Raw genomic sequence first — 144,179 nt, 5'->3', positions numbered from 1 at the left:
TCAACACCAACGGCAAAGTTGAGTGTAGAAATCGTAACCCTAACGTATCACTTACTCGTCGTAAGAAACCTGCAACATGAGACGTTGCAGCCCGAAACGGGTCAGTACATTGAATGTACTGGCAATTCACACCATAGAGAAAATGATGTAAGCACATGGCTGGTGGGACTCATACGCAATCCCGTGACCACCTTCCCCATGGCAGCCTCTAGTGAGGCCAGCCGCTGGGTGGGCACTCAACTAGGAAGTCAGCCGATGGCCGTCTCGAGACCCTATAACCTCCCCTCTCACTGCCGCTCTTTGCTTTAGACGTGAAAGCCCCAATTTGCCTGTCCCTACTGGCAAGAAGGGATGAAATTTTTAACTATTCATGTGGTTGATTTGGGAACATTGGAGATCGGTCTGAAAGCATATCTCGATTCGCTATGCTTAGAGGTCCACATCATTAAACCCACACATATTCATTGTCCGCGCGTACTGTGATGAGAGTCGATCCACATGGCTAATAATCTACCAAGTACTAGATTCAGGGTTGTATAACCGGGGAACGGAGGCTATCATGGAATAGTTTTGGGTTACACTCTGGCAGAGGTTTGCGCCTTATTTCGCCGCCCCCGGCGCACAAGACTCGATCGCGCCTGCACCGAGTCGGAGCTTCTTCGCGCCTCTGCACTAACAGGATGTTTGAGAAGGACGGATTGACGAGACTGCCTCAGACGTCCTCCTTTCAGATTCTCCGACGAGCTACGTAGACCAGGCCTTACGGCATCCAGCTGCCGTGTTCTCCCAACGCGCGCGCCCTAGATCGCTGCGGGGGGTCCACCTATGCCCGCGCGCATACGGCGAACGCTCCGCCGCCTACAGACGGCCCTTCGTTGCGCCCCGTGAGGTAGTTGCCGCGGATGCTAGCCCCGCCGTTGGTCGGATCAGACCCAAGCGAGCACGACTTAGTCAACTATGCCAGAGCCCATAAGCTTGTGGCTGCACACGGAAGTTTCTAGCATGAATGATCTTATGATCCCTTTGAGCTGGGTGGCGGTCCAAAATAAAACAGGCAAGTCCTGATAGACATCAGGTGCCTCAATCCACCCAGATGTGTGTTTAAGTTGCCACCTTAGATAAACCATTAAATTATCAATCACATCTGTCATGGATATCACTCACCCAATCCACGTCTACTAGCATAGCATGGCATAATAAGCAAACGTAGAAGTAACTCCCAAAGGTTTCATAATAATACAGGTAATAGGTACTACCTCATCTACTTCCCATCCACAATTTAATTAGATCCTAATCATGCAATGTGTGAGGATTGATCTAATGCAATAAAACTGGGTTGTAGAAAAGGTATGATCAAAGTGTGAACTTGCCTGCAATGTTGATGAAGATGATTCGCACTCAAACTCTTGATAGATCTACTCGTCACACTCCGGTCAATCTATCGTAAGCAAGCAATAGTAACCACACATAAGCAATCACTCAAAAGATCAGAAAGATCGAAGAAGACAATTCGGAAAACATCAAAACCAAGCAAATAGCTCTTGCAACATAAAACTATTTCTAACAGTACCAAAATTATGTGAATTTGGCCTTATTAGAATGTTTAGGTCAAGAGCTTCGATTTGCAAAAAGAATCAACTCAAACGGAGCTACGAAACTCAAGTTATGATCAAACGAAGTTTGAATTCAAATCTGATCTAATTCAAATTTTAAACTTTTCAAAAACATGTTTAAGTTGTTTATCCGGATAGAGGGGATCATAACGAAGACGTGGGCGTTGGTTTCGTTGGATTTGGACTAACGAGTAAAAAGTTATGAGTTTGAAAATACAGGGACTAATCTGTAAATAAATCTTCACGGATAGGTCCCTGGCCGAAAAATAACCAGAAAACGAAAATACTAAATAACGAACGCTCGTTTATAAGATCAAAACAGTGGACGTTCGCTGTTTAATAAAACCTAAAAAAACAGATCTAGTCTAGGGTTTTTTTGTTTTTGTTTTTTTTTAAAACCGAACTTAACGAAAAGACGGTTTATACCGGTTCGCGGTTTTTTTTTGAAAACCGCCAAACCACCGCGAACCGGTATAAACCGACCCTGGTTCTTTTCGTTAAGTTCGGTTTTAAAAAAAAACAAAAACAAAAAAACCCTAGACTAGATCTGTTTTTTTAGGTTTTATTAAACAGCGAACGTCCACTGTTTTGATCTTATAAACGAGCGTTCGTTATTTAGTATTTTCGTTTTCTGGTTATTTTTCGGCCAGGGACCTATATGTGAGGAGTTTTCTTTACAGTTTAGTCCCTGAACTTCAAACACTCGTAACTTTTTGCTCGTTAGTCCAAATCCAACGAAACCAACGCCCACGTCTTCGTTATGATCCCCTCTATCCGGATAAACAACTTAAACATGTTTTTGAAAAGTTTAAAATTTGAATTAGATCATATTTGAATTCAAACTTCATTTGATCATAACTTGAGTTTCGTAGCTCCGTTTGAGTTGATTCTTTTTGCAAATCGAAGCGCTTGACCTAAACATTCTAATAAGGCCAAATTCATATAATTTTGGTACTGTTAGAAATTGTTTTATGTTGCAAGAGTTATTTGCTTGGTTTCGATGTTTTCCGATTTGTTTTCTTTGTTCTTCCCGATCTTTTGAGTGATTGCTTATGTGTGGTTACTATTGCTTGCTTACGATAGATTGACCGGAGTGTGACGAGTAGAGCTATCAAGATTTTTGAGTGCAAATCATCTTCATCAACATTGCAGGAAAGTTCACACTTTGATCATACCTTTTCTACTACCCAGTTTTATTGCATTAGATCAATCCTCACACATTGCATGATTAGGATCTAATTAAATTGTGGAATGGGAAGTAGATGAGGTAGTACCTATTACCTGTTTATTATCAAACCTTTGGGAGTTACTTCTACGTTTGCTTATTATGCCATGCTATACTAGTAGACGAGGATTGGGTGAGTGAAATCCATGACAGATGTGAGATTGATAATTAATGGTTTATCTAAGGTGGCAACTTAAACACACATCTGGGTGGATTGAGGCACCTGGGGTTTCCAGGACTTGCCTATTTTTCTTTTGGACCGCCACCCAGGCTCAAAGGGATCATGAGATTATTCATACTAGAAACTTCCGTGTGCAGCCACAAGCTATTATGGGCTCTAGCATAGTTGACTAAGTCGTGTGAACTCTTACAGTGGTAGACTAGCAGATGTAGGGGTTGTAGGTGGTACGGTCTACCCATCGTAAGGTGCAAACGCTTCTGAAAGACTATGTCTCGGTCATCCGTCTTCTCAAACACCATGTAGTGCGAGAAACCAACGGAGGCGATCGAGTCTTGTGGGGAAAAGTGCGCAAACCTCTGCAGAGTGTATAAACTAATCATGATTAGCCGTGTCCCCGGTTATGGACATCTTGAGTATCTAGTACTTGGATTATCATGTGAATCTCATCACGTTACTTTAAATGAATATTGTTGGGTTTAATGATGTTACTTAATTGGGATTGAGAATGCTGTCAACCATTCTCAATGTTCAACAACCACCATGATAGTTAAATAAATTTATTCCTTTGCAGTAGGGAAAAATTGGCTTTACGCAAAAACCTTATAACCATAGAGCTTTTCCACCAGCCATATATGCATATAGTGATAGCCATTGTTCATCATTTTCTCTATGGTATGAATTTGCCAGTACATTCAATGTACTGACCCGTTTCGGGATGCAGCGTCTCATGTTGCAGGTTTCTTACGTCGAGTAAGTGATATGTTAGGGTTACGATTTCTACACTCAACTTTGCCGTTGGTGTTGATGGGAATCCACAACCTTGTTACTTCCGCTATATGGATTGAGGTAATAGTATTTACGTTACTTAATACATGTGATTTACCTCTGTTATAAATCCTTCGAGTACTGTGTGTGTCAGCATACCGATCCAGGGATGACACTTAAGCACAGAGACTTGATCCATTCGGGTCAGGTCGCTACAGTAAACTACTCACACTTCATCGGAGAGGCTATGGTGTTGATGTAGAAGCCCTCCGTGATCGATGCCCCCTCCGGCGGAGCTCCGAAACAGGCCCCAAGATGGGATCTCGTGGATACAGAAAGTTACAGCGATGGAATTAGGGTTTTGGCTCCGTATCTGATCGTTTGGGGGTACGTGGATATATATAGGAGGAAGGAGTATGTCGGTTGAGCAACAGGGGGCCCACGAGGGTGGAGGGCACGCCTGGGGGGGGGGGGGTAGGCGCGTCCCCTACATCGTGGCCTCCTGTGTCTTTTCTTGACGTAGGGTTCAAGTCTCCCGGATCATAATCTTCCTAAAAATCACGTTCCCGAAGGTTTCATTCCGTTTGGACTCCGTTTGGACTCCGTTTGATATTCCTTTTCTTCGAAACCCTAAAACAGGCAAAAAACAACAATTCTGGGCTGGGCCTCCGGTTAATAGGTTAGTCCCAAAAATAATATAAAAGTTGATAATAAAGCCCAATAATGTCCAAAACAGTAGATAATATAGCATGGAGCAATCAAAAATTATAGATATGTTGGAGACGTATCAAGCACAACCCACCAGGGCGCGCCTCGGCCTCCTTGCGCGCCCTGGTGGGTTGTGCCTCCCTTGGGGCACCCCCAGGCGCAGCCAGGGCCCTTTGTGTTTGTTTTGGCCCATAAAATTCTCCATAAAGTTTCGTGGCATTTGGACTTTGCTTGATATTGATTTTCTGTGATGTAAAAAACATAGAAAAAACAGCAACTGGGACTTTGCACTATGTCAATAGGTTAGTACCAAAACATTATATAAAATGACTATAAAATGATTATAACACATCCAAGATTGATAATATAACAACATGGAGCAATAAAAAATTATAGATACGTTGGGGACGTATCAAGCACCACATGTTAAAGGATCCATGGCAATATGACTTCTATGTGAATATAAACAAACATAAACCATTAAGTTGTCTTCCTTGTCCAACGTCAACAATTTTGGCATATAATATTTTGATGGGGGCTCACAATCACAAAAGATTTCTAGGATAGTATATTTATATGTGAATCTTCTCTTCCCTTATTAATTCTTTCACGAGTTGCATCATTGACTAATGCTATGTTTGTCAATCTCTAATAAAATTTTCTACTTATACTTTCCCTTATGTGGCGTCATCACCTACCATAAGATTAGTATATGATATTTTTCATAATTTATTTCCTTTTATTTATTTCCTTTCTCTTTTTCTTCCTTATTTATTTTCTTTTAGTTTGCAACATGAAAGTAAAGAAAGCAAAAGTTAAACTAAACTTTATTATATGTCTTGCACACGATTACAAGGATAGATCACTTAAGCAAACTCTCGAAAAGAAAGGATCGAACTAAACTTGTATTCATCTAAAGCAAAAGATCGAACTAAAGTAAGTAAAGGCAAAAGATAATGGGATGATACGATATGAGGGCACCTCCCCCAAGCTTGGCAGAAGCCAAGGGGAGTGCCCATACCCGATACTCAATTCTCCTTTGGTGGTGAAGAAGATGATGGTGGTGATGAAGCGATCCTATCCTTAAGGATCAAGATATTCTCCAATCGATGGATGACTCTCCGAAGATGGATGATATGCTCTTGATGCAGAATATTTTCGTGAGTGAGATACTTATTTTGCACGTGAACTGTTTCAGTGATGCGAAAGGCTTCAATCTCAATAGGGGTAAGATGAGCAAGGTAAGGCTTAAGGATATCTTCTTCTTCCTCCTCAAACGGCAGTGCTTGTTCTGCCACCGAGGGTGGATCTATGGTAGCCTCCTTGCCCTTGTCTCCCTTGACGGCGTCTGTAGGCTCCTCCCTCTTCAGCTCGATCTTCATCAACCAAGCATCTTCTTCCATGTTGTTGGAGGAGGAGGAAGACATGATGCCTGGCTTGATAGATCTTACCGAAAACACCAAGAAAAGAGAACGGAGGATTTCTCTGCAATACGGTGACCAACAGGTTCAGGGAGTATATAAAGATTTTTTATCTTGGGGAACAACCAAACTGTAGAAAAACGGAGTCCAGAAGGTGTCCCAAGTAGGCACAACCCACCTCGGCACGCCAGGCCCTGGTGTCGTGTGCCCACCAGGGTACGCTTCCTGGAAGTTTCTTATTTTCCTATTTTTCTAAATATTCCAAAACTGACAAAAAATATTTTAGCGGACTTTTTGGAGTCCGTTTACTTACCGTATTACGTACCTCCTTATTTTCACGATTCTAGAGTGTTCTTGAAGGACTCTTTTATGTGTTCTTCCGGTATCAAAGTTTGGATAATATTACTTTCAACATTAATGGGCGTACCTGAGATATAATGTTTTATTCGTTTCCCATTAACAACCTTCGGGTTAGTACCTTAGGCATTATTTGTTTTGATGGCTGCAGACTGATAAACCTCCTTGACAACATAGGGTCCTTCCCATTTTGAGAGGAGTTTTCCTGCAAAGAATCTGAAACGAGAGTTGTACAAAAGAACATATTCTCTGACTTTAAACTCACGTTTTTGAATTCTTTTATCATGCCAACTTTAAACTTTTCTTTAAACAACTTAGCATTTTCATAAGATTGGGTTCTCCATTCATATAAAGAGGTAATATAAAATAACCTCTTTTCACCAGCAAGTTTGAAATCATAATTGAGTTATTTGATGACCCAATATGCTTTATGTTCTAACTCAAGAGGCAAATGACAAGCTTTTCCATAAACCATTTTATAAGGAGACATTCCCATAGGATTTTTATATGCTATTCTATAAGCCCAAAGTGCATCATCTAATTTCTTAGACCAATTCTTCCTGGACCTGTTGACAGTCTTTTGCAAAATTAATTTTATTTCTCCATTGCTACGTTCAACTTGACCACTAGACTGAGGATGGTAAGGTGATGCAATTCTATGGTTAACATCATACCTGGCAAGCATTTGACGGAAAGCACCATGAATAAAGTGTGAACCACCATCAGTCATTAAATATCTAGGGACTCCAAACCTTGGGAAAATAACTTCCTTAAGCATTTTAATAGAGGTGTTGTGATCAACACTACTGGTTGGAATAGCTTCTACCCATTTAGTAACATAATCAATAGCAACCAAAATATGTGTATACCCATTAGAGGAAGGAAAAGGTCCCATGTAATCAAATCCCCAAACATCAAATGGTTCCACAGCAAGTGAATAGTTCATAGGCATTTCTTGACGCTTACCGATATTACCTATTCTTTGACATTCATCACTAGATAATACAAACTTACGGGCATCCTTGAAGAGAGTAGGCCAATAAAATCCAGATTGCAATACCTTGTGAGCAGTTCTATCTCCAGCATGATGCCCTCCATAAGCTTCAGAGTGACATTTCCGTAGGATTTGTCCCTGTTCATGCTTAGGCACACAACGTCTAATAATACCATCTACTCCTTCTTTATAAAGATGTGGGTCATCCCAAAACTAATGTCTTAAACCATAGAAGATTTTTTTTCTTTTGTTGGTATGTAAAGCTAGGTGGTAAATATTTAGCAACAATGTAATTAGCATAGTCAGCATACCAAGGAGTATTATGAGCAACATTTATTACAGCTAATTGCTCATTAGGAAAACTATCATCAATAGGTAGTGGTTCATCAGACACATTTTCTAGCCTAGATAAATTATCAGCTACGGGGTTCTCAACTCCTTTTCTATCAATGATATGTAAATCAAATTCTTGTAACAAGAGAACCCATCGAATAAGTCTAGGTTTAGCATCTTTATTTTCCATAAGATATTTAATAGCAACATGATCGGTGTGAACAATTACTTTGGGATCAACAATATAAGGTCTAAATTTGTCACAAGCAAACATCACTGCTAAGAATTCTTTTTCAGTAGTAGCTTAGTTTTGTTGAGCACTGTCTAGAGTTTTACTAGCATAATGAATAACATTCAGTTTCCTATCAATTATTTGTCCTAGAATAGCACCAATAGCATAATCACTAGCATCACACATAATTTCAAAAGGCAAGTTCTAGTCAGGTGGTTGAACAATAGGTGCATAAATTAAGGCTTTCTTGAGTGTTTCAAAGGCTTCTAAACAATCATCATCAAAAATAAAAGGAATATCCTTTTTGCAGAAGATTCGTAAGAGGCCTAGAAATTTTAGAAAAGTCTTCGATAAATCTCCTATAGAAACCAGCATGACCTAAGAAACTACGGATACCTTTTATATCTTTAGGACATGACATTTTCTCAATTGCATCAACCTTAGCTTTGTCCACTTCAATACCTCTTTCAGAAATTTTATGACCCAAGACAATGCCTTCATTAACCATAAAGTGGCACTTCTCCCAATTCATGACAAGATCTGTTTGTTCACATCTCTGCAAAAATCGATCAAGATTGCTTAAACAATCATCAAAAGACTTCCCATAAACAGAGAAGTTGTCCATGAAAACCTCAACAATCTTTTCACAAAAGTCAGAGAATATAGCAGTCATACATCTTTGAAAGGTAGCAGGTGCATTACATAAACCGAAAGGCATACATCTATAATCATAGGTTCCAAAGGGGCAAGTAAAAGTGGTCTTTTCTTGATCAAGTTGAGAGACATGTATTTGTGAAAAACTAGAATATCCATCAAGGAAGCAAAAATGTGTGTTCTTAGATAATCTTTCATTTGATCAATAAAAGCCAGAGGGTAATGACCTTTCCTAGTTGCTTTGTTTAATTTTCTAAAATCAATTACCATTCTATAGCCTGTAACAATTCTTTGTGGAATAAGTTCATTTTTATCATTAGGAACAACAGCTATACCTCCTTTCTTAGGGACACAATGAACATGACTTACCCATCTACTATCAGCTATGGGATAGATTATACCTGCTTCCAGAAGTTCTAAGATTTCCGTCCTTACCACTTCCTTCATTTTCGGATTTAACCGACGTTGGCGATCAACAACAGGTTTAGCATCAGGTTCCATATTAATTTTGTGCTGACATAGAGTGGGACTAATGCCCTTTTAATCATCAAGAGTATATCCAATAGCAACTCGGTGCTTCCTTAGAACTTTGAATAATCTTTCTTCTTCATGTTCTGAAAGGTTAGCACTAATAATAACATGATATATCTTCTTTTCATCAAGATAAGCATATTTCAAAGTGTCTGGCAGTTGTTTCAATTCAAACACAGGATCACCTTTAGGTGGAGGAGGATCTCCTAGAGTTTCAATAGGCAAATTGTGTTTAAGCAGAGGACGTTGTTCAAAGAAAATCATATCTATTTCATTTCTTTCATGCATATGTAAATCATTTTCATGATCTAGCAAATATTGTTCTAAAGGATCAGTAGGTGGTACATCAATAGGAGGAAGACGGATTAATTCATCCTTACTAGGAAATTCTTTTTCATGAAGCTTTCTACTAAACTTGGAAAAATTAAACTCATGAGACTCATCACCAAAACTAACACCGAGAGTGCCACATCCCTAGCTTCTGGTGCTGCCTAGAGTTTGCGTCTTGCTTGCATCATGTTTAACTTTCATGGAAATTTGAAATGGGGATGTTCAAACCCTAGCACCAAATTAAATGCAACTAGGATCAAAATTAAAATATTTTCAATGAACCCAAAATGGCCCTTCATAAATGTTCATCATTTTTGAATTCGTCTATAACCTCTGCCAAAAATGGTGCACACTTCTCTAGGACAATCTGGATTTTTGAATTAAATCATAAGTATTTGAATTTGGATATTTAAATTCTATAAAATATTTTAAATGTCCAAATAATCTTGAAAGAATTTGAGGGCTGTTGGAAATAATTCTAAAGGTGCCCACAAATATTTCAGGATTTTTGTAAATGGTTTAGTATTTTTACTAAATCAAAGAAAACAGAAAGAAAATAGAAAACATAAACAAATTTAAAACAAAGAGAGAGTTTTTACCTGGAGCTTACTTGTGCAGCCCACCTGGCCGGCCCAACACTATGCTGGCCCGTGCCAGTCATCTCCCTCCTCTCACCAGAAGGATGGGAGGCGCGTGCCTGATGCACGCGACCACGCGCGCGCCACCTCCTGCTTGCTACTGCCTCCCCGACGTCTCCCTAGAGACGCCACGCAATCCCCTGAACCCCCTCGAACTCTCCCTCTGCTCCTCTCCCTCCCTGCTCCCTCCTCGCAACACAGCCGGACGCCGCCGCTCACCACCACCGCGACCACCGTCGTCCCGACGATGCCCCGAGCTGCCCAAGAGCTCTTCCCCGTTCCCCTCTTCCCCCTCGCCGAGCTGTGCAATGCTGGATGCCCTCGAGCGCCTCCACGCCGTCTTCTTCAACCTCCCAACGTCGGAGATCGCCATCGCCGCCCCGCTTGCTCTGGCACCTCCCCGAGCTCGCTGACCTACCCTACACGATCCCTGTGAGCTTCTACACCGTCCCCCCTTTTCTCCGTGAAATTTTGTAGCTCTAGCCGTCGTTTCGCTGACGACCGAAGCCCACCGCCCCCCGTGCCTGTCGCCGGCGACGCTCTGGTAACCAACTGGTCCTAGGCGTGTGGCCATCATGCTCGCGGAATCACGTAGATGATGTATGAGCCGAGAATGCGTCGCCACTGCTTCCACAGCCGCACCTCCGTGTACACCCAAACGCCGACCACCGCTGCAAGCTCGTTTCCGGCGAGCTCCAGCTACTGCCGCTTGCTGCAATGGGTGCGCATGAGCGCCCTCTCTAAGCCGAGCCTCCCTGCTGTCCATTTGACCACCGGAGCACGAAACCCGTACCTCACCGCCATGTTTGGCCTCGCCGGTGGCTAAACGCCGGTGAGTTTGACTATTTTCTTGACCAGGAGTTTGACCACCCCTGGGTCAATGACAAGTGGGGCCAGGCCCCTGTTTAATTAGCTTAGGTTAAATCTAAACTGGATTAGTCATAGTGACACTGACACGCGGGACCCACTGGTCAGGTTGACCTGGGCACTCCATTGACCGTTGACGTTAGCGTGATGTCATGCTGACGTAGTAAATCATTTACTGGATTTTGTTTAATTCCAAATAACCAGAACAATCCAAAAAATGATTTGAACTTCAAAAAATCATAGAAAATAATCTATAGCTCAGAATGAAATAATTTATATATGAAAAATTATCAGAAAAATCCAATCTATCTGTTTATGGCATTGTCGTGCATGTTTGAACAATTTACAGCCACTTTTTATGACAATTTTAATAAATGGCATTTTAAATGTCCCATGTGGAGTTTGAATTTGAACCTAGTGTTTAAACCAACTCCATTTAAATCATTGCTAGTTGCATTAGCTCAAATCACAGCATATTGCCATGTCACATTCATGCATCATATTGTTGCATCGCATTGATTGTGTTTCTTCTCTGTTGCCGGTATTTGTTCCCTCTCAGTAGACGTGGTTCCCACGATGAGTTCAATGACACCGATGAAGAGCTATACTATCTTCAGAAGTGCCAGGCAAGCAGAAACCCCTTGTTCATTCTGATACAATCCCACTCTCTCACTCCTGCTCTCTTTTACTGCATTAGGACAACAACGATTCAACTCTTACATGTTGCGGTAGTTGTACCCCTTTTCCTCTGCATGACCTGTCATTGCCACAGTAAATAGATGAAACCCACTAGTATGAGTAGGAGTTGTTTGAGCCTTGATGTGCCTACTCATTCGTGCTTGTTTGTCATGCCTGCTACTGCTTAGAGTTGAGTCAGGTCTGATTCATCGGGGATGAATTGGAATGGTGATGAACATGTCCTACTATGTGTGAGCTAAGTGGGTCAACACGATTTGGTAAAGGTAGTGGTGAGAGGCCATGTAGGAGTACATGGTGGGTTGTCTCATTGAAACCATCCTCAAGCACTGATTTCTGTGTTTGTGATCCATGAACAGCTACTACCACACATTGGGCTCCGTGCACTCCAAGCTCTCTCGACTTATTAATCAACTTGATCTCTTTCCAGTAGTTGCAACTAGTTTATGGTGTTTGTAGGATATGTGTTGGGGGCCGTGCGTAGCACTGACCCTAGGGGTGGGCTATGATGCGGTAGAGACACGAGGCACGGTGTACCAGGACGTCCGTTTGGTGCCTCGGAACCTTGCTCTCATCGTTTGGGGCCGTGAGTGAAACCCCGGCCGGATATCCTTGCGGATGGAACCCGAATAGGCGATAAACCTGGACTAGAGACTTGTGTGGTTAGTCAGGTCATGGACGACACCCTCGCCAGCCTTCCGCTTGAAGGTTGCCGAGATACATGATGTGTACATGGCGGTAAGTGGCGAGAGCGTGTGTGAAGAAGTACACCCCTGCAGGGTTAACATCATCTATTCGAATAGCCGTGTCCGCGGTAAAGGACTTTTGGGTTGCCTGTACAGCTCATAGACAAGTGAAAGTGGATACTCTAAAATGCGCAAGATAAGCGTGAGTGCTATGGATGGCGTTCTCGTAGGGAGACGGAAGCGGGTCCATAGTGGTGTATTGATTTGGTGAATATGTGGACTCGTGTGCGCCACCTCAAAAGAGTTACCTGCAGTCGTAGTTCAGGATAGCCACTGAGTCAAAGCTGGCTTGCTGCTGTTAAACTCCACCACCCCCTTTGTTGACACTGATGCATATGTAGATAGTTCTGATATAAGTCTTGCTGGGTACATTTGTACTCACGTTTGCTTAATTTATGTTTTGCAGAGAGACTTCAGTCTCACTAGTAGTACCGGGTGGACTTCGACGTTTAGCTTGTTACCTCAGCTATGATCTTGTACCCTTGGGAGGGTCTTGTAGATAGTCAGGCTTCTCAGCCTTTTTCATTTGTAGTTAACTGTACTCAGACATGTTTATGCTTCCGCTTTTTGCTTGTATGCTCTGTATGTTGGGTCATGAGACCCATGTTTGTAATACTTGGCTCCTCGGAGCCTAATGAATAAATACTTTGAGTCGTAGAGTCCTGTTGTGATGCCATGTTGTATTTACACATATCGAGCATATTGTGTGTATGATTGAAATGCTTGGTATGTATGGGATCCGACAACCTAGTTGTCCATCCTTGGTAGCCTCTCTTATGGGGAAATGTAGTCTAGTCCTTCCACTGAGCCATGGTAGTCTGCTACAGCCCGGTGTACCGGAGTCCTGTTAGCCCAGTTGCTACTGCTCCGGAACACTTAGAGTGGCCGGCATGTGTCCTTCTTCGATCATGTGTCTGTCCTTTCGGGGAAATGTCACGCGGTGTCTTTCAGAGTCCTTTTATCCTGCTACATCCCGGATTCCCGGAGTCCTGCTAGCCCAGTTGCTACAGCCCGAATTCACTCGCTGATGACCGACACGTTCGTTGCTGGGTCATGTATGCCTGTCCTTGTAAGTTAGTGCCACTTTGGGTTCACGACTAGTCATGTCGGCCCGGGTTCTCTGTCATATGGATGCTAGCGACACTATCATATACGTGAGCCAAAAGGCGCAAACGGTCCTGGGCCAGGTATGGTGGCACCCGTGGGGATACCGTGCGTGAGGCCGCAAAGTGATATGATGTGTTACATGCTAGATCAATGTGGCTTAGGATCGGGGTCCTGACAGACAATTTATTTTCTCACAGTCTATTCTGGCATTAACGGTGTTCAAGGAAGGTCTACCAAAGAGAATAGGACAAGTGTCATCTTGTGGGGAACCAAGAACAAGAAAATCAGTAGGGTATTTTATTTTCCCACACAAGACTTCAACATCTCTAACAACCCCAATTGGTGATATAGTGTCTCTACTACCAAGTTTAATAGTAACATATGTGTCTTCTATCTCTGCAGGTGCTATGTCATTCATAATTTCTTGATATAAGGTGTAAGGAATAGCACTCACACTAGCGCCTATGTCACATAAACCATGATAACGGTGATCTCCTATTTTAACTGAGACAATAGGCATGCCAACAACAGGTCTATGTTTATCCTTTTTATCAGGTTTAGCAATTCTAGCAGCTTCTTCGCAGAATTAAATAACATGCCCATCCATATCTTCTTCCAAGAGATTTTTAACCATGGCAATACTAGGTTCTACTTTGATTTGTTCATCAGGTTTAGGTGTTCTAATGTACCTCTTGTTGACCACAGTTGAAACTTTAGCATGTTTCTTTATCCTAACAGGGAAAGGTGGTTTCTCAATATAAGCAGAAGGAACAACTGGATCAACATTGAAAAGTATAGTTTCTTCTTTAACTAGTACCGGTTCTTTGATTTCTTCTTTAATAGGTGGGTGATATTTAAACTGCTTCTCTTTAGGGAGATCAACATGAGTAGAAAATGATTCATAGAAGGAAGCTACTATCTCAGAGTCAAGTCCATATTTAGTGCTAAACTTTTGAAAAGCATCAATATTCATAAAATATTTAACACAATCATACTTAAGCTTAATACCTGACTCTTTACCTTCGCCGAGTTCCCCATCTTCAGAGTTGTGTTTAATTCTTTCCAAAAGATCCCACCGGAATTCAATACTCATCTTCATAAAAGAACCAACGCAAGAAGTATCGAGCATGGTTTCATCATTACGAGAAAGCCGAGCATAAAAGTTCTGGATAATAATTTCTTTTGAGAGCTCATGAGTGGGGCATGAATATAACATTGACTTAAGCCTCCCCCAAGCTAGAGCGATGCTTTCTCCTTCAAGAGGCCAAAAATTATATATATAATTCCGATCATGATGAACTAGATGCATAGGATAATTTTTTTGGTGGAACTCCAATTTCAAACGTTTCCAATTCCAAGATCCAATATCATAGCATGGCCTATACCATGCCAATGATTTTACCTTCAAAGATAAAGGGAAAACCTTTTTCATAACTTCATCCTCGGGTAAACCTGCAAGCTTGAACAACCCACAAATTTGTTCTACATATATCAAGTGCATATCAGATGTTCGGTTCCATCTCCTGCATAAGGATTAGCTAGCAGTTTTTCTATCATACCCGAAGGAATTATATATTCAATATTTTCAGTAGGTGCAGTAGGTTGAGGGGTAGCTTATTGTGGTTACGGTCGAGGTGAAGATACCCCGAACAAACCCCTCAAAGTATTGTTTTCCATAGTAACAAGTGACAATAAATTTCAGCACACTATATAAATGTTTCCTTACCAAATTCCACTTACCAAAGGCGCTTCACTCCCTGGCAACGTCACCAGAGAATAGCCTTGATGACCCACAAGTATAGGGGATCAATTGTAGCTCTTTTCGATAAGTAAGAGTGTCGAACCCAACGAGGAGTAGAAGTAAATGACAAGTAGTTTTTAGTAAGGTAATGCCTGCAAGTGCTGAAATTGTAAGTAACTGAGTAGTTTGTTAGCAAGATAATTTGTAATGGGCAAGTAACGATAGTAGTAACAAAAGTGCAGCAAGATAGCCTAATCCTTTTGAGGCAAAGGATAGGCCAAACCGGTCTCTTATGATAAGCAAATCGTTCTTGAGGGTACACGGGATTTTCATCTAGTCACTTTCATCATGTTGGTTTAATTCGTGTTCCGTACTTTGATAATTTGATATGTGCGGTTCTTACTTGAAAAAGCCTTCTACTTATGATTAACCCTCCTGCAAGCATCCACAACTCGAGAGAAGTATTAAGAACAAATTCTAACCATAGCATTAAACTTTTGGATCCAATTGGTCCCTTACAGAATAGTGCATAAACCAAGGTTTAAGCTTCTGTCACTCTTGCAACCCATCATCTAATTGATATTCCACAATGCATTCCATTAGGCCCAAATATGGTGAAGTGTCATGTAGTCGACATTCACATGACACCACTAAGGGGAATCACAACATACATACTATCAAAATATCGCACACATATCAAGTTCACATGATTACTTGCAACATGATTTCTCCCGTGACCTCAAGAATAAAAGTAACTACTCACAAATGATAATCATGCTCAAGATCAAAGGGTTATTAAATAGCATATTGGATCTGAACATATAATCTTCCACCAAATAAACCATATAGTAATCAACTACAAGATGTAATCAACACTACTAGTCAGCCACAAGCACCAATCTATAGTTCCGGTAACAAGATTGAACACAAGAGATGAACTAGGGTTTGAGATGAGATGGTGCTGTTGAAGATGTTGATGGAGATTGACCTCCCCAAGATGGGAGAGTTGTTGGTGATGATGATGACGATGATTTCCCCCTCCAGGAGGGAAGTTCCCCCGACGGAATTGCTCCGCCGGAGGGAGAAAGTGCTCTTGCCCAAGTTTTGCCTCAAGACGACGGCGCTCCATCCCGAAAGTCCTCCCCTTATTTTTCCTAGGTCAACATGACTTATATACCAGAAGATGGGCACCGGAGGTGGGCCTGGGTGAGCACAACCCACCAGGGCGCGCCTGAGCTCCTTGGCACACCCAGGTGGGTTGTGCCCACCTGGTGGGCTCCCTCTGGTAGTTATTTGCTCCAATATTCATCATATATTTGATAAAAAATCTTCGTGAAGTTTCAGCTTGTTTGGAGTTGTGCAGAATAGGTGGCCCGACGTAGCTTTTGCAGGTCCAGATTTCCAGCTGCTGGAATTCTCCCTCTTTGTGTGTACCTTGCATATTATGAGAGAAAAGGCATTCGAATTACTCCAAAAAGCATTATTATGAATAAAAACATCATAAGTAACAGTCGGAAAACATGATGCAAAATGGACGTATCATGGCACGCCACTCGTCCATCTGCTCGGCCGCTGGCGGAAACCTCAGTAGCAGCTGGGCCCGCGCTATGGTTTCCATAGCAGTGCTTGGCATGTGTGATGATGATATAGACCGCACCGTCGCTCGTCTTCTGACGGTGCCAGCGGTGACAACACCACGTCCTTGCTGTTGCGAGACGGCCATTTGGATGACATGGTGATGTGGTGAAGGCTCTCGAGGGCCAGCAGCTCCGTTGGGCGCAACGACTTGGTCGACTCGCCCTGGGGGAGGTGCACGCGATGCGGTCGCTCCGGTGGTGGGGGCAGCCGGAGGGCGGCGATTCGCCCCGGACCGAGCGCCATCACTGTGGCTGTGCCCATCGGCGAGAGGAAGGGGCGCGACTGGGATAACCCCTTCTTCCGTACCTCGTGGAGCATGGCCATCGGGATGTTGCTGATGCTGCTCTCCTCCCGTGTCTCCTGCTCCCGCTTCGGCCATGGGGGAGGTGGTGACAGTGCCGCCTGCTCCGACCACATCCCCAGCAACGTTCACGTCCTCGCGCACCTCTGCATCCCCCGCAGCGTTAGTGGCTGCTGGCGGCGGAGCCTTCGAGGTGGACGGGTGACCTAAAGCACCGGATTTCTTCTTGGGCACCATGGTCGATGGCGCCGTCGAAGATGAAGATGGCGATGAACATGACACGCTGTTCACGCCTTCAGGTTCGCGCAAGTGATTCCCCCTACCTTGCGTGCCAAAGATGTCATGGGAAACCAGGGCCACCTATGGGACCAAGGGACCCTTGCTGGTTCGGCGGGGGGATGTAACGTTGCACAAAGAGCAGAAGAGCATGGGGCAGCACGACAAAGATCACATGAGCAATTTTACCCAGGTTCGGGCCATCGTGAGGCGTAAAACCCTACTCCTGCTTTGGTGGGTTGATGGTGGTGGTCGTAGCACATTTGCTCGGCAGGGTGGCCTCAGGACGAAACGGCTAAGTGCGTATGAAATGTGAGGGGCTGGATTTGCAAATCCAGGGTCCAACCCTTTCTAAGGTTGCCATGGGCCTCCTTTTATAGGCTAAGGGGTCACCACAGTGGCAAATTAGTCATTATGCACTGATAAGAAAGCAAATAGTGCTATCATACCTAACTCTGCAGCCTGACAGGGCGCATTAAATGCGCTACTCAACATCACATCATCGCTTGCCCGACAAGCCTTGCTGGGCTGTTTTGCCAGCTTCGCGCCTGCTCACTCGACATGTCGCAGGACGGGTGTCGCCTATAGGTATTTCCTATAGAAGGAGGCTGCCATGTGGCAAATGGCTGCCACTTAGTCACTTTGCATCTTGACACCACACTGATTGACGATGTGCATCGTGGTGAGGTGGTTCCGTCTCCGCGATTCCCGGCAGGCCCTGCCGGGGCGTCTTGGGGGGTGGGGGTGGGGGGGGGGTTCTTTCGGGGGTAACCCCATCCTCGCCAGGCTCGCCTGCCCGGCAAGGGAGGCTTGTCTCCTGGTGGCTTCTTACTCCTCTGGCTTGGTCTTGGCCCTCTTGATCTGCTTGTTGGTCCTTTGAAGATCTTGATCTCTTGTACTTTGGCTTGGTCTAGTGTTGTAATCTTGCTCCCATGCCTATGCACAGTCTGGGCAACAAACCCAGGGTTTGTTGCATCGACAGGCGCGGGTGGGGCACACAGTCGGCGCAGTCAGGGCATGGTCCGGGTGTAGTGGACGCGGCCAGGGGAGCGGCTAGTGGAGCTCCGGCCATGGCGACCAAGCTCGGGTAAGAACATCCCCGGCGGCCAAATCGACGGGGAAAAAGGGAGGTGGAATGGACAGCGGAGCTCACTTGTGTTGCAGGGGAGAGGTGATGTCTACTACACAACTTGTTCTTGTAGACTTGTGTTGGGCCTCCAAGCGCAGAGTTTTGTACGACATTAGCAATTTTCCCTCAAGTGGATGACCTAAGGTTTATCAATCCATGGGAGGCGTAGGATGAAGATGGTCTCTCTCAAACAACCCTGCAACCAAATAATAAAAAGTCTCTTGTGTCCCCAACACACCCAATACAATGGTAATTTGTATAGGTGCACTAGTTCGGCGAAGAAAAGGTGATACAAGCATAGTAATGATAGTAGATATTGATTTTTGTAATAGTAACAATAAAAAACAGCAAGGTAGCAATTGATAAAACGGAGCACAAACGGCATTTCCATGCTTGAAAATGAGGCCTAGGGTCCGTACTTTCGCTAGTGCAATCTCTCAACAATGCTAATATAATTGGATCATAAAACCATCCCTCAACATGCAATGAAGAATCACTCCAAAGTTCCTATCTTGCGGAGAACATAAGAAGAAATTGTTTGTGGGGTACGAAACCACCTCAAAGGTATTCTTTCTGATCAATCTATCCTAGAGTTCATACTAAAATAACACCAAGCTATTATTTCCGATTGATCTAACCAAGAGTTCGTACTAAAATAACACCATATGATACACATGAACCAACTCTAATGTCACCCAGATACTCCAATGTCACCACGAGTATCCATGAGTTGATTATACGATATGCATTCAGATTCATAATACTCAATCCAACACAACTAACCTCAAAGAGCGCCCCAAGATTAATCCCGGAGAAACAGAGACAAGAATGTGCATCAACCCCTATGCATAGATTTCCCCAATGTCACCTCGGGAATCCGCAAGTTGAGTGCCAAAATACATATCAAGTGAATCAATATGATACCCCATTGTCACCACGAGTATTCATAGAAAGACATACATCAAGTGCTGTCAAATCCATAAAAGTATTCAATCCGATAAAACAAACTGATGAGGCACAAACTAGCGAGATGCTAATTCGCACACGTAGATGGCCCGATCTTTCACGGCGATGCTCGATCAACAATTCCTTATCGCAACCTCCAAGAATAATTCTCACCCGCGTATGAAAATACACGAACAAAAAATAATGATCTCCTCGGATCAGCACGTAGGCGTCGATGTGATGATCAACCCTCCATCGCTAGTAATTTCCTCGATGGGAAAATCACAGATAATACACACAATATGGTCGTCCGCGACCTGGACGTTTTTCTGTATATTTCATAACTCCCAAAAAAACTCAAAACTAATCTGACCTCTCATCTGCCGCACATTGGCTATTATATAGCCGACCCTCACGCACGCACCTGGCCGAAAGCCAACACAATCTGGACTCTTATCAATACGACTTGGTCATCACGTTTATAACATACGTGGACCTTTTTACAAGGAAAAACACTACTTTTTCTACTCACGTATAGCACTACCTAATGGGATAAAGCCCAATTTAAATAACACATGGGAACTTATCTTTAGCACTTCCATCAAATATATTGGCTTGGAGATTGAAAAGGAAGCTGCCGATCCTAATATTCCGTGGAGGCATACAAAACGTGGGAATAACATCATCTGGCTGTGGCTCCTCTTGACTCTTGCATTTCTTGTGTATCCATCGTTGCACTTTCACATGCGGCAGACTATTTATTTCACGTACATCATGTGTCATATATTTACGAAACTCATCATGTCTAGCAAGCACCAAAATTAAACCCGGTTTAATTTTCTTGTACCGCTGAACCATGATCCACATATTTGACGCAACACACCATCCTTTCCTTGATGAAATTTGGCGGCACATGTAGGATTATTTTTTGCAACTTTTTCATGGCTTGATTCCTTAACTGGTTCAACTTGTATAGAATTATCAACTGATGATACGTGTGGTGATATTGTGTGTGTATCACAAACTCTCAAAAGGAAAACTCAATTCACAACAAGATACAGAGGGGAAAACACCATATGATCCGACTATATTAACAAAGCCCGTGATACATCAAGATCGTGACATATCCAGAACACAAGAGAGAGAGAGATTAAAGACATAGCTACTAGTACAAACCCTCAGTCCCGAGGGTGGACTACTCCCTCCTCATCATGGTGGCCGCCGAGATGATGAAGATGGCCACCAATGATGATTTCCCCCTCCGGCGGAGTGCCGAAATAGGGTCTACATTGGTTTTTTCATGGCTACAAAGGCTTGCAGCGGCGGAATTTCTAATCTATCGACTCCTCTAGGGTTTTTGGAATATTTGGGAATTTATAGGGTGAAGAGGCGGTGCGGGAGGTCACCGAGGTGGGAACAACCCACTTGGGCGCGCCTGGGCCTCCAGGTGCGCCCTGGTGGGTTGTGCCCCCTCGGGGCTCCCCTCTGGCACTTCTTTGACCCATTGGATGCCTTCTGGTCCAAAAACAATCTCCAAAAAGTCGCTGCATTTGGACTCCGTTTGGTATTGATTTTCTGCGAAGTAAAAAACAAGCAAAAACAACAACTGACACTGGGCACTATGTCAATAGGTTAGTCACAGAAAATGATATAAGGTTGCTATAAAATGATTGTAAAACATCCAAGAATAATAATATAACAGCATGGAACAAGCAAAAATTATAGATACGTTGGAGACGTATCGACATCCCCAAGCTTAATTCCTACTTTTCCTCGAGTAGGTAAATGATAAAAACGGAATTTTTGATGTGGAATGCTGCCTAACATGTTCATCACATATTCTTTTCTTTTGTAGCATGTACATTTGGACTTTTATATGGTTCAAAGCAATAGTCTAGTTTTGACATGAAGATTTCAATACTCAAGCATATCAACAAGCAACCATGTCTTTCGGAATATCAACACTAAAGCAAGTTATCCCTAGCCCATGATGATCAATCATTGATCCATTCATGAAACATACTCGCATATTAGCTACATCCAATGCTCAAGTATGACCATAGTGCCCCTTAGTTGGTGGTTTATAAGATAAGATGGAGACTCAAATAAAAATAAAAATTACATAAAGTAAATATATAGGCCCTTCGTAGAGGGAAGTAGGGATTTGTAGATGTGCCAGAGCTCAAAGCTTAAATTGAGAGATAATTTTTTTGAGAGGCATACTTTTACCTTCAACGAAAATGACCGAGTAATTCCCAACACTTTCCATGCTAGACATATCATAGGTGGTTCCCAAACAAAAAATAAAGTTTATTCCTTTTCCACCACCCTTTCACATTCCATGGCTAGCCGTATCCACAGATATCATCCAGACCAACACTTTCCAAGGAATTTATTATTTGACAACATAAACTAAATTTCATTTTTCATTTCGAGACTGGGCATCCCTATGACCGCCGCACTCTCGTGCAATGACAAGTGAATAAACACTCATCTTGATAATAACACATCTAGCATGGAAAATATTAGTCACCCCCTGCCGCTTCATGAGCGGTACGAGCACACAAAAAGGAAAATTTATTTTGAAAATTAGAGATGGCACATACAAATTTGCTTAGAACGGCACGTGAATACCACATATAGGTAGGTATGGTGGACTCATATGGCAAAACTAGGTTTAAAGATTTTGGATGCACAAGTAGTATTTCTACTTAGTACAAGTGGAGGCTAGCTAATAGATTGGGAAGCAACCAACCAAGAAACAAAAAATCACATAAGCGAGCATTAAGCATAACTAACACCGAATAATGCACCACATCCCACAAGTAGGGTGTAATTTCATTGCATAACTATTGACTTTTGTGCTTGCATAGGGAATCACAAACCCTAACACTAGTATTCTTACTAAATCATAATTACTCACCAACATGACTCACATATCACTATCATCATATCTCAAAACTATTACAAATCATCAAGTTTAATTTGTCCAATGATCTTCATGAAAGTTTTTAGATACCCCTCTTGAATATCTATCACTTTGGGACTAGTTTCATAAGTTGCTTTTGACAAGCCCAAACAAATCTAAGTGAAGAACATGAGCATAAAATTTTTGATCTCTCAAAATAATATAAGTGAAGCATGAGAGAAAATAACAAACAACTCCAAAAATATATAAGTGAAGATCAAGTGAGTAGTTAAGTAAATTGGTATCTATTTGAGGACTCTCTCTTATTTAAAAACTTTCAGATCTAAGTATTTTATTATAACAGCAAGCAAAACAAAATAAAATGACATTCCAAGAATAGCACACATCATGTGAAGAAGCAAAAACTTACGCTCAAGCGATACTAACCAATAATTGTTAATGAAGAAAGGTGGGATGCCTACCGGGGCATACCCAAGCTTAGATGCTTGACACTTCTTGAAATATTAATTTGGGATGCCTTGGGCATCCCAAGCTTGAGCTTTTGTGTCTCCTTAATTCCTTCTCATAATACAGTTTCCCTAAATCTTAAAAACTTCATCCACACAAAACTCAACAAGAAATCATGAGATAAGTTAGTATAAACCAATGCAAAACCTTATCATTCTCTACTGTAGCACATCACTAAAATTATTATTTAACATTGCATACTAAATGCCTTTGCGTATTTAATACTCCTATCCTCAAATAGAGTCATTAAATAGGCAAACATATGCAAACAATGCAAACATAACAACAATCTGTCAAAACAGGACAGTCTGTAAAGAGTGCAAGAGGATTCATACTTCTCTACCTCCGAAAAATCTGAAAGATTACCACACTGTAGAAAATTTGTCATAGCTTATTGTGAAAAAATTAAACATTTTATCGCATTCTGTCATTTTTCAACAATTCATGCACTAGCATGCAACTTTCTGTTTTCAAACAACCACATATAGACTTGCAAAATAAGCATGGAAAAGGCTATACTTGACACTTTTATTGAAGCTAAAGAAGCAAAACATTATTATAAATAACAGAAAGCAAATCAAAAGAAAATAAAATGACGCTCCAAGAAAAACACATGTCATGTGACGAATAAAAATATAGCTCCAAGTGAGGTTACCGATAATGTTGAAGACGAAAGAGGGGATGCCTTCCAGTGCATCCCCAAGCTCAGTTGCTTGGATCTTACTTGAATATTACGTCGGGGGTGCCGGAGCGAGGTCTACATTGGTTTTCCGTGGCTATAGAGGCTTGCGGCGGCGGAACTTCTAGTCTATCGACTCCTCTAGGTTTTTTGGAATATTTGGAATTTATAGGGCGAATAGGTGGTGCGGGAGGTCACTTAGGTGGGCACAACCCACTTGGGTGCGCCTGGGCCTCTAGGCGCACCCTGGTGGGGTGTGACCCCCTCGGAGCTCCCCTCTGGTACTTATTTGGCCCACTAGATGTCTTCTGGTCCAAAAAAATCTCCAATAAGTTTTTGCTGCATTTGGACTCTGTTTGGTATTGATTTTCCGCGAAGTAAAAAACAAGCAAAAAAACAACTGGCACTGGGCACTATGTCAATAGGTTAGTCCCAAAAAATGTTATGAAGTTGCTATAAAATGATTGTAAAACATCCAAGAATGATAATGTAACAACATGGAACAAGCAAAAATTATAGATACGTTGGAGATATATCAAGAGGGAGGCCAAGTGTGAGGTGGTCCAGCGAGGCGGGGGAGGGCGACGGCGAGGTGGGAGAGACGGCCTCGGACAGTCAGGGCGGAGGCGACGACCTCACCGGGCTCGGCTCCAAGATGCCGTAGAGCGAGAGGTAGATGGGAGAGGAGATATTTTGGGCGAGTGGGGAGGAGAGTCCGAGGTGGGGGGTGCTGGCACCCTTATCCTCACTGGGGCGTCACCAACGAGGTGGTCCGGCGGCGACCGCACCCTGTAGCGGCGTGGGTCGGAGGAGCAGTGAAGGGGGAGGCGACCCAATGGGGTGGGTGGCCTGGCTGGGCCGGCCCAGGTGGGAGTTAGGCCAGGGGGGGGGTAGGGGCCTTCTCCATTGTTGTTATTTGCCTTTTCTTTTCTTTTAAATAGCTTCTATTTTTCTTTTAGTTTCATTTTATTTTTAGATTTATAAAATATATAACTAGACCCTAAATTAGTATTATTAATTATGCCACCGCCACAAACAATTTGGCACTTAAATAAAATAGTTTAATATTTTAATATTTATAAAAGGCATTTAATTAATTTTCAGCAGCTCTTTAATTATGTAAGAGCATTAAACCACTTTATAAAAAATGTTGCTTCACCACCATAATTAGTTATGGAATATTTTCAACACTTTGAACATTTTAGTTTTCATGTTTGAGAAATTTGAATTTTGGTATTTAATTTGAATTTAAATTTGAATGGTGTTTGAATGCAAGTGAGGATTAGCAACAGTAGGAGTGATGACCTGGCAACATTAGCAGGGGATTACTGTAGCTTAATTATCCAGGTGTCACAATTCTCCTCCAGTACAAGAAATCTCGTCTCGAGATTTAGGAGGTAGAAGGAAAAAAAGGGGTATTCATCACGAAGACAAGCCTCGCGTTCCCAAGTGGCTTCATCTTCAGAATGATTTGACCATGGAATTTAAGAATTTGATGGCCCTCAGACAAGCGCGATGTTCAGCTTGAATGTGAACGCAGATTGGATGCTCTCTGTAAGCGAGATCATCCTTCAGGGGTTGAGCTTTATAAGACATGTGGTTGTTGCAATAAGTCTTATGACTGAGGGCATCAGCCTTGACATTAGCCTTGCCAGGGCTATAAGAAATACCATAGTCATAGTATTTGATTGTTTCCATACATCCCTACTGACGGACATCCATATCTAGCTAAGTAAACAATTACTTCAGACGTTCATGATCGGCGAAGATCTCACAATGATTATTAGGAAGATAATGCCGCCACAACTTTAGTGCAAATTTAACTTCAGCAAGTTCAAGGTCATGGGCTGGGTAGTTCTTCTGGAAAGGCATCTTGGAATTCACAAATGACTGGAGCATTTCCAATTCTCACAAGAGGAGAAGAATTTAACGCATTCAAGGAATAAATCTATGCTTGGGCATTTCGAATAAGATGAGCATGGTAGCCTACTATCTCACTTGAAGGATGTAGTAGATGGACGGTTGTAGGATCAAAAGTATGTCTAGAGGGGGGTGATTAGACTACTTGACCAAATGAAACTTATCCTTTTCCCAATTTTAGTTCTTGGCAGATTTTAGCAACTTTGGACAAGTCAAGCAATCTTAACACAATTCAAGCAAGCATGCAAAGAGTATATGAGCAACGGAAAGTAAAGCATGCAACTTGCAAGAATGTAAAGGGAAGGGTTTGGAGGATTCAAACACAATAGGAGACACATATGTTTTTGTCGTGGTTCCGATAGGTGGTGCTATCGTACATCCAAGTTGATGGAGACTTCAACCCACGAAGGGTAACGGCTGCGCGAGTCCACAGAGGGCTCCACCCACGAAGGGTCCACGAAGAAGCAACCTTGTCTATCCCACCATGGCCGTCGCCCACGAAGGACTTGCCTCACTAGCGGTAGATCTTCACGAAGTAGGTGATCTCCTTGCCCTTACAAACTCCTTGGTTCAACGCCACAATCTTGTCGGAGGCTCCCAAGTGACACCTAGCCAATCAAGGAGACACCACTCTCCAAGAAGTAACAAATGGTGTGTTGATGATGAACTCCTTGCTCATGTGCTTCAAATGATAGTCTCCCCAACACTCAACTCTCTCTCACAGGATATGTATTTGGTGGAAAGAATATTTGAGTGGAAAGCAACTTGGGGAAGGCTAGAGATCAAGATTCATATGGTAAGAATGGAATATCTTGGCCTCAACACAAGTGTAGGTGGTTCTCTCTCAGAAAAATGTAAGCTGGAAGTGTAGGTTCGTTCTGATGGCTCTCTCCACGAATGAAGAGGAGGTGGAGGGGTATATATAGCCTCCACACAAAATCTAACCATTACACACAACTTGCCAATCTCGGTGGGACCGAATTGATAAACTCGGTCAGACCGATTCAGCAAATCTAGTGACCGTTAGGATTTTCGGTGGGACCGACATGCAACTTGGTAGGACCGATATGGTTAGGGTTAGGGCATAACGTAATCTCGGTGAGACCGATTACACAAACTCGGTGAGACCAATTTTGGTAATAAGCTAACCAGAGAGTTGGTCAGGTAAACTCGGTGGGACCGGTTCGCTCACTTCGGTGAGACTGAAATGTGACGAAAGGGAAAGAGAGAGTTTACATTGCAATCTCAGTGGGACCGATCGCTCATCTCGGTGGGACCGAAACGTTACGAAGGGAAACAGAGAGATTACAATCCCATCTCGGTGAAACCGAGATCCCTATCGGTGAGACCGATTTTCCTAGGGTTTGTGGCAGTGGCTATGACATCTGAACTCGGTGTCGCCGGATAGAAAGAATTGGTGGGGCTGAGTTTGACTTTTGGTTTAGGTCGTATGTGTATGTAAAGTAGTTGAGGGCTTTGGAGCATATCACTAAGCATTTAGAGGAAGAGCCTCATTAAGCAACACCTCACCCCTCCTTGATAGTATTGTCTTTTCCTATAGACTCAATGTGATCTTGGATCACTAAAATAGAAAATGTAGAGTCTTGAGCTTTGAGTTTGAGCCAATCCTTTTGTCGTTACATTTTTAGGGGTCCACTTTTCTCATCCATGCCATGCCAATCATTGAGCTTTCCTGACATATTAATCTTGAAATAGCATTAGCTCGATGAGCTATATGTTGTTAGGAATTACCAAAACCACCTAGGGATAGTTGCACTTTCAATCTCCCCCTTTTTGGTAATTGATGACAACATATAGATCAAAGCTTCGACAAATGATAATAAGAGTGAAAAACATTGTCGCTTTGAGAAGTTTGTGAAAAGCAAGAGCTCCCCCTAAATTTGTGCATAGTTTAAGATTTTCTTTGGACTGCAAATGCACAATGAGTTAGGATCATGGGTTACTCTTCCATGTCACATACATCTTGGTGGAGCGCTCAAAATGATAATAATTAAATACATGCACTCATCAGCAAGCAAAGTGAATGATCGTATGGGGATATAAAAGGATAATTTCATCCAACAAGCATTAAGATAGCATATGATTAAACACATGATCATCCGAGTATCACACAAAAGCATAAAGTATCTCAAACAAGCAAATGACAAAGTTCAACCACCAAAAACAAGAGAGAACAAAGAGCAACACTCTCTCTCGAAGCCTACGATCTATACATTCCCCCCCTTTGGCAACAAGTTACCAAAAAGTTCATAAAAAATGGATAGTGCTAGATCAACTCTGAGGCTTGGTCTTCAGGTGGTGGTGTAGATAAACTCCAAGGACGAAGGCATCAGTTGATGTAGATGGAGCTGGTGGAGTGGGTGCTGGAGCTGGTGGCACTGAAGCTGTAGCTGGTGCAGATGAAGTTGCTCTAGTGTCTGTAACTGGCACTGCAGCAGATCTCTGTCCTCTGGGCACTCTAGCAAAAGCATCAGTGGTAGACTTTCCCTTCTTATCCTGCACTTCATCCTGAAGTTGCTCAACAACTGACTGTATCTCAGTGACCTTCACATCTAAATCATAGAACTTCTGCTCCATGATCCTCTCCAAGCTCTCCTGGTTTTGAGCCAGGGTGGCCAATCCCTTTTCAATCCTCAGAGTGGAGGCAATCAAGTAGCCAAGCTGATCTTGCTTGCTTTTCAGAAGATACTAAGATGCCTCATCAATGGTTGGCATCTTTGCAGCCTTTTCAGTCCTTGCCTTCTCCCTCTTTGCTTGTGCTTGCACAGAAGATGGTTCATTCTCATCAATCACCACAGTGTTTTCCTCAAAGTCTGGGTAGATGGGCATATGTTCCTTGTCCAAGAGATATGTGCCAGTGCCCATCTTGGAGTTGATTATCTCCTAGATCTGTGGGGCATACCCACAACTTCTCTTCTGATCTGCAGCTGTTCTCTTTATAGTTTCCACAATTAGGCTCATGACTTTTAACTTTTGAGGCACATCAAATATGTGAAGCAGGTTAATTGCATGGCCTCTGACCATCTTGTGATCACCTGACTTTGGCAATAGAGTGTGCCTGAGGATCCAGTTGATTGTTGGCAAACCTGACAGAAGGTAATGTACTGATCCAAATTTGTGTGTCTCAAGAGCAGCATCTGGGATCTCTCTGTACATATGTGCCATGGTGTTGTGATCCTTCTTCTTCTTGGCATAGACATCCAAGTCATCTTCATTCTCCTTAGGAGCATTGATCAATTTTGCCCATTCTTCAACTTTTGACTGGTACCTAGTACCTTCAGACATCCAGACAATCCTTCCATCTGGGTAGAAATGAGCTGTGGAGTAGAACTGCATAATAAGCTCATCATTCCACTTTGTGAGCTTCTGAGCCACAAACTCATCAACTCCACATGCCTTGAAGCTGTAATATACACCAGGGAAGTGATCCTCATTTTCCTCAATGAATTTCCAATCAACCCATCTCATGTCACACACTATGGGCTTCTTTTCAAGTAAAACAGTCTCATAGAAGTCCTGTTGTTCCTCAGTGTGGAATCTGTAGTCCACAACAGTCCTTATCCTGGTGGCATATGGATCAGACTCTCTCCATAGCCTCAATCCCGAATCCTTCCTGATTTTCATATTCTCTGCAACTGGGTGTGCATCATTGTGATCAGGGATCTTGGGCTTCAACTTCCTCAAAACAACAGAATCCTCTTCTTCTTCAGCAGCTTGAGGCACTGGGGCCTTGTTCTTCTCCTCAGCAGGGATGTTCCTGGTGCTCCTCTTGGGTTTTGGCTTTGGAGCTGGAGCAGCAGTCTTAGGAGCAGTTTTGGTCTTAGATGGAGCAGCCCCTACCTTAATTGCATCTCCCATAAGCTTTTGAGCTTTGGGTGCTGGTGCTGCATCCTCTTCCTCTTCCTCTTCATCTCTCATAATTGATGATCTGCCAAGCACTCTGGCAGTGGTCTTCTTGACCCTTTCCTTCCTTTTCTTCTCTGCCACAACCTGTTCTTTGGGTGCAGATCCCAAAGTTTCTTGAGATGTTCTGGCCTTTGACATAGGAACTCTCTTGGCAGGAATCTTTGTCTTCATTCCTGGCTTAGTGGCAGCAGCTGTGCCATATTCCTTTTTCAGGACTTTCCTCTTTGAGGTGGCCTCTTCCTCAACATCCACATAGTCCTCATCCTCAGAATCCGAGGTTCTCTTCTTTCTGGTCCTGGTGGCTGCCTTAGGCAAGTTGCTGGGTGTACTCCTGCTTCCCTCATACAAGCTGCTAGAGGGACTAGTGCCCTCACTCATGTTAACTTGCTCCTCAGACTTGTTCTGACTGTCACTCTAATCTGACATGATGCAAACACTGACAGCAGACCCTGTGAATAGATTATATATGAGGTAGAGTAGATGAGCATCACAAAGTACAGGGGTTTTTGCACAAGAATGAGTTAAAAACTTAGTTTTAGTTTTCCACAGAAAGCATTTCGGATCTACCAATTTGAAAACTCGGTGATACCGAAGCAGCTTTTGGAACCTAAACTAGTGAACTTGGTCAGACCGAGTCATAGTTCGGTGGCACCGAGACTGCTAGGGTTTCACAAAGAATTGAACTCGGTCACACCGATTTGCAATTCTCGGTCAGACCGAGAATCACATGTGCAATGGCCTTAGCCAAATCGATGGAACCGATTTCAACAACTCGGTTGGTCCGAGATGATTTCGACGGAAACCTAACCCTAAATTTTCAATCCACAACTAAACTACAGAGTGATTTCGCTGGATAGAGTGATCTCAATCGTGGAAAGATACATGGCAAAACAATGTGCTAGGAATCGGAGTGAGATTAGCACAAGGACCAAGTCCATACCCTAAGTGCGGCGATGGACCTGCTACGGCGGCAACGGCGGAGATGATTTCCGTTGACGGCGGCGGAGACCAGCGGCGGGAGGCAGCTGGCAATGAGGAGGACGACCCAGAGACCCAGGGAGGCAGAGCAGGCTGAGCGCGGGCGAAGGGGTTCGGATAATTTTCCAAATTTTGGCCTGGGGATATATATAGCCTGACCCTGTCGGTGTGACCGAGTGGAACATCTCAGTGGCACTGAGATGCATAACTGCAAGCAGTTACTGCAAGTCGGTGTGACCAAAAAGTTCAAATCGGTTGCATCGAGATTGAAAACCTAGATCGACTTAGTGATCTCGGTATGACCGAAATGGATGAATCGGTCAGACCGAAACAGACAAAGAAGTTTTGGAAGTTTACTATGATGAATCAGGGACTTCGAGTGCTCCTCACACAGAGTGGTTCGAATCTGACTTGATCAAACTTTGTGATGTAGCATGAATTGAGTTTCAGACAAGAAAAGCATAGATAGCTAGAGAAGGTTCTTAGGCATTCTTGTCCATCCACTTGGCAAAAGAAAAAGGAACCAAGCAATCAAAACAATAAGTGGATGTCCTCGAATGAGTAAATTATGCAACCAACATGCTCACACAATAAAATGGCAAATGAAATATGTGGCAAAGCATGCACAACTAATTCTAGCATCTATCAAGCAATTGGCGATGACTAGGTCATCTATATATGAGTATATTGACTTAGGAGTCAAATGAGAGCATTTGATCATAGGTCATACTCATCGTTTAAGCACAAGTGGGGTTGCCACTTTTTCATAAAGCGTTGTTGTGTTCACACCATTAGAGTTGCTTTTAGCTCAATTTTAGAGAAAAGCTCCCCTAGATGTGAGATCCCCCTAAGAGGGATGAACTAACCTCGGTTTTTGTCGATGATGACTTCATGTAGGTGTTTAAGATGTGGATGCTCAATGTTGATGTAGATCATTTGGAGCAAACCTTTGGAGTGAGTTGCACTTTCAATACCTACACAGGTTAGTCCCACAAGGAACAAACAAGGATATCCATAGACATAGAGTGATGCGCACACAAGATGATGTCTATGTAAGCATTAGGTTACCTTGTCCCTTGTCTTACCAACAAGAGGGTTTGTGACTCCTTGAACTAGTGCAAGATGTGGAAGTTGATTGCACTTGTTCTTGCCAAAATGATAAGAGTGAAGTATGTTGGTGGAGTCACCCTCAAGAACTCTCTAGTTCCTCTTCTTCGGGATCCACATCATCTTGATGGGAATCCTTGGAGTTGTAGTCGTACTTGATGAAGTAGAACTTGATGTAGTCTTGGGAACCCACTTGACCAAGGCCTTGGGTGCTTCTTCAATTGCATCAATTTCCTCTTGAAGATTATCCTTGCCTTTTTTGCTCGTGGTCTTGTGGTGGAAGATCATCTTGAGCTTGTGTCCCTTTGAAGGAAGTAGGATCATACCTCTTTTGTTGAGGAACAAACTTCGTCTCAGGGTATTGATCTTCTTCCCACTCAACTCCATTGGCATTGAACCTTTGTTCAAAACCAACACCTTGGTTCTTCCGGTGCCTTCCTTGCTTACGTACAATTTCCTCAAATTGCTTACTCCCAGCAAGGCTCTTGTAAACACCTTTCTCTATAATTTCCTTCAATAAGCTATTTTCTTGCTCAAGTGTAACTTGGCTAAGAGAATCATTAGTGGAATCAAGAGAACTACTAGAAGCAACAACAATGGATTTAGCATGATTATTGTTACTACTAGAGGAAGAATCTTTCTTGTTCTTGTTACTAGACTTGACTTGAGGCATGTAAGTGGATAAGAGCAAACGCTTGGCAATGTAAGAAGAACTTTTCTTGCGAAGATCATCATTGGTTGCCTTTAAGAACTCATGCACTTGCTCAAGGTTGAGCTTTTCAAAACGTAATTTCTCATGAGTCCTTAAAAGTTCTCGATGATCTCCTAAGATAGTTTCATGAGCTAACATAAGAGTGTTTAGTTCTTTAGTTAGAAACTCAATCTTCTCCTTATCATTGTCATTCGTTTTATCTCGATTAGCATGATTAATTGACGTTTCATCATAGTATTCATCACTAGAGTTGTCAACAAGTAAATCATCATCACCTAACAAGTCATCTTCATCACTATTGAAATTGACATACTCGGGGTGTGATACCTTTGGGCCTTTAGCCATGAAGCATCTTCCAAGTCCTTCATTTGGTGAATCAAATATGTCGTAGGAGTTGGTTGACACAAGTGCTAGACCGGCAACACCTTCATCTTGAGTATATTCGGAGTCCAAGTGATAGCTTCTCTCGGAGTGATTGTCAGAGTCGGTGCCGGATACCCATTCACCAACATGAGCTTGATGTCTTCGTTTTGTGTCGCTCCTTGATGACATGTCCTTTCTTTCCGAATCCTTGCTTCTCCAGGATGTTCTTCGTTCATAACGATCATCTCTACTCCTCTCTCTTGATGGTGATTCTTCTCTTCTACTTCTTCTTTTTGGAGAATCTTCTCTTCTCTTGTAGGGTTCCATACACTCATTGGAATAGTGTCCGGGTCTTCCACAATTGTAGCAATTTCGCTCTCAACTAGAAGATCTTTTGTCATTGTAGGACCTTGACTTGGAACTTCTCTCTTTGCTTCTACTCTTGTAGAACTTGTTGAAGTTCTTCACCATTAGGCTCAATTCTTCATTGAAGGTTTGTTTCTCACTTGATGATGTGGGAGCTTCACGTGAGGCTTTGTAAGCACCACTTGACTTGTTATGGAGCTCCTCCTTATCCTTGAGTGACATCTCATGAGCAATAGTTCTTCCAATGACTTCCGTTGGCTTGAGATCTTTGTAATTGGGCATCATTTGGATCAATGTCATACGTTATCATATTTTCCGTCCAAAGATCTTAGGATCTTCTTGATGATGAATTTGTCGGTCATCTCTTCACTTCCTAAGACGGCGATCTCATTAGTGATAAGAGCAAGCCTAGAGTACATTTCAGCGACACCTTCACCATCCTTCATTTTGAACTTGTCAAGCTGACTTTGAAGCACATCCAACTTGGATTCGTTGACGGAGTCAGTACCTTCGTGCATATCAATCAAAGTATCCCAAATTTCCTTTGCATTCTCAAGATGGCTGATTTTGTTGAATTCTTCGGGGCACAATCCATTGAAGAGGATATCACAATCTTGAGCATTGTATTGCAGCATCTTCAACTCTTCCGCGGTAGCTTCATGGTTCGGTTCTCTCCCATCAAAGAATTCACCTTGCAAGCCAATACACACAATAGCCCATACGGCGGGGTTATGTCCAAGAATATGCATTTTCATCTTATGCTTCCAACTAGCAAAATTAGTACCATCAAAGTAAGGACCTCTACGATGGTAATTTCCCTCACTAGACGCCACACTCTCCTAGGTTGTGAAACCAAGGCTATGACTACCAAAAGCTATGGAAATCAACACAAATGGAGACCAAAGCTCTGATACCACTTGTAGGATCAAAAGTATGTATAGAAGGGGAGTGATTAGACTACTTGACCAAATGAAACTTATCCTTTTCCCAATTTTAGTTCTTGGCAGATTTTAGCAACTTTGGACAAGTCAAGCAATCTTAACACAATTCAAGCAAGCATGCAAAGAGTATATGAGCAACGGAAAGTAAAGCATGCAACTTGCAAGAATGTAAAGGGAAGGGTTTGGAGGATTCAAACGCAATAGGAGACACATATGTTTTTGTCGTGGTTCCGATAGGTGGTGCTATCGTACATCCAAGTTGATGGAGACTTCAACCCACGAAGGGTAACGGCTGCGCGAGTCCATGGAGGGCTCCACCCACGAAGGGTCCACGAAGAAGCAACATTGTCTATCCCACCATGGTCGTCGCCCACGAAGGACTTGCCTCACTAGCGGTAGATCTTCACAAAGTAGGCGATCTCCTTGCCCTTACAAACTCCTTGGTTCAACTCCACAATCTTGTCGGAGGCTCCCAAGTGACACCTAGCCAATCTAGGAGAAACCACTCTCCAAGAAGTAACAAATGGTGTGTTGATGATGAACTCCTTGCTCTTGTGCTTCAAATGATAGTCTCCCCAACACTCAACTCTCTCTCACAGGATATGGATTTGGTGGAACGAAGATTTGAGTGGAAAGCAACTTGGGGAAGGCTAGAGATCAAGATTCATATGGTAAGAATGGAATATCTTTGGCCTCAACACAAGTGTAGGTGGTTCTCTCTCAGAAAAATGTAAGTTGGAAGTGTAGGTTCGTCCTGATGGCTCTCTCCATGAATGAAGAGGAGGTGGAGGGGTACATATAGCCTCCACACAAAATCTAACCGTTACACACAACTTGCCAATCTCGGTGGGACCGAATTGATAAACTCGGTCGGACCGATTCAGCAAATCTAGTGACCCTTAGGATTTTCGGTGGGACCGACATGCAACTCGGTAGGACCAATATGGTTAGGGTTAGGGCATAATATAATCTCGGTGAGACCGATTACACAAACTCGGTGCGACCGATTTTGGTAATAAGCTAACCAGAGAGTTGGTCAGGTAAACTCGGTGGGACCGATTCTCTCATTTCGGTGAGACCAAAATGTTACGAAAGGGAAACAGAAAGTTTACATTGCAATCTTGGTGGGACTGAAACATTACGAAGAGAAACAGAGAGATTACAATCCCATCTCGGTGAAACCGAGATCCCTATTGGTGAGACCGATTTTCCTAGGGTTTGTAGCAGTGGCTATGACATCTAAACTCGGTGGCGCCGGATAGAAAGAATCGGTGGGGCCAACGTTGACTTTTGGTTTAGGTCATATGTGGATGTGAGAAAGTAGTTGAGGGCTTTGGAGCATATCACTAAGCATTTTGAGCAAGAGCCTCGTTAAGAAACACCTCATCCTTCCTTGATAGTATTGGCTTTTCCTATAGACTCAATGTGAAATTGGATCACTAAAATAGAAAATGTAGAGTCTTGAGCTTTGAGCTTGAGCCAATCCTTTTTTCCTTAGCATTTTGAGGGGTCCACTTTTCTCATCCATGCCATGCCAATCATTGAGCTTTCCTGAAATATTAATCTTGAAATAGCATTAGCTCAATGAGCTATATGTTTTTAGGAATTACCAAAACCACCTAGGGATAGTTGCACTTTCAATGGTCTTCATGGTGCAAATGATAGAAGCGGTATGTTGTTCTCAACCATTCCATTCCCAGAATGAGGTCGATATTGGACGCTTCAAAACAATTGGGGAAAATGGAATTCCAAGCCTTCAATTTCAACAAGGATGTTGCGACTAACCACGGTGGTTCGACATTGGCCCGTGGAATGCAGTTTGGAAGTCTGGGGAAGTGATGGTGGTTCCAACAGGTAAGGAACGCCAGTGGATGTCCCACCATAGAACAACATGACTTTTCAGGTAGTAAGCCATGAAGGTGACATAGTTGGCAGGGGCTATATCAGCAAACTCCAACTCAAAAGTGATGTCACGGAGCCAGTCATCAGCATCAAGGGGCTGAGCTGAGCGGCGGTAGATGACAAGGTTGAGACGCGCAAAGTCTTGCAGTCACTGGGGCTGGTTGCTGATTCATATTGGGGCGCGGAAACTGAGCCATGACTCCTTCCATGAACTGGTGATTCAGCTCAACTGTTGTATCATTCCGACCATGTATTCAGAGGTGGCGGATTGTCGCCACCACGATCACGACCAGCGGTTCTAACCATCCTCCTTAAAAGTAACAGGGGTTAGTTTAGCAAAGGGGTGGAACAAGTGTTTGATGTCATTCATGATGTAACCTGAACAGTGAGCAAAGGCGCAATATGTACAAAGCAGTAGTCATTGAAGACATACATCTACATATTTTGAGCCAAGTACACACCGTTTCGTATGAGTTCGGACAAGAGAAACATCCTATACATACTAAGTGGCACGCGGGAACGTGATGGAGGGGTAGAACAATGGGACATAGAAAAAGCTACATCATCCTCGGAGTTAACCACTGGAGAGAGGGATTGTAAGTGTCGACACAAGGTGCCCTTGGTATCAGGATCCTGTGGTCAGTGGACAATGTGAAGCAGATCTTGACCTTCAATTCAAGAAAAGGGGTAATACAAATCTCCGGGTGAATGTGATCACGAGATCCTAATGTTAGAGTTAGCAAAGTCATTTAACCTCAATAGAAGAGAGACCAAAGTCCCAGAGCATAGACGAGGAATAAAAGATCCTAATACCACCCAATGGTGACGTGGGCCCGTAAGCCACACAACCATGTTAGTAAAACAATTTTCAAAGACTAGACTCAACTTCGGCCAAGGAGTTGGAAAGGGGGGTTCCTACAGGCAGTTGCTACTTCTTGAGCTTGCGTTGATTTTTCCCTTCAGGAGGACAGGGTGATGCAGCAAAGTAGAGATAAGTATTTCCCTCAGTTAAGAACCAAGGTATCAATCCAGTAGGAGGCACAAGCAAGTCCCCAATATATGTACCTGCATAAACTAACAAACACTTGCACTCAACACGAAAAAGGGGTTGTCAATCCCTTCATGGTCTCGAACAAGAGTGAGATCTAATACAGATAGGTATAGAAGATAAATAAAAAGGCAAACTATAGTAAATATAAATAAATTGCAACAAGGTATTTTTGGTATTTTTGGTTTATAGATCTGAAAATATATGATGGAAAATAGACCCGGGGCCATAGGTTTCACTAGAGGCTTCTCTCTTGAAAGAAAACATACGGTGGGTAAACAAATTACTATCGAGCAATTGATAGAAAAGCGCAAAGTTATGACGATATCCAAGGCAATGATTATGAATATAGGCATCACGACCGTGTCAAGTAGACCGAATCCTCCCTGCATCTACTACTATTACTCCACACATCAACTGCTATCCAGCATGCATCTGGAGTATTAAGTTCATAAGAACGGAGTAACGCCTTAAGTAAGATGACATGATGTAGAGGGATAAACTCAAGCAATATGATGAAAACCTGTGGCACCCCAGCTCAGAGCAACCGGTTTACCTTGCATTGCCAGCCCAGAGATCTAGTCTTCTAGCAACACAGAATAACTTGGTACATAAAACAACCACTTTATTGATGCTAGAGGAAACATAGGTTCGATATTACATTAGGTAGCGAGGCCAAGCGGCACACACGGTGCGGCTAAACAGTGTGTACATTATTTAATGAACATGAAAGGGGCCTCGATCACAAAAACTACGCGACAGCAGAACAACGATGAAGCAGAATTCCATAGCACAGGGACACTGATGTGGACACGGTCTAGACACGGGAAGCACTCCAATCCGGTAAGACTTTCCTGAAAGCCGGCATGACATGCCAGGTCAGTAGATTGAATGTACTTGCAAGCTCACAACAAGTAAAAGCATAATGACAAACAATAATATGACAATTAAGTTGGTTAAATGCAATGCTTCAACATACTACTCATGAAGTGAACGTGCTTGTGCACCGAGTCCCTCGGACTCCTTACCATATGGGTGACCTCGTAACCGATCTTATCAATACGGTGATCACTCCCGAATCACAACTGAAACCAACTCTCTGGTTCAAACCACAACAACATCGGAAACCAACTCTTTGGTCCCAACAACAACCATCTTCATGGTTCAACAATCTCATCACATAACAAGTACCAACCATATAACTTTAGTCTGCTAGATTAAATTATTTATGTTGATCCATGGTGTGACCTACTAGGAACTGGGCACGTAACCAAGGACATGGCTATCGATAGATTTGACACACACTTTGCAGAGGTTAGCACACTGTACCCACACCATGGAATCCATGGCCTCAAACTCCCATTTGGGTGGACCAACAACATTCTGACAGAACCAACCCATTGCCATGACACTCTCCTGGCCACTCTGACCAACTCCCCTTTGGGCTAAGCCATGGGTGGCCCCGATGTCAACCCGTGACATCCAATGCCACCGTCGTGGCCAAACTTAAACGATCCCAAACGGGGACCCGGTACCAAAACAACAACAACGGGCACAGAAGGTTATGTCTGCTTACCGGGCCAGGGTATCGCACGCCCATAACCTTCCCTCGTTGGAGGCACCGACCAGAGGCATGACAACGGACCGAATAAAGGCGTTCCCATAAAGGCAAATGTGGTTGCATTGGGAAGCTCAATTCGGTGGCACCATGACTCGATCAACATTATGTTCAAGTTGAATTTATCATCAGGTTTAACTTGAAATAAAAGAACTGGACCCATAGTATGCCATGAACATGCAAATATCTGACATGCAACTATATTCACACATCACTGAAATGAAATGGATCAACATCATAGAATCATTCTGCAAGCACTACTTGAAGGAAATATGCCCTAGAGGCAATAATAAAGTTATTATTTATTTCCTCATATCATGATAAATGTTTATTATTCATGCTAGAATTGTATTAACCGGAAACATAATACATGTGTGAATACATAGAAAAACATAGTGTCACTAGTATGCCTCTACTTGACTAGCTCGTTGATCAGAGATGGTTATGTTTCCTAACCATAGACATGAGTTGTCATTTGATAAACGAGATCACATCATTAGGAGAATGATGTGATTGACTTGACCCATTCCGTTAGCTTAGCACTTGATCGTTTTAGTTTACTGCTATTGCTTTCTTCATGACTTATACATGTTCCTATGACTATGAGATTATGCAACTCCCGATTACCGGAGGAACACTTTGTGTGCTACCAAACGTCACAATGTAACTGGGTGATTATAACGGTGCTCTATAGGTGTCTCGGATGGTACTTGTTCAGTTGGCATAGATCGAAATTAGGATTTGTCAGTCCGATTGTCGGAGAGGTATCACTGGGCCCTCTCGGTAATGCACATCACTACAAGCCTTGCAAGCAATGTGACTAATGAGTTAGTTACGGGATGATGCATTACGGAACGAGTAAAGAGACTCGCCGGTAACGAGATTGAACTAGGTATTGAGATACCGACGATCGAATCTCGAGCAAGTAACATACATATGACAAAGGGAACAACGTTTATTTTTATGCGGTTCGACCGATATAGATCTTCGTAGAATATGTAGGAGCCAATATGGGCATCCAGGTTCCGCTATTGGTTATTGACTAGAGAAGTGTCTTGGTCATGTCTACATAGTTCTCGAACCCTAGGGTCCACACGCTTAACGTTCGTTGACGATATAGTATTTATGAGTTATGTATGATGGTAACCGAATGTTGTTTGGAGTTCCGAATAAGATCACGGACATGACGAGGAACTTCGGAATGGTCCGGAGATAAAGTTTGATATATGGGATAATATTGTTTGGTCTCCGGGAGGGTTCCGGAATACACCGGAAGGAGTTCCGGATGTTTCCCGAAATGTTTGAGTACGAGAAAACTTTATTTGGGCCAAAGTGGAAATCCCACAAGGTTTTTGGAAAGGCAAAAGGAAGTTTTGCGGAGTCCAGGGGCCAGACGCCGGGGTCCCTGGCGTCTGGGTCTAGACGTCGGGAACCCTGGCGTCTGGCCCTAGAGTCTGAGAAGGACTCTTGACTTTCGGGACCCTGGCGTCTGGGTCTAGACGTCGGGAACCCTGGCGTCTGGCCCTGGAGTCTGAGAAGGACTCTTGACTTTCGGGTGAAAGCGACTTTGTGGAGGCTTTTACTCCAAGTTTCGACCCCAAGGCTCAACATATAAATAGAGGGCTAGGGCTAGCACCCAAGACATCAAGAAACACCAAGCTGTGTGCCAGCAACCCCGTCCCCTCTAGTTTATCCTTTGTAATAGTTTTCGTAGTGCTTAGACGAAGCCCTGGGGAGATTGCTCTTCACCAACACCGTCACCATGCCGTCGTGCTGCCGGAACTCATATACTACTTCGCCCTCTTGCTGGATCAACAAGGCGAGGACGTCATCGAGCTGAACGTGTGCTGAACACGGAGGTGCCGTACGTTCCGTACTTGATCGGGACGGATCATGAAGGTGTACGACTACATCAACCGCATTGATAAACGCTTTCGCTTTCAGTCTACGAGGGTACATAGACATACTCTCCCTGTCATTGCTATGTATCACCATGATCTTTCGTGTGCATAGGATTTTTTTTGGAATTACTATGTTCCACAACACTACTAATCACTTTAGAGACACTGGTTTTAGTTTTCTCGTTTTAACCCAATCATTTTTAGTTAGGACTTTAGCATGGTGAAAATGATCAACCATCACATGCAAATAATCCCGACCATTACCAAACCATAGTCATGCTATCAAGATCATACCACTGCATCCAACTAGTTCATGCACTCAAGTACCACATCAAGCTAAACAATACAAGCATAACAAATGAAGTAATCTAAGCAATATTATTTAAATGATTTAATGCACGAAATAAGTCATATTCAAGTTGGAAAAATCATAGTTATTGAAATGACACCATGCAAATATTTGTGTGGCTTGCCTTAGCACAGAGGAGGGTCACACTCCTCCTAGTTCTCCTAAAGGCAAGTTTCTCCTTCTGAAAATAATTAAAAACAACAAAATAAAATATCAAGGACCACTCTAAAATTCACCAAAAAATGTAGAAAACAAGGAAAAATCTCAATTTGGTGTGCTGCTAGAATATTTCAATACAAAACTAATGCAAAAAGAATCAACACATTTGGACTTATAGATTAGGAGTTATGGCTAGTCAAATTTTTTGGTCAAATTTGAATTAAATTTGAATAAAAAGAAAATCCAGGGGGTGACGTCCAAGACGTATTCCAGGGAATACGCTTCCACTCGTACCACTTCGGGTGCAAGTGGAGAGGTTGACAGCGAGCCCCACACGTCAGATCTAGGGAGAGAGAGAGAGGGGAGCAAAGGAGGGGCGGTGCGTTGCCGGCGTTTCTCCAGCGAGGAGAGGTCGGCGGCTTTCATGGAAGGGATAAATCGATGCGCAAGACTACATCGCACCCGCACGTACCCGTTGCTTGGTGAGAGGTGGACGAACGAGGTCGGCGTGGTCGTCTCCAACGGCTACAATAGGCGGAGCTCGTCGGAGAATAAGATGCCGGTGAGAACAAGCGGCTCCAGGGGCTCCAGGGGGTTGGCTAGCTCCAGTGGTTCACTAGGGAGTCGCCGGAGAAGTGGGTTGAGCTCGAGGAGCAATGGGGAGGTGGGGGATAGAGAAAGGGGATCGTCGGGGAGCTCGGGTCGGGGAGGGCGGCCAGAGGCCTGCCCGGCCGGGCTACGGCTTCCTACGGGGTTGTGGAGGTTGAGTGGGTGGAGAGGTGAGGAGAAAGGAGCTCGCCGGAGTCTCTGGACGCGACACACAGTGACGAGGGGCGTCAGTGAGAGAGGGAGAAGTGGTAAGGGCTCACACGGCCACTATACGAGCTCGGGGACGAGCACATGATGCACGGGAGGGCACAACTTCGAGCACGAGGGCACTATGCTCCTCTGGCGCGGCGCACGCATGATCGTTGCGGCGTCTTCGGCGTTGGCGAGCGACAACGAGGGTGCTGGGGAGGTGAAGCGAGGCTGGTGGCGCGATGCGGCATGCTGGGCTTGATGTTGAGACGAGCACGAGCTCAACAGAGGCTCGGGCGCAGCTGAGAGCACGTCGACAGCGTGTATGAGCCCGTGTCCTCACGCGGTCACCATGCGCACTGTGGCAACGTGACGCCCAGACGATGCCAAACTATGTCTAGGCTGTCGACCGTGGAGTGTTTAGGCTAGGAAAGGATTTAGCAAACCACCAGGATGAGTGAGTTGATCACAACTTTGACTGAAAGTTTCTGGACAGAAACTTGTGGCTTAATTTGTGATCAAACCAGAAAGAGTTGGGAGATGAGCTTTGGGGTTTAGTGTTAGGTTACTAAGGTGATGATGCTCAAGAAAATTCAGCTCCAAAAGATCAAGGAATAATGCACTTGCTGTACAAACTACATTCTCTGGCCAGAATACAAATGAATTTTCCTAGCAAAATTTGGCCACATGACCACTTGATATTTTGGCATAGGATGATGAGGCACTGTCCAAAGGGTGTGTGTGAATTTTCACAGATTTTTATGGGCAAGAAACACAGGGGTTGATTTGGAGGGGAAGTGAAAATATTCCATTTTTCAAGGTGAAAACGAATATTTTCTTTAGAAGAATTTTTTTCCAAAGCAATGTGAGGATTAATGAGATGTCAAGAGAGGTTGTGGGAGGTGATTGGAGTCACTTGGGTGAAAATCAAAACAATGCCCAAGTGTTTAGTCCAAATGAATTAACTCAAAATCCAAATAAAAGCAAAAAGGCAAGGGAAACTCATGATGGCAAAAACCAGGGTGTCACAAAACCCCATATTTTTACACTTGATGGCAACAATACAATACATGCCTCGCTACCCCTACTCTGTCACTGGGTGAGGACACCGCAAGATTGAACCCAAAACTAAGCACCTCTCCCATTGCAAGAAGAACCAATCTAGTTGGCCAACCCAAACCGATAATTTGAAGAGAAATGCAAAGATATTTAATCATGCATAAAAGAGTTCAGAAAAGACTCAAATAATATTCATAGATAATCTGATCATAAATCCACAACTCATAGGATCACAAAAAAGACACCGCAAAAGAATATTACATCAGATAGAACTCCAAGAACATCAAGGAGAACATTGTATTGAAGATCAAAGAGAGAGAAGAAGCCATCTAGCTACTAGCTATGGAACTGTAGGTCTGTGGTAAACTACTCACGCTTCATCGAAATGGTAGGAAGGTTTATGTAGATGCCCTTCATGATTGAATCCCCCTCCAGCAGGGTGCTGAAAAAGGCCCAAGATGGGATCTCATGGGAACAGAGGCTTGCGATGGTGAAAAAGTATTTTGGTGGACGCTTCTGGTGGGTTGGGAATATTTGGGAATTTATAGTGCACCAATGTAAAAGTATTTTGGGAATTTATAGCTTGGAGGACACCTGATGGGCCCACAAGCCCTCACGGCGCACCCCTGGCAGGCTTGTGGCCTCCTCGGGCATCTTCTGACCCCCTCTCCAAGCTTCATGGATGTCTTGTGGTCCAAGAAAAATCATCGTAAAGTTTTATTCTGTTTGATATTCCTTTTCTGTAAAACTCAAAAACAAGGAAAAACAGAAATTGGCACTAGGCTATAGGTTAATAGGTTAGTCCCAAAAATAATATAAAATAACATATAAAACATCCAAAATAGATAATATAATAGCATGGAACAATAAAAAATTATAGATACATTGGAGACGTATCAAGCATCCCCAAGCTTAATTCCTACTCGTCCTCGACTAGGTAAATGATAAAAACAGAATTTTTGATGTGGAATGCTACCTAACATATTTATCCATGTAATATTCTTTATTGTGTCATGAATATTCAGATCCATAAGATTAAAAACAAAAGTTTAATATTAACATAAAAACAATAATACTTCAAGCATACTAATAAAGCAATCGTGTCTTCTCAAAATAAGATGGCAAAAGAAAGTTATCCCCACAAAATCATATAGTCTAGCTATGCTCCATCTTCATCACAAAAAGTATTTCATCACACACAACCCCGATGACAAGCCAAGCAATTTTTTTCATACTTTTGGTGTTCTCAAACTTATTCATCTTTAACACAATACATGACTATGAGCCATGGATATAGCACTATAGGTGGAATAGAATATGGTGGTTGTGGATAAGACAAAAAGAAGGAGAAAGTTTCACATCAGCTAGGCGTATTAACGGGCTATAGAGATGCCCATCAATAGATATCAATGTGAGTGAGTAGGGATTGCCATGCAACGGATGCACTAGAGATATAAGTGTATGAAATCTCAAAAAAGAAACTAAGTGGGTGTGCATCCAACTTTCTTGCTCACGAAGACCTAGGGCAATTTGAGGAAGCCCATCATTGGAATATACAAGCCAAGTTATATAATGAAAAATTCCCACTAGAATATGAAAGTGACAAAATAGGAGACTCTCTATCATGAAGAACATGGTGCTACTTTGAAGCACAAGTGTGGAAAAAAGGATAGTAACATTGTCCCTTCTCACTTTTCTCTCATTTTTTGTTTGGAATTCTTTGGCCTATTTTATTTTATTTGGGCTTATTTGGCCTCTTTTATTTTTTATAAAGTCCATAGACTCATCCCAACTTGTAAGGGAATCATAGCTTCCATCATCCTTTCCTCACATGGGACAATCCTCTAATAATGATGATCATCACACTTCTATTTACTTACAACTCAAGAATTACAACTTGATACTAGAACAAGATATGACTCTATATGAATGCCTCCGGTGGTGTACCGGGATGTGCAATGATCAGGAGTGACATTTATAAAAAAATATGAATGGTGGACTTGCCACAAATACTATGCCAACTACATATCATGCAAAGCAATATTATAATGATGGTATGTGTCATAATAAAATGGAATGGTGGAAGTTGCATGGCAATATATCTCAGTATGGCTATGGAAATGCTATAATAGGTAGGTATGGTGGCTGTTTTGAGGAAGGTATATGGTGGGTTTAATGGACCGGCAAGAGTTGCATGTTACTAGAGAGGCTAGCAATGGTGGAAGGGTGAGAGTGCGTATAATCCATGGACTCAACATTAGTCATAAAGAACTCACATACTTATTGCAAAAATTTATTAGCTATCGAAACAAAGTACTACACTCATGCTTCTAGGGGGATAGATTGGTAGGAAAAGACCATTGCTCGTCCCTGACCGCCACTCATAAGGAAGACAATCAAAAAAATAAATCATGCTCCGACTTCATCACATAACGGTTCACCATACGTGCATGCTACGTGAATCACAAACTTCAACACAAGTATTTCTACCAATCTACAATTACTCACCAGCATGACTCTAATATCACCATCTTTATATCTCAAAACAAATGCAAGGAATCAAACTTCTCATTGTATCCAATGCTCTTTATATGAAAGTTTTTATTATATCCCTATTGGATGCCCATCATATTAGGACTAAATTCATAACCTTCGAAAATTACCATGCTGTTTAGAGACTCTCAAAATAATATAAGTGAAGCATGAGAGTTCAACAATTTCTATAAAATAAAGCCACCACCGTGCTCTAAAAATATATAAGTGAAGCACTAGAGCAAACTGCCTAGCTCAAAAGATATAAGTGAAGTACATAGAATATTCTAATAAATTCACGATTCATGCGTGTCCCTCTCAAAATATGTGCATAGCAAGGATGATTGTGGCAAACTAAAAAGCAAATAATCATATCATACAAGACTCTCCAAGAAAAACACATATCATGTGGTGAATAAAATATAGCCTCAAGTAAATTTACCGATGGAACAAAGACGAAAGAGGGGACCCGTAAAAAAAAGATGAAAGAGGGGATACCATCTAGGGAATCCCCACGCTCAGATGCTTGGTTTTCATTGAATATTACCTTGTGGTGCCTTGGGCATCCCCAAGCTTAGGCTCTTGCCACTCCTTATTCCATAGTCCATCGAATCTTTACCCAAAACTTGAAAACTTCACAACACAAAACTCAACAGAAAACTCATGAGATCCATTAGTATAATAAAATAAATTACAACTTTAGGTACTGTTGTGAAATCATTCTAAATTTATATTGGTGTAATATCTAATGTATTCCAACTTCTCCATGGTTCATACCCTCCGATACTACCCATAGATTCATCAAAATAAGCAAACAACACATAGAAAACAGAATCTGTCAAAAACAGAATAGTCTGTAGTAATCTGTAAACTTCGTACACTTATGTAACTCCAAAAATTATGAAAAATTAGGAAAGCAGAATAAATTCATATTTAAATTTTTTGTAAAAAATTCAGAATTGTTCCACACTCCAATGAATTTAAACAATTCTGTTACTGGACACAAAAGTTTCTGTTTTTCAGCAAAACCAAATCAACGATATACCATAGTATCCCAAAGGTCTTACTTGGATCAAACACTAATTAAAACACCAAAAAACAATTACTATAGAGGTAATAATGTTTAATTATTGAAAAATAGAACCAAAAATCAAAAACATAAAAGTGAAATTGGGTTGCCTCCCAACAAGCGCTGTTGTTTAACGCCCTTAGCTAGGCATAAAACATAGATCTAGGTATTTTCATCTTTGGTATTAAATCCATAAGTAGCCCTCATAATATATTCATATGGAAACTTAATTTTCTTTCTTGGAAAGTGTTCCATGCCCTTCCTTAACGGAAATTGAAATCTAATGTTTCCTTCTTTCATATAAACTATTGCACCAATTGTTCTATGGAAAGGTCTACCAAGAATAATAGGACATGTAGAATTGCAATCTATATCAAGCATAATAAAATCTACGGGCACATAATTCCTATTTTCAATAATAAGAACATAATTAATCTTTCCCATAGGTTTCTTAATAGTGGAATTTGCTAGATGCAAATTCAAAGAACAATCATCAAGTTTATGGAAACCTAGCACATCACATAAAGTTTTCAGAATAGTGGAAACACTAGCACCCAAATCACACAAAGCATTGCACTCATAATCTTTAGTTTTAATCTTAATAGTAGGTTCCCACTCATCATAAAGATTTCTAGGGATCAAAACTTCCAACTCAAGTTTTTCTTCAAAATATTTCATCATAGCATCAACGATATGTTTAGTAAAAGCTTTATTTTGATTATAAGCATGAGGTGAATTCAACCTGGATTGCAACAAGGAAATACAATCTATCAAAGAACAATTATCATAATTAAAATACTTGAAATCGAAAAGAGTGGGTTCATCACTACTTAAAGTTTTGGCCTCTCCAATCCCACTTTTATCAATTTTTTCGTTAAGATCTTTAAACTCCGAATCATTGGGATGCCTTCTAGCTAAAGTTGACTCATCTCCAGTCCCATATTTATCAAGATTTATATTAGAAAACAAATATTCAATGGGAGTCACACCAATCACTTTAATATCTTCATCATTATTTTCACAAAAACTAGAAGAACACACTTTTACAAACCAATCTCGCTTAGCACGCATCCTAGCGGTTCTTTCTTTACACTCATCAATAGGCACTCTATGGGAGCCTAATGTAGTGCACTGGAATTCCTACATACCACCTACGATTTTGTGTAATGTACTACCTCTGTTCCTAAATATATGTCTTTGTAGAGATTCCACTATGGACCACATGCAGATGTATATAGATGCATTTTAGAGTGTAGAGTCATTCATTTTGCTCTGTATGTAGTCTATAGTGGAATCTACAGAAAGACTTATATTTAGGAATGGATGGAGTATCATGTATGACATCTACATCTCTAATTTAGCAGCCAGTAGTGGAAATCATTGTTTGCACAAAGGGATTATTGGTCAAAAATCCTAACAAAGCACGCTGGCAGGCACACAACAATACAAGAGAGAGACACACTTACAAGATCATAGCAATGCCTCTGTACAAGATCTTGGTTGGCCAAGCTATTAGATCCAGAAGAAACATCGTCCTTGTAGTTCTTGCCAGCTACATAACATGTAACAGCGACCTGTTAGTATATTTGAAGTACATCGGGCAGGTGATGCTGGACGGGTTTAAACGTGACAAGTACCTAGGCCGCGGTAGGTGCTTGGCATCTTGCCAGACGGTGGGAATCAGGTTAGAAACGTCAAGGGTGATGACGCTGTGCTGGCCGTCAGGGTCCGTAAGGAGATCTAGAACAGTGGAGTAGGGTGTTTGAGGAGCGGTTCCAGTAGAGTGGACTATGGTGTGGGCGAAGTGGATATGAGGCCGTGGATGAGGGCATCAGTGAAGCTGTTCCAGTGGTTGGGTTTAGGATGGTGTCGACGATGCGGATCTGCGGTCGTGGATGAGGCATCAGAAGCTGCTCTAGTAAGTTTGACAAGGGTGCGACGAAGCGGATCTAAGGCCGTGGACTTGGGCGTTGGGAAAGCGGCCCCGGTAGGGTTGAGAATGGTGTAGGCGAAGCTACTCCGGTGGGGTAGAGGATGGTGTCGGCAGAGTGGCTCCGGTAGGGTTGAGGAAGGTGTCGGCGAAGAGGATCAGAGGCCATCGACGGGGGCGTCAATGGGGCGGCTTCGGGCTGTGGATGAAGCGTCTCTGGTGGGGAGTACGAAGGAGCTGCTACAGATGCGCTGCGGTTGACGAGAGTACCAACAAAGCAGATTCGGTGCCGTGGACAGGGCCGACACTAAATGGGCTATGGTATAGTGGTGGATGAGCAGTCTACTTGTTTCTAGGGGAGGTGGGGGGATAGATGCGGTCACTGAAGTAGATCCAGTGAGGTGGACGATGCTCGCAGTGAATGGGCTCTGGTATGCCAGTGGATGAGCAGTCTAGGGTTTCGAGAGGGGAGGGGTAGAAAGGCCGATGAAGTATGGATGGCGTGATGTAAGATGCTCTGGTGATGTGGAGTAGTCGTTTTTGTGGGAGGGGGAGATGAAGTGTGATGTAGGGTAGGAACCCTAGAGGCCGATCTTTCACGAAAGGAGCGGATCCCGCGATGAACACGAGGGGAAACACAAAGGGAAACACGAGAGAATCACTAAAACAACAAGAAATAGTCACACATATGCTAGGTCCTCGAGTACACAAGAGATCACACGATCCACGGTCAACTAAGGACGATACAAGTAGCATGATCTTCTCCGTGAGGAGGTATTAAGGTTCTTCCCATGAAGGGGTCTTGAATCCGCTTGGGGGATCTTCTCCGAGGAGGCGCTATCTCCGAAGAGAAGGTAACCAAGTGGATGAGCAAAGCTCTCACACAAAATATGAGCTAATCCTTTGCTAACCCGAGCTAGGAGGAATATGAGGTTCATTTATAGTCTTAGTGTAACTAGGGACGAAGTGAGGGGGTACATGGGCCCCGGGCCCGAATCCTATGCACAGACAGGTACCGGACGTCCGCTGGGGGCCGGTCGTCCGGTGGCTCACGGGCGGCCGGACGTCCTGTAATCGCCGGTCGTCTGCTCACGCTGGCTCGGATGCTGGAGTAGCGGAATTCTGGAAGTGGCCGGTCGTCCGATCGCCAGACGTCTGGTGGCGTCGGACTTCCGCTCGTTTGGCTCAGGTGCGTGGTCGTCGGTCGTCCGGTCTGGGCCGGACTTCCGCTCGCTGTAGCTTGGCTGGGGCTTCAGGCGCCGGACGTCCGGTCCCGAGCGGTCGTCCAGTGGCTGGTGCTTCAGGCGCCGGTCGTCCGGGCCCGAGCGGTCGTCCGGTGGCTGGGGCTTCTTCCGCAACTCTTCTTCTTGTACTTCACGGACGGTATTCTTGCCGTCTTGGCCTTTGGGTGTAGTCTCTCCGTGGCCCTCCTCCAAGTACCTGATCACACATAGCATCTCCACTTGAGGTAGTAGCCATGTTTCATGTATAGGAAATGGTAGTTCGGAGAGGAGCGAGTTCACCTTATCTTAAATAGACTTTGCTCGTGCCCTTGTGATTGGTCCAAGTGGTGTCGTGGGAGACGTAGGTATAGGTCCGTGGTGATGATCTTGGGATGCTCCGCATCATCTCCCCTCCCCTGGGGAAGATCCGACCTCGGATCAAATTCTTCATCACCATGGTAGGGTGAGAGGTCCTTGACATTGAAGATGTCGCTCACGTTGTACTTGTCGCGTGGGAGGTCGATCTTGAAAGCGTTGTTGTTGTAGCGTTCAAGCACCTTGAATGGTCCATCCGCTCGTGGTAGGAGTTCGGACTTGCGTTTGGTAGGGAAGCGGTCCTTGTGAAGGTGTAGCCACACAAGCTTACCAATGTTGAATACCATGGGGTGCTTGTTGATGTTGAGCTTGGTCGCAAGACGTTGTACTTGGCGCTCGATGGTGTGCCTTGTATCTTCATGCACCTTCTTGAGATGATTCACACATGCACTTGTGTCCATATTGATGCGCTCTTGGAGTGGTAGAGGAAGAATGTCCAATGGTTACAATGGGTTGAATCCATAGACGACCTCGAAGGGGGACTTGCCGGTAGTTGAGTGTCTTGCGTGGTTGTAGGCGAACTCGGTGATCGGCAGACACTCCTCCCACTCCTTGATGTTTTTCTTGATGAGCACGCGAAGTAGAGTGGAGAGTGTGCGGTTGGTCACCTCCGTTTGGCCGTCGGTTTATGGATGGTACGCCGTGGAGAAGAGTAGCTTGATTCCGAGCTTGGCGCATAGGGTCTTCCAAAAGTAGCTTAGGAACTTGACGTCACGGACCGAGACAATCGTCTTTGGCACTCCATGTAGACGTAATATTTCCCTACAAAAGAGATTGGCAACATGTGAAGCATCGTCTATCTTGTTGCAAGGAATGAAATGTGCTATCTTAGAGAATCAGTCCACAACAACGAATACCGAATCCTTTCCATTTCTAGTTCTAGGCAATCCAAGTACAAAATCCATGCTAATATCTTCCCATGGTTGATATGGAATTGGGAGAGGCCTGTAAAGGTCATAGGATTGAGATTTAGACTTAGCTTTGCGACATGTAGAGCATCGGTTGGTGAAGCGGTTGACGTCGCGAAACATCTTGGGCCAATAATAGTTCTTGGAGAGTGTAGAAAAAGTCTTGTCATGTCCAAAATGTCCCATTAGTCCTCCTCCATGAGATTCCTGCAAAAGCAACAAACGAAGAGAAGACTCGGGGATGCAAATCTTGTTAGCTCTCATAAGATATCCATCTTTGATGTAATAGCGTTCCCAAGAGGTATGCGTCAAACACTTTGCATGAGGAATAGCAAAAGTAGGATCATGCTCATACAAGTCTTTTATGTGCTCAAAGCCAATGACATCCAATTCAAGTTGAGTAACAAGCATGCATATGCGGGAACAAGCGTCCGCCACAACATTTTCCTTACCTTTGATGTACTTGATGATGTAAGGAAATGACTCAATGAATTCACTCCATTTAGCATGACGCTTGTTCAACTTAGTTTGACCCTTAAGGTATTATAGCGTTTCATGATCGGTATGAATGATGAATTCATGAGGGAGAAGATAGTGTTCCCATTCATGCAAGACTCACACTAAAGCATATAACTCTTTGTCATAGATGGAGTAATTGAGTTGCACTCCGAAAAGTTTCTCACTGAAGTAAGCTATGGGGTGCTTCTCTTGCGTTAAAACACCTCCTATGCCATTACCACTAGCATCATAATGAATCTCAAAGGGCTTGTCAAAGTTGGGTAATGCAAGAATGGGAGCATGAGTAAGCAAATTCTTAAGCTCATTGAAAGCAGTGTCTTGGGATGGTCCCCAAACAAAAGGCGCATTTTTCTTGCTCAAAGCATGCAAAGGTGAAGCAATGGTGCTAAAGTCCTTCACGAATCTACGGTAGAAACCGGCTAAACTAAGGAAACTACACACTTGTTGAAAATTGGTTGGTTGGGGCCAAGTTTTAATAGCATTGATATTAGAGTCATCAACATGAACACCCTTAGAGGAAACAACAAAACCCAAGAAAACGAGCTTATCAACGCCGAAAAGGCACTTTTACATGTTAGCATATAGACGCTCTTTTCAAAGAGTTTGCAAAACGGTTCGAACATGGGTGACATGATCTTGAAGATATTTGCTATAAACAAGGATATCATCGAAGTAGACCACAACAAACTCACCAATGTAAGGGCGAAAGACATGATTCATAAGACGCATGAAAGTACCCGGTGCTTTAGATAAACCCATATGCATGACTAACCACTCATACAAACTAAACTTTGTTTTGAAAGCAGTTTTCCATTCATCACCCTCTTGTATGCGGATTTAATAGTAACCACTTTTAAGATCGATCTTGGAAAATATAGTGGCACCACTAAGTTCATCAAGCATATAATCAAGGCATGGAATGGGATACCTATAGCGAACGGTGACAGCGTTGATAGGTCTACAATCGGAACACATGTGAAAGCTACCGTCTCTTTTTGGCACAAGAATGACCGGAACGGCACAAGGACTCAAACTTTCATGCACATGTCCATGGTCTATGATATGCTTTACTTTCCTTTGTATTTCTTTGGTTTCTTCGGGGTTGACACGATAGGGAGCTTTGTTCAGAAGTGGTGCTCCGGGGATGAGGTCCATGCGGTGCTCGATGCCTCACAGTGTAGGTAGTTCCGGAGGTAGCTCATCGGGGAAAACATCTTGGAATTCCTGCAAAAGAGAAGACAACACTAAAGGTAGAGTATGAGAGGTGTTAGCTTGTGGTGCATCGTCCTTGCACAAAAGGATGTAGTGTATCACACTAGATGGGTTCTCACACACTTCTCTTATCTCACGTTTGGTGGAAAATAGAACTAGGTTCTTCTTTTCGCTCATCGTGGAGGCACTCAATTTGGGCTTGTGGCGCTCACTCTCTCTTTGGTGGGTTGCTCTCTCACTATTCTCTCCACGATGGGTGGCTTTCTTGTCGGCGATCATTTGGCTTGGAGACACAGGGTGAAGTACGTACTCCTTTCCTTTCATCTTGAAGATGTAGTGGTTCGTTCGGCCGTTGTGGAGGACACCTCTATCAAATTGCCATGGGCTTCCAAGAAGAAGGTGGCAAACGGTCACTGGAACGACATCACACTCCAAAGTGTCTTCGTAGGCGCCAATTTTGAAGGAGACTTGTACTTGATGCTCGACTTGAATAGTGCCGGAGTCACTTAGCCATTGAAGTTTGTAGGCATGTGGGTGCTTTGTCTTGGGCAATTGGAGCTTGGAGCAAAGTTCTTCACTTGAGAGGTTATGACAACTCCCTCCATCGATGATGACCTTGACGGACCTTCCATTGATGCCGGCCTTGGTATGGAATTTGTGGCATCTTTGATCTTCTTCTTGGTGATGTTGGAGAGTCAAGACCTTGGAGACAACAAGGGCGGGTGTCGGTGTCAAAACCGGCGGATCTCGGGTAGGGGGTCCCGAACTGTGCGTCTAAGGCGGATGGTAACAGGAGGCAGGGGACACGATGTTTTACCCAGGTTTGGGCCCTCTTGATGGGGGTAAAAACCTACGTCCTGCTTGATTAATATTGATGATATGGGTAGTACAAGAGTAGATCTACCATGAGATCAGAGAGGCTAAACCCTAGAAGCTAGCCTATGGTATGATTGTATGTTGTCCTATGGACTAAAACCCTCCGGTTTATATAGACACCAGAGAGGGTTAGGGTTACACAAGGTCGGTTACAAAAGAGGAGATACACATATCCGTATTGCCTAGCTTGCCTTCCACCCCAAGTAGAGTCTCATCCAGACACGAGACGAAGTCTTCAATCTTGTATCTTCATAGTCTAACAGTTCGGCCAAAAGATATAGTCCGGCTGTCCGGAGACCCCCTAATCCAGGACTCCCTCAGTAGCCCCTGAACCAGGATTTCAATGACGATGAGTCCGACACGCAGTATTGTCTTCGGCATTGCAAGGCAGGTTCCTCCTCCGAATACACCACGGAAGAATTTGAATACAAGGATAGTGTCCGACCCTGCAAAATAAGTTCCACATACCAATGCAGAGAGAATAATATTTCCGCAAATCTAATTTGCTGACTTGTTTTGGCAACACGACATTATGTCATGGCCTGGTGATTATTCGAACCGTTTCCTTTAACTAGCTCCGCACATAACGCGAGGCAGTTTTTTGACACGTCTCGTCAAAGCAGAGATCATGTCCCCCTATCACGGGATTCTCATCAATACGGGTGTGGGTAACCCAACCGCGCCATCGATTACGACGCTTGGAGGATAAGTGAGTTTTACCAGGCTAGTGGGGACACATAGTTTCGTCCGCTCATATAAAGGGATAAGGATTTACCTTTTCATCCACGCCTTCTTCCTCCTTTGCTCATCCATTTTTGCACACTCGAGCTCCAGCGCCCAAGTCCGCATTTCCCACCTCAACCCTCTCCAACCATGTACGGAGTGGGAGGCAGGTGGATGGTCTCCTCCATCATGGAGGGACACATCAAGAAGCTGAGGAGAGCCGGCTACCTGCCCGACGACATCGCGCACCGGCTCCCAAAAGAGGGGCAGCTCATCCCCACCCCCAGGCCCCATGAGAGGGTAGTGTTCCTTACCCATTTCCTCCGTGGACTGGGATTCCCTCTCTACCCATTCGTCCGGGGGCTCATGTTCTACTACGGCCTGGATTTCCACGATCTGGCTCCGAACTTCGTCCTCAACATCTCGGCGTTTATCTTCGTGTGCGAGGCCTTCCTCCGCATCAAGCCCCACTTCGGCTTATGGCTGAAGACCTTCAATGTCAAGCCGAAGGTAGTCAGTGGCCGCCAGGCGGAGTGCGGAGGCGCCATGGTGGGAAAGATGCCCAACGTCACATGGCTCGAGGGCTCCTTCGTGGAGACCATAAAGGGGTGGCAATCGGGGTGGTTCTACATCACCGAGCCGCGTGACCCTAAATGGGCAGCGACCCCCGAGTTCCGATCTGGCATCCCCACGCGGCTCACCTCCTGGCAAGAGAAGGGCCGATCCTGGGGTAGTTCGGGAGAGCTAACCGGACTCCAAACATGTATTGAAAACATGGTGAATAAGAAGCTCAATATCGTCAACGTAGTCCAGGTCACGCTCATCCGCCGGATCCTCCCGTGCCAACAACGGGCTTTCAACTTGTGGGAGTTCGACCCGGCCCAGCACCGAACTCTGAATAGGCTCTTCGACACAACTCACGAAGATGGCTGGAAGGTGCTATTCAAGAGCGCCGAGGTTCCCCCTCCCACTATCGAGGACCGAGGATTCTGCGCGAAGCGCCAAGCCAGCGCGGTAAGTTGTTTTACCTCTCACAGGATACTTGTTTTCCATAGTTTGACTCTATGCGGGATCTAAGCTCCTGTACCTTTGACAGGGCTGGCAGGAGACGGCCGGACAGATCGACTGTCGGGCTCCTTTGCCCAAAGGCCCAGCAGACGCTCTCCTGGCGAAGATGCTGACTCCAGCTCCTTATATGGTGCCGGAGAAGACCAAGAAGGCCAAGGGAACCCGAAAGAGTTCCCGACGGCAGGCGTCATCGGACTCACCGTCTGATGACTCTACGGCACACTCCTCCCCCGAAGACGAGGAGGCAGAAGAAGATGCTCCCCCTCCAGACGGGGGAGACAAGAAGAGGAAGGCCGCCCCAACTGGGGAGGCCGAAGGGTCCATGTAACATCCCAAATTTTCAATTTGGAATGTTATACATTAAATCATCATGCATATCATATTTTATTTTGCTTTTGGTTTTGATCCTAGAAAATCCTAAGCAACTCAAGGACCCACGGAGAGAGTTGGGGATTTCGTTATTTACATATTTGAGTTTTCTCAAATTATGTAAACAGGATCATTTGATTTTATTTATTTTATCATCAATTATTTCTATTACAAAAATATGAGTGAGGGAATAAAATGACTTTCCCAAAATATGGAAATATTGAGGATTTAATAAAAAAATCAAATAAGATTTATTTCGGAGTTTTTCGGTATTTTATTTGAATTTAGGAAAAATGCGTGTTTTTCAAAGTTGTAGTTTGGGCCCAGATAAATGTTCACTTTATCGGGCTTGATTTTAGAAACCTAGGAAAATTTATTTCGTGATTTTTGGAGTCCGTTTAGTATTTCTTTTTATTTTTCTTCCGAGCGGAATTATTTAAAAAAAATGGAACCGACTTTGGGCCGTACTCGGCCAGGACACCGCTGGCCGAGGCCTTTATAAGGCGCCGCCCGAGAGCCCGAGAGAGCCCAGCTGCCAGCTAACCCTAACCCTAGGCCAGCCCCGCAGCCGCCGCCTCCAGCTGCCGCCGTTGCCCCACCGCCGACCCGCCGGAGCCGCGCGCCGCCCGAGGTTCGCTGCCGCCTCGTTTTCCGTGCTGTTTAAAAAAAAATTCTGTTCGTCGTTTTTCTTTTTCGTCGGATTTTTCGCGGTTATTTTCTGATCGCGATTTCTGATCCGATTTTCGTTTTAGTATAACTTTTCGCTCGTTTATCGGAATCAGGCGATTCAAGTGCCTGGAGTTTCGTCACAAAACCCTCTTTCCGAATAATCAACTTAAACATGTTTTTGCTACTGTAAAATTTGCCCTAGATCCAGATTACTAGAACGAAGTTGTTTTCTTTCGCCGTTTGATTTCTTTTGCTTTGTTCGATTTGATTCTTTTTGCAAACCAGGGTTCTTAAGTTGAACTTTCTGGTTAGATCTTCTATTTGAGTTTTACCTGTGCATTAGATGAGTGCTTATTGTATGCTTGTTGTTTGTCTGCGATAGAATACCCGGAGTGCGCCGCATGTTACTTCGAATCTCTAGGTTTCGCGGATCATCAGCAAGGCAAGTAACACTTTGATCATACCTTTTCTACAACCCAGTTTTGTTGCATTAGATCAATCCTCACACATTGCATGATTAGGATCTAATTAAATTGTGGGATGGGAAGTAGATGAGGTAGTACCTATTACCTGTTTATTATCAAACCTTTGGGAGTTACTTCTACGTTTTCTTATTATGCCATGCTATGCTAGTAGACGTGGATTGGGTGAGTGAAATCCATGACAGATGTGAGATTGATAATTAATTATCTAAGGTGGCAACTTAAACACACATCTGGGTGGATTGAGGCACCTAGGGTTTCCAGGACTTGCCTGTTTTTCTTTTGGACCGCCACCCAGGCTCAAAGGGATCATGAGATTATTCATACTAGAAACTTCCGTGTGCAGCCACAAGCCATTATGGGCTCTGGCATAGTTGACTAAGTTGTGCGAACTCTTACAGTGGTAGACTAGCAGATGTAGGGGATGTAGGTGGTACGGTCTACCCAATCGTAAGGTGCTAGCGCTTCTGAAAGACTATGTCTCGGTCATCCGTTTCTCAAACACCATGTAGTGCGAGAAATCCAACGGAGGCGATCGAGTCTTGTGCGGAAAAGTGCGCAAACCTCTGCAGAGTGTAACAAACTAATCATGGTTAGCCGTGTCTCCGGTTATGGACATCTTGAGTATCTAGTACCTGGATTATCATGTGAATCTCAACATGTTACTCTAAAATTAATTTTGTTGGGTTTTAATGATGTTACTTAATTGCGATTGAGAATGCTGTCAACCATTCTCAATGTTTAACAACCACCATGATAGTAATTAATCTATTCCTTTGAAGTAGGGAAAAATTGGCTTTACGCAAAAACTGTAACCATAGAGCTTTCCACCAGCCAAATATGCATATAGTATAGCTGTTGCATTCCATTATTCTCTATGTGTTACCTTGCCAGCATATTCCATGTGCTGACCCGTTTTCGGGCTACAACGTTAATGTTGCAGACTTTTCAGACGACGATTAAGGGGTTTTTAGGTCGTGGTTCTATACTCAGTGATGCCGTTGGAGTTGATGGACTCACTTATCTTCCAAGCCTTCCGCTGTTATCGTTATTAGATGGCCTTAAGCCATATTTATTGTAATAAGTTCTCTTTTGAGACACTCGATGTAATAAGTGTGTGATTGCTACTCTGCTATAAATCCTCCGACTACTGTGTGGTGTCAGAATTACTGATCCAGGGATGACACCGGAGCACAGAGATCAGACTGTTTGAGGTCTGGTCGCTACAGTCCAAGAAGGGAAGGACTCTCCTTCCGGACAGTACTACCACCGCCGCCGACGGCGAAGACGAGTGGCTGCCCAGGGCCAAGCCCCTGGGGAAGTCGTAAGTATTCGGATACCAGAGTGACTCATAGCATTCCTCCGTTGCACTGCTTCCCCTAACGCCGAATATGATTATGCAGGCCGCCACGAGCCCGTATCGATGTATCGTCGGACGGCTCCCTGGGCTCGTCGGATATGGATAGCGATCCACTTCCGACCGCCACCTCCCCTTACCCTGCGGATGACGCAGAGGTATTGTCTCATGAGGCACCGGGTCGAGGGAAGACAGTCCCGGAGGCGCCTCAAGGCGACCTTCCGCACTTCGGGAGCAGAGGGGACAAGGCCCCTGAGGGCTCCGAGTTCGGCCCTCATCCGAACACCGCACTGGAACCTCCAGTGGTTCCGGACTCGGGCAGGCGGCCTCCTTCCAAGAGGACCAAGACGCCTGTACCGGTGACCTCTGTCCATCCAGAGGCACCGGACAATCTGCTGGAAGCGCTTCGCAGCGCTTCCATCAACGAGGAGCACCGTACTATTATGAGTGCGGTGGTCCAGAAGGTTCAGTCCGCCAAGAGCGGACTGACTGAAGCCTGTGCCAGCCTTCTAACAGGCTTTGAGGTAAGTGTTTAAAATATAGGAAAAATATTACCGCATAGACAGTAGCCCCTGATGCTCTGTTCGGTGTTCACAAAGAAAAGCCGAACAGAGGATGAAACAATATCGCAGGAGTCTAATATAAGTATGTCAATATGCATATGCAGGCTTCGCTGCTGGCATCTGCCGCACTGACTGTGGAGGTCGCCGTACTGAAGCAGGACCTTAAAGGGTCCCAGGACGAGCTCAGCCTTGCCAAGAGGCAGCTCGAGGAGAACAAAGGTAAGTAGTACCTAGTCTATGGATATGTATAAAAAGAATGCGATTGCAAAATGACAGGATCATCATGAATTTGCTAGGGGCCACGACCGAAGTGGCGAACATAAAGCAAGAGTTGTACGAGGCCGAAGATAAAGCGGCTAAGGAGCGCACCGAGCGGGAAAGGCAAGAGGCTCGGGTGGGCGAGGTGCAGCAAGAGCTCCAGGCCCTCGTGACGAAGCACGAGGCGTTGGAGCTTGACTTGAAGACGCGAGAGTCTGAGCTTGCCGCGACCCTCGAGAGCGCAAAGAGTGCCAAGGCTGAAGCCCAAAAGGCCCTACAGGAGATCGACGCGATGAAGAAAATAGCGGCGGGTAAGGCATTCTATATGCAAAGTAAGCATGTAAAAGTAAATTACTGATTACTTACCCGAATCCGGAGCTCTCCAGGAGCTTTCGCAGATTTTCCCCGCAGCGTGTCGGATGCCGCACAGTTTTACCAGGCCGAGGAGGGAAGCTCAACGGAGAAGCTGTTCTGGTCCCAGTATACTGGGACCGAACACCCAGTGTCTGTGAGCGACCAGCTAAAGCAGCTGGTCGAGCTACACAAGGCGGCCGAACAGGCCATGAAGGGCTTTATAGTCCGGCTGTGGCCTGGCGACGCCCTTCCGAACAGCTACTTCGGCCTAGTGAGGCGGCTTGTGGATGCCTACCCACGGCTGGAAGTCGTCAAGCGGTCCGTCTGCATCGATGGTGCACGCCGAGCTTTCGCCCGCGTGAAGGTGCAATGGGCCAAGCTAGACGCCGTGAAGCTGATCAAGGAAGGACCGCCGCAGGGCAAGGAGCATCGCACCCCCGAAATTTATTATGAGGGTGTCCTGAAGGGTGCCCGTCTTGTAGCGGACGAATGTTCCAAGGATGTAATATTTGAATAAACTTGCTCGTGTGATCCTGTATGATGAAAACTTGTTTCATATGCGCTATGCAACGCTTGTTTGAATTTAAAATATTACCTTCTATTTGGCTGTTTATCCAATATGAGAGATGGCCAGTCCTCGGCTTCTGCCCCCATGCCACGAGTGCTGGGGTGTTCGGGATAAACCTGAGCACTCTTGTTCCCATTTTTGGGTCCCTCGAGGGAGGTGCTCAGCACAACGAACAAGGCAACTGGACTAATAATGCTTTATCACTCTCACTTAGCCATAGAATTCTATAATTTTAAATTTCGGTGAAGCCCCTGGTATTCGGAAGGCCGAATTCGGGGCGCGATACACGCCTTTAAGCCGGACAGGACCGGCCCCTCGCTCTAAGCGGCATAAGTCTTTAGGGACTCGAAACCTCGTCGAACAGCGACCAGTCTCTCGCCTTATCATGACAGTCAGTTTTAGCTTTCTCTACTGAGGTGCTTAGCCCAGCAGAACCAGGGTACAATCGCAGTAGTTCTCCTAGCGCTACCTTAGCCGATAGAGCGGAACGTAAGGTACCAAAACATAGGAGCCGGGTAAACCCAACATTTGACCAAAGACATGATTCGGAGCTGATGCATATAATGCTATAAGTTCGGGGTGCCGCACTTGTGAAAGTGTTCAGACTTCTCACACCATATTGTGGGGTACTTAAGCCCCTAGTGTATTAGCCGTACCAAAGTGTACGGTTGCAAGGCATTATTAATGAGCACATATATATAACAAGAATGCAATAATAGTCGGAATGTTATGCATTGTTTATTCAAAAAGGTGCGTTAAAGCAGAATGATACAGATAGTGTGATAAGCAAAAAGTAGGGCTATGTCGCTTCCAAGGGCATGCTGAGGAATAGTATTAAAGCAAATATTTCGCTCGTTATCGTAATCCACCTGGGAATTCCGTGGTGTGACGTAGCTTTTTGCCTGCTTGGTTGCTGCATCATGTGTTCGACAATCATGCTACCGGACAGGGTTTCCAAAGATTAAAGTCCTGAAAAGAGAAAAATAACAAAGCGGGAAGCCCCTAGTGCGGTTTAAGCCGCGTCTTGGGGTGTGCCGTAGTTGTGCCCCCCTCCCCACCTGTGCCCATGGTATTTTTAATGCATAATTATGTACGCGTGGCATGGATTTCGCCGTTTGGCTGGGACTGGGTGGGGGCTGCATTGCTACGTGAGCTCAGATCGTGCCAGGCGGTCTAGTTGCCGATTACTCCGAGCGCGCTTGAAGGTGTTCGGGTCTTGAAACGCCAAACCGGTGGATTGCCTTGAGAGGCTGCTTTGCGCTTCTGCTGCGAGGGTCGCAGTGTGCTCCTCTGTTCGGAGAGAGCGCTCTATGTTTCCGTTGTCATGACCCCGATTCCACATCACATCGATCTAGCCGGTAACACCTCATATCACTTTGCGGCCTCACGCACGGTATTCCCACGGGTGTCGCCTTACCATGGCCCAGGACCGTTTGTGCCTTTTGGCTCACGTATATGATAGTGTCGCTAGCATCCATATGACAGAGAACCCGGGCCGACATGACTAGTCGTGAACCCAAAGTGGAACTAACTTACGGGGACATGCATACATGAATCAACATCTAGCATGTCGGTCAGCAGCGTGTGAATCCGGGTTGTAGCACTGGGCTAACAGGACTCCGGTGAACCGGGCTGTAGCAGGCTAGGCAGGACTCCGGATGTCACCGCGTGACATTTCCCCGAAGGGACAGACACAGGAACAAAGTGAATCACAGGCCGGCCAGTCAAGTGTTCCGAAGCAGTAGTGCTGGGCTAGCAGGACTCCGGTGAACCGGGCTGTAGTGGACTACTATGGCTCATGGAAGCACAAGACTACATTTCCCCATAAGAGAGGCTACCAAGGATAAACAACTAGGTTGTCAGATCCCACACATACCAAGCATTTCAATCATACACACAATATGCTCAATATGTGCAATACAACATGGCATCACAACAAGACTCTACGACTCAGAGTATTTATTCATTAGGCTCCGAGGAGCGAGATATTACAAACATGGGTCTCATGACCCAACAATCATAGCATACAATCAAAGCACATGCGGAAGCTTAACATGTCTGAGTACAGACATCTATAAATGAAAAAGGCTGAGAAGCCTAACTATCTACCAGATCCTGTCGAGGGCACAACATCGTAGCTGAGGTAACAAGCTAAACGTCGAAGTCCACATGGAACTACTAGCGAGACTGACATCTCTCTGCAAAACATAGAATAAGCAAACGTGAGTACATATGTACCCAACAAGACTTACATCAGAACTAACTACATATGCTTCGGTATCAACAAAGGGGTGGTGGAGTTTGACTGCAGCAAGCCAGCTTTGACTCGGTGGCTATCCTGAACTACGACTGCAAGTAACTCTTTTGCGGTGGCGCACACGAGTCCACATATTCACCATATCAATACTCCACTATGGATCCGCTCCCGTCTCCCTACGAGAACGCCATCCATAGCACTCACGCTTATCTTGCACATTTTAGAGTATCCACTTCCACTTGTCTATGAACTATGAAAGGGGTCCAAGTTTCCATATCCGAGGAATCCGGCTATTCGAATAGATAATGATAGCCCTGCAGGGGTGTACTTCTTCACACACGCTCTCGCCACTTACCACCATGTACACATCGTGTATCTCGGCAACCTTCAAGCGGAAGCCTGGCGAGGGAGTCGGCCACGACCTGACTAACCGACAAGTCTCTAGTCCAGGTTTATCGCCTATTCGGGTTCCATCCACAAGGAGATCCGGCCGGGGTGTCGCTCACGGCCCCAAACGATGTGTGCAGGGTTCCCAAGCCCACCATCCGGGTGCCACTTGGTACACCGTGCAACTGTGCCTAGTCTGTCCCAAGCCCACCTGTACCGGGTGCCACCTGGTAGACTACTAACACTACCTACAAGCACCAGAAACTAGTTGCAACTCCTGGACAGAGATCGAGTTGATTAATAAGTCGAGAGAGCTTGGAGCGCACGGAGCCCAATATGTGGTAGTAACTGTTCATGGATCACAAACAACGAACTCAGTTCCTGAGGAGGGCTGCAATGAGACAACCCACCATGTACTCCTACATGGCCTCTCACCGCTACCTTTACCAAATCGTGTTCACACACTTAGCTCTCAACGGTAGGACATGTTCACCACGTTCCAATTCATTCCCGATGAATCATACCTGACTCAACTCTAAGCAGTAGCAGGCATGACAACAAGCATGAATGAGTAGGCACATCAGGGCTCAAACAATTCCTACTCATGCTAGTGGGTTTCATCTATTTACTGTGGCAATGATAGGTCATGCAGAGGAAAGGGGTTCAACTACCGCAGCATGTAACAGTTGAAACGTTGTTGTCCTAATGCAGTAAAAGAGAGCAGGAGCGAGAGAGTGGGATTGTATCAGAATGACCAAGGGGGTTTTGCTTGCCTGGCACTTCTGAAGATAATATAGTTCTTCATCGATGTCATCGAATAATTGTTGAAACGTCGTCTACTGAGAGGGGACAGTCACCGGCAACAGAGAAAGAACACAATCAATGCAATGCGACAATATGATGCATGATCAAGACATGGCAATATGATGTGAGTTGAGCTAATGCAGCTAGCAATGATTTAAATGAAGTTGGTTTGAACCCAAGGTTCAAATTCAAACTCCATGTAAGACATTTCAAATGCCATTAATTCAAATTGTCATATACAGCAAATTTAAGTTGTCCAAACATGCATGAAAATGGTACAGATGGATATATTAGATTTTTCTGATCATTTTTCATATATAATTTGTTTGATTTGGAGTTACGGTTGAATTACTATGAATTTTTGAAGTTTTCAATATTTTCTGCAATTTTCTGAATTATTTTAAATCTAGAAAGTGTTAACTGCGTCAGCATGACATAGTTGTGACGTCAGCAGGTCAACTGGGCCAGCCAGGTCAAACCTGACCTATGGGACCCATACGTCAGCGTCTAACTAAACTAACCTAGCTTAGTTAATACTAACCTAACTTAATTAGCCGGGCCGGGCCCGCATGTCAGTGGCTCTGGGGAGTCAAACTGGGGTCAGACCCGGGTCAACTCGCCGGAGTTGACCCGCGACGCATCGCCGGCGGAGCCAGAGACGGCGGAGGGTGTCGGGTTCATACTCCCGGTGCCTAAACGAGCGTCGGAGGGCACCCGCGGGGAGCTGGAGCTCTCCCGCATCCAGTGCAGCAAGCAACAACAGCTAGGGTGGCCGGGGTTGAGCGCGGCGTTGACCTCGGCAGTGGCCGGAGTTCGGGCACACTCGGGAACGGGGCTGCGGTGGCCGTGGAGTGGCGTGCTTAGCTCCTATGGCACCTACGCGGCGCGGTGAGCACGTGGGTGTGCTCGGTTGGGAGCTACGACGACTGTGGCCACGGCGGCGAGAAGCTCGGGCGACGGAGCGGTTCGGTCTCCGGCGGAGCAACGGCTATAGCGTGCAAATGGAGCGCAAAGGAGGGGGGTTCGGGTCAGTGGCTCACGGCGAGTCGGACGAGCAGGTCGGCAAGCTCGGGGACGCGGAGACGGCGGTGAATCGAAGGTGAGGTTGCCGGCGGCCGGAGGTTGAAGACGACGACGTAGCCGTCGTTGCAGCATCCCCGCGGTTGCGTAGCTTGGTGAAGATGAAGAGGACGGTGAGCCGGAGCTTCTGGGCACTTCAGAGGAGCAAGGGGGTGGCTGTGGCCGCATCGGACGGTGACGGCAGCGACGGCCGTGGGGGGGGGAAGAGAACCAGGGGAGGAGAAAGTGAGCACGGAAGGGGAGAGGGAGGCAGGGAGGTGCGTGGCGTCGTCCAAGGGGGTCGGGGAGGGCCAACCAAGCAGGAGGTGGCGCGCGTGTGTGCGCGTACGGCGGCCACACGCCCTCCTGCCCACCGGCAGGAGGTTGAAGACAGTGGAGGGGCCTGGTGGCTGGGCCAGCAGGAGTTGGGCCCGGTGGGCTGCATAGTGCAAGGCCGGCTGATGGGCTGCCTGGTACGTCCAGGTAAGTTATCCCCTTTTTCCTTTTATTTATGTTTTCTATTTTCTGCTTCTGTTTTGAATTTGGTTTGCTGACCAAATTATTTTGCAGCTTGTGGAAATATTTGTGGGTGCAAATTGGTTTATCCCAGAGCTCCACAAAAAGTCTCAGAATTATTGGAGCAATAAAATATTTATAGGATTTATTTGCTCCAACTCAAATACACTAGTAAATTAAATCAAAGCCCAAATAATTCCCTAAAAATGTTGAATACTTTTGGTTTGGATCAAAACCCTTGCCAAAATTATCAAACATTAATGAAGGCAATTTTGGGTTCATTGAAAATATTTTTAGGTTGAACCTGTTTGATTTGACTTGGTGCTTGGGTTTAATCATCCCCCATTTCAAATTCATTTTAGACATGATGCATGGGTGCTAATGCAACTAATTACAAACAAATTCTAGGGCTGTGACAACTCACCCCCACTAAACAAGAATCTCGTCCCAAGATTCAAGACGTGAGGTAAGAAGACAGAGGGGACACGAAGCTAACACGATCTCCATGATCCAATTGCCATCTCGAAGACATTGATTCATTGCTTCATATTGATCTTTGACATTTTTGCTTGCGAGATCCTCACCCAACACGAGGACAAAAGAGCGAGATAACTCTATAAGGATGGATCATCTATCTTAATGAACACAAGATCAAATCATGGAATGAGACGTAGAAACATCCCTTGAGCTAAGGCGCAGAACACACATCAGAGATGATGGATGAGAAACATATGACAAAGGTTCAAATTGGTAGGCGACAATTCCATGCTGGAGTAGGATAGTGCATGGTTTTCAAGGTAGTGAGGAGATAATTGCCATGATTCCATAACGAGACACCTCGGGGAAGGTGACTCGCAGAAACATTCCCTTAAGTGGCAAAAATAATTACTTTTGATTATGAGATCATTGGAACTCTTTATACCAGCCTAAGGCAATCACAACAATCGTTTGGCGGAGTACTAAGGGATGGTATACTCAGACTAGAATGGATGATGTGGACTACCTTGTTGAGATAACGCAAGGGATGATTTTTGCTTATCATCAGAGATGGATGGGACCCATGGTAGGACCGCTTTTGAAGATGATCCTGGACAACAACTACTGAGGTGCAAGCTGGGAACAAAATGCAAATGCTGGTAATGACTCTGGTGACTGGGGAAAAACTCAACAGTCGAGAGTGTTTCCAACGTTTCAATGGTTATAGAATCATCAAAGAGACTGACAGCACAAGGATCTCTAAGGAATAACTTCTATAATAAGTCGCACGAAATCCTCATGGAAAGATGGTCAAAGATACTACAATGACATATCTTCCGGCTAGGTGCGTCGGCCAGAACATCAACCTTGTCGGGACCTACATCATAGATCCTGGAAAAGTTCCAACCATCATATCTGCCTGAGATTCAGACCTGGTTGGTAACAGGATATTTCAGACAGCATGCCTGGAAAAGAAAGTTTGTAACACAAACCGACGAGATGACGTTGCGAGATTCTCGGGAAATGAGCTATGATAGCAAGCTCCAAAACATGAGCTGGTTCTGCTACATACATGTGAACACATTGTTCACGACAAGCATGACCATGTAGAAGTCTTATAATGAAACACTATCGAGCTCAGGTGGGGAACCATCATCAAGGATATTGAAGTCTCCACGCATGGAAGTCCAAAGGATTAACCTTAGAACAGACTCCGTGTTTCTTGAACAAGTCAATCAGTGGCTTGGTGTGCTAGGAACACATATGGAGTGGAGGTAATTAATCTACCAACCCATAGAGTGTTTCACACGTATGCATGACTGATTTGGGATGATTCCAAGGGAAACAAAACAAACCTTTCTAAAATTCATGGCGGAAACTTACACCTAATGCATGTGAACTTGGAGAAAGTCACTTCTTCCATCCAGGCATAAGCTTCATGAACGGAACACGAATGCATTGCTTACATAGTTTTCAACACTAGGTTGATGTTCAACATGAATCATGGGGGAGACAAAATGCTGCTGATGGGCTCAACAACAACTCATCGGGATTTCCATATCACTGGACTTCCACCATCATGCGAACACGGTGATAGCATTGGTCAAACCAAAAGATATAATGGGGTATGCTCGAGGGATCAACCATGAGTAAGACAACATTACGAACATCATTGGTTCTGATTTGATTTGACGATAGCCCATACTCAAATCAAAGTTGATAAGACAATAGGTCCAACAACTAATCACAGGGACCAATCGATGAAGATATCATCTTTCTTCAACACACACACACAAAGATATCCCTTATCATGAACTAAGTCAGACAAGCTTCCATCTTCCAACTCTCCAAGTTGTTGTTTAGCTTAACCAACTAGCTCGGGGGTATCGAACACAGATTCTTGGAGAATGGATGGTTTAGAGAAAAACCAACATGATCACGAACTCAACATAGTGATCAAGGAACAACCTGGTAATACTTCCGAGAAGATATTCAGAAAATCACGAACCACCGATACGTTATTTAGCTCGAGCACAACCTTGCTTTTCAGGGCAAGACGATATAATCAAGAAGCGAGGGATTGTCACAATCCTAACTCATCGGTCGATGAGTGCACCTGAAAATATGGACTAGGTAGCATGATCAATCTTAGAATGATGATTCCATAATCAACACAGCAAGAATGAGATTATCGTCCATTAACCACCAAGCAACGGGGTTGCTAGGAGTATTGATTTCACACATCATGATTCACTTGTCGGTATTCCGGTTGCAACAACACAGAACCGAGGAACAAATGATGATGGCGAGAAGTATCACTTCATCAAGAATTCATAAGAGTTGGTGCAATTCTCATGACATTCCTGACATCAAGAGGGCAATACTTCAGGGTAGGACATAATCAAAAGCTGGATTGGCATTTTGACCTGCGGAATACAACTGCTTTGACCCAATCCTAAATATGGATGAGGTACTAGAGTTTGTTTCTCCTAGTCATTCCAGAATAGAATGGCTTGACAGACCACAAGAATAAGAGGTATCGATGAGCATGAATGCAAGACATGCTCTTAACTATCAAATGATAGACGGAGATCATGATACAACTAAAGATAGGGACAACTCAAAGGAACATATAACTTTCTGAGTTGTGGATGCATAGATTAGTATGTCGAACCAAGTTCAACATATTTCTTCCGGATAACCCATGCAAAGAAGGTAGAATTGGCAGAGTCACATCATAGAATCGAGAACTCGTCAAGAGCACTCTGGACGTGACCTTTGGGTTCAAAAGAACTCCTGCCAGGAATGGTTCATGGTAATTGGAAGAAGGATGTACCATGAACTTCGAGGACTATCGCAAAGGTTACTAATACCCTAAAGGAACTAGCAACACTATCAACATGAGATAAGTAGGGTGAATCTCGGGTTCAAAAACCCAGAAATAGAATGCCTACCACTAAATGGCATCATGGGATGCTTTCGAGAATGGTGGCCAGAATCATCACACCAGGAACACAAAACATAGCTAGATTACTAGGTAACTCTCTAAAACACCTAGGGTCATAATAACAGCTCCAACATATATGTCAAGGCAATGGAGTACCTCAACAGAACGATTAGTGTGGTTGAATTGGCCCAAAGGGACATCGGGAATGGAAAGAAGGGATTTGCAAATGCATCAGGCTACTTAGAAACCTGGGATGACTCGGACAGCATAACGGCTGTAATTGCTCAAAAGATTTGAGACAACCTGCAAAAATGGTGGCATAGCCACTCAACATCACAAACTCAAGGCTCTGAGGCCAGCTATGAACATATGGAAGTAGTAGGAACTGAACTGAGGCTTGAACTCAACAATCTGATAAGTCTCTAACATAGTAACTCGTCATCCTAATAGATAGATGAGAAGGCCTAGTTCTTAACCCCCATAGAAGAGAAGAGGATGACTCAGATCAGAGGGCATGAGGTATAAGGAGTAAAAAGAGCCTTACGTTCCCTTCCACAATCAATTCCCTTACATAACTAAAGCATTTCTAGACACAACTTCGACCGGTTGGGCTTGGTAATCCTACAGGCAGTCAGGCTCTGATACCAAAGCTGTCAGGACCCCGATTCCAAGTCACATCGATCTAGCCGGTAACACCTCATATCACTTTGCGGCCTCACACACGGTATTCCCACGGGTGTCGCCTTACCATGGTCCGAGACCGTTTGTGCCTTTTGGCTCACGTATATGATAGTGTCGCTAGCATCCATATGACAGAGAACCCGGGCCAACATGACTAGTCGTGAACCCAAAGTGGCACTAACTTACGAGGACAGGCATACATGAATCAACATCAAGCATGTTGGTCAGCAGCGTGTGAATCTGGGCTGTAGCACTGGGCTAACAGGACTCCGATGAACCGGGCAGTAGAAGACTACTATGGCTCATGGAAGCACAAGACTACATTTCCCCATAAGAGAGGCTACCAAGGATAAACAACTAGGTTGTCAGATCCAACACATACCAAGCATTTCAATCATACACACAATATGCTCAATATGTGCAATATAACATGGCATCACAACAAGACTCTACGACTCAGAGTATTTATTCATTAGGCTCCGAGGAGCGAGATATTACAAACATGGGTCTCATGACCCAACAATCATAGCATACAATCGAAGCACATGCGGAAGCTTAACATGTCTGAGTACAGACATCTATAAATGAAAAAGGCTGAGAAGCCTGACTATCTACCAGATCCTGCCGAGGGCACAAGATCGTAGCTGAGGTAACAAGCTAAACGTCGAAGTCCACATGGAACTACTAGCGAGACCGACGTCTCTCTGCAAAACATAGAATAAGCAAACGTGAGTACAAATGTACCCAAGAAGACTTACATCAGAACTAACTACATATGCTTCGGTATAAACAAAGGGGTGGTGGAGTTTGACTGTAGCAAGCCAGCTTTGACACGGTGGCTATCCTGAACTACGACTGCAAGTAACTCTTGCGGTGGCGCACACGAGTCCACATATTCACCATATCAATACTCCACGATGGATCTGCTCCCGTCTCCCTACGAGAATGCCATCCATAGTACTCACGCTTATCTTGCACATTTTAGATTATCCACTTCCACTTGTCTATGAACTATGCAAGGGGTCCAAGTTTCCATATCCGAGGAATCCAACTATTCGAATAGATAATGATAGCCCTGCAGGGGTGTACTTCTTCACACACGCTCTCGCCACTTACCACCATGTACACATCGTGTATCTTGGCAACCTTCAAGCAGAAGCCTGGCGAGGGAGTCGACCACGACCTGACTAACCGACAAGTCTCTAGTCCAGGTTTATCGCCTATTTGGGTTCCATCCGCAAGGAGATCCGGCTGGGGTGTCGCTCACAGCCCCAAACGATGTGTGCAGGGTTCCCAAGCCCACCATCCGGGTGCCACTTGGTACACCGTGCCACTGTGCCTAGTCTATCCCAAGCCCACCTGTACCTGGTGCCACTTGGTAGACTACTAAAACTACCTACAAACACCAAAAACTAGTTGATTAATAAGTTGAGAGAGCTTGGAGCGCCCGGAGCCCAATGTGTGGTAGTAACTGTTCATGGATCACAAACACAGAACTCAGTTCCTGAGGACGGCTGCAATGAGACAACCCACCATGTAGTCCTACATGGCCTCTCACTGCTACCTTTACCAAATCGTGTTCACACACTTAGCTCTCAATGGTAGGACATGTTCACCACGTTCCAATTCATTCCCGATGAATCAGACCTGACTCTGCTCTAAGCAGTAGCAGGCATGACAACAAGCATGAATGAGTAGGCACATCAGGGCTCAAACAATTCCTACTCATGCTAGTGGGTTTCATCTATTTACTGTGGCAATGACATGTCATGTAGAGGAAAGGGGTTCAGCTACCGCAGCATGTAACAGTTGGAACGTTTTTGTCCTAATGCAGTAAAAGAGAGCAGGAGCGAGAGAGTGGGATTGTATCCGAATGACCAAGGGGGTTTTGCTTGCCTGGCACTTCTGAAGATAATATAGTTCTTCATCGGTGTCACCGAATAATCGTCGCAACGTCGTCTACTGAGAGGGGACAGTCACCGGCAACAGAGAAAGAACACAATCAATGCAATGCGACAATATGATGCATGATCTAGACATGGCAATATGATGTGACTTGAGCTAATGCAGCTAGCAACGATTTAAATGAAGTTGGTTTGAACCCAAGGTTCAAATTCAAACTCCATGTAAGACATTTCAAATGCCATTAATTCAAATTGTCTTATACAGTAACTTTAAGTTGTTCAAACATGCATGAAAACGGTACAGGTGGATATATTAGATTTTTCTGATCATTTTTCATATATAATTTGTTTGATTTGGAGTTACGGTTGAATTACTATGAATTTTTGAAGTTTTGGATATTTTCTGCAATTTTCTGAATTATTTTAAATCCAGAAAATGTTAACTGCATCAGCATGACATAGCTGTGATGTCAGCAGGTCAACTGGGCCCGCCAGGTCAAACCTGACCTGTGGGACCCATACGTCAGCGTCTAACTAGACTAACCTAGCTTAGTTCATACTAACCTAACTTAATTAGCCGGTCCGGGACCGCATGTCAGTGGCTCTAGGGACTCAAACTGGGGTCAAACCCGGGTCAACTCGCCGGAGTTGACCCGCGGCTCGTTGCCGGTGGAGCCAGAGACGGTGGAGGGCGTCGGGTTCATACTCCTGGTGCCCAAACGAGCGGCGGAGGGCACCCGCGGGGAGCTGGAGCTCTCCCGCATCCAGTGCAGCAAGCAGCAGCAGCTAGGGTGGCCGGGGTTGAGTGCGGCGTTGACCTCGGTGGCGGCCGGAGTTCGGGCGCACTCGGGAACGGGGCTGCGGTGGCCGTGGAGTAGCGTGCTTAGCTCCTACGGCACCTACGCGGCGCGGTGAGCACGTGGGTGTGCTCGGTTGGGAGCTACGACGACTGTGGCCACGGCGGCGAGAAGCTCGGGCGGCGGAGCGATTCGGTCTCCGGTGGAGCAACGGCTACAGTGTGCAAATGGAGCGCAATGGAGGGGGGTTCGGGTCAGTGGCTCACGGCGAGTCGGACGAGCAAGTCAGTGAGCTCGGGGACGCAGAGACGGCGGCGAATCGAAGGTGAGGCTGCCGGCGGCCGGAGGTTGAAGACGACGACGTAGCCGCCATTGTAGCATGCCCGCGGTTGCGTAGCTTGGTGAAGACGAAGAGGATGGTGAGCCGGAGCTTCTGGGCACTTTAGAGGAGCGAGGGGGTGGCTGTGGCCGCGTCGGACGGTGACGGCATCGATGACCGTGGGGGAGGAAGAGAACCAGGGGAGGAGAAACTGAGGACAGAGGGGGAGAGGGAGGCAGGGAGGTGCGTGGCGTCGTCCAAGGGGGTCGGGGAGGGCCAACCAAGAAGGAGGTGGCGCGCGCGTGTGCGCGTACGGCGGCCACACGCCCTCTTGCCCAGTGGCAGGAGGTTGAAGACAGTGGAGGGGCCTGGTGGCTGGGCCAGCAGGAGTTGGGCCCGGTGGGCTGCATAGTGCAAGGCCGGCTGATGGGCTGCCTGGTACGTCCAGGTAAGTTATCCCCTTTTTCCTTTTATTTATGTTTTCTATTTTCTGCTTCTGTTTTGAATTTGGTTTGCTGACCAAATTATTTTGCAGCTTCTAGAAAAAATTGTGAATGCAAATTGGTTTATCCTAGAGCTCCACAAAAAGTCTCAGAATTATTGGAGCAATACAATATTTATAGGATTTATTTGCTCCAACTCAAATACACTAGTAAATTAAATCAAAGCCCAAATAATTCCCTAAAAATGTTCAATATTTTTGGTTTGGATCAAAACCCTTGCCAAAATTATCAAACATTAATGAAGGCAATTTTGGGTTCATTGAAAATATTTTTAGGTTGAACCTGTTTGATTTGACTTGGTGCTAGGGTTTGATCATCCCCCATTTCAAATTCATTTTAGACATGATGCATGGGTGCTGATGCAACTAATTACAAAAAAATTCTAGGGCTGTGACACCATTAACTGTAATAACCCCACGAGGTCCTGGCATCTTGAGCTTGAGGTATGCATAATGCGGTACCGCATTGAATCTCGCAAATGCAGTTCGCCCGAGCAGTGCATGATAACCACTGCAGAACGGGACTATATCGAAGATTAATTCTTCGCTTCGGAAGTTATCCGGGGATCGAAAGACCACTTCCAGTGTAATTGAGCCTGTGCAATGGGCCTCTACACCTGGAATGGCGCCTTTAAAGGTCGTTTTTGTGGGTTTGATCCTTGAGGGGTCTATACCCATTTTGCGCACTGTGTCTTGATAAAGCAGGTTCAGGCTGCTACCGCCATCCATAAGGACTCGAGTGAGGTGAAATCCGTCAATGATTGGGTCTAGGACCAGTGCGGCAAATGCGCCATGACGGATACTAGTGGGGTGGTCCCTACGATCGAAGGTGATCGAACAGGAGGACCATGGGTTGAACTTTGGGGCGACTGGCTCCAACGCATATACGTCCATGAGCGCACGCTTCCGCTCCCTCTTGGGGATGTGGGTTGTGTATATCCTGTTCACCGTCCGCACTTGTGGGGGGAACCTCTTCTGTCCTCCAGTGTTTGGCTGCCGGGGCTCTTCCTCGTCATCGGTATGTGGCCCCTTATCTTTGTCTTCGGCAATTAACTTGCCGGCCTGCTTGAACACCCAACAATCCCTGTTGGTGTGGTTGGCTGGCTTGTCGGGGGTGCCGTGTATCTGACACGAGCGATCGAGTATACGGTCCAAACTGGACGGCCTTGGAGTGTTTCTTTTGAATGGCTTTTTCCGCTGACCGGGTTTAGAGCCTTTGAATCTGGCATTGACTGCCGTATCTTCAGTATTATCTCTATTAATGCGACACTTATGTTTGTTGCGACGTGACCTGCTATTGCCGTCCTTGGTATCCGAAGTACCATGGTTATTTGACATATTGTTACTGCGAGCCAGCCAGCTGTCTTCTCCCGCACAAAAGCAGGTCATGAGTGTCGTGAGGGCTGCCATAGATTTCGGCTTTTCCTGACCAAGGTGCCGGGCTAGCCACTCGTCGCGGATGTTGTGTTTGAAAGCTGCTAGGGCCTCTGCATCCGGAAAGTCGACGATTTGATTTTTCTTTGTTAGGAACCGAGTCCAGAATTGCCTGGCCGATTCTTCTGGCTGCTGAATTATGTGGCGCAAGTCATCGGCATCTGGTGGTCGCACATAAGTGCCCTGAAAGTTGTCGAGGAATGCGGCTTCCAGATCCTCCCAACAGCTAATGGACTTTGCTGGCAAGCTGTTAAGCCAATGCCGCGCTGGTCCTTTGAGCTTTAGTGGGAGGTATTTGATGGCGTGTAAGTCATCACCGTGGGCCATGTGGATGTGGTCGATCCATACCGCAGGATCTGTTGTGCCGGCGTATGATTCAATATTTACGGGTTTGAAACCTTCTGGGATTTGATGATCCATTACTTCGTCTGTGAAGCATAAGGGGTGTGCGGCGCCTCTGTATTGGGCTATATCGCGACGCAGCTCGAATGGGTCTTGCCCGCTGTGTTCGGCCTGGCCGGATTTACTTTTACTGTATCCGGCGTGATGTTTATCGTCTCGCATAGTGGCACGCCCTCGTGATCTGTAGAGCGATCTTGCACGTTTTGCTTTGTCCTCCAATACGTCTCGCAGGTCTCGTGTGTTTCCCCATGCTTTTTTGTTTGAATGGTGTCGGGGTGCAAGCTGAGCTTTTGGCTGGAATGCCTCTCTATCACGGCCACGAGGTGGCCGATCAGCCGCGTCATACGCTTCTTCCTCCAGTCGAGGTAGCAACCTGCATTTTGGGTAACTCTTGGAGGGGCGCACGAGATTATATTCCTTGGCCGCGAGGACTTCAGTCCATCTGTCAGCTAGCAGATCTTGATCAGCTTGAAGCTGTTGCTGCTTTTTCTTAAGGCTATTTGCCGTGGCCATAAGCCGGCGCTTGAAGCGCTCTTGTTCAACGGGATCCTCTGGCATGGCGAATTCATCATCGCCGAGGCTTGCCTTGTCTTCGGAGGGGGGCATGTAATTATCACCCTCCGCCTCTCCATCTACCGCTCTCTCAGGAGGGCTGGCCCCTCCATCCTCCTGCTCTAACTCTTGCTGGAGGGGGTTGTTGTTGTCTTTGGCACTATCCGGAGTGTTATTACCTCCTGTGCCGGTATCACCACTTTTGCTTTGGCGGGACTTAGAGCGGCGCCGCTGACGTCGGCGCTTGGGTTGCTTCTTGGAGGGGTCATCCTCCGCTGTCTCGTCGCCATTGCCTTCTTTGGGTGTATCCACCATGTATATATCGTATGATGAGGTGGTTGTCCAGTGCCCTGTGGGCAGTGGTTCCTCTTTGTCTCCCGCATCGTCGTCCATACCGTCGATGTCTTCAGAGTGGAAGTCGAGAATGTCGGTTAAGTCATCGACACTGGCTAGTAAGTGCATGGTGGGTGGGCCGTGAATTTCTTCGTCGTCCGCATCCCAGTCCTGCCGGACATAGTTCGGCTAGGATCCTCCTGATAAGGAGGAAGACCTTAATGAGTTCAGTATATCGCCGAAGGGCGAGTGCTGAAAGATATCCGCGGAGGTAAACTCCATGATCGGCGCCCAGCCAGATTCGATAGGAACGGGCATAGGCAGTTCGGAGTCCGTGGCCGGAGAAGCGGCTGCCGGTGCGATCTCCTTAACACTGTCTCATGGTAGAGCTAAATCGTACTCATCATGACCGCGTGACGCACAAGGCAGAGGCTCGAATCCGTCGAAGATCAAGTCTCCGCGGATATCGGCCGTGTAGTTTAAGCTTCCAAACCTGACCTAGTGGCCAGGGGCGTAACTTTCAATCTGCTCCAGATGGCCAAGCGAATTGGCCCGCAGTGCAAAGCAGCCGAACACAAAGATTTGTCCGGGGAGAAAAGTCTCACCCTGGACTGCATTGCTATTGATGATAGTAGGAGCCATCAAGCCTAACGGCGACGACACAGAGGAACTCTCAATGAAAGCACCAATGTCGGTGTCAAAACTGGCAGATCTCGGGTAGGGGGTCCTGAACTGTGCGTCTAAGGTGGATGGTAACAAGAGGCAGGGGACACGATGTTTTACCCAGGTTCGGGCCCTCTTGATGGAGGTAAAACCCTACGTCCTTCTTGATTAATATTGATGATATGGGTAGTACAAGAGTAGATCTACCACGATATCAGAGAGGCTAAACCCTAGATGCTAGCCTATGGTATGATTGTATGTTGTCCTACGGACAAAAACCCTCCGGTTTATATAGACACCGGAGAGGGTTAGGGTTACACAAGGTCGGTTACAAAAGAGGAGATACACATATCCGTATTGCCTAGCTTGCCTTCCACGCCAAGTAGAGTCTCATCCGGACACGAGACGAAGTCTTCAATCTTGTATCTTCATAGTCTAACAGTCTGGCCGAAAGATATAGTCCGGTTGTCCGGAGACCCCCTAATCCAGGACTCCCTCAGCGGGACTTGAATCTTCATCACAAAAGACTTGTTCCGTGTCTTCTTTGTTCACTTGCCGGTGTATGGCCACTTGCTCAAGGGCTTCCATTTCTCGTTCACTCATTGAGTCATAAGTACTGTCGTCGTTGAGGATCATGGTCCGCTTGTTGGTGCACTCATAGGACTTGTGGCCTTGGCCTCCGCATGTGAAGCATTTGAAGGAACTCGTCTTGACGGTCTCATCGGTTGGGGTAGATGATGATGAAGCTCTCGGCTTGAAGTTGCTCGTTGTAGCAGGATGACTTGGGGTTGACGAAGCATTCTTGTAACTCGACTTGTAGACGTTGCTTGTAGAAGGCTTTGTTGATGAAGGCGGTGTTGGAGTCATTGAAGCTTGGGTGTTGGAGAAACCATATGACTTGGATGAGAACTTGGCATACTTGTAATCATCTTGCACTTGGCATTCCTCTTTGGTAGCTTGATGCACTAGCTCGATGAGGTTCGACTATGGTTGGAAGTCGGCGATCTTCTTGATAGGATGGTTGAGTCCATTCAAGAAACGTGCCATATTTTACTCATCACCTTCCATGACATTGGCTTGTATCATGGCAATCTCCATTTCCTTGTAGTACTCTTCAACGCTCTTGGTTCCTTGCTTGAGCAGTTGGAGTTTCTTGAAGAGGTCGCAGTTGTAGTAGGTAGGCACGAAGCGTGCTCTCATGACATCCTTCATTTGCGCCCAAGTAGTGATGGGTGGTTCACCTCTTACCTCACAGCGCTCGATGACTTGTTCCCACCAAATGAGGACATAGTCTTGGAACTCAAGGGATGCCATCGCGATCTTCTTCTCTTCTTCATAGTTGTGCAAGTGGAAGATTTTGTCGACCTTCAATGCCCATGAACGGTACTCTTCGGGATCGTTGCTTCCATTGAACTTGGGCATGGTGAACTTTAGCTTGCCGTAGCGTCGCTCTTCATTGTGTTGGGGTTGGGGATGATGACGCCCATGTTGTTGAGGATTGTCAAACTCGTGTTGCTCTTGGCGAGGAGGGTTGTCGAACTCATGTTGTTCTTGTCGTGGAGGATTTCCATTGTCTTCATGCTCTTCGTGAACTTGAGATTCTTGTGGAGCTTGTGGGGGGGGGGCTTGTCGAGATCGAGGACGAACTTGAGGAACTTGACGATGCGCATGTGATTGGTAAATCCTCTCTTGAACTTCTTCGCGAAGTGCTTCTTCTTGTTCATGCCGATGGCAATTGCGTGTGGCGACGGCGTGACTTGAATCTCGAAGGTAGGGATGAAAACGGAGCGGAAACGGACAGAACTGAGTGCTACCATATTTGCTTTCATATATTTTTGCAGAAACGGAAATCAATACAGAAACCCCGAAAATGAATACGGAAACTGATACTACCGAAAACGGACACAGAGCAAATACAAAGCGGACACAGAAACATAAGTGGGCACTTGATCAGAACCTAATAAAACCCTTGAACCTTAGAGAAATACACACAAAACACAAGAAAATTTAATGAATTGTTAACATGGCTACAAAAAATATCATTATGTTAGCAACTTAGCCTAGTATTGTTGTAGTACTAGACAGTTACATATAGGGTCAAGTTGAGTACATGTATAGTAGTAAAAGTTGGGCTGAAATGATTCATTCTACTCATTGTATAATTGTGTGTTGTTTAGTGGTTGGACTACAAAGTAGCCATAGGCCTATAGTAAAAACGGAAATTCCATATTCGCGGAAACGGAAAGTTCCGTTTCCACGCCTCTTCCACCGGAAAACACCTGTAACGCCCTCGATGCGGCTATAGCTCCCACGTGTCGAGGCACGACTTAGAGACATAACCACATTGAAAGCAATGTCGCAAGTTAGGAAATCTTCACAACATCCCATGTAATATAAATAATAAAAGGGGAGATACATAGTTGGCTTACACTCGCCACGTCAATCAAAGTACATAAATAGCATTACAACATTGAAACACTCATGGCCCGGCTATGGTGCCAAAATAAAAGAACAACCCAACATGCGACACGTGGCGGTGGCGGCGCGGGTCGGACAATGTCCGGCCCGGTGATTTTGTCAGGCGGCGGCGGGTGGAGATGGGTCTAGGGTTTTCAGGGGGAAGGAGAAGGAGATTTTCGGGGGGGGGGGGTCTTTAAATAGGCATAGGAGGAGCTAGGAGAGTCCAAATGAGGTGCGGTTTTCGGCCACGTGATCGTGATGGAACGCTCTAGATGATGGATAAGGTTTTGGTGGGTTTTGGGACAACTTGGAGGGGTGTTGGGCTTCAACACACACGAGGCCTTTTCGGTCCCTCGGTTAACCGTTGGAGCATCAAACGAAGTCCAAATGGTACGAAACTTGACAGGCGGTCTACCGGTAGTAAACCAAGGCCGCTTGGCAAGTCTCGGTCCAATCCGGAAAAGTTTAATCCCCACACACGAAAGAAACGTAGAAATGACCACCAGAGGAGAACGAAGCGCCGGAATGCAAAACGGACAAAGGGGAAAATGCTTGGATGCATGAGATGAACACGTATGCAAATGCAATGCACATGATGACATGATATGAGATGCATGACAACGATAACAACACACGGAGACAAAACCCGAACCCGAGAAAATAAAATAACTTAACACCGGAAACGGCAACAGTTGGATTACATATTAGGAAAACCATATCCAGGGTGTTACAACACTCCACCACTACGAAAGAATCTCGTTCCGAGATCTAGGACTGAAAGAACGCCGGGTACTCAGAACGGAGGTGATCCTCGCGTTCCTAGGTAGCTTCATGGTCGGAATGGAGTGACCACTTGACTTTGAGGAATTTGATTGACTTGTTGCGAGTCTTGCGTTCAGTCTCTTCAAGAATAGCAACGGGGTGCTCATGATAAGAGAGATCTTCTTGGAGCTCAATGTCCTCGAAGTTGACGGTGCGGTCAGGAGTCTTGAAACACTTTCAGAGCTGAGAGACATGGAACACGTCATGCACATTTGCAAAGTTTGAAGGAAGCTCGAGTTGATAGGTGAGGTCACCTCTCTTGCTGACAATCTTGAAAGGTCCCACGTATCTGGGGGCAAGCTTCCCTTTGATACCGAAGCGACGAGTACCTTTCATGGGAGAGACGCGGAGGTAAACATGATCTCCGATCTCGAAAGCCAAATCACGGTGCTTACTATCATAGTAGCTCTTCTGGCGGGATTGGGCTGCTTTGAGGTTATCTCGAATGACTTTGCACATTTCCTCTGCCTCTGTGATTAAGTCATTACCCAAAAGCTGACGTTCACCGGTTTCAGACCAGTTGAGAGGGGTACGGCACTTCCTACCATACAGAATTTCAAATGGGGCCTTGCCCGAACTTGCTTGAAAACTGTTGTTGTAGGAGAATTCAGCATAAGGAAGACAATCCTCCCACTTCATGTCGAAGGAGATCACACAAGCCCTGAGCATATCTTCAAGAATCTGGTTGACACACTCGACTTGACCACAAGTTTGAGGATGGAAAGTTGTGCTGAAGCAGATGTTGGTGCCCATGGCCTTCTGAAAAGAATCCCAAAACTTGGAGGTAAAGATGCTGCCACGGTCTGAAGAGATCACCTGTGGAATACCGTGCAGAGAGACAATTCGAGAGGTATAGAGCTCCGCCAATTGAGCTGCAGTGATTGACTCTTTGATAGGCAGAAAGTGAGCCACTTTAGTGAGTTTGTAGATGACAACAAATATAGCATCATTGCCATGCTTGGACTTTGGAAACCCAGTCACGAAGTCCATCTCAATATGGTCAAACTTCCATTCTGGAATGGCAAGAGGTTGGAGGAGACCAGCTGGCCTTTGGTGTTCTGCCTTCACTCTTCTGCAGACATCACATTCATTCACGAACTGAGCAATCTCGCGCTTCATTCGAGTCCACCAATAAGCCTGCTTGAGGTCCTGATACATCTTCGTGCTCCCAGGGTGGATGGAGAGGAGAGAATTGTGAGCCTCGTTCATGATAACTTTACGAAGATCACCTTTGGGCACAACAATACGATCCTCGAAGAAGAGAGTACCCTTGTCATCAAGGCGGTAGCACTTGTACTTGGGTTGACTCTTGGCAATCCCAATCTTCACCTTTTTCACCATAGCATCAAGAAGCTGGGCTTGGCGAATCTGGTCTTCCAAGGTAGGAGAGACTTGAAGGTTGGCGAGGAAACCTTGAGGAACAACTTGCAGATTAAGTTTTCGGAAAGCTTCACAAAGCTCGGGTTGATAAGGCTTGAGAATAAGACTGTTGCAATAAGCCTTCCTGCTCAATGCGTCAGCAATCACATTGGCCTTGCCTGGAGTATACTCAATACTTGGATTATACTCTTGAATCATTTCGACCCATCGAGTCTGCCTGAGGTTGAGATTAGGCTGAGTGAAGATGTACTTGAGACTATTGTGGTCAGTGAAGATGTCCACTTTTCTTCCCAATAAGAGATGTCTCCAAGTCAAAAGAGCATGCACAACTGCCGCCAACTCGAGGTCATGAGTGGGGTAGTTCTTCTCGTTGGGCTTCAACTGGCGAGAGGTATAAGCCACAACTTTCTTCTCTTGCATCAACACTGCGCCAAGACCTTGGAGAGAGGCATCGCAAAAGACCTCATACGGTTTGGATTCATCAGGCGGAGTCAGAACTGGAGCGGTGACCAATTTGTCTTTCAAAGTGTTGAAAGCAATGTCACACTCCGGAGACCAAACGTACTTTACGTGCTTCTGGAGAAGATTTGAGAGAGGCTTCGCGATCATAGAAAAGTTTTCAACGAATCTTCGACAGTAGCTTGCGAGACCGAGGAAGCTACGGAGTTGCTTCACGTTCTGAGGTGGTTCCCAATTCACAATTGCAGACACCTTCTCAGGATTCACCGCAATGCCCTTGGCGGAGATGATATGACCAAGATAAAGAACCTCATCGAGCCAAAATTCTCACTTGGAGAACTTTACGTAGAACTGGTGTTCCCTCAGCTTATCAAGTACCAAACGCAAGTGCTTGGCATGATCTTCCTTGTTCTTCGAAAAGACCAGAATGTCGTCGAGATAGACCAAAACGAAGTCATTGGTGTAGGCGTTGAAGATGAAGTTCATCATGCGAGAGAAAATCGGAGGAGCGTTGACGAGGCCAAAAGACATGACAGTGTATTCATATGACCCATAGCTTGTCCTGAAAGCAGTCTTGGGAATATCTTGCTCACGGATACGAATCTGATGATAACCCATACGGAGATCAAGCTTGGAGAATACTTGGGCACCTTTGAGTTGTTCGAACAGCTCGTTGATGTTGGGAAGTGAGTATTTGTTCTTGATGGTCTTCTTGTTCAATGGCCGGTAATCAACACAAAGTCGGTCCGTTCCATCCTTCTTCTTCACAAAAAGAACACCACAACCCCACGGAGAAGAACTAGGCCGGATGAGACCCATTTTCTCTTGAATATCGAGTTGCTTCCTCTCTCCTTCAACTCTTCAGGTCCGAGCTTGTAAGGACGCTTGCACACTGGTTCCGTGCCAGGCTCAAGATCAATGACGAATTCAACTGGCCGGTGCGGAGGCATTCCTGGAAGCTCTTATGGAAAGACGTCTTGATATTCGCAAATGACTGGAATTTGCGAGATACCATCCAGTTCACCCTTCTCATTGAGAGAAAACAGACGGGTGGTATCATCACGAGCGGCAAAGACAATTACATCCTCAGACGAATGAGTCAATTGAATCTGCCTGGCTGCACAATCAAGATGCGCCTTGTGCTTAGAAAGCCAATCCATCCCGAGAATAAGATCAATATCCGAGTTACCAAGAACCATTGGGGAAGAAAGGAACTTGTAGTCACCCAAAGTGATAGTAACATCCGGAACGATGGAGTTAGCATGCATGCGCTTACCGGGAGAGACAACTGCTAACGGACTAGGCAAAACTTGCGAAGTCAATTCATGCCTAGATGTAAACGGTCTCGAGATGAAACAATGCGATGCACCCATGTCAAAAAGAACTTTAGCCAGAATATCGTTAACAGGAAGGTTACCCATGATGACATCTGACGAGTCCTCTGCCTGAGCTGCGTTCATCAAGTTGACCTTGGCGTGCTTGGGGTTATGCTTGACCACAGCTGTACTTGCCGATCTCACAAGAGGAGGAGGAGGGAGACGCCTCTGATTGAAGCATTTGTTGGCATAGTGACCCTTTTGTTGGCACTTGTTGCACGTGACCTCTGAAAGCGGACGGTGATACGGAGCACTCGATCTTGGAGCTTGAGACGAAGTCTTGTTCTGAAAGCCAGGGTTGGGTGGGTGGGAAGATCCACTGCCACCTTTGCTCTTCTGCTGATACGGCTGACGGAACGGAGGAGGAGGAAGCCAATACTTCTGCTGCTTGGCCACTTGAGTAGAGGAAGAAGGAGTAGTGTCTCTGACTCGCTTCTTGGAAGCATCACACCTCAGTTGAGCAGCCTCTTGCTTCAATGCCATGTTGTAGAACTCATCGTACCTCAAGGGCTCAAAGAGAACAAGAGCTAGCTGGATTTCTTCTCTGAGACCACCCCTGAACTGGTATATCATGCTCTTCTCATCAGGGACATCCTGCTTAGCAAAGCGGGCGAGCTTCTGAAACAACTTGTTGTAGTCATAGACAGACAAAGAGCCTTGCTTCAGGTTGTGTAATTCCTCACGCTTGCTTTCAACCACGCTCTGAGGGATATGATGAGCTTTGAAGTCTTGACGGAATTCATCCTAGGTAATCACACGGCCTCCTCTGGAATCCTTGTACTGCTGGAACCATTCTGCAGCTTGATCTTTGAGTTGGAAGGAAGTGAACTTGACAAAGTCCTTAGGCCTGACGTTACTGCACTCGAAATGCTTGCACAGATCCACGAGCCAATCGTCAGCATCAGTTGCCTCAACACAATTGCTGAAAGTCTTTGGCCCGTTAGCAAGGAACTGGTTGAGTGTAGCAAAGTGATTCTGATTGTTGCCTTGGTTGCCTTGGTTCGCTTGATTGCGCTCTTGAAGAATTTGCATGATCAACTGTGTGTTTGCATTGGTTGCGGCCATCACAGCTTGCCATGCCTCCGGAGGAGGTGGAGGTGGTGGCGGATCCTGATTCTGATTCTGATTGGTGCTCTTAGCGGGAGCCATCCTCAAGAGGGTGACATCCATTAGCACATTGACAGATAAAATGAAGCTGAATCCAACGGAATGAAAATTGCAACATAAAGTCTTCACATCCGAACATAAGAACGAATGCATTCCTCTTGAAATGGTCACATATCCATAAATTGAGAAGCCACTTAGAATTTAGGTAGAGAAATAAATCAACAAGGTACGGATCAAGAACGAATACTCGGTAAGAAATCCCAATCTCAAACCAAATATCCGTGGAAGAAAGGACTAGAGCTACAAGAATTCCCACCTATGAAACTCCCGAACCTTTCCAGTTATGCAATTAGGTGTTGGGGATACAGGGGAAGCATAATATCTCACCCAAATCTAGCAAATCCTACATCCAGCTGTATCCATCCTTCAACACATAACCGAGAGAAAACTTCGGAAACCATCTACCTCAACCTTCGAAAAGCATCCGTTATACAAGTTATGGCGATACTCCCGAACTCCCGCCCCAGTACTGGGTGGCGTCGAGGTTATCTCACCAACGAACTGCATAAAAGAGATTTTCGATGTCGGCGTACTAAACTCAGGTATTCTAGAATTGCAACGATAAAATTGTGACGACAACACCTTGGAGCTCAACTCCCCGGGACACTGCCACAACCCCTAAAGACAGGAGGCACCAAGAACAATGTTCTCGTCACAAAACCATCGGAACGATTCCAAGATACCCGCGTGATCCTAAATTTTTTTTAGTGAAATTTGAGAAGAGAAGAGTCAAAACTCTACGTCAGGATGCCTTACCAGAGCAATGAGGAGACTGGGAAGTAAAAAGAATTCCTAAACTCTCCGATATATAATTCCTAAATGACTCAAAACATTTTTCTAGACTCAACAACGACTGCTAAAAACGTTCAAGCAATGGGGGCTCCTAAGTTCAAGGAAGGCTCTGATTACCAACTTATAACGCCCTCGATGCGGCTATAGCTCCCACGTGTCGAGGCACGACTTAGAGACATAACCGCATTGAAAGCAATGTCGCAAGTTAGGCAATCTTCACAACATCCCATGTAATATAAATAATAAAAGGGGAGATACATAGTTGGCTTACACTCGCCACGTCAATCAAAGTACATAAATAGCATTACAACATTCAAACACTCATGGACCGGCTACGGCGCCAAAATAAAAGAACAACCCAACATGCGACACGTGGCGGTGGCGGTGCAGGTCGGACAATGTCCGGCCCGGCGATTTTGTCCGGCGGCGGCGGGTGGAGATGGATCTAGGGTTTTCGGGGGGAAGGAGAAGGAGATTTAAGGGGGGGGTCTTTAAATAGGCATAGGAGGAGCTAGGAGAGTCCAAATGAGGTGCGGTTTTCGGCCACGCGATCATGATCGAACGCTCTAGATGATGGAGAAGGTTTTGGTGGGTTTTGGGACAACTTGGAGGGGTGTTGGGCCACACATGAGGCCTTTTCGGTCCCTCGGTTAACCGTTGGAGCATCAAACGAAGTCCAAATGGTACGAAACTTGACCGGCGGTCTACCAGTAGTAAACCAAGGCCGCTTGGCAAGTCTCGGTCCAATCCGGAAAAGTTTAATCCCCACACACGAAAGAAAGGTAGAAATGACCACCGGAGGAGAACGAAGCGACGGAATGCAAAACGGACAAAGGGGAAAATGCTCGGATGCATGAGATGAACACGTATGCAAATGCAATGCACATGATCACATGATATGAGATGCATGACAACGATAACAACACACGGAGACAAAAACCCGAACCCGAGAAAATAAAATAACTTAACACCGGAAACGGCAAGAGTTGGATTACATATTAGGAAAACCATATCCGGGGTGTTACAACACCGTTCCATTTTTGTTTCCGTTACCACATAAAAAATTCCACTTCCACTTTCGTTTTGCAAATTTCCATTTTTGTTTTCATATTTCCTCTTTGTTTCCATTATTCCTCCAGAAAAGCAAAAAGTGATGACCCACAAGTATAGGGGATCTATCTAGTCCTTTCGATAAGTAAGAGTGTCGAACCCAACGAGGAGCAGAAGGAAATGATAAGCGGTTTTTAGCAAGGTATTCTCTGCAAGCACTGAAATTATCGGTAACAGATAGTTTTGTGATAAGGTAATTGATAACGAGTAGCAAGTAATAAAAGTAAACAAGGTGCAACAAGATGTCCCAATACTTTTTGTAGCAAAGGACAAGCCTGGACAAACTCTTATATGAAGGAAAGCGCTCCTGAGGACACATGGGAAATATCGTCAAGCTAGTTTTCATCACGATCATATGATTCGCGTTCGGTACTTTGTTAATTTGATATGTGGGTGGAACGGTGCTTGGGTGCTGTCCTTACTTGGACAATCATCCCACTTATGATTAACCCCTATTGCAAGAATCCTCAACTACAACAGAAGTATTAAGGTAAACCTAACCATAGCATGAAACATATGGATCCAAATCAGCCCCTTACGAAGCAACGCATAAACTAGGGTTTAAGCTTCTGTCACTCTAGCAACCCATCATCTACTTATTACTTCCCAATGCCTCCCTCTAGGACCAAATAATGGTGAAGTGTCATGTAGTCGACGTTCACATGACACCACTAGAGGGATGACAACATACATCTTATCAAAATATCGAACGAATACCAAATTCACATGACTACTAATAGCAAGACTTCTACCATGTCCTTAGGAACAAACATAACTACTCACAAAGCATATTCATGTTCATAATCATAGGGGTATTAATATGCATAATGATCTGAACATATTATCTTCCACCAAGTAAACCAACTAGCATCAACCACAAGGAGTAATCAACACTACTAGCAACCCACAAGTACTAATCTGAGGTTTGGATACAAAGATTGGATACAAGAGATGAACTAGGGTTTGAGATGAGATGGTGCTGGTGAAGATGTTGATGGAGATTGACCCCCTCCCGATGAGAGGATCGTTGGTGATGACGACGATGATGATTTCCCCCTCCCGGAGGGAAGTTTCCCCGGCAGAACAGCTACGCCAGAGCCCTAGATTGGTTCCGCCAAGGGTCCGCCTCATGGCGGCGGAGTCTCGTCACGAAAGCTTGCTTATGATTTTTTCCTTGACGAAAGACTCCATATAGCAGAAGATGGGCATCGGAGGTCCACCAGGGGGCCCATGAGGCAGGGGGCGTGCCCAGGGGGTAGGGCGCGCCCCCACCCTCGTGGCTGGTGGGTGGCCCCCTCTGGTACTTCTTGCGCTCAGTATTTTTTATATATTCTAGAAATAACTTCCGTGAAGTTTCAGGACTTTTGGAGCTGTGCAGAATAGATCTCCAATATTTGCTCCTTTTCCAGCCCAGAATCCCAGCTGCCGGCATTCTCCCTCTTTATGTAAACCTTATAAAATAAGAGAGAATAGGCATAAGTATTGTGACATAATGTGTAATAACATCCCATAATGCAATAAAAATCAATATAAAAGCATGATGCAAAATGGACGTATCAACTCCCCCAAGCTTAGACCTCGCTTGTCCTCAAGCGAAAGCCGAAATTGAAAGATATGTCCACATGTTTAGAGATAGAGGTGTCGATAAAAATAAAATACGGACATGAGGGCATCATGATCATTCTTAGAACAACATATATATATTGTCATATGATCTCTTATTCTAAAGTAACAATTCAATCAAAATTTCAAATATGAATCATAAACTTCATTGAGAACCAACAAACTCTAGTCTCAGTCATTGAGGCAATTGCAATTTATCATAACATAGGGAAGAGTCAATATAAGAGCTTTTTAGCAAGTCCACATACTCAACCATCTTTTAGTCTTTCACAATTGCTAACACTCAGGCAATATTTATGGGTATGAAGTTTTAATCGGACAAGAGAAAGATAGGGGCTTATGGTTTTGCCTCCCAACGTTTTACCTCAAGGGTAATGTCAACAATAATAGTTCATGAAGACTCACATCCAATTATATATATATATCAGGATCTTTCCAACACATTGTGCTTGCCAAAGGATAAAATATGAAAAGGAAAGGTGAAGATCACCATGACTCTTATATAAGGTAGAAGATAAAAGTAAAAGATAGGCCCTTCGCAGAGGGAAGTAGAGGTTGTCATGCGTTTTTATGGTTGGATGCGCAAAATCTTAATGCAAAAGAACGTCACTTTATATTGCCACTTGTGATATGGACCTTTTATATGCAGTCTGTCGCTTTTATTTCTTCCATATCACAAGATCGTATAAAGCTTATTTTCTCCGCACTAATAAGTTATACATATTTAGAGAGCAATTTTTATTGCTTGCACCGATGACAACTTACTTGAAGGATCTTACTCAATCCATAGGTAGATATGGTGGACTCTCATGGTAGAAACGGGTTTAGGGATATTTGGAAGCACAAGTAGTATCTCTACTTGGTGCAAAGAAATTGGCTAGCATCAGAGGGAAAGGCAAGCTCAACATGTTGGATGATCCATGACAATATAATTTATCTCAGATGTAAGAAAACATAACCCATTATGTTGTCTTCCTTGTCCAACGTCAACTCTTAGCATGTCATACTTTAATGAGTGCTCACAATCATAAAAGATGTCCAAGATAGTATATTTATATGTGAACCTCTCTTTCTTTATTACTTCTTATTAATTGCAACGATGACCAAAACTATATTTGTCAACTCTCAACAACTTTTATTCGTCATACTCTTTATATGTGAAGTCATTACTCTCCATAAGATCCATATGATCTCTTTGTTTCTTTTTATTCTTTCTCTTTTTATTTTATTCCCTCAAGATCATAGCAAAATAATCAAGCCCTTGAGTCAACACTAATCTTTATTATATATAGCTCATGGACTCGATTACAGAGAGGGATCATAAAGCAAAACTCACAACTAGATCATACTAAAACTTTATTTTACTAGATCAAGATATTATCAAAAGGATCGAACTAAGAAAACGGTAAAGGTAAAAGTGATGGTGATATGATACCGGGGCACTCCCCCAAGCTTGGCAGTTGCCAAGGGGACTGCCCATGCCAGATACTCAGTTCTTCTTTGTTGGTGAAGAAGGTGGAGTTGTTGATGATGGATAGTCGCACATCGAGCATAGGAGGTCCTCCAACTTGTGGATAATGCCCTTGAGTGCGATGATATGCTCCTTCAACAAAATATTCTCACGTGTGAGATACTTGTTTTGTATACGAGCCAACTCAATCATCTTGAAAGCTTCGAACTCAGTTGGGGTAAGAAGATTGTGATCAAGTTGAAGGATGTCTTATGTTGCCGGAACTTGGTCCTCCATGGCCTTCTTGATCCCTTCATCCTTGTTGATCTCCATAGGTTCTTCCCTTTTCAGTTCTATCTTCATTAGCCAAGCATCGTTGCCCTCATTGTTGGAGGAGGAGGGAGACGACATGATGCTTGGCCTTGACAACCCTGACAGAAAACAGCTCGAAACAAGAATAGGAGATTTTTGCATGCTACGGTGGTCAAAACCTTTGGGAGATTATATAATGAATTTTTACCGACCAAAAGAAGTATCGTGCAAGAAAACAGAGTTCGGAGAGCGCACGAGGTGCCCACGAGGCAGGGGGCGCGCCCAGGGGGTAGGGCATGCCTCCCACCCTCGTGGAAGCCTCGTGTCCTTTCCGGTCTGCTTCTTATTTTCCTATTTTTCTAAATATTCCAAAACGGAGAAATATTGCCATTAGAACTGTTTTGGAGTCGGTTTACTTACCGTACCACATATCTATTCCTTTTTGGAGTCTGAAACATTCTGGAAAGTGTCCCTTATGAATTCCTCTGGGGTTACGGTTTGAATAACATTGGTTTCAACATTTATGGGATTACCTGAGATATGATGTTTAATTCTTTGGCTGTTCACCATCTTCATATTTGTGCCCTCGAAGTTGTTGATTTTTATGGCACCGAAACGATAGACCTCCTCGATAACGTAAGGACCTTCCCATTTAGAGAGGAGTTTGCCTGCAAAAAAATCTTAAAATAGAGTTGTATAACAATACATAATCACCTACATTGAACTCACGCTTTTGTATCCTTTTATCATGCCATCTTTTAACCTTTTCTTTAAACAGTTTGGCATTTTCATAAGCCTGGGTTCTCCATTCATCAAGTGAGCTAATGTCAAATCACCTCTTCTCACCAACAAGTTTGAAGTCATAGTTGAGCTCTTTAATGGCCCAATATGCCTTATGTTCTAACTCAAGAGGTAAGTGACATGCTTTACCATAAACCATTTTATAAGGAGCCATACCCATAGGATTTTTATATGCAGTTCTATAGGACCATAATGCATCATCAAGTTTCTTGGACCAATTCTTTCTAGATCTATTAACAGTCTTTTGCAAAATTAATTTGAGCTCTCTGTTACTTAATTCTACTTGACCACTAGACTGTGGGTGATATGGAGATGCAATTCTATGATTAACATCATACTTAGCAAGCATTTTACGAAAAGCACCATGAATAAAGTGTGAACCACCATCAGTCATTAAGTATCTAGGGACTCCAAACCTCGGGAAAATAACTTCTTTAAGCATCTTAATAGAGGTGTTATGATCAACACTACTAGTTGGGAATAACTTCTACCCACTTAGTAACGTAATCAACAGCAACTAAAATATGTGTATACTCATTAGAGGAAGGAAGGGTCCCATATAATCAAAGCCCCAAACAAGTGAATAATTCATAGGCGTTTCTTGACGTCTACTAATATTACCAATTCTTTGACATTCATCATAAGACAAGACAAACTTACGGGCATCCTTGAAGAGAGTAGGCCAATAAAAACCGGATTGCAATACCTTGTGTGTAGTTCTATCTCTAGCATGGTTTCCTCCATAAGTCTCGGAGTGACACTTGCGCAGGATCTGTTCCTGTTCATGCTCAGGTACACAACGTCTAATGATACCATCTACTCCTTCTTTATAAATATGTGGGTCATCCCAAAAGTAATGTCACAAATCATAGAAGAACGTTTTCTTTTGCTGGTATGTGAAACTAGGTGGTATAAATTTAGCAACAATATAATTAGCATAATCAGCATACCATGGAGCAGTTCGAGAAGCATTTATGACATTTAATTGTTCATCAGGAAAGCTATCATCAATAGGTAGTGGGTCATCAAGACCATTTCCTAACCTAGACAAGTTGTCTGCAACGGGGTTCTCAGCTCCCTTTCTATCGATAATATGCAAATCAAATTCTTGTAGCAAGAGAACCCATCTAATAAGTCTAGGTTTAGCATCTTTCTTTTCCATAAGGTATTTAATAGCAGCATGATCAATGTGAATAGTTACTTTAGAATCAATAATATAAGGTCTGAACTTATCACAAGCAAATACAACTGCTAAGAATTCCTTTTCAGTGGTAGCATAATTTCTCTGGCATTGTCTAGAGTTTTACTAGCATATTGAATAACATTTAATTTCTTATCAACTCTTTGCCCTAGGACAACACCTACAACATAATCACTAGCATCACACATAGTTTCGAAGGGTAAATTCCAATCAGGTGGCTGAACAATAGGTGCAGAAATCAATGCTTTCTTAAGTATTTCAAATGCTTCTACGCAATCATCATCAAAGACAAAAGGAATATATTTTTGTAATAGATTAGTCAGAGGCCGAGAAATTTTTGAGAAGTCCTTAATGAACCTCCTATAAAAACCGGCGTGACCGAGGAAGCTTCTTATACCTTTAATGTCCTTGGGACATGGCATATTTTCAATAGCATCAACTTTAGCTTTATCAACTTCAATGCCTCTTTCAGAAATTTTATGCCCCAAGACAATACCTTCATTAACCATAAAGTGGCACTTCTCCCAATTCAAGACAAGATTAGTTTCTTCACATCTCTGCCAAACTCGATCAAGGTTGCTTAAGCAATCATCAAAATAGGATCCATAAAGGGAGAAATCTTCCATGAAAACCTCACATATCTTTTCACAAAAGTCAGAGAATATAGCCATCGTGCATCTTTGAAAGGTAGCAGGTGCATTACATAAACCAAAAGGCATACGTCTATAAGAAAAAGTACTGAAAGGGCAAGTACAAGTGGTCTTTGATTGATCATCAGCTGACACAGGTATTTGAGAGAAGCCAGAGTAACCATCTAGAAAAAAAAGTATATGTTTGGATAATCTTTCTAGCATTTGATCAATAAAAGGTAAGGGGTAATAATCTTTTTTAGTAGACTTATTTAATTTGTGGAAATCAATTACCATCCTATAACCTATAATAATTCTTTGCGGGATCAATTCATATTTATCATTAGGAACAACAGTAATACCTCCCTTCTTAGGGACACAATGGACAGGAATTACCCACTGACTATCAGCAACGGGATAAATTATACCTGCCTCAAGGAGCTTTAATATTTCCTTTCCTTTCTTACCACTTCTTTCATCTTAGGATTCAGCCGTCGTTGGTGATCAATAACTGGTTTGGCATCTTCCTCCAAATTTATTTTGTGTTGACATAGAGTGGGACTAATGCCCTTAAGATCATCAAGAGTATATCCAATAGCAGCATGGTGCTTCTTTAGAGTTTTCAATAATTTCTCTTCCTCCTTCTCTGAAAGGTTAGCACTAATAATAACATGATATATTTTATTTTCATCAAGATAAGCATATTTAAGAGTATCAGGTAATGGTTTAAGTTCAAACACGGGATCACCCTTGGGTGGAGGAGGATCCCCTATATTTTCAACACGCAAGTTGTGTTTCAGAATAGGTCCTTGTTTAAAGAATACTTAATCTATTTCCCTTCTTTCATTCCTAAACATATCATTCTCATGGTCTAGCAAATATTGTTCTAAAGGATCATTAGGAGGCACAGCAATAGAAGCAAGACCAATAATTTCATCTTTACTAGGCAATTATTTATCATGGGGTTGTCTATGAAATTTAGCAAAATTAAACTCATGAGACATATCCCCTAGACCAACAGAAACAATATCCTTATTGCAGTCTATCTTAGCATTGAGAGTGTTCAAGAAGGGTCTACCAAATATAATGGGACAAAAGCTATCTTGTGGGGAACCAAGAACAAGAAAATCAGCAAGATATTTAACCTTCCCACACAAGACTTCAACATCTCTAACAATCCCAACTGGTGAAATAGTATCTCTATTGGCAAGCTTAATGGTAACATCAATATCTTCTATCTCAGCTGGTGCAATATCATGCATAATTTCATTGTTTAAGGAAATAGGTATTACACTAGCACTAGCACCCATATCACATAAGCCATGATAACAATGATCTCCTATTTTAACAGAAATAACAGGCATGCCTACAACAGGTCTATTTTATTTTAGTATCAGGTCTAGCAAATCTAGCAGATTCATCACAAAAGTAAATAACATGCCCATGAATATTATCAGCCAAGAGATCTTTAACCATAGCAATTTTAGGTTCAACTTTAATTTGCTCAGGGGGTTTAGGTGTCTTAATATTACTTTTGTTGACCATAGTTGAAGCTTTAGTGTGATCCTTTATTCTAACAGGGAAAGGTGGTTTCTCAACATAAGCAGTAGGAACAATAGGATCATTATAAGTGATAGTATTTTCTTCAACTTTAATAGGTGCAACTACTTTTGTTTAAATGGGAGGATTATATTTAAACCACTTCTCCTTGGGGAGATCAACATGAGTAGCAAAAGATTCACAGAAAGAAGCTACTATCTCAGAGCCAAGTCCATATTTAGTGCTAAATTTATAGAAAACATCGGTATCCATAAAAGATTTAACACAATCAAACTTAGGTGTTATACCTGACTCCTTAACTTCGTCGAGATCCCAATCTTCAGAGTTGCGTTTAATTCTCTCCAATAAATTCCATTTGAATTCAGTAGTCTTCATCATAAAGGAAGCAGTACAAGAAGTATCGAGCATGGAGCGATTGTTGTCAGAAAGCCGAGCATAAAAGTTTTGAATAATCATTTCTCTTAAGAGCTCATGATTGGGGCATGAATATAACATTGACTTGAGCCTCCCCCAAGCTTGAGCGATGCTTTCTCCTTCGCGAGGCCAAAAATTATATATATAATTACGATCACGATGAACGAGATGCATAGGATAAAACCTCTGATGGGATTCCAATTTCAACCGTTTGTAGTCCCATGATCCCATATCATCACATAGCCTATACCATGTCAATGCATCTCCCTTCAAAGATAAAGGGAAGACCTTCTTCTTGATAACATCATCGGGCATACCTGCAAGCTTAAATAATCCACAAACTTCATCCACATAGATTAAGTGTAAGTCGGGATGCAATGTTCCATCTCCTGCAAAAGGATTAGCTAGCAGTTCTCTATCATACCCGAAGGAATTTCAAAGTAAACATTTTCAGTAGGTTCAGTAGGTTTAGGAGTAACTAATTGTGGTTCCGGACGAGGTGAATATACCCCGAACAAACCCCTCAAAGGATTATGTTCCATAGTAAAAAGTGACAGTAAATTTTAGCACACTATATAAAATTTTCTTTACCAAATTCCACCTACCAAAGGCGCTTCACTACCTGGCAACGGCGCCAGAAAAGAGTCTTGATGACCCACAAGTATAGGGGATCTATCGTAGTCCTTTCGATAAGTAAGAGTGTCGAACCCAACGAGGAGCGGAAGGAAATGATAAGCGGTTTTCAGCAAGGTATTCTCTACAAGCACTGAAATTATCGGTAACAGATAGTTTTGCGATAAGGTAATTGATAAGGAGTAGCAAGTAATAAAAGTAAATAAGGTGCAACAAGATGGCCCTGCTACCTCTTGAGCAATGCGTTGGTTTTCCCTTGAAGAGGAAAGGGTGATGCAGCAAAGTAGTGTAAGTATTTCCCTCAGTTTTTCAGAACCAATGTATCAATCCAGTAGGAGGCCATGCACGAGTCCCTCGCACCTACACAAACAAATAAAATCCTCGCAACCAACGCAATAAAGGGGTTGTCAATCCCTTCACGGTCACTTACGAAAGTGAGATCTGATAGATATGATAAGATAATATTTTGGTATTTTTATGATAAAGATGCAAAGTAAATAAAGCAAAATAAAAACGGCGCAAGAAATAGCTTGTTAAAGGGAGATTAATATGATGGAAAATAGACCTGGGGGCCATAGGTTTCACTAGTGGCTTCTCTCGAGAGCATAAGTATCACGGTGGGTAAACAAATTACTGTTGAGCAATTGACAGAATTGAGCATAGTTATGAGAATATCTAGGTATGATCATGTATATAGGCATCACGTCCGAGACAAGTAGACCAACTCCTGCCTGCATCTACTACTATTACTCCACACATCGACCGCTATCTAGCATGCATCTAGAGTATTCAAAGGAACAAAGTAACACTTTAAGCAAGATGACATTATGTAGAGGGATAAACTCATGCAATATGATATAAACCCCATCTTGTTATCCTCGATGACAACAATAGAATATGTGCCTTACTGCCCCTACTGTCACTGGGAAAGGACACCGCAAGATTGAACCAAAAGCTAAGAAAGATCAATCTAGTAGGCCAAACCAAACTGATAATTCGAAGAGACTTGCAAATATAACAATTCATACATAAAAGAATTCAGAGAAGATTCAAATATTGCTCATAGGTAAACTTGATCATAAACCCACAATTCATCGGTCTCAACAAACACACCGCAAAAGAAGATTACATTGAATAGATCTCCACAAGAGAGGGGGAGAACCTTGTATTGAGATCCAAAAAGAGACAAGAAGCCATCTAGCTAATAACTATGGACCGGAAGGTCTGAAGTAAACTACTCACACATCATCAGAGAGGCTATGGTGTTGATGTAGAAGCCCTCCGTGATCGATGCCCCCTCCGGCGGAGCTCCGGAAAAGGCCCCAAGATGGGATCTCACGGGTACAGAAGGTTGCGGTGGTGGAATTAGGTTTTTGGCTCCGTATCTGGTAGTTTGGGGGCACGTAGGTATATATAGGAGGAAGAAGTACGTCGGTGGAGCAACGTGGGCCCCATGAGGGTGGAGGGAGCGCCTGGGGGGGTAGGCGCGCTCCCTACCTCGTGCCTTCCTGTTTGCTTTCTTGATGTAGGGTCCAAGTCCTCTGGATCGCGTTCGTTCCAAAAATCACGTTCCTGAAGGTTTCATTCCGTTTGGACTCCGTTTGATATTCTTTTTCTGCGAAACTCTGAAATAGGCAAAAAACAACAATTCTGGGTTGGTCCTCCGGTTAATAGGTTAGTCCTAAAAATAATATAAAAGTGTATAATAAAGCCCAATAATGTCCAAAACAGAATATAATATAGCATGGAACAATAAAAAATTATAGATACGTTGGAGACGTATCAGGCCCAATCCTTTTTGTAGCAAAGGACAAGCCTGGACAAACTCTTATATGACGGAAAGCGCTCCCGAGGACACGTGGGAATTATCATCAAGCTAGTTTTCATCACGATCGTATGATTCGCGTTCGGTACTTTGATAATTTGATATGTGGGTGGACCGGTGCTTGGCTACTGTCCTTACTTGGACAAGCATCCCACTTATGATTAACCCCTATTGCAAGCATCCGCAACTACAATAGAAGTACTAAGGTAAACCTAACCATAGCATGAAACATATGGATCCAAATGAGCCCCTTACGAAGCAACGCATAAACTAGGGTTTAAGCTTCTGTCACTCTAGCAACCCATCATCTACTAATTACTTCCCAATGCCTCCCTCTGGGCCCAAACAATGGTGAAGTGTCATGTAGTCGACGTTCACATGACACCACTAGAGGGATGACAACATACATCATATCAAAATATCGAACGAATACCAAATTCACATGACTACTAATAGCAAGACTTCTCCCATGTCCTCAGGAACAAACGTAACTACTCAGAAAGCATATTCATGTTCATAATCAGAGGGGTATTAATATGCATAATGGATCTGAACATATGATCTTCCACCAAGTAAACCAACTAGCATCAACTACAAGGAGTAATCAACACTACTAGCAACCCACAGGTACTAATTTGAGGTTTGGATACAAAGATTGGATACAAGAGATGAACTAGGGTTTGAGATGATATGGTGCTGGTGAAGATGTTGATGGAGATTGACCACCTCCCGATGAGAGGATCGTTGGTGATGATGACGGTGATGATTTCTCCTTCCCGGAGGGAAGCTTCCTCGACAGAATAGCTCTGCCAGAGCCCTAGATTGGTTCCGCTAAGGTTCCGCCTCGTGGCGGCGGAGTCTCGTCCCGTGTAACACCCACGATGCGGCTATATCTCCCACGTGTCGGAGCATGACTTAGAGGCATAATCGCATTGTAGGCATGTCGCAAGAGGGGTAATCTTTACACAACCCATGTACTGAATAAGAAAGAGATACAGAGTTGGCTTACAATCGCCACTTCACACAATACATGAAAAGCATTACAACATCCAGAATACAATCAAAGTCCGACTACGGAACCAAAATAAAAGAAGACTACCCCTAATGCAAAAGATCCCCGATCGCCCCGACTGGGCTCCACTATTGATCAACTGAAACAAAACAACACAAAGAACGAGATCTTCATCGAGCTCCTCCTTGAGCTCGGTTGCGTCACCTGCACGGTTTCATCAGCACTTGCAAACTGGTTTTGAAAGTAATCTGTTAGTCACAGGGACTCAGCAATCTCACACCCTCGTGATCAAGACTATTTAAGCTTATGGGTAGGAAAAGGTATGTGAGGTGGAGCTGCAGCAAGAACTAGCATATATGGTGGCCAACTTATGCAAATGAGAGCGAGAAGAGAAGGAAAGCACGGCCGTGAACTAGAAGTGATCAAGAAGTGATCCTGAAACTACTTACGTTCAAGCATAACTCCAGCACTGTGTTCACTTCCCGGACTCCGCCGAGAAGAGACCATCACGGCTACACATGCGGTTGATGCATTTTAATTAAGTTAAGTGTCAAGTTTTCTACAACCGGACATTAACAAATTCCCATCTGCCCATAACCGCGGGCATGGCTTTCGAAAGTTCAAAACCCTGCAGGGGTGTCCTAACTTAGCCCATCACAAGCTCTCACGGTCAACGAAGGATATTCCTTCTCCTAGGACGGCCCGATAAGACTTGGAATCCCGGTTACAAGACATCTCGACAATGGTAAAACAAGACCAGCAAAGCCACCCGAATGTGCCAACAAATCCCGATAGGAGCTGCACATATCTCGTTCTCAGGGCAGACCGGATTGTCCAAGGTTCCGGTAGGCCAGCCCAGAGTTGCCCCTGGTGGCCACCGGCAGCTGACAGGTTGGACCAACACTCAGAGGAGCACTGGCCCGGGGGTTTAAATAAAGATGACCCTTGAGTCTGCAGAACCCAAGGGAAAAAGGCTAGGTGGCAAATGGTAAAACCAATGTTGGGCCTTGCTGGAGGAGTTTTATTCAAGGCGAACTGTCAAGGGGTTCCCATTATAACCCAACCATGTAAGGAACGCAAAATCAAGGAACATAACACCGGTATGACGGAAACTAGGGCGGCAAGAGTGGAACAAAACACCAGGCATAAGGCCGAGCCTTCCACCCTTTACCAAGTATATAAGATGCATTAATTAAATAAGAGATATTGTGATATCCCAACAATAAACATGTTCCAACAAGGAACAACTCCAATCTTCACCTCCAACTAGCAACACTATAAGAGGGGCTAAGCAAAGCGGTAACATAGCCAAACAACGGTTTGCTAGGACAAGGTGGGTTAGAGGTTTGACATGGCAATGTGGGAGGCATGATATAGCAAGTGGTAGGTATCGCGACATAGGCATAGCAGTAGAGCGAGAAACTAGCAAGAAAAGATAGAAGTGATTTCGAGGGTATGGTCATCTTGCCTGAGATCCCGCAAGGAAGAAGAACGGGTCCATGAAGAAGACAAACAGAGTAGTCGAACGGATCCTCACAACTCCGGAACGAAACCGAAGCTAACGCGAGAAGCAACCCGGAAAGAAGCAAACAACATAGTAAACAACCATCACATAAACATGGCATGATGCGCAAACAAGTATGATGCATGTCCGGTTTAAATATGCATGGCATGGCAAAGGGCACAAACAAAACTACAAGTTAAGTGGAGTTATGCAGGGACGGCTGGCTCCATGGAAGTGCTTGAGAAGAAGCAGAGGAGGCCGTGGACTCTGGCTGCTGGTCGAGTTCGAGTTTTCTCGATCTGGAAGCTGGCCGGGACGGGTGCTGCTCGGGGAAGGGGAAGCTCGGGCAGTGGTTGGCTGCGGTTTGGATCTAGGAAGATCGGGCGAGGGGATTTGGCCAGGTGGGATATGGATCGCTCCCGAGGAAGGAGGAGACTTGTTCGAGCGCTTCGTTTGGGCTGGTGGGGAGACCGAGGAGAAGGTGGAGGCTCTGGTTGGTTCGCTGGTGATCCCGAGGAGAACCAGAGAGAGTGGTGGTGGAGGGATTCAGAGGATGGGACAGTATAGGCTAGGGTTTGATCTGATATTTATATCAGATGAGTTTAGGTTAGGGGCTAACTCGTCCCTCCGATCAAAATCGGACGGTCGGGAAAAATAGGCTAGGGAACCCAAATAAGAAAATGGTGATGTTTTGTAGATGTTTGGGGATGATCCGGATTCAACGGTGACGACTGTCCGGGTCGGGTCCGGGAAAGTTTTGGACGCGCACATGAGGGGTCGGTGCACTATGCAAAGAGGGGTTTTTGGACCGTGCGATCGCATCGGACGGCTCCGGACGCGAAGAGGGGTAGGTGGATGGACTAGGTGGACTGTGGCGAGGCTGAGAGGAGAGAAGAGAGAGAGAGGGCCCGACAGCAGTTTCCGGAGACCGAAAACGTCCGACGATAGACCGGCTATACTGCCGCTATAGTTTAACGGTTGGGATATCAAACGAACTCCGAATGCGATGAAACTTGGCAGGCGACCTACTAACACTATAACAACACGGCATGCCAACTTTTAACCCAATCCGAGAACATTTTCTGGCCACTTATAAAATACTATTTCGGACATGCCGCGGGCGCGTGCAAGAGTGTCTGGGCTCAGAACGGACAAGAGACGGGACAAGGAGACCGGGACGGATGCAAGTTTTCAAAAACATGCAGATGCAATGCGGGTGATGACATGACAAGATGCAACACGGAAGCGAATGACATGGCAATGACGGCGAATAACTGGAAGACACCTGGCGCATCGGTCTCGGGGCGTCACATCCTGAAAGCTTGCTTATGATTTTTTCCTCGACGAAATACTCCATATAGCAGAAGATGGGCATTAGAGGGCCACCAGGGGGCCCACGAGGCAGGGGGCGCGCCCCCACCCTCGTGGCTGGTGGGTGGCCCCCCTCTGGTACTTCTTGCACTCAATATTTTTTATATATTATGGAAATAACTCACGTGAAGTTTCAGGACTTTTGGAGCTGTGCAGAATAGGTCTCCAATATTTGCTCCTTTTCCAGCCCAGAATCGCAGCTGCCAGCATTCTCCCTCTTTATGTAAACCTTGTAAAATAAGAGAGAATAGGCATAAGTATTGTGACATAACGTGTAATAATAGCCCATAATGCAATAAATATTGATATAAAACCATGATGCAAAATGGATGTATCAAAAAGTTACCACTCCATTTTCATCCCTACTCGAAGGGCACGTTGCACCTCAAGTGCTTGAGCTTCACGTAGTTGTTGTTCTTGGCGTTGTGCCTCGGCATCTTGTGCATCTTGGTGTAGACGCCCTTGCTCTTCCTCTTCGTGTTGGCGTTGTCGTTGCCATTATCGTGCTTGCACAAAGGTAGCTTGGTCTTGACGGTGTCGGTGCTCTTGAGAGTCGGTGTCGCTTAGAGGATTGAGGCTTGCTTGACGATCGTTGCACGCGGTACGTCGAAGAGTGTTCGATGTTAGTGTACGTGAGCCAGAGAGGGTGAAGTCGGAGTGTCGACTTGAGCGGCTCTATCTTGATGGGGACGAAGTGCAAGAAGAGCGGTTGAGCAACAAAGCACGAATCTCGTCCATTCTTGCGTTGTTCTCTTGCTTGTGATCGTCGAGCTTGTGGTCGAAGTAGTCTCTTGTATGTTGCTAGGAGAGTCGCAAGTCGGTGGCGAGGTTGTCAATGCGTTCACTCATTGCTTGTTGCTCTTGATGCAAAGCACGTTGTGCACCAAAGAGGTGGCTCTTGGTGACGTAGGAGTTCATGTTGTCGTCTTGCCGATGAAGAGTGGGTTGGTAGAAGTACTTGGCCTATCCATCATTCCAAGAGAAATATGTGAGTGGGAGAAAGAGAAGAACGTATACCAAATGTACCTTGACTGAAGTTGAAGGTGGATCAATGATCACTCGAATGTGGGACAAGGAAATAGCACAATTGGTACCAATTCTTGTTAGTTTCTCACACCTACAGAAGTAAAAGCTTATGGTGGAGCTTGGTTAGGATGGTGGCACAAAAATTGATGCAATTGTTAGTAAGCTTCAATAATGTTGGAAAAGATTCGCAAGTTTGCAATGCAACAAGTAGACCAAGCAATATAAGGTACACGGAAACACACACACAAAGCGATAAGTGGGGTCGTGCAACCAAGGATGAGCCAAAATGTGGAATCCATGAAAATTCTCTTGTTGCACAATACTAGAGAGACGCTAGCACGATTGCACCATAGGTGGATACAAAGACTTGTGCACAACCTACTAAGAAAAAATGCAATGACTTCTATCCCAAGTATGATATATGTATGGTGTTTTTATGATATGATCCAAGATGATCTAGTATGACAATCTTAATGTTGTATGATGCTATGGTTCTTTCTTAAAAGCTCTTTGCTTATCTTTCCCTTTTGCTTAAAAGCTTGTTTGGCTCTTTGTTGTTTGAGCTATTTTCTCATGCAATGCTTCACGAACCAAGATAGCAATTGTGTATGTGATGACAACCTTGTGACACAAGAGATGATACCAAGATATTCACCAATGATGTATGTATGCTATGGGAAGTATGATCACTAATGTGCACAAGTCACGTTGCCGGCAATACTCAAAGGCTAGCCTCGATGGGTAAGCGACGCAAAGGAGTAAGGCTATGATGGCTACCAATGTAATGGCAAGAATGATGTATCCAATACCAAGATGATGTTACCGTTCTCGCTTACGGTATGGTGTCAAAATGGTGTAGCGGTTGTTGTCGATGACGCGTACGTGGTGAAGATGAGCGGCGGTGATGTTGATGTCGAACCGTACCTAAATAGCCAAAACACAATAGGACACGGAACCACAACTCAAATTCTCAAAGCACAAAGTTGCAAAACAAGTCGGAGTGTGAAATGGATAAGCAATGGTGGTGCTATGCGGAAGTGGTGATGGTGTAGAGGTGGTGGGAGTGCATATGCGGAGGTGTGGCGGTGGTGGAGACCAAACTGAAAAAATTCAGTTTCCACAGGGAACATCGGACGTCCGGTGGAGGAGTGGTCATCCGGTCGTCAGATGTCCGGTAGCTTGCGGACGTCCGATGCCTGGGCAACTTCGGGCATGGTATGAACAACAAGGGTTCGTGAATGGGGAGGTCCAAATTCATCGAATTTGGGCGATTTCATGGATGAAAAAGGTGGGAACGAAGGGGAAAAGCTAGATCCACACAAGGCAAAGCAAATCCATGGATCAAATCCAACAAAATTTCATCACAGCAACAAATCAAAAAAAAATTGGGGCTATTTTTGTGGGGAATTTTTGAATTAGGGACAAAATCAACAAAACACAAGGCTAGAAACACAACGGGGAGGCTCTGAAATCGTGATCAACGTGGCTCGGATACCAAGATGATGTAAGGTAGGAACCCTAGAAGCCGATCTTTCATGAAAGGAGCGGATCCCGCGATGAACACAAAGAACACGTGGGGAAACACAAAGGGAAACACGAGAGAATCACTAAACCAACAATAAATTGTCACACATATGCTAGGTCCTCAAGTACACAAGAGATCACACGGTCCACGGTCAACTAAGGACGATACAAGTAGCACGATATTCTCCGTGAGGAGGTCTTGAGGTTCTTCCCCTGAAGGGGTCTTGAATCCGGTTGGCGGATCTTCTCTGAGGAGGCGCTATCTCCGAGGAGAAGGTAACCAAGTGGATGAGCAAACCTCTCACACAAAAAAATGAGCTAATCCTTTGCTAACCCTAGCTAGGAGGAATAGGAGGTTTATTTATAGTCTTAGTGCAACTAGGGACGAAGTGAGGGGGTACATGGGCCTCGGGCCCGAATCCTGTGCACAGACAGGTACCGGACGTCCGCTGGGGGCCGGTCCTGTGGCTCGTGGGCGGCCGAACGTCTGGTAGTCGCCGGTCTCCCGCTCATTCTGGCTCAGATACTGGAGTAGCGGATTTCTGGAAGTGGCCGGTCGTCCGGTCGCCAGACGTCCGGTGGCGTCGGACTTCCGCTCGTTTGGCTCGGGTGCGTGGCCGCTGATCGTCCCATCTAGGCCGGACGTCCGCTTGCCATAGCTCGGTTGGGGCTTCAGGCGCCGGACATCCGGTCCCGAGTGGTCGTCCAGTGGCTGGGGCTTCAGGCGTTGGACGTCCGGTCCCGAGTGGTCATTCGGTGGCTGGCGCTTGTTCCGCAGCTCTTCTTCTTGTACTTCACGGTCGGTATTCTTGCCGTCTTGTCCATTGGGTGTAGCCGCTCCATGGCCCTCCTCCAAGTACCTGATCACACATGGTAGTAGCCATGTTTCATGTATAGGAAATGGTAGTTTGGAGAGGAGCGAGTTCACCTTATCTTCAATAGCCTTTGCTCGTGCCCTTGTCATTGGTCCAAGTGGTGTCATGGGAGACATAGGTAGGTCCATGGTGATGATCTTGGGATGCTCCGCATCAAAGTCGGGGTGTCGTGTGGTGGGGGAACCGGAAGTTACCAAAGCAACCCCAACCTATTATGTAAATGAGGGTCGTATTGTAACTATTGTTCTCCGTGCACCAAGGACAAAAGGGGAATTTCGCATGCTAAAGACTAGGTGGCGGAAATTTAACAAGGAGGCAGGAAATTTTGCCGCCCGCGGGATCATTCGTAGCCAGTTTCAACTAATTTTGGACAGTGCCAGCGGGAAGGTCATGCGAGACTGTGTACACGGGGCACAGGTCAGCAGTTAATAACAGGTGTGAAGTCCACCCTAGAAAAAAGACAATAACTCAGGATGATGCACCGATAACTTGGACGTTCACACGGGTGCACCCAATCGTACGGTTGTAGAGGCCCATTCACAAAAAAACGGATCGAACGCTCAGCCTATGTATTTCTCGTGTAAATATATAATTTAGTGCCATTGGTTATTTATTTTAAACACAATGCATTGACGTTTTAATTTTAATTATACTTGAGAGTAACGAATGGATAATATAGATGCACAAAAGAAATGGACATTGTAGTCCATTACTTAAAAGTGTTACCTCATATGATTACATGGCCTCCATTTCATAAATTGCATACCCGTTGAATTCATATATGAATATTACATGTATTACTTCATAACAGAACCTTAAATCATCCAAGACTAATGAATTTGAATGCAAAACTAACAATGGTGCATGTACATGATAACTATAGTGGTTGTTTGAAGAAACATCACTATAACTTTGGCATGCACAATTAAAAAGGACTATTTGGAAAAAATGTGATATGTGAGTGTCCAATCTTTATAGCGTTGAATCGATATTGTATATTTGGCCACGATACGAAGTAGATATTGATTATGTTCAAGGGATGCACGTCCATGATTGCTAGATAGTGATACATGAATGAATTGTGCAATCTCTCTCACACACATACATATCTCATTTCTCCATGGGCATCGGAATCACACACGCACACTTCGTGTATTTATCTCCTAATGTCAAGGTTAGAATATGTCTTTCTACCCCGTCGTACAAGTCTCTCGCACACAAACACATACTCTCTCTCTATCGAACACGCCCACCCCTTTAATTCCGCCCACCCACTGCCACCAATGTCTCGAAGTATAACTATGTCTCGCACACATATGCGTAAGGTTAACTGAAGTCCTGGAACCATATGAATACATACAATGGGATTCTAGCAAAGCACCTTTTGTTTTGAGATTTCGCTCTCTCTCACACACACACACATTGTTTCTCTCTTCATATTTTCCGGCACTTGCATGCACACCACTTGTTTATCTCTGTGATGCTTTAAGTATGCCTCGGATACATGCTATCTACCTATCCCTTAATATAGATATGTATCACACAAATTCCTTCTCCCTACATCTCAGTGTCACTGCCCCCCCCCCACACACACTTCCCGACATCGAAGGAGTAGGGTGACACCTCGATCTTGATACTAATCTATCAACTAGCTTCTCTCTCAAACACACACACACACACACACACACTTCCCGGCACTGAAGGAGTAGGGTGACACCTCGATCTTGATACTAATATATCTACTGGCTTCTCTCTCAAACACACACACTCGCTAGTTGTGCCTCTGTGCCTACCGCTCGCACACTCTCAATACATCTTTCTCTCCCTCCCCCCTCCCCCAACAATGACAGCAGAATGGCGACACCTCGATCTTGATCTTAATCTATCAATTGGCTTCTCTCTCAAACACACACACACACACTAACTAGTTGTGCCCCTGTGCCTCTCTCACACACACTCGATACTTCTTTCTCTCCGTAGCTCGATATGTAGATTTCTCGCGCGCGCACAGCAGGAGTGACGATGACGTTGAACCCGGTCTGCCTTGTTTTTACCAGCCTCATGTGATAGTTTTCACCCTGTTTTCTGTTAATTAACAAGGCAATCTTTTCTTTGTTACTACTAGTGAATTTGAGATCATTCGGGGCAGACAGAAAATATACCACTTCAACCCAATTATCGTAGTAACTATTTAAAAAGAAACAAGCAAGATGCCCGTGTGTTGCACGGAACATCAAGATGCATTTGTATGAGTAGTTTATCTTTTGGGAGAAAACGATGAACGAGGGAAGGCCTTATTTGCAAATGTGGACAGGGGTGTGGGTATATTTTTGCAAAATTTCCATAGTTTCCTTCCTGTCCGCCAGATATAAACTGGCGGCCTATATTGCAGGATGGCAGGCACACCATCATCACCAACTCTGTTTTTTATAAGAGTAGAGAAAGACGAGTGATATATCTCTTGCATCTTCCACAATGAACATCTATTGGACTGGTTAGCGCCGGATGCTGGCAACACGCTGACCTGAGTTCGAATTTTTTCTTAAACTTTAGATTTTTAGATTTTTTTTCAATATATACTTCTTTCGCTACTATACTGACAGTGGAACCCACAGTGTACTTAGAATACAAGATTAAGGATGGATTTGTTTATATTTAACTTTCTGTATGAATCTGTAGACACCCTGAAAGTCATGTACACTGTACATGCAATTAACTTTTTATAGAGGGAGAATCATACATGCAATTAACTCAAATGGATTGTGTTCGATTCAGGGCCCCGCAGACCCAAGAAAGGTTCGAACTCTGGGGCCTGTGCGAAGAACTCAACCTAAACAACCTACCAGCTCGTCGCCCCAAGCCTTTCCCGATTCGCATGAGCAAGGGAGAAGATGACACATTAGTTTACCCAGGTTCGGGCCACCTTGCGGTGTAAGACCCTACTCCTGCTTTGTGGTGGATTGGCCTCACGAGGGACTACGGATGAACTAGTACAAGGGATGAACAACCTCGCGAGGCTCAGGGGTGAGGAATGAGTCGACCCTTCTACGATGGTGGCTAACCTATATTTATAGTGGCCTCAGTCCTCTTCCACAAAAACATAGACGGCAAGGGATACCACAGTGGCCAATTTGAAAGGGGACAAGTAGTACATCTTATCCTGATGAAAGGTGGTCTTCACGTGCAAAGCTTCTAGTCGTGACGTAGCGATGGGCTCGGCGATGACATCCGTCCTGCCGTGCGGGCGGTCTTGGTCTCATTGCACCGAAATGGAAACCTTTGCCAGATTCCTCGGGAACCCACACCTGTCCTTGCCTCCTTAGCACCAAAGTGGAAGCTGCCTCTTCTGCGCCCACTGGCGCCCGTCTGCCTTGGTCGTCATGGCTTGTGTCATCGTGGCCTCATGAGGCCTTACCTGCATAGAAATCTCTGCTCCTCGGGAGGCCGCTCCTTCGGGAGATCTTGGTGTCGTCCGCCTCGCGAGGCTTGGCCCCTTGCGAGGGTCTTGTCTTGGCCCCTTGCAAGGGTCTTTTCTTGGCTGTCTTGCAGATGGGTCGGACCAGGTCCTCGAGCGAGCCACGCCATGGGCCGCAGGCAGGCAAGTTTGGGTACCCTAGTTCCTAGAATGCCAACAGTAGCCCCCGGGCCCAAGGCGCACTCGGACTTGGCTTCGAGGAAAAGCCAAAGGGCAAGGGAGAAGCGCCATGGGCCCCAATTGCCTGCGGGCCATGCTAACGCGTGGCGCTCGGCAGGATGCGGACACCTCCGCTCCCCCACGCCGCCTCAGCAACTGTCCAAACTGTCAAAAGACTAGCTTGCCCCGCGAGGCCATAATTACTCCTACTTGCCTCGCCTTAGACCCCCTTTCCTCTGCCAAGGACCTGTCTGGATCCAATCGAGCTCGGCTTCCCCTTTCCTTCTCCAACTCTGGTGCCGGCGACTTTTGCTGATGGCTCCCAAGAAGTCGCAGCCCGTGGTGCACGCTGCAAGCTCTTCCTCCTCTCCTACGCATGCACTCAATGTCTCCTCCATCACCGAGGAGGGGAACCTCGCCCTTGTGCTCCTGTACACGGCGGGCGACGAGAATGAGTGGAAGCGGACCATAATCTGGGCCTACTCCACCGAGCAGCGGACTCTGGCGCGGACATTTTACCCCTTCGTCCTCCGCAACATCTTTGCGGGGCTCGTGCCCCCTCTTTCTGAGTTCTTCAACGCCATCCTCAACCACTACCAGGTCCAGGCCTTGCATTTTCAGCCCCTCTCCATCCTCCTCCTGTCCATCTTTTCCTTTTACTGCGAGGCCTTCATGGGCGTGAGGCCCTCTGTGCCCCTCCTCCGGCACTTCTTCTCTTTGTGGCTGAACAATCCGACCCAGCGCTCCGACTGCGTGTCCTCATCGTGGTTCACAAGAACAATGTGCTCATGAGGGTCGGATACCCGAGGATGGCATTGTACGGGAGGCGTATGTGGGCGACGTCAAAGTCGATGTGCTCGGTGTGGTAGTTTTCACGCTTGACGAAGGTGACTGGGAGGCGCACCTGCCCGAGGGGAACGATGGATCCATCGGTCACTCCTGAGAAAGGCTTGGTGGGGAGGAGCTGGTCATAGGGCACCTGGAGCATCTCAAACGTCTCAACGAAGAGAACATTGAGCCCCGTGCCATAGTCAATGAGGGTTTTGGCGATGAGGACATTACTGATGGTTGGCGTGCAGAGCATCGGGAGTACGCCAGCGGCGGTTGAGCACTTGAACTGGTCCATGGAGTCAAAGGTGATGGCATGCTTGGACCACCTGAGGGGACGCGATGCCTGAAGCTTGAGGAGGGCCGCGTTGAACGCACGAGCGAACTGCTTGAAGATGCGCTGGGAGGCGGGAGCCTGAGCACCACCCAGGATGCAGGCGATTGCGTGAGGCTCTTGGAAGCCCACAGACCCATCGTCTTGCTGGTTGTCGTCATTTCTCCTTGGCGGCGACGATAGCGGAGGGAGGCCGGTGTTTCCTTGATGACGGTCGTCATGAGGCTGGTCCCGCCATGGGCCGTCACGAGGCTGGCCTTGACAGCGGTTCTCGCGGGTCTGGTCATGCCAGTCCTGACGAGAGTCGCGGTTGTCCCAATGGTCCCCACCGTGGCCGTAGCCACGGTCGCTGCATTCGGGGCGGTGGTCAAGGCGCTCATCTTGGATTGCCCTGAGCTCCTGGCAGTCGTTGGTGTTGTGGCCGTGGACGTTGTGGAACACGCAGAATGGGCGGTTGCCCCTAGGAGGCTCATTGTGGTCATGACCATGCTTCATCTCGGGCTCCGCAGCCAGCACGGCGGGGCCCTTACGCTTTGCCTCTTTGTCCTTAGCCTTCATGTCTTCAGGATCTAGCTCTGGGAGGTCAAGGAGGGAGAGCCACCCTTTTTCGGCCCTTGCGCACTTGGTCGCCAGGTTGAACATCTCCAGAGCAGAACATAGGTCCTCGTGGATGGCGAGCTCCTCCTTCATCTTGACAGCCCATACGCCATTAGTGAATGCCAAGATGATGGCCTCATCTGACGCCTTCAGGATCTTGAGGTGAACGCTCGTAAAGCACTGGATGTATTTGTGCAAAGTTTCCCATGGCTGCCACTTCACGCGCCGCAGGTCGGTCACTACAGGAGCGTGGTTGCAAGTTCCCTGGAAGATGGCGATGAAGCGCTTGTGAAGCTCATTCCAGGAGGAGATCGACCTCTCGGGGAGGTTCAGGAACCAGGAGCGCGCGCCGTCCTTGAGGGCCATGGGGAACCAATTGGCCATAACTTTCTCATCACTGCTCGCCACTTCGATGCTCAGCACGTAAAGTTGGACGAACTCTGTGGGGTCGGGGGTGCCATCATAGCATTCAGGCAGATATGGCCTGAACTTGTCGGGCCACATGACATGGCGCAGCTCCGGGGTGAAGGCACAGCAGGCCGTCGCGCTCACAAGCACGGCGCGCACTGGGGGAGCTCGGTCCTGACACCCACAAGCCACAGGCTCCGGCGGTGCAAGGTCTTGGTGCTGGCGCGGAGGCGATGGGAGCGCGCGCATCGGCCTGCGACCCCTACACCACCTGGCTGCTTGCTTCATCTCCTGCCGGCACCACACGCCATGGGTCGCGTGGGGGCACGTCACGCCTGGGCTCCGGGTCAGTGTTGTGCCGAGGAGGAGGAGGCGCGCCGTGAGCCATGTCGCCCGCCTGGGACGGTAGGGAAGGCAGCGAGCAGGGCGGCGTAGGAGCCTCGCTGGTGGCGTTGACGTGCTCAGTGATGCGTCCGAGCCAGTTGTTGTGGAGGTTGTTGGCGGGACGATAACACAGGAGCTCGCGTGCCATGAGCAATGCAGCCTGCGCGTTCGCTGGCCCACGACGAGCATGGGAGGATGATGCCATGGCTGGAGTGGGCGACGGAGTCGCGGTGCGGCCATCACGCCGCACAGAAGGTGGCATCGACGAATCCTACTGCTCGTGAGCAGCCGAGTCACTGGCGGTGTTATCCATGGGGGAGGCAGAGCGGCGAGGAGCGCTGTTGCCTGTGGGTGCTGTTTGGCCGACACGGGTGGCCCGGCGCTTGGCGCGGACATGGTGGGCGTCGGCCATGGGAGCGACGGAATGGAGGGGAAACGAATGGTGGAAGAAGGACTATGACACGCCCCTACCTGGCGCGCCACATGTAGGATTCAGGGCTCTGCAGACCCAAGAATGGTTCGAACTCTGGGGTGTGTGCAAAGAACTCAACCTATCCAGCCTACCAGCTCGTTGCCCCATAGCCTAGCCCGATTCGCATGAGCAAGGGAGAAGATGACACGGTAGTTTACCCAGGTTCGGGCCACCTTTCGGTGTATGACCCTACTCCTGCTTTGTGGTGGATTGGCCTCACGAGGGGCTGAGGATGAACTGGTACAAGGGATGATCAACCTCGCGAGGTTCAGGTGTGAGGAATGAGTCGACCCCTTCTACGGTGGTGGCTAACTTATATTTATAGTGGCATCGGTCCTCTTCCCCCAAAATGTAGGTGGGAAGGGATCCCTCAGTGGCCAATTTAAAAGGGGATAAGTAATAAATCTTATCCTGATGACAGGTGGTCTTCGCCTGCAAAGCTTCTGGTCGTGACGTAGTGGTGGGCTCGACAATGACATCCGTCCTGCCGTGCTGGCGGTCTTGGTCTTGTTGCACCGGAATGGAGACCTTTGCCAGATTCCTTGGGAACCCATGCCTGTCCTTGCCTTCTTAGCACCAAACAGGAAACTGCCTCCTCTGCGCCCGCTGGCGCCCGCCTACCTTGGTCGTCATGGCTTGCGTCATCGTGGCCTCATGAGGCCGGTTACCTGCATAGAAATCTCCGCTCCTTGAGAGGCCACGTGGGGAGGCTGCTCCTTCGGGAGGTCTTGCTGTCATCTGCCTCGCGAGGCTTGGCCCCTGATATGTCTCCAACGTATCTATAATATTTGATTGTTCCATGCTATTATATTATCTATCTTGGATGTTTTATAAGCATTTATATGCTATTTTATATGATTTCTGGGACCAACCTATTAACCTAGAGCCCAGTGCCAGTTTGTGTTTTTCCTTGTTTTTGAGTTTCGCAGAAAAAGAATATCAAACGGAGTCCAATTGACCTGAAAATTTACGGAGATTATTTTTGGAAAATATAAAAAATACTAAAACGAAAAGATATCGGAGAGGAGTCCCGAGGCCACCACAAGGGTGGAGGGCGCCCCTCGTCCTTGTTGTCGCCTCATGGGCCCCCTTGACTTGTCCCCTATGCCAACACCTCTTATAAATCCCAAAAACCCCAGAACAAAACCTAGATTGGGAGTTCCGCCGCCGCAAGCCTCTGTAGCCACGAAAAACCAATCGGGAGCCCGTTCCGGCACCTCGCCGGAGGGGGAAACCATCATCGGTGGCCATCTTCATAATCCCGGCGCTCTCCATGACGAGGAGGGAGTAGTTCACCCTCGGGGCAGAGGGTATTTACCAGTAGCTATGTGTTTGATCTCTCTCTCTCTCTCTCGTGTTCTTGATTTGGCACGATCTTGATGTACCACGAGCTTTGCTATTATAGTTGGATCTTATGATGTTTCTCCCCCTCTATCTCCTTGTGATGAATTGGGTTTTCCCTTTGAAGTTATCTTATCGGATTGAGTCTTTAAGGATTTGAGAACACTTGATTTATTTCTTGCATGTGCTTATCTGTGGTGACAATGGGATATTCACATGATCCACTTGATGTATGTTTCGGTGATCAACTTGCGAGTTCTGTGACCTTGTGAACTTATGCATAGGGGTTGGCACACGTTTTCGTCTTGACTCTCTGGTCGAAACTTTGGGGCACTCTTTGAAGTTCTTTGTGTTGGTTGAATAGATGAATCTGAGATTGTCTGATGCATATCGTATAATCATACCCGCAGATACTTGAGGTGACATTGGAGTATCTAGGTGACGTTAGGGTTTTGGTTGATTTGTGTCTTGAGGTGTTATTTTACTTGAATTCTAGGGCTGTTTGTGACACTTATAGGAATAGCCAAATAGATCGATCAGAAAGAATAACTCTGAGGTGGTTTCGTACCCTACAATAATCTCTTCATTTATTCTCCGCTATTAGTGACTTTGGAGTGACTCTTTGTTGCACGTTGAGAGATTGTTATATGATCTAATTATGTTATCATTGTTGAGAGAACTTGCACTAGTGAAAGTATGAACCCTAGGCCTTGTTTTCAAGCATTGCAATATCGTTTTCGCTCACTTTTGTTACTAGTTACCTTTCTGTTTTTATATTTTCAGATAACAAAAACCTATATGTACTATCCATATTAGGCTTGTATCACCATCTCTTCGTCGAACTAGTGCACCTATACAATTTACCAATGTATTGGATGTGTTGGGAACATAAGAGACTCTTTATTATTTGGTTGCAGGGTTGTTTGAGAGAGACTATCTTCATCCTACGCCTCCCACAGATTGATAAACCTTAGGTCATCCACTTGAGGGAAATTTGCTACTGTCCTACAAAACTCTGTGCTTGGAGGCCCAACACGAGTCTACAAGAAGAAGGTTGCGTAGTAGACATCATCCCCTCGCGAGGGTCTTGTCTTAGCGGTCTTGCAGATGGGCCAGACTAGGCCGTCGAGCGAGCCACACCCTGGGCCGCAGGCAGGCAAGTCTAGGTACTCTCGTTCCCAAAACACTAAGAGATTGGATGTGAATCTATTATTTCCAACATAAGAGCATCTCCTACGGCAACCGGCAAATTTCCTGCCGCTTCCTTCCGCAAAGGACGACATCCAACACGAGAGGCATACATTTTCACAACTCTAACCAACTAGAAGAAATTCGTCCAAACAAGGACTAATTTCATATAAGCATGAAGGATTTCGTATAAAAAAGCCAGATCTTCATATAAACATGACGGATTTCATTACATTTACATGAACTAAGCGGTGCTAATCCGACTCTCGTGGTATAATTAATACCTAATCTAAATTGATGCTCGTGGATCCCTTTGTCTTTCTCATGTCTGGCAGATGCTTGCGGGGTCGACGAAGGTCCTCGCAAGAGACAAAGCAGCCAAGAGACCACCTGTATACGCAAATGTCGCCACGGCGATGGCCTTCATGGGACCCAAGCAGCGGCGGCCTCCCGTGTTCTACTTCTCCTCGATGATGGCGGCGGACACGGAGAAGTTGGCCACTGACTCGTCGCTCTCCGCGCACCTGGCTTCTGTCTCTGACTGCATGGCGCTGCCACAGGCATGGGAGGCGCGGCCACCACCGACACGGGAGGCGTGGCCACAGACACTGGTGGCATGGTATGACGCGGCAGCGATGACGCCCATGCCGTCATGCCGGGATGGAGCAACTCGCCACTCCTCATCGAGCTGAACTGGAGCATCGAGTTGCTGAATCACGCATCGGCTTGTGGCGGAAAATGGCTCCGTCGAGCTAGGCATGGTAGGTGAAGCACTGAGCGGCCTTGCTCGTATCTGGAGGGCTCGGCAGGCCACCCAGTCGGCTAGTATGCCGGAGAACGACTCCTCGAAAGCCATCGGAAGAGTGGAGAAAATGGTGAAGGAGGAGATTGCTACTTCTTGAGCTTGCGTTGGTTTTTCCCTTGAAGAGGAAAGGGTGATGCAGCAAAATATAGATAAGTATTTCCCTCAGTTAAGAACCAAGGTATCAATCCAGTAGGAGAAACACGCAAGTCCCCAATATATGCACATACACAAACAATCAAACACTTGCACCCAACGCGAAAAAGGGGTTGTAAATTGCCCCAAGGTATTTTTTGGTAGAGATAGATATAAAATATTACTAAAACATAAAAGCAAATAAATTGCAGCAAGGTATTTTTGGTATATAGATCTAAAAATATATGAAGGAAAATAGACCCAGGGGCCATAGGTTTCACTAGAGGCTTCTCTCTTGAAGGCAAATAATACGGTGGGTGAACAAATTACTGTCGAGCAATTCATAGAAAAGCGCAAAGTTATGACGATATACAAGGTAATGATTATGAATATAGGCACCCCGTCCATGTCAAGTAGGCCGACTCCTGCCTGCATCTACTACTATTACTCCACACATTAACCGCTATCCTGCATGCATCTAGAGTATTAAGTTCATAAAGAACGGAGTAACGCCTTAAGTAAGATGACGTGATGTAGAGGGATAAACTCAAGCAATGTGATGAAAACCCCATCTTTTTACCCTTGATGGCAACAATACAATAAATGTCTCACTACCCTACTTTGTCACTGGGTGAAATCACACAAGATTGAACCCAAAACTAAGCACCTCTCCCATTGCAAGAAAAACCAATGTAGTTGGCCATACCAAACCGATAATTCGAAGAGAAATACGAAGATATCAAATCATGCATATAAGAATTCAGAGATGATTCAAATAATATTCATAGATAAGCTGATCATAAATCCATAATTCATCGATCTTGACAGACACACCGCAAAAGAAGATTACCTCGGATAGATCTCCAAGAACATCGAGTAGAACATGGTATTGAGAATCAAAGAGAGAGAAGAAGCCATCTAGCTACTAGCTATGGACTCATAGGTATATGGTAAACTACTCACGCTTCATCGAAAGGGCAATAGGGTTGATGTAGATTCCCTCCGTGATCAAATCCCCCTCTGGCAGGATGCCAAAAAAGGCCCCAACATGGGATCTCACGGGAACAGAAGGTTACGATAGCGGAAATATATTTTGGTGGATGCTTCTGTTGATAATGGAATATTTGAGGATTTATAGAACTTAGAGGCAGGTCGGTGGACTCTAGAGGGGCCCACAAGCTAGGGGGTGCCCCCCTAGGGCGCGCCCTGGAGGCTTGTGGAGTCCTCGGGACTCTTCTGACCTGGCCTCCAAGCTCCGTGGATGTCTTATGGTCCAAGAAAAATCATCGTGAAATTATATTGCGTTAGTACTCTATCTGATATTCCTTTTCTGTAAAACTCAAAAACAAGGAAAAAAATAGAAACTGGTACTTGGCTCTAGGTTAATAAGTTAGTCCCAAAAATAATATGAAATAGCATATTAATGCATATAAAACATCCAAAACATATAATATAATAGCATGGAACAATAAAAATTTATAGATATGTTGGAGACATATCAGAAATGGGGGAGCGACGGAGGGATGCGATTCTTGCCCGCTGTCTGGCCTCGTTTAAATAGATGGTGGACGGTAGGAGCTTGGTCGGCGAGGCCTCTTCCAATGTAAAGGTTCTTAGATGAGGTGTGCATTAAATATCTTAGCAACTTAACTACTCAATCCATAGGTGCTTAACTTGTTGTTGCTAAGCTCACTTTATTTAATGTGTTAGCACCTAAAGTCTTTCATGCATTGGTCAAGTTGTCTCATTTAAGTGGTTTGCCTAGGTTCACGTGCTTGAATTGGTTCTTCCTAGGGTCACCAAAGTGATCTCTCTCCTTCTTAATTGTTATGCCATGTCATTTTTTCGCTTATGTGGCATGCTTAGCACCTTTCCATGGTGGAGCACTTGGAAGGGCCAACGGGAGGAGCTCGGCCGGCATTGCTTTAATTCCGGCCCGCTCATGAACGGATGTGTGGCCAGAGTAGGTTTCTCGGTTTGCATGCGGGTTTAACGGGGGCGTTTGATGGAGGCGAGGAGGCGTGTTCAGCCGGGCGTGCAACAAGTGGCATACTACTATTAGATTTGACAGCTACTAGTAAACCAGGATTGTAAAAATATATTGAGTAAACCAGGACAGTTCCCGATACGGCTTTAATGCAGACGAGGGAGAGGATAGTGGTTCCCGTAATATTGAACGACCAATGATGCATCCTCCTTCAATTAGTATCATGCTGAGGGAAGTAGGGAGGAGGACGCAGAAAGGAGGCAGCACGATGTGAATGCAATGCAGTTTGCACTCATATAAAGGCGCCCTCCATTCCAATGCATCCACCACATTGTACGCACCTACGCACGTACACTAAGCGTAGCAGTACTCACTTCATAACCATGGCGGCGATGCGATCGACCGGCCAGGGTCCGTGCCAGATGGTCCATGACACCGGCTTACGACATGGCACCGAGGACCGTCTCCAAAGGGTGTTGGCGATCGGCTGGTTCATGGCCATCATCGACGCCAGCTACGACTCTGAGTTGGACAAGATGATCGTTGCCACCATCAAAAAGTTCACCGTCGTGAAGAAGCTCGTGGACGACATCGTTGTACTCCTCTAGCTTGCGTGCATAGGATCCTCATTTCCTGCTGCCCTAATCAGCCTGCATGGTGAGAAAATTTTTCAAGCACTGGTGGCCCTGCGACTGTCCGCCGACGCAATGAAGAATGTCCACCTCGAGGTCGTGCTCCCCGCTAGGACCCTCACCCTGCAAAAATTCATCAACGTACACATCCACATGTACGAGGAAACCATGTACATAGGCATCTACTAGGCCATTGAGGATGCTACGATGTTGGCCTTCGTCAACCGGCTAGAAGCCTTGGACGCCTTTGTTGAGAAGCACCTTGACCTCACCACAAAAACTGCCGCTCCTCAGCCACCGGTCGGTGGCCCGGCGCACTAAGTCTAGGAGGAGGACGTCATTGATGGATGCATCTTTCTTCTTGCCTCCTGTAACAATCACCATTGCGATCGCGTCGTCATGGCCTTAATTCTTATTGTACTATTGCATTGTCATTCTAGTCGATAAAGACATGTGTATTCCCTTTGCCCACATTCGGCGTCAATTATATGCGTCACTGTAAGTCTGTAACTAGTACTCCCTCCATCAATTTATAAGTTGTGCTTCCCTTTTGCATCAACTTCGTAATTTCTGTATGATGCTCAAGCCGACCTACGATGTCACATCCCTAGTTCTGGTATGACCTAGACTAGCTAGTCATGTGTGCATCATGTTTAAATTTCAATGAATTTGAAATAGGCACATGTGAAAGCCTCAGAAATCATTTCTGAAAAGGATGAAGATAAAAATTGCTTCAAATATGTCCAAGAAAATGTTCATGTTTCTCTTTGAAAATATTGGCCTAAGCTAAAATTCAAACCAATATTTTCAGGAGCTCATAAATATTTATTTTGGGCATTTGGAATTAATTCAATAATTATATGCATTGGATTTATATTTGATATATTTCAAATATGATCCAATAATTCTGGAAATTGTTGTGGGGCTTTATATTAATGTCACTAGTCCATACAACAATTTACAGAAGCTTATAAATTGATTTGGGTTAAAAATCAAATCAAAACAGAGTTAAAGAAAATAGGAAACAGAAAAATAAAAGAGAGAGAGAGGGAATCATACCTGGCCTCACCAGCGCAGCCCACCAACCGGCCCAGCACTGTAGCTAGCTGGCCCAACCCATCTCTACCTCCCCTGTTGTCTTCCTCCTCTTGCCAGGAGGACGAAGGGCGCGTGCCCGACGCGCGCGCGCACGCCCCGACCACCTCCTGCTTTCCTACTCGCCGCTGGACGCCTCTAGGAGACGCCATGCAACCCCCTGACCCCTCTCACTCTTCCTCGTGGCCCTCCTCTCCTCTCCTCTTGCTCTCTCTTCCGAACCCGAGCGGAGCCATCGCTGCCGCTCATCGTTACCGTGGCCACCAGCATCCCCACGCCCGAAAACGCCCCCACGAGCTCCTCCTCGACGCCGTAGAGCCGCACACCAAATAACACGCCCCCGGGAGGCCAGCAATGTCGTCATCACTTTCGTCTTCCACCTCGGGCTCCGGCCACCATCGTCGTCGATTCGCAGCAACCTGGCCTCCCCCAAGCCCGCTTCGATGCCTGCTGCAACTGCTATGAGCTCCGCCATTGTTTACCCCTCCTCCCCATGCCTCTCGATCTTCGTAGCCGTCGTCTCGACCGAAATCGAAGCTCACCGCCGCCCAACCATGGTGCCGCCGTGGCCAGAGCCCGAACCAGCCGCTCCCGCACGCATCATCGTTCTCCCCTCCTCCCCGAGAGCCCGTAGCCACCACCAGCTCCTCCCCATCGTGCCCTACAGCCACCCGCCTGAGCTAGCCCGAACTCCGGCCGCCGTCTGGCTCGACGCCGGCGTCATTCCCGGCCACCCCAGCACACCCCGCCTGCAACGTTCGACGCGCAAGATCATCAGCAGCACGTAGATGGCCTCGGCCGCCCTTTTGGTTGCAGGAGCGCGAAAACCGCAGCTCCTCACCGCGTTTGACCTCGCCGGCGGCGAACTGCCGGTGGGTTTGACCCACTTTGACCACGGTGGGACCCCCCGTGTCCATCACATGTGGGGCCGGCCTTTGACTGAATTAGTGTAGGGTTATAATTAGTAATAATTGCCACTGATAGAGGTTAATCTCCCGCTAACTAAACACTGTGCCACTGACAGTGGGACCCACTACCCAGTTAATCCATGGTTTATGCCTAAACCTTCTTAATTAAAGCCACAACCACTGACATGTGGGCCCCATTGGTCAGGTTTGACCAGGACCGCCCCTGTTGACTTGCTGACGTCACAGTGATGTCATGCTGACGTGGTAATTCTTTTCTGGAATTTAAATAAATCTTAAATGGTTTATTTATTTCAGAAAATGTTATAAACTTCTAAAAATCATATAAAATAGACCGTAACGCCAAATGAAATAAGTTATTATGAAAAATGATCAAAAAAATCCAATCTATCCATCTGTACTGGTTTCATGCTTGTTAGAGCAACCTAAACTTGCTGTGTAGATGAAACATGATAATGCACTTATATGAGTTCATAGTTTAGGCTTGTATTTGAATCTTTGATTCAACTAAGCTCAAACAACCATGGTTTTAGTTGCATTAGCTCAAAACACATCATATTGACATGTGATGATCATGCATCATATCGTGCATTGCGTGGATTGTGTTTTCCTTCTCTGTTGCCAGTATTTGTCCCCTCTCGATAGACGTGCTTTCGACGATGAGTTCGATGACACCGATGAAGAACTATACTATCTTCAGAAGTGCCAGGCAAGCAAAACCCCCTTGTTCATTCCGATACAATCCCACTCTCTCGCTCCCGCTCTCTTTTACTTCATTAGGACAACAACGATTCAACTGTTGCATGATGCAGTAGTTGAACCCCTTTCCTCTGCATGACCTGTCATTGCAACAGTAAATAGAGGAAACCCACTAGCATGAGTAGGAGTTGTTTGAGCCCTGATGTGCCTACTCATTCATGCTTTTTGTCATGCCTGCTATTACTTAGAGTTGTGTCAGGTCTGATTCCTCGGGGATGAATTGGAAAGTTGTGAACATGTCCTACTGTGTGTGAGCTAAGTGTGTTGAACACGATTTGGTAAAGGTATCGATGAGAGGTCATGTAGGAGTACATGGTGGTTTGTTTCATTGGAACCGTCCTTAAGCACCGAGATCTATATGTGTGATTTAAGAATCAGTTACTACCATGCATTGGGCCCGAAACCAATGGACCCTCTCGGCTTCTTAACCACCCTAGTCCTCTGTCTAGGAGTTGCAACTAGTTTCTGGTGTTTATAGGATATGTGTTGGCGGCCGTGCGTAGCGCTGACTCTAGGGGTGGGCTATGATGCGGTAGATACACCGTGGCACAGTGTACCGAGTCGCTCGTTTGGTGTCTCGGGAGCCCTGTACACATCGTTCGGGGCCGTATGTGGAAACCTCGGTCGGACTCCCTGTGGATGGAACCTGGATAGGTGATAAACCTAGACTAGAGACTTGAGTGTTTAGGTAGGCCGTGGCCGACACCCTCGTTGGGCTTCCGCTTGAAGGTTGCCGAGTACATGTCGTGTAAACGGCGGTAAGTGGTGAGAGCGTGTGTGAAGAAGTACACCTCTGCAGGGTTAACATCATCTATTCGAATAGCCTCGTCCGCGGTAAAGGACTACTTGGTTACCTATACAGTTCATAGACAAGTGAAAGTGGATATTCTAAAACTCGCAAGATAAGCGTGAGTGCTATGGATGACGTTCTCGTAGGGAGATGGGAGCGGATCCATAGTGGTGTATTGGTATGGTGAATATGTGGACTCGTGTGCGCCACCTCAAAGAGTTACTTGCAGTCATAGTTTAGGATAGCCACTCAGTCAAAGCTGACTTGCTGCAGTCAAACTCCACCACCCCCTTTGTTGATACTGATGTATATGTAGCTAGTTCTGATGTAAGTCTTGCTGTGTACATTTGTACTCACGTTTGCCTATTTTATGTTTTTGCAGAGAGACTTCAGTCTCGCTAGTAGTTCCGTGTGGTCTTCAACGTTTAGCTTGATACCTCAGCTATGATCTTGTGCCCTCGGCAGGATCTGGTAGATAGTTAGGCTTCTTAGCCTTTTTCATTTGTAGATGTCTGTACTCAGACATGTTAAGAATCCGCATGTGCTTTGACTTGTATGCTCTGAATGTTTGGTCATGAGACCCGTGTTTGTAATATCTCGCTCTACGGAGCCTAATGAATAAATACTTTGAGTTGTAGAGTCATGTTGTGATGCCATGTTGTATTTGCACATATCGGGCATATTGTGTGTATGTTATTGAAATGCTTGGTATGTGTGGGATCCGACAACCTAGTTGTCTATCCTTGGTAGCCTCTCTTACGGGGAAATGTAGTCTGGTGCTTCCACTAAGCCTTGGTAGTCCGCTACAGCCCGGTTTACCGGAGTCCTGCTAGCCCAGCACTACTCCTCCGGAACACTTAGACTGTCCGGCATGTGATTCACTCCGTTCCTGTGTCTGTCCCATCCGGGAAATGTCAAGCGGAGACATCCGGAGTCCTGCTAGCCTGCTACAGCCCGGTTTACCGGAGTGTTGTTAGCTCGGTTGTTACAGCCCGGATTCATATGCTGTTGACCGACATGCTCGATGTTGATTCATGTATGCCTGTCCCCGCAAGTTAGTGCCACTTTGGGTTCACGACTAGTCATGACGGCCCGGGTTCTCTGTCATATGGATGCTAGCAACACTATCATATACGTGAGCCAAAAGGCGCAACGGTTCCGGGCCATGGTAAGGCGACACCCGTGGGAATACCGTGCGTGAGGCCGCAAAGTGATATGAGGTGTTACAGGCTAGATCGGTGTGACTTAGGATCAGGGTCCTGACATACGAACTACTCGTAAATTCAAAAACTGTGACCGAACTTATAAATTCAAAACTACTCGTGCAACATGCCTGTCATGTTCGCAAGTTCAAGACGAGAAACTGGAAGACGTTCATGAAGCATGTCCCTTCCCCATCGCATACCACACTATCGTTCTGGTCCCCCAGTCAGCATGCATTGGCTAGGCTTTATATCACTACAACATGTGGGACTGCATGTGACCAAATGGACGATGCGCCAACCTAGCTACTACCCTTCTTATCGGGTGGGAAAAGCTCCGCCCTAGTGTTTCCAATTGTTATTTCTATCTATCAATCACGCGCAGAACCAAATGTTACAATTTATACGTGTTTAAAAGGAAAAGGCCTACCGTGTTCTCGTCGCACCCCCACACGCTCGGGAATCGGGAGTACTCCACGGTCCGTCTGGCACGCCACATAGCTCGGGACGGTGTGTAGCCTAGCATTTTCACTTCCATGTGGGACTCCAGTTGAGAAAACCGACTATCGGCAAACCACACCCCACCCGTCGCGTTGGAAAACAAACGGGGAGGGGAAGATCTAGATGTAACACGAAGGCGAAGAAATTTGGTGTTATATGGGACTCGTTGATAGAGTAGGAGCACTCCGTACTACTCCTACTATGAAGTTTGTAATACTACTACCATTATACAACTAGGTACGTGCACGACATAGCATCGTAGGAACAAAAAATGGGAATATCTTGTTTTGGGTGATTTATCTTTTTTCAGTCAACATAGTATGAATAATATGATGTGGGGGGCACCCATGAAGCCACATGGCACGTATGGAGGTCTTATTTAGAGCTTCTTGTGTGGATTGATCACACTGTCTTGCTTCTCATTCGAGAAGAACGTGTATGGGTACAATTAGGTTATAGTAGATCCGAAACGCAGCCACCTTGACCATTGGATCAACATCAGTCAACGGTTTATATCGTGTACGTGCAAATACACACATTGACTCTGGAAAAATAATAAATATATAATATATAATACATAATACCGCAAATTGGGTTTCTCTAAAGTCAAACTTTGTATACTTTTCACAATTTGTAGGAAAAAGTATTAACATATACACCACAAAATATATATCATTTGATTCGCCATTGCTTTTATTTCCACACCGTGTAAATTTGTTAGTGTGAATGTTCATATTGTTTTCACCAAATTCGGTCAAGCTATATGAAATTTGGCTGCAGTCAAAGCTATGTATGTTCAGAGTAAATTACAAACGGAGGGAGTGGAATAGAAATAGATATAACTATACAAATTAAAAATATAGTAATATAGTCTATAGATATAAATTAGGCTACTACCCTTTTTCTAGGTTAGAACTCGTGTTTTTGTGTACAAATTGTTTTGCTTTGCTATAATTTGCATTTGCGGGGTGTGCGTAGGACTACCGTGTTTTGTTCAGTACCAGCAACCCCACCATTATCCTTAATTAATTCATATTGGCAATTATTATTGCATTACCTTAGTTCTAGCCGGTTCTTTGGTTGCTTGGAGGAACTCCATCTCGTTATTCAGGTTGATTTGTGCATACGACAAGATCATCGTCCATCTAAGATTTGTTTAGTAACAATTGTTGATTTGTATCACCGAGTACGATATAGCTGGATTGTCAACGTCAAAATCGACCAAATCGATACTTATCCCCACTCTCATTGAAAGATTGGGTCGCCATCATAAGACTACCACCTAGGCAATTCCTTCGTTATAACATACACATGAGCACCCATCTCATTATTCAAGTCCACGCCTACCTCTCTCTCTCTCTCTCTCTTGAAACACACACACCTCTCCACACGATGCGTGTCTCTTGGTCTCTCTTCCATCCCATGACAAAAAGGCACACCACCATTTTCTTCTTATTGCTACCCCCATCTATGTAGTTAGGTCTCCTTGCAATAAACAAGCATTCATCTCTCTCTCTACTATCTCTTTCTACCACACATAACCTTCCACCCGTAGCCAGCCATGCTGCGAGGTGTATCCAGCTCTCTCACACGGAAACAGACGATGTCTGTGTGTCCCTTCATCACACACACACACACTATCGCTCTCCCATATCCGCAACCTCATAACCTTGTCGATCCCGATGTTACACGCACCTCTCTCTCTCTCTAACACACACGCACATGCACGCACCCTCTCTCTCCCTTTCGGACACTCCTCTCTCTACAACACACACTCTTTTGAACACACATATGCCCCTCTCTCGTTAGGTATCGCTTCCCTCGCCCCCCCTCTTTGTCACACAAATATTCTCTCTATATCTATCTCTTGCAATAATACATGCATAGTCTAAATTGAAACCAACTACAAAAATGAGCTCTGATTACAAAAATAAAATCCACTCCCAAACAGAATATGAAAATAGGGTGAAATCGTGCACACAAATGTTTGTTGTGTGCATGAATGTCAATGATATGGATGTACAACTCGTACATCCACACAGACCCATTTCACACAAATTACATTAAACCCTTCTCAAAATATGGTGCGCATGTGATGTTTGTTGTACTACTCCTGCCATCTTTCCTCCGACATGTTCCAACATATTGTGCTACTTCCGTTTCTATTTTTCTTCTCAGACCATGTGAAACCAGCCACAGACGCCACTCACATCATCAAAACAACCCGAGGAATGTGTCTTCAGTGAAGCATAATTTATTTTTACTGATATATGTATATCAAAACTAGAGTGTTTATATTTCAAGGTTGTGAACAAGTATAATTCTACTACTTGGGATCCATTGCAACGCACGGGCCGACACATTGGTAGTAGTAATAAACCAATTCCGAGTTTGGCACGAGTTCGTACTGCAGGAGCACCACAAGGCTTGGCGCAGGAGTTACATTTCCCTCTCGGGGCCCACGGGACCGAGCTTCAGCGGCTTAGTGACCTGCCTTTCAGTCAATGAAATGTGGACCCTAAATGCGGCTGGCCCACATGTCATTCTCATAAAAGCAAAGGGACGGTGGGACCGAGAGGGGTGAGGCGCAGATCGGCGGACGTGTGGTGTCATGGGTTTGAGCGGCGTCATGGGAATCGTGTGTGGCTGTGGTAGAAACTTGATGGTCGCCGCAGTTCAGCTGGCCCACATGTCATGCACACAAAGGTGGAGGAGCAGTGGGGCCGAGAGGGGTGAGGTGCATGTCGGGAGACGTGGTGCCGTGGGTTGGAGCCGTGTCATGGGAATCACGTGTGGCAGTGGTAGAAACATGATGGTCGTTTTGGTTCAACTTCCATAGACAAGCTGTCATGTCTACTGACACATGCATTGCATACCGCTCACTACAAGGAGTAGTAGTAGAGAAAACTAGGCGGATAAATAGTTCATGATAGTCAAGCGGACCTATATCAATGCACAAAGAGTACACTTGTTCCAAAGACATGCACACCAGCGAAATTGTTCATCTGTATCAATGTACACAAAGAGGAAATATAATTTTTACAAGAGAGGAAATAGTTCATCCATCTATAATTCCCTGCTACTGGTCTTCTTCTTCTTCTTCTTCGTCTTCCTCTTCTTCTTCTTCTTCTTCTTCTTCGTCTTCTTCTTCTTCTTCTCACTTTCTGTGGGAGACGGCTTTGCAATAGGCTCTTTCGACCTTGCAGCTATCTCGAAACCCACTCAGGCATCAAGGGCAGCATATTTTATCCGCTCGTAGGTCAAGGGCAGCATATTTCGACCTAGCGTCTCATCACCCTTCTAAAGATTTGTTCTGAGCACAAAATTTGCTACGTCGAATAGGGTTGGTGTTTATTCATCTCAATCATCTACATGAATTCTGGTTTGCAGGTCAGCGATGTTTTTCAAGTCAAGTTTGTACGACGCCAGCTTCTCTTTGTACCCTTTGATGGCTGCCCCACAGAAGTATATGTCCTCCCGAGACATGAAATCGTGGAGCTCACCTGGTATGGAAGGTGCGTGTATGAGGTGATACACCAAAACTTCATCTTTGAGGCACAACTGAAGGACGACGACATGTTGGATCTTCCCAGTGGCACGTTCAGTGTACTCTGCATTGAGACCGACGACCGTCATCTCCACCTTTTGAAGGGAGTTGGATACGTTGTTGATCCACTCCTGAGAAACCCTTCGGTGGTCGGTGACGGTGGCAACTATGCTCGACGAGCCTTCGATGAAGACATGTTTGATGCTAAAAACCTGCATATGGATCTCTTTCGCCATTTGGAACCGCTGGCCCAGAGGGCTATGGTTCAAAGAATGGTTAGTCTACCTGAAGAAGATGATTATTTAAAGGGGCTTCAGAATTACTCCAGGAGGATGTAAATCCAGTGGGGTTTGAATGCAAATGACGGAGAGGTGAAGTAGCCGAGGAAAATCGGTTCCCGATGGAGAAGTAAATGGGAGAAGTGGCATGCAGAGAGTTGATTAGATGGCTAGGTAGACCAACCAGCAAAACGAAAAGACTATGAGGGTAGCATACTGAGGAGTGGTCCATGTCCGCGTACGTGCCCATCCTTCTATCGCTACATGTGCCACTGGTTAGTTGAGGTCACTCTTTTGAATCACCATGGCGAAACAATTTATGATAAACTTTTATTTCTACATCCCTCCTGACAGGTGGGACCTACGCAAAACTCTCTTGGGTGGACGAATAGATATACAAACATATCCATCTCTTTGCACACAAAAAATGTGTCATAGCTGGTTCAGATTGATATTGGCGCGTGCCTGCGAGGCACAACCTTTTCTGGTTAAGGAATATGTGGTTATCCTAAAAAAGAAAAGGCCCTTCTTCACGCTTCCGCATGCACAATAATTTGGTTCTGCTTGCAATATGGATGCTACTTGGAGGATTAAGTGAACCCAGAGGCATGCTAGCACGGGAGACCTATTTCCGCTATATAGTACTACTCCGTATGTTACTACTAGTAGTAGTACAACTATGACACACTTGGTGGTCAAAATATTATTCATCTGGTCCTCACAGTGAAGTGACAAGACCCTGCGCCCGAGGTGACACTAGTCAAGGCAGCGTGTTCGGGTTACCAAAGTCAGCCTCACCCTGTGCATTGTGCAGTCACTGTCACTGCCGATGTATAGCATGCCTCGCCTCGTCTCCCTCTCCCCTAGCACCACTCCATCTCCATCTCCATCTCACCAGAGATCCTGAGGTCACTCTTCATCATCTCACTGTGCCCCCACGTACCCTCGCCTCGCTCGCCTCCTCCAGTATCACTATTCCCTCGCTAGCCGCTCCAACATCGAGAGCCTTCTCCCTCATAATAAAGCCCACAAAAACCCCACCTTCCAAACTCCACCATGGCCGAACGCGAACCGCGCAGCATCCATATGAGTCGCGATTGGAGCAATCTCCCCAGTGACATCCTCGACCTCCGTTGTTCGTGTATGGATATGTTGAGCGTCGTGCGGCTGGCTGCATGCTCGAGGGACATGCACGCAGCCATCGTCGAAGTGAGGCCTCAACTTTTCAAGAAACCCTGCTTGCTGCTATCTAGTCTAGTGAGATTTGCTCACCATGATATGGAGGCATACATGATGCCCCTCGACTTGAATCCAACCTCCATTAGCCGAAACTTCTTTACAGGTATGTAGTGGGTCGCCGTACATCATGCCCCTCAACTTCAATCCGATCACCATCGCCCGAAACTTCTTGGCAGGTATGTACTAGGTCGGCATGAACTCCCACTGGATGGCTGCCGTCAGAGAAATGGGAAAAAGTTGGTGCTCGTGAACTTCCACAACTCCCATGAAATTATCCTTCCTCTGTTGGATTATGTAGGGTTTTACCATCGCGGTCCAAGTCATCTAGATTACCACGTTAGTTGGACGGACGTTGTTTTGCAGAAGATTGTAATCTGCCAAGTGCCCACACGATATGCGGATTACGCAGACTTCAAGATAATTGCCTTGTTCGACCGCGGACTCGCCTATCTTTCCATCGGTGCCTTCTTTAGCTGGAGACGACTCACCTCGCAGTGGATCATCAAAGCTGATACACACTTCTGTGAGGCTATTGAACACGATGGCATCATCTACACGATCAACAAAGCAGATGGCACCACGTATTGCTGGGATGGCACGTGTAAGTTGTTTTCATCTGATTTTAATGATAACGCCATGACATTGTTTGAACTTTTTCTGATGATTGGCATATCCCTGTTTGAGCAGAATTTGAGTAGAACTATGGCAATGTATTAGAGACGTCGTAAATCAACTATATTTGGGATGAGTTAATTCATGTGATTGTGACCATGTCATTGCAGCCAATTTGTACCCTTGAATAATCAAACGGTCAGGAAGATATGTATATTTTCCTTACTTTATAGTAATCTATATACTACTCCCTCCATCCCAAAATAAGTGTCTTGAGCTTAGTACAAATTTATATTAGAGCTAGTACAAAGTTGAGACACTTATTTTGGGATGGAGGGAGTACTAAATATGAGTGTGTTCAATAGCCATGTTAGTTTCCTCATTTTCATGATGTAGAAACATGCATCACACTGTAGGTTTCATCTAACCATACATTAGGGAATTAAATGTGCATATGGAGAACTCTATATTTGGAAGTAGTGAAATCCTGTAATGCTTACCATGTGTACATACCTATATTCGCCCTTCAGCAATCAATGGCTAGAATAATATCCTCACAAAATTTTTGCCCACACAACATGAGTATATAACAATGCATGGTATGTTAGTTTCCCTGAAGAATTTGTTTGTGAGGACAGAACATGATTACATGACATGCATGACATGGTTTTTTCGTGTGAAGAATCGATTGCGAGATAACATGAGTATAACCATGCATGTCACTTCTATATTTTCGAACCCAATATACATCTCCCTGTATTTTCCTATCAGTTCCAACAGGGATAGGTCAATGATGTTTCTTGCATTATCCTACTCATGCTTTGAACAATGCCGATCTTATATTAAAAATGCCCATCCTTTTTGATATGATGCAGTGTCCCTACAATTACTGCCCTTTGTAATCACACCACCTTTGCCAAAAACAGGGAAGCACAACTGGTTCCTCGCTCGATCATACAACGACAAAAGACTGATGATCATTCGCATACATGAGCCAGTATTGCAAAAAACCCACTATGTACAAGCACCATGAAATGTGTGAGTATCCAGGCAGTGGCTGTTACGTCTATGAGCAGGATACCAGCTTGTTGGGGCCTTCAGGATTTTTGAGTTGGAGGCGGGTAAACAGCCTTGGTTCACACTCTTTGTTTCTCGAACTCAATTATCCGATTAACCAGGAGATCACCATTGGCAAGGACCTTGATGGAAGAGAGGCTTTTTTCTAGGGAAAGCTATGTCTACACGGTGAGCCCTAGGACTTTGGGAGCAGACTCCCCTAATTGTCAACGATATAGCCTACAGCCAAAAGAAGGTAGAATGATAAAGGCATCTGGATTAACTTTGATCCTTGGATGTCTCAAGTCCGATAGGAAGTGATGTGGTTCAAGCCTTCAAGTTGACAGGTAATTGGGATGTTGCATCAAAAGGGTGGAGTTTTGGTGTCTCCGAATCACTGGTGGCTGAAGCGGGGCTGCAAATTATGATGGTGTTGGATCATCCTTCTTCAAATGACTTGTTGTCTTTGGTGCTTGTTCTGGATGGGTAGTTCTCTCTTTTGTTATCCTCGTCTATGTCACACTTACTATGTAATAGTCGCCTCTATTTAGAATGTCATTCTCTTCTGGATCACAAGAGTCTGAGCACTGTAGATGGGTGCGTTTTGGTGGTGTAGCAAGACTTCTTATGAACAATCATGGCTTGCTGTTTATGTTAGTAGTAGTCACTAGTCAGTGTTTGAATGTTGTATATATCATTGTTTTGAACTGTTTATTGTCTCGAACTACTGGTGGGCTAAATGAGGGCATCACCATTCTCTAGTGTTCAGAGTATATCTCCTTTTTTTAAGTTATAATTTGAGCTCAGTGTCTTTTCGATGATGTACACTTGTTTGGGCCAGTGAGGTGTCATTGAATATGGGCCGAGTAGTAATGCAATGCCAAACAGGTCAATTATAACTCTCAGGTCGTGCGCTCAAAAATAAGAAAGAAAATGACTCTTAGGCCGACATGTGGGCACCACCGGTGTTTTCGCGCGCTTGTGCGCCGAGAGCATATTGGCGCGTGTTTGAAATTCATGCTACCTTTTCATCCCCAATCTCTCGCCCTTCCCCTACCTCTGGAATCTCGATTCCTACTCCAGTTTTCCCAAATCCCCCTCCCGTACTCCCTGTACTCAAGCACAGTATCATGTTGCCGGTAAATGCGGATCTCCAAGCTAGAGATCCTGAGGTCCGTCCTGCCTTCGGGCGCTGCGTGCTGTCGGTCAACAATGGCATGGCGGCGCTTGGTGACCAGTTTGCCGGCAAAGTGCTGATGGTAACCATAAATGGCAATCGACATCCCATCTCACTGGACGACCATGTCAAAGCTCTTGGCATTGCGCTCGGCATCCAAATAAGTGACTTGCTCATCGAAGTCTGTCCGCCACTGGCTGATTTCTTCGTCAGGTTTCAGACAACTTTCATTTCACAGTCGTGTGTTTGAATCTTCCTGGCATTTGTTCTACGATGGCGCACTGGTGAGCTTTAATCGGTGGCACCCAAGATGGGGCTCTGTGCCCTCTGAGCTTGATTTTTTTAACAAAGCTTACCTTCCGCTGCATGCCTCGATGTGCTTGGAACAGCGAGTCCATGAATGAGCTTATCAACGACCTAGGAGGAGAGCTCGTAAGTATGTTTGTTCCTCTAGACAGCTAGGCTCTGATAGTTATGGCATGGATGAAGAAGCCGTCCACCATGCTGAAGGTGATTGGTGTTGAGATATCGGTGCAGCAACCGGGGTTGTACTATTCTTTGCCACCAAGGCTGTCGTGGACAAGGTTAGGTATGTACCTGTATCGAGTGTTCATGCATGTCGAAGAAGTGGTCAATCCATCAATCGAAGTCCTGGCGCCGCTGCTAGTGCCAGGGTCCGTCGACGATGTCCATTACAGGAGTCAACGTTAGACTTTCCCCGTGTTGCTCGCAACGATGGATGGCATAGGCCCTACTCCATCGCGCGGCAGAGGCCACTGATTCTTTGGAAGAAGAGACAGGGTTGGCTGCCTGGATGTGCTAAAATTTGAGGTAACAACTGAATCTTCTCACATACTAGTTACATCTGAGCTATCGGTGTGAAGAACTTATGTGCTAGTACATTTGATTGTGACCTATTCTATTTTTGTACTTGAACTTTTTTTAGAAAGGGGTGTACATCTACTTAATGTGCTAGCAGAATTTATTGTGTTGTCTATCTATTTTCTTTGCACATCATTCAAGATATTTGCCCGTCATTGATAAATACGATGAACGGTTATGTACGAGTTTGTTGGTTTCAACATAGCCCTACCTGTAGCGATCTATTGCTTCCACCCTGATTGTGCCGCCAGCGTGAAATTTTTGTATGCAAGTTCAGTGTGCTATGATGTTCTATATGATTGTGTCAACTATATAAGTTTTTACCGAGCATCAACAATGCATATGGCTGAAAGATGCATTTACGAGCATCGACCAATGGGTCTCTCTCTGTCTCTCTCTCACATAGACACAAGTGGGACCGTTGAATTATTTCTTCGCTCGTGACAACTTTTAATTAGGTTCCACTGTACTCTAACTTTTTCTTAAGTTATTAACTGAGCTTAGTGACTTCAAAAAGTTGTACAGAAGCCTTGTTTGGGCCTTTTCAGGTGTTGGTGAATGTGGGTTGAGTAGCCATGTAAAGTTGTACTATACTACACATGCCTTTTTCGTTGAACATCAGCAATGCAACTAGGATGACAGTTGTACCCAAGATCCTAAAATAAGCGCAGCCTAGCCTATGTTTCTTTTAATAAAATGCACAACTTAGTTCCTTTTTTATATTATAAAATTACCAAGCCAACTTAATTTTTTAATAATATTCCTCTCTCAATATTATTTTTTATACAAAATGCTCAGTCCAGACCATCATTGTTTTTTCACCCATCCCAGAAAATGGGTCCATTTCTACTAAAATCAAATGGCTTGTAAATTATCAGAAATGATAAATGGGCTACATGTACGCAATATTATTTTTCACCCAACCCAATAAAATAGGTGTACTTGAATAAATAATCAAATGTGCTGTAAATTATCATAAATAGTAAATCGACATTATTATTTTTACCCAGCCCAGGAAATAGATTATTTTTTGAGTCAATGCCCAGGAAATAGATGTATTGGCAAACAAAATTAAATGGGCTATAAAACCTAAATAAATGGGTTGCATTCCGCCACAGCTTCCGAAGCTGACTTTGTTGGCCCACTAGACGAAGCCTGTGAAAGGTGTTGTCCATTTAGTGAACAAAACGATTTAATGGTCTAAAACAAATGGCCAACAAACAATTCCGACATCTGTAGTCATTAGATTGACATCCAGCGGTGATCTTGCTTCTTCAGTATCTAATCTAGTTGCTCTTGCTCCAGCCGCCAAAACCATCACCGGCTAGAGCGTCGACATCTGCCTCCCGTGGCCGGCTGTGCTACCACGCGGGCCTCGCCGCCCCATCCTAATCCTAACAGTGGCTAGGTCATACTTGTACTCTCCCACACCTTCTGCTATTCTCCGGTGAAGGCAGCCTCACCCGGCAGCCGAACTAGTCCCTCGTACTCCCCTCCGCCAGGGACTCCAGTGCCCCTTGTTCCATGACTCCAGATCGTTCCCATCTTAGGCCTCGCCGTCGTCCTCTGTTGTGGTCCACTCGACGATGCGTGGTCAATAATGAGAGCCGGCATGGAGTATGTCGAGAGTCTAACAACTGGGAACCACCAGCTACATCTTCGCAAGCAAGCTAGTGCCTCCTTATTATGCGGGAATAAACGATTCCTCCCCCTAACAGGTTGGACCCACCATCTACAATCTTTGCACGCAAGGATGTTCATTCTTATTACGTGAAAAAAGTCGCACATGACAGCTGGGACCCACGAGCTACATCTTCACACGGAAGGAAGTGGCTCTTATTACGCGCAAGAAAAATGATTCCTCCCCTGCTAGCTCGGACCCACCTGATTTGGAGGCTGACTGTGGGCCTACTAAGTTGACACGTACACAGGGCTTTTTTAACCTAGTCAACAAACAATTCTAGCAGCAGTGACCGTTGGATTAACATCCAACGGCCACGCTATTTCTTCAATCTCTAATTTTCTTGCTCCAGCCGCTGAAAACAGCGTTGGTTGGACTGCCTGCTACTGCCTCCCATGGTCGGCTGTGCTGCCACCACTGGCCATGCCATCCCTCTACTCGCCCACACCCCCTATTATTCTCCGGCGATAGCAGCCTTACGTCGCAGCTAAACCAGTGAACCCTCGTACTCCCCTCCGCATGGGCATCCACCTGCCTCGTCTTCTCTGGCTCCGCACCGTTCTCTTCCTAGGCCTCACTATCGTTCACCACCTTGATGCTCTCGGTGCCTCGTGGTCAATGAGGTCAACGAACGACAGTAATCAGAAGAGGACTTTAGGCTGTAAGGCTAACAGCTGGACCCACCAGCTGCATCTTCAAATGCAAGAAAGTGCCTCCTTATTACTCGCAAAATAAAAATGATTCCTCCCCCCGACAGCCAGGACCCACCACCTATATCTTTGCATGCAAGGAAGTGCGTCCTTATCCTGACAGCTAGGACCCACCTACTTGAAGTGTACGTAGCATTGTCTGTCTGGTCACAAACATGTACGTAAATACTAGTCGATCGGTCTCTCTGCAATGATGAACTGTGGCCGAGCAAGCAGCAGCACGTGTAGTAGTAGAGCCCCCGACATAGCAGTTTAGGCAGTCCAGTCAAAATTGTGTACACATACGTACAACCAGATGCCAAAAAATACGGCCACGTACGTACGTACGGGCGGGGTCTTGAATGCCTACTCACGCATACGTACGGACAGGGCTCATGTACATGGAGAGGCAACGGACTGCAGCAACGCGTCCTATACATCGGCAGCCAACCAGCTGGGTCGGAATGGAGAAATGTCTTGTTCATCGAGAGGCAACAGACTGGGTCAGAAATGCATCGTGTTCATTGGGAGCCAACCGGCTTGGATGGAACAGTCGAAACGGGGCCTGGCATACCGTAGAACGGAGGAAAGATACTGGCAATCCGCTGTGGACGACATGTATGAAAAAAGACTGAAGGATGTTTTATGTCTGTGTCAAAAATGCAAAGGAATTCTCAGGCTCGACCCCTTTGAGGGTGGCACATTCAAGGCGCACCAGCTCATGCATGGTTTCATGCATGGCCATACTCGGTGGATAAGTGAAGATGATCATTATGATGATGATGATGATGATGATGATGATGATGAGGACGTCGACGGGGCAGGAAATAACGACATGGGGCCACTAGACGAAGAGATGACCGATTATGTGCCCGAAGAGGAAGACGGCCTCGGAAATGTAAATGGCGAAGAGGCAGTTCAAGGCGGAGAAGACGCGGACACGCCACCGTATTCGTCGCTACTAAGTTCAGCCATGCGGGAACCGCATGTTCGAGACCTGCTTCGCAAGAAGACGACTAGCGACAAAGCTGCTTCTAGAGAGGAGGCCAAACTGGCGCAACTAGAGGTAGACTCGATGACACCTTTGTATGATGGTTGCAATAATCCCGAGGTGACCCGCTTGAGTTTCACACTAGAACTTCTAAAGATGAAGGCAAAAAACAAATGGACAGATACAAGCCTGGATGAGCTTCTGAAGTACCTAAAGAAGGTTCTTCCCGCGGGAAGCCTGTGTCCTACTAGTGTCGAGGAGGCAAAGAAAATCATGTGCCCTCTTGATCTGCCACATATTAGATATCACACATGCATGAATGATTGCATCATATATCGGAACGAGCACGCTGAAAAAACCATCTGTCCAAAGTGCAATGCTTCACGATATAAAAAGGCCGGAAAGAAAGCTCCATAGAAAGTTATATGGTACTTTCCGATCACTCCGCGTCTATAGCGGTATTTCATAGATCCTAAGGAAGCAAAGCTTATGCGCTGGCACGCGGAGAGGGTGAAGCCAGATGACGGAGATGAGCCTAAGCTGAGAAACCTCGTAGATGCTAGCTAGTGGAGAGCATTAAATGCTGAATTTGATTTTTCGCAAATGATCCAAGGAACATCGTGCTTGGCACTAGTAGTGATGGTATGAATCCATTTGGCAACCAGAACACCAATCATAGCACATGGCCCGTGTTTGTATGGATGTACAACCTCCCCCTGGTTGTGCATGAAGGAAAAATACATACCATGGCTATGCTTATTCAAGGGCCGAGACAACCGGGAAATGATATAAATATGTATCTTGGGTTACTGAAAGAGGAGTTACAGACCTTATGGACAACGCCAGCCAAGACATGGGATGCAAGCAAAGGAGAGTATTTCTACATGAGAGCCGCGCTGATCACGACGGTCCAGGACTATCTCGGTTTCGGCTATCTCTCCGGCCAGGTGTGCCACGGATATTGCGGATGCACGAGGTGCATGGATGATACAACTTCTCTGCAGCTATCGGAAGATGGCGGGTCTTCGAAAATCGTGTACATGGGGCATCGAAGATGGCTCGAGAAGGATGACCCATGGAGAAAGCGTGGAGATCTATTCAATGGTAAGGCTGAGCATCGAGGTCCTCCACGTAAGCGTAGAGGTGCAGAAATATATGAGTTATTGAAGAACTGGAAAGAGTGCCCCTCGCCGGGAAAGATGAAGAAAAAGGCGCCAGAGCCCCTGCTGAAGGTATGGAAGACGAGATCTGTTTTCTGGGACTTGGAATACTGGCCCATACTCGACACGCCTCATATCCTTGATCAAATGCATATCACAAAAAATATCCTTGAGAGTTTGCTTGGAACATTGATGAACATGGCGGAGAGGACCAAGGATGGGCCGAAGGCAAGAAAATACTTGGAATTTTTGAAAATCAGGAAAGATCTCCAAATGCCCAGTAAAAGGTCGTCAGAGGAGACGGAGACGGAGACGGAAGATAGGGGCAAAAAAGTAAACAAGAAGGAAGAACAATATTGCCCCCCCTCTTGCTTCACCTTAGATCCGAAGGAGGTCGATCAATTGTTCAAGTGCCTTGCCAAAATCAAAGTTAGTTTCGGATACTGTGGGAAGATAAGAAGATATCTGGACACTAAGAAAAAAAAGGTTCAGTGGGATGAAGTCTCACGATTGTCATGTGATGATGATGCAGTTACTCCCGGTTGCAATTAGAGGGATTATGGACACACATGTGCTTGAGACGCTTACTGACCTATGCCACTTTTTTGATGCTATCTCTTGAAAGTCGATCAGTGTGAAGAAACTCCATAGGCTACAGGAAGAGATCATTGTCATACTGAATGAGCTAGAGATGTACTTCCCGCCCGCGTACTTTGATGACATGGTGCATCTATGTGTCCACATCGTGGACGACATCATCGACCTAGGGCCGACATTCCTGCATAGCATGATGCCGTTCGAGAGGATGAATGGGGTCATCAAAGGATTCGTTTGTAACATGTCCCGTCCAGATGGAAGCATAGCCCAGGGATATTTGACCAAAGAGTGCATCTCTTTCTGTGAGAGTTATCTGACCAAAGACCGTGTTGTTGGTTTTCCCGTCAACAAGCACTGTGGAAGGCTCGAAGGCGAAGGTCACACCAACGGTCATAGGGATTTGAATGTGTTACGCTCGGGCCGACAAAACGACATTGACAGGGCAAACTTAGTAGTGCTACAACAACTAGATGTGCTAGAAGATTTCGTGACACTGCACAAAGAGACCATCGCAAAGAAATACCGTGACCGTGGGGTGCACAGGACGGACGCTGAAGTTATTAGAGAGCACAACTCCACTTTCGTGCGTTGGTTCAAAGAGCGAGTTTTGGCTAATCCCCCGGAAGAGGGTTGTCCGAACGGAACACTCATATACGCCTTAGCACATGGCCCCTCGACCAACCTCGCGACTTATCAAGCATATGATATCAACGGATACACATTCTACACGGAGGAGAAAGATATAAACAGTGATGACCAAAACTCAGGGGTGACGATGGAAGCCATGACCGGGAATGTAATTGAAAGATATTACGGAAGGGTCGAAGAGATATGGGAGCTTAACTACTCTGGATTGCATAGCGCGACGATGTTCCGTGTCAGATGGGCTAAAAATGTACACAGAGAAAACCGACATTTCACTACCATGTGTATACTCGACTCCGATGATAGCGGTACCATCAACGCCATCGCCAAAAATGAGCCATGGGTACACGCTAAACACGTGACACAATGTTTCTTCATAACTGATCCGATCAATCCCAGCCGTGTTGTCGTGAGGAGAAGCAAAAGGAGCATCGCCGGAATGGATGGAGTCGCCAACGAGGAAGACTATGACCAGTACGGTGATCCGATGAGGGAAGATGATGCTGATGACGATGAAACATATGTCAAAAGAAGAATGAAGACTACATTACCTACAAAAGACCATAATCCCTGGAGAAGGAAAAGTCACGACCATGGGCTCAATTATTCGACAATGAACAAAAGAGGGAGGAAGATCAGTCTAAAGCGTCGTCGTCGCCCAAGCTGACAAACTAATCCCCAAATTTTGTGTGTGTCTTTTTTGTATACCGGTGTTAGCGGTCAAATCATGTAATATATATTATACTAATTATTATCCGGAGGGTAACAGTGGTATTGCTCTAACGACAGAACAAATTAAAGGAAGGAAAGTGCAAAAGAAAGATAAGAAAAAGAAAAGTGCAAATGAAAGAAAAAGAAAAAGAAAGGAAGTTTTACAAAATGAAATGAAACGAAAAGGAAAAAGGAACTAATAAGTTGTAGAAAATGAAATGCAAGGAAAATAAAAATAAAAAGAAAAATAAAAAAAGAAAAAGAAAAAAAATTAGCAGTAGCGCGTTTTATCTTGGGAAGCGCTATAGCTAAGAAAAAGAAAAAAAATTAAAAAAACTAGCAGTAGCGCGTTTCTTCTGAACAAGCGCTATAGCTAACTTAGCTATAGCACGTTTTGCCAACAAGCGCTATAGCTAAAGTTGCCTACACAGCACGATCGAGCCACACTTATCTCTTTCATCTCTCTCACTCTCGCTCGATCCCCTTTCTCTGAGCTCCCACACCACCGGCCGCCGACGCCGCACCCGCCCACGCCGCCGTCGACGCGCGCCGCACCTGACCCCGACGCCGGCCACTGGCCACCACCGACGCCGCTCCCTCCCACACCGTCGTCGATGCGTGCCCCACCCAACCCCGATGCTGGCCACTGGCCACCCCGACGCTCCCTCCACCCATGCTGCCCCATGCGCTAGGTCCACCCCGGCCCGGCCCCCCCCCCCCTGCCGCCCCCCCCCCCAGCAGTCCCCCCCATAGGCCGGCGCCATCTTCTCTCCGCCGGCAGGTCTCTGTCTCTCTCTCTCCGACCAAATTTGGTCTCTCTTTGCAGATCTACGAGGAGGAGAAGGACGCACCCCCTCTGCCTCGGCGACGCCGACCTCGATCCCAACTCCGAGGTGTGCCAATTCCGTCCCACTTCATATGCTTGTTTTTTTCAAATGCTTGCTATCCAAATGTTGATCCATGGGGTGTCCAAATGCTTGCTGACCAAATTTGGTCTCTTTGCTCTCTGAAATGCATGTTAAAATGCATGTTGTTAGAGTGTTAAAATGTCTGTTGTTAGAGTGTTCAAATGTCTGTTTTTAGGGTGTTCATATTGCTATTAAAATGCCTATTGTTAGAATGTTCAAATGCTTGCTGTCAAAATGAAATGCAACGACAGATTGGTTCATGATTCATATTGTTGCTATCCATTTGGATTTTGTTGCTAGAGTAAATGAAAATGAGTGTTTAGTTTGTTGATAGAGTAAATAAAATGAAAATGAGCATTTTATTAGGAAGATTGTAGGTCCACAATTTATCTTGTGTGTCTACAATAATTGATGTTGTGAATGCTTGACGCACAGGTAGATCACCGACGTGCCGCTCGACGACACTGCTCGAAGATCATTGACACCACACTCGCATCCTCTACAAGCAGATAGTGAGCATCCCAAAACCCACACTATATAGAGCTCTGTCCATGGAGATGCTAGAGGAGAGTACATGTGCATGTTGTTGTTGTGTTGCTATAGTGAGCATCCTATATTGTTGTGCTGTTGTAGTTGTGCCAGACTTTGCTTGTTTTCCAGAAATGTTTTGATACTATAGAATGATAGTGAGCATACGATTGCGAAGTGACCTATGTTTTGCAGGAAATGTTGATTCATTTCCATTCCGACAAATTTCAGGCGCTCTATATGTGCACTTTCTAGAAAAGGTCATGCTGAAATTTTCCGTGAATTTCGGCATGACTTGTGCTACAAAGTTGGACATATCGAGTGCTCGAGATTTGTCGCTCCAGGAATGAAACGACATTTCCGGTAAAACAAAGGTCACTTTTTTGGTCATTATTCACTTTATTATATAAAGCTCGATAATTAAACCACTATGACATTGAACCCTAGGAAATATGACCGACACCGATGAGGCCGGAGGTTCTCAGTCCCAATTAGGTCAAGCACACGCCTACCTCGACTTTCTGGCGGATCGGAGAGATAGGAAGCTGGGTGTCCGGACCACCTTGTCATGACGGATGACGATGGTGGTGGTGCCGGCGCCGACACTGATGCCACCAACGACACCGGCACTGAGACTGGCGCTGATGATGTTCCTAACTACAGCACGGAAGGTGGGACCTCCCAAGCCAGTGAGGGACAGAAGGAAAAGAGTACACGACGCCCAAATGAGCTCTGCACCAGAAGAATGGTGGTCATGGTGGTGCACCCTGGCGAGTTTGAGCCAATAGAGCCGCGAGAAGTGGCAGCGTGTTACGGCAACCAACTAGGATGCATCCTACGGGATACCTCTAACATCAACACCACAAAAATACGGAAGGATGAACATTTGAAGAAGCTGCTTCTAACTAGGTTGCACGCAAGATTCCAGTTCCCCAGTCGGAATGACAATGTCAACCCATGGGATGATGAGGGCATGAAAAAAAATCAACAACAAAGCCCTAGGGAAGTTCAGCAACGCATTGAGCGCTTGGAAAACTAGGGTGAAAAGGGTGGTTCAAGTAGACCATGAAACCTACGCCGAGATTGTTGCAGACAATCCGAAAATTACGATAGAGGACTTTGAAAGGTTCATGGAGACTTGCACTAAAGAAGCTGCCAAGGCCAGGTCGGAGAGAGGCAAGCAGCTGCAGGCAAAGAACATGGGGAACCACCGCCTTGGAAGTCATGGTTACACGGGAAAGAGGCCCGTGTGGGCTAAGGAGGACGTAGAACGTGAACGTCAGGGGATCCCAGACCCATTGGCTGAGTTCACCGACCAGCTGGAGCACGACTTCATCAGGGCCCGATTCTCGTGGGACCCTAAGAAAAAGGTTTTTTTTCATCGACGGGCCGACTATGCAATTCATGAGATTACTGGTAATTATTCTTTTTACCACCTTACATGTTAGGTTCTGATCAACGAAGTCTACTACATTCTAGTCGCATTCGTAAATGATTCACGGTACATTTTGCAGAGAGAGCAACACAAGCTTGCGGCCGAGAGCGACTCGTCGACACAGTCGACTCTGTAGTCGGCGAAGTACAAGTGGGACACTCCTTTCAACTGGGCCATGAACATAATGATGGGACACCCGCCCGGCCAGCGGCTGCAATATGGACGTGTGCATGGCGCCAGGGATGGGGCCACTTGGAAGTACTATTATAACAAGGACCCTGTGGCCAAAAGACAGAGAAAGAAGTTCAGTCAAGTGACTATCGACAAGAAGGTGGCACGGGCGATGCAGAAAGCAAAAGCTGAGACCAAAGCTGTGATAATCGCTGCCTGTAGATCTGATATGGTGGCTGCCTTTACAAGCTTGATTCCAGCAGTGGTCACATGGGTGCAACAAAATCCAAACGCGCCACCAAGTGAATTTCCCATGCCCAGCTTCACCGGGAGCAACTCAATGAACACCGGACCCATACCCATACCTAGTATGGCAACCGCACCTGCACCTCCTCCAGCACCTACTCCTGCACCCAGCTCTCACAGCAGCCCTAGCTCCATCTCTGGCTTGAATGTCGGGACGTCGACATTGGCTGAGCTCGACGCCCTCACAGTAAATACGCGTCGTCGCACCTTCATCAACTCAACTAATTAATTAATCTTCAATTTCCGTTCTTTTTGGATCTCTGATGCCGCACGTATATGTCTTTGTAGGCCGACTCCACTCCATGCACCCTCCTTTACAACATGAAGGGCGGGTTGGTGGATGTGGGGAAGGGTACTATAGTGAAGCCTAAGGATCGATTGTTTCACCGCGGGCAGATGCCTGATAATGCCTTAAGGGTCTCCGTGGCGAGTGTGAAAGCAGGCTACGAGGGTCTTCCTCGTCCGATACAAACCGATGGAGAGGATGACAAGACCACCACGCAGCTTTGGCAATGCAAAAATTGGCCGATCCTGTGGCCAAAAAATCTTCTTCGTGTCGAGTTGGCCGGGAGCACACCAACGGGACCTCAGGAAGGTATGACCACAACACCACCTACACAAGTACAACCATCGTCTGTGCTGCTTGCTGAGATCGAGAGACATGAGGAAGGGGGGCCAACCGTTTCGCTGGCAGATGATGCCATCTGCCCCATGGAAGAGGATAGGTATCATGACATGGAGGACGCCGGCGATGACCCTAACCAGTATTTCAATACTGCCTTTAACTATGAAGTAACAATGAGTCAACCATATGAATATGAGATGCATGTACCAGAGCCGGAACATCCTCGGGAGTGCAAGAAGTCTTTGTTCATGCAATCCTCGCAGGACACGCCTCCAGATGCCGGCTCCACCCAAGCTCAACTGATGAGCCAGAGTCATCCAAAGCTGAGCCCGACAACACTAGGGGTGGTGCTCAAGGAGGGTCTAACAGACCCACCAGCACCTGAGCCGAAGAAGAAGTAGAGGAAGAGACCGGCGGCGAGAAAATCCAATAAAGCTGGCAATGTTGGTTCTAGCAGCCAGCCGCCTTCGACCAAGGTTAACCGTGTACCGATGAAACATGCACCATTAATCCATGTCGTGGGAAACCAATGGTACCGGCAAATGCACTAGCTGCCATAGAAGGGGATCTCACGAGACTCCATGACCATGTGCTTTCGACAGAGAGAAGCCTCCTCGCCTCGGATGATCCAGGATACCCACTTTATATGGTTCATGTGCCGAGCAGTTGCAAGATGTATGTCCACACATGCCCCGCGGACCTCTTCTTCCTGAGGTTTGATTACATCTTCAAGATGTTTCAAATGAGGACACTCGATTTTACCTCCGTCTGCCTGTATGCACTGCACATGAACTAAATCGTTAGGAGAGAGCAAGTAACCGGTCTTGCAGTCGCGGACCCATACTAAATGCATGAGGGCTTCTTGTCAATCAATCATGCCAACCGTCAATATGCGAGTCAGTACATCGAAGAATTCTTGCTCAGCAATAAGGACAAAGAAACGATTCTCCTACCTTATCATCCTAGGTAAGTCATCCGCGGATAGCACTATAACACATACATCCTTTCGTGCATTTCAATAGTTACTTTGCACGCATGGAGGCTAAACTTGATCGTGTATTTTGCACAGCGGGGGGTGTCGTGCCGTTCTCATTGTTCTTTACTCGCGTTACTCCTGCGCTCTATATTTGGACTCGTCGAAGAACATACGGAAGAAATATTACACACACATAAAGTATGTTCTGGACAGAGCTATGCTGGGCTTCAGCATGCGGGGTGGCTACATCCAATGCAAAAAAACAAATAAGGCCGGGCTTTGTTTCATCCACAAGACTGATTTCTGTTGCATCCAGCAACTGGCAATAAGTGAGAATGATGGATTCTACGTCATCCATCTAATGATGGAGTACAGAAGGGATGTGCAATCACTTTGCATGAAATCTTTATCCGATACCCATATCCAGAGATGGGCCGAAGGCTTTGGAGTCGTGCCGGATAATCGACTTCGAAATGATTTCTACCGGATCCAACAAGAAATTGCGTCCATCATCATCAAAGATGCCCTCGAAGAGAATGGGATGTTCTACAGCGGCCCAATATCGCGAGCTGATGTCCGAACCCGCATTGCCCTACAGCGTCAGGACATGATGCCTTTCACTAAGCTTGGGTGCACCCTTCCGGATATGGACAGATGGGAAGAGTGCACTACTTAAAAACAATGTGTCTGTTTAGTTACTTGTTACTTTCTGTACGACGAAACTTCGAATCTCTCAGTATGACGAAACTATTAGATGTATTGTGCCGCGCTCTAGTTAATTACCTTCGGTACGATGAAATTTGTTAACTATGTTTACTATATATGTTGCTTCTATTTCATAATTATTTTGTTGAATTCGCTTCATGGTATATATATGTGCATCTCTGACAGGTATATAGATCAACGATGGCGAGGAAGTGGTATGCCGTGTATGTAGGGCATGTTCCGGGTGTGTATGATGAGTGGCCAGAGTGTCAGGCCCAAGTCTCTGGCTTCTTCGGCGGAAGCCAGAAAGGGTTTGATAGCAGAGCGGAAGCCGAAGCTAGTTACTTGAGATTCATAGCACAACAGGGGATTCAGAACCAGCGCCGCTGCAAAAACTACTACATCATACCGCTTTTGATCATCATGATTGCTCTTATCATGTATGTATTAGTTTAGGTAGATGATGAAACATGTGTCTATGGTGACAATGTAAGAGACATGTGATCATTAACTTGTATCACTATTTCGAGATGATGATGAGATCGGCATCATTTGTGTTGAGACTATGTTGATATGATGAGACTATGTTGTACCACTTCGATGATGATGATGAGACATTCCTTTTTCATATAGTTCCAGTGTATGTGTATGTTGTAACTGTATAAAACCTGAAAAAAATACGAATACAGCAACATAAAAAAATACTAGCAGTAGCGTGGGCTATTGGAGTAGTAGCAGCGCTGCTTACGAGTAGCGTTTTTAAGGGACACGATACTAGTACTAGCAGTAGCGATGGATAGAGGCGCGCTACTGCTAGATACAGATAGCAGTAGCGCTGGTTCAAACAAGTGCTACTGCTAGAAAATAGATGTAGGGCAGTAGCAGTAGCATGCCTGCCCGCGCTACTAATTGCCAAAAAACCAGCACTACCGGTAAGGGTTTTCCTAGTAGTGTATGGTCGAAACAGGGTGTTGTTGACGGGAGGGGTGTGGCGTACCGCAAGGCGGAGGAAATGAACTTGTATTTGAGCGCCTACGATCAAAATGGGGTCCTGCTCATCGGGAGGGGTGTGGCGTACCGCAAAACGGGACTCCACGAGCTACTATTCATCCACCATCTACTGCCTCACTCCAGCCTCGACGGGCTACTGTTCATCCACCGTCGACTTCCTCCAGCCTCCACCTGCTACTGTTCATCCACTGCGACCTTCCTCCTACCTCCACCAGCTACTGTTCATGCATGGGCTACTGTTCATCCATGGGCTACTGTTCATCCAGCCTCCATAGGCTACCGTTCATGGAGCCTCCACGAGGTCCTGTTCATCCACACCCAACCGGCTCGGGTGTGGCGGCCTCCTCGATCGGGGTCCCGTTCATCCAGCAGCAACGGCCTCTACTACCACGGGGTACTGTTCATCCAACCCCCACCGGGAACTGTTCATCCAACCCCCAACAATGGTCACTGTTCATCAAGAGGCAGCAAGTTGGATCGGCTTCAGTTAGCAGTAGTAGCAAAGGAATCGCTCAGGTTCAATTAACAGCGAAGAGATCGACCGCTCGGGTTTAGTAACGTAGGTAGTGCAATCGCTGGGGTTCAGTAAGCGAATGCCTCGCTTGGGTTCAGTTATATCCCAACACCTCGCACATAAGCGCGTACGTGTACGAGAGAAACACACAAACCTCTGTGCATCGCTCCGCCCCGACCACCCACCGTAACCGGGAACTCCCCGAAATTTTCCTCGCCCTCGCTTCTACCACGATTTTTCCCTTCATGTACGGCCCAAAGAATGTCATGCAGGTGCGTCCCCGACCCACCCACGATGAAAATCCCATTTTCTATCATGAGTTTTGTCATAGAAGTAGGAGCCCGGCACATCTATGATGATACGTGGTTTTGTCACAATTATCGTCATAGAAGTGTCATAAGCATGACAGAAAAACATTTCGTTCAGGCCAAAATGTCACGGATGTGTCTTTTTTTGTAGTGTATGATTTCTAATGACTTAACCTCTACTCCGAGTGTGTTTCTTTCTTTGGTGCTAGATCTCCTACAAGATGAAGTGCCAATCCTTGATGTGTCCATACCTCCAATGGACAAACTAATGGCCATGGTGGACGATGATGCACCCTCCACATAGTA

This window comes from Triticum urartu, chromosome 1, assembly GCF_003073215.2.
Source record: "Triticum urartu cultivar G1812 chromosome 1, Tu2.1, whole genome shotgun sequence".
Lineage (NCBI taxonomy): Eukaryota > Viridiplantae > Streptophyta > Magnoliopsida > Poales > Poaceae > Triticum > Triticum urartu.
This window is presented reverse-complemented; position numbering follows the sequence as displayed.